Genomic DNA, 144,179 nt, shown 5'->3' on the forward strand with positions numbered 1-144,179 from the left:
AATGACTATTCAAAAGAAAAGGATAAAATAAAAATGAATAATAACAATAATAAATATGAACTCTTCTGTTTTCCAGTTATGTGGAACTAGCAAAAGTGTTTACCTTCTTTTAATAAGTTGTGAGACTATAGCTGGTTAAAAAAGTTGTCAGAAAATGCTGAACCAGAAAGATCCAATATTTCAGGGAAATACTAAGCTGTGTCAACACTTCATATGGAAAACAAGAAACCAAATCATTCAGCTTCCTAAGTCTTCCAAATAAATCTAAGTGATATTCCCAGGCTCCCACAACTCATTTTACAAATTCCTGCTGCTCTCCATCTGTTGAGATGTCTGTTGCTCTAATCCTGTGCACACCACAGCTGTCCTTCCTGTGAACTAGCCAAAAAGACTGCAAAGTTGGTGAGCAAAGCAGCCCCATTTTGTGAGATAGGCAGAGATGCCAGAGAGGCAGACAGCGGCATACTCAGGCTATCAGGGCACCAGCTTGACCAGGTTTGCAGGGCAATCAGGTGCTTAGCTAAGTGCATTTCACACAGTGCCTGGGGAACTTTAAAGTTTCCTTAGCAACTGGCTCTGTTGGCTCCTGGTCTAGAGATTTGACTAAGCATCTCCCAAGTTTTCCAGATGGCTGGAGCTGGCCTGCCTGATTGCCAGGTTCATTGGTTCATTGGACTACTGATATCCCCAAAAAGGTAGAAATAGAAGTTTTCCTGGAAACAGCTATATTCTAGTAGCAACTGTAGGAAATATTGTTTGGTGATTGAATGCTCCCCTTGATGACTCACACAGCTTGCTCCGCTAGGTTGCTGTTTAGCAGACACCTAGTAAGAAAGCAATTCATTAAAGGGCAGCTGGGGAAATAAATAAAACCCATCTGTAAATGGTAAAAATATTTTGCAGGTCAGACGTTTTGTTCCTTAGGCAGCTCATGCCATCACAGAGTCATGAATGGCTTTGTAGACATCTCTTTGAAAAAAAAGTAGGAGAATTCAAAATTTCAGCTTGCTTGTTTGTTTTGATATAAATTATATATAAATTTTATCAGTGCCTCTTGTACTGATGAGAATTAATTTTTTTTTTTTTTACAGTTGATTCACTTGCTGATAATTCTCCTTTTTTTACCAGTCATTCTAGGTGTATGGATTAAGATGAGCATTCTAATCCTCCCATTTATGTTTTCCTTCACCCTCTTTTAGACAAAATCAGATTCTTTACCAGCCTTAAGTAGGATTTAATGGCACTACTACTGGTTACTACCATGTAGCTACCGATCCTTGTCCTCTCCCCCATGAGATAGTAAAGTACCGGATATTCACATTATATGGACAGGGATCTTAGAAACATTAACTATACCATTCAGTTTGTTGTCCTGGGTTCAGCAGTAGCAGTCATTTTTCTCCTTCTTAGTAGCTGGTGCAGTGCTGTGGTTTTGACTTTCCGCCTGGGAACAGCGCTGATAACACCTATGGGTTTAGTTGTTGCTAAGTATGTTTACTCTGACCAAGGACTTTCTGAGTCTCATGCTCTGCCAGGGAGGAGGGGAAGCCAGGAGGAAGCAGAGCCAGAACATCTGACCCAAACAAACCAAAGAGGTATTCCATATCACAGCATGTGTCCTGGGTTCAGCAGTAGCAGTCATTTTTCTCCTTCTTGGTAGCTGGTGCAGTGCTGTGTTTTGACTTCCAGCCTGGGAACAGTGCTGGTGATACCGATGTTTTCGGTTGTTACTAAGTGATGTTTACCCTGACCAAGGACTTTGTGAGGCTCATACTCTGCCAGGGAGGAGGGGAAGCCGAGACGGGACACCTGACCCAAGCTAGCCAAAGAGGTATTCCATACCACAGCATGTGATGCCTGGGGCGGGGGGGATGGGGTAACTGGGAGTTACCTGGAAGGACAGGGGCTTCTGGGTCGGACTCATTTGTTGGCTGGTGGTATTGTATTCTCTTCCCTTGTTATTTTCTCTTATTGTTGTCACTCTTGGTAGCGGTGGTGATTTGTGTTGTACATTGTTTGCTGGACTGTTCTTGTCTCAACCCTTGGGAGTTGCACTCCTTCGATCCTCCTCCCCATCCCTCCGGGAGTGGGGAAGAGAAGAGCCCGTGGGAGGGGGGGGGGGGGGGCTCAATTGCTCTCAGCCCGGCACCACTCACTGGGAGTGAGTGAATAAGCTGTCTGGGTAGGTTTAAACCACAAGAGTTTTTTTTGGCGCCCAACGTGGGGCTTGAGGATTGAGATAACGACAGATCTGACTGAATTAATAGTCGCTCATCACAATGCTGATTTATTGGCTCTCAAGGTTGTTCCTCTTGATCTCACAGTTTCAGTATATCATACCTTACTTCCATCTGGTATTTGCTGTATTAGTGTTTTTCAAGTGTGGGGCTTGGGCTAAGGTTTTTGTCCCATTGTACTTTATCGTAATGACCATAATGAGAGTTCAAAGACATTCTCACCCCTTCCATTATCTCAGCTGTGAAAAAACTGTCCCAGGACCTCAAACAATTGAGGGACGATCTATCTGATCTATCCAGCTCCTCACGTGTACCAACACACGTCTCAGCTATTAACAAAAGGCGTCCTATTGTTCGAGAGAGATACAGGAGGTATACGCCATGAGCTACCCTATGGTTTTACTGCGGGATCATGGAGAAGACATGACAAAGTCGGATGGAAAACCTACTTCAGCTTTGAAGGAAGGGGTGAGTGAATTGAAGAGGGGAGCAAGGGCCAAGACTGATCATCCTGTGGTCTGTGATGGCACAGGAAGCAAGGGTTCAGCAATTTTTTGATACTCTCTAAAGACTGGATTTCCTCCTCCTTTTTATGCTCAGTGAAATGCAACAAAGACCCCTGGCTTTCACATTCCTGTTCCAAATCCAAAGACTCAATAGATCACTTAGCAACAACCGAAAACGTCGGTATCACCATCCCTGTTCCAGGCTAGAAGTCAAAACACAGCACTGCACCAGCTACCAAGAAGGAGAAAAATGACTGCTACTGCTGAACCCAGGACAGCAGGTCATGCCCAGAATGTAGAACTGGAGGCAGTTACCTGGAAGGGCTAGATTTCTGCTTGGATTTGGCTGGGTCCCGGTCGATGGGCGGTGAGCGGTTGTATTCTCTTCTCTTGTTATTTCCCTTATCATTATTATTATTGGTGGTAGCAGCAGTGGTTTGTGTTTTACCTTAGTTACTGGACTGTTCTTATCTCAAGCTGTGGGAGTTACGTTCCTTCGATTCTCCTCCCCATCCCTCTGGGAGCAGGGGGAGCAAAGGGGGGGGGGGGGGGGGGGAGAGAGCAGGCTACATGTTTTTTTTTCTGGATTGCCAGCTAGGCTTAAATCACAAGATTTGTGAAGTCTGAAGTCTGGTGCACTCCAAGTCTTAACTCTAAATGCCTCTATCACTATATTTTCTTCAGCTGTCTGTTGTCAGGTTGCCTACAATCCTAACTTGATTTTTAATCTGCTATACTTGGTACTGTAACTGCTTCCTAGGAGAGACACCAAGCTGCTTTACCTATCACTAATCACAAGGTGATTCTCTAAGGCCAGATGGATACATCTGGGAAACTTAAGCGTCTGCTTAAGAGCTCTAATAAGCTCAGGGGTTCTTTCCATTTATTGATTATAAAAACATTCTGGATGACTACAGATAACATTTCCTGAGACGTGTACTGCCCTGAATGATTTGTCCCAGAGCTCATAGAAGATTAAGTGCAAGGTGTATCTTATTGCTTGTAAATTACACTCCAAATTATTAATGTGCAGTCCTAAATATGAAACCATCTTTCCACTTTGTTTCTGTGTGTTTCCCATCTCCTTGTTCTCTTACTTCTCCTTCTTACTTCCTACTTCTTATAAAAAAGTGTCCTCAATTTAAAAACACAATAAATTCCTTAGTATTTTGGGAAAATCTAGTCGTTAGGTAAGCACTTTCGATGATTATTGGAACACGGTAAGGCTACAAAGATTTTGTTGTTCAAAATGTTCACTTGTTTAATTCATTCACTGCTTCATCTATATGTAATAAGGGCTACAGACAGAAACTCCAACAATCCTGATGGCTGTGCAATGTGAATATATCTGGCATATAATTTTCTCTGAAGAGCAGTGACCTAGCAAAATGTCTATAGCTTTATTGTGAAAACCTAGGTGACCAAATCCTTTCTGGGACAAAACATTCAGACCATGACACTGTATCAAAAATCCCAAATTTTATTTTTCTGTACTGCTCAAGCACATGCCAAAATATTTGAGTTAATTATTTTTTAAACATTAAAAAACAGTTTGTGTAGCTGTCTGAAATATAAATTGTGTGGACATATAAATTGTGAGGTGGGAGAAATAATATTTTTACCAAACCAAGTAGTATCGTTGCTACAATTTTTTTCCCATTTAGAAAACACTTCTTTAAAACTCATAACAAAAAACAACAGAGAAACTTTGTGAATGTGCATTACAATGTATATAAATATGTATATAGATTTTCACTTACAACAAGTACATAAGTACTAGAACTCCTCCCTAGGATACCTCTTCTTAAAAAAAAAATAAATCATAAAATTCATCATACTTTGTTCTTTAATATTTTAGGTGAAAAGTGCTTCAAATTCATAAAAGATAACAAAGCTGTTCAATCAAACTAAAGAATTATATTGCCATCTGTACTTCTGACTGGGTAATTAACTAGTATTTCTACAAAACTACTTACAACAGGATAGCCAATGTCTTTTTTTTCCCCAGTTAGGTTTTCTGCAGCAGGAAAAAAGACTCAGAATGTTCATTATAGATAGAGTTCCTTCTTGCTAGTGAAGGGAAAGGTTACCAATTAAGTAACTGTTTATTCTATTTGTAAAGTAACTGTTTATTCTATTTGTACTAGCTGAAATCTCTGCAGTCTTTTTCCTGAATGTCCTGATTTCATCTGGAACAGAATTATTTTTCTTCCTAGTAGCTGGTGCTAAGTAGCACTTACCCTGATCAAGGACATACCAGTCTCTCATGCTCTGCCAGTCAGTAGGGGCACAAGAAGATAGGAGGGAGCAGAGACAGGACACCTGACCCAAACTAGCCATAGGGGTATTCCATACCACAGCACGTCTTGCCCAGTATATAAACTGGAGGGAGTTACCTGGGAAGGGCCCATCGCTGCTTAGGGTTGGGCTGGGTATTGGTCAGCAGCTGGTGAGCAATTGTACCGTGCATCAATGCTATGCACTGGAGGCTATATTCCCTATTAATTAGACTGGCACACCCCCAGTTCAGAGATAAACTACAAGTAATCTTATGATCATAGGTCACAAATTAAGCTGACGAAGTAAAAATCATGTGGAATACCTACCAGAACTAGAACACTTTCAGATCACTAAAAGTAGAGTGCTAATCACACAAGATAAAATGTACATTAAAAGTATAGGCTCTTTTTTTGCTTTATTCTGCAAAATATAGATAAGGATTTAGAGAGCAAAAGAACAGGAAGTTCTATACTTTTAGCAGCTTACTGGACAGTCTTGGTAAAATGGGAGAGTAATTTTTTATATATATATCCTACCTTAAAATACATTGTATTTCAGCTTATTAAAATTAATAAATTTCTGCAATGTTGTGGTGGAGGAACAATACAATTTCAATGTATTTCTTTTGGTTTTAGATGATTTTTTCACCTTTTTTTTTTTTTCTTGTGTAGATGCAAATTAATTTTTAAAATAAATATGACAAATTTCCAGATCTGGTCAGGAGATCTCTGCCTTAGTCGATGAGGAATGGGTTAGAGACCAGTTGAGCAATCTGGACATCCATAAATCCATGGGTCCAGATGGGATGCACCTGCAGGTGCTGAGGGAACTGGTGGAAGTCATTGCTAGACCACTCTCCATCATCTTTACCAAATCTTGGGAAACGGGAGAGGTGCCTGAGGACTGGAGGAAAGCAAATGTCACTCCAGTCTTCAAAAAGGGCAAGAAGGAGGACCCGGGTAACTGTAGACCGGTCAGCCTCACCTCCATCCCTGGGAAAGTGATGGAACACCTTATCCTTGGTGCCATCTTAAGGCATATCAAGGATAAGAGGGTTATGAGGGGCAGTCAACATGGCTTCACCAAGGGGAAATCATGCTTGACCAATCTCTTAGCCTTTTATGAGGAAATAACACGGTGGATGGATGATGGCAGAGCGGTGGATGTGGTCTACCTTGACTTCAGCAAAGCATTTGACACAGTCTCCCACAGTATCCTCACAGCTAAATTGAGGAAGTGTGGACTGGATGATCAGGTAGTGAGGTGGACTGTGAACTGGCTGAAGGAGAGAAGCCAGAGAGTTGTAGTCTATGGGGCGGAGTCTAGTTGGAGGCCTGTAACTAGTGGAGTGCCTCAAGGGTCAGTACTGGGACCAGTATTATTTAATATATTCATCAACGATTTAGATGAGGGAATTGAGTGTACTATCAGCAAGTTTGCTGATGACACTAAGCTGGGAGGAGTGGCTGACACGCCAGAAGGCTGTGCTGCCATCCAGCGAGACCTGGACAGGCTGGAGAGTTGGGCGGGGAATAACTTGATGAAATATAACAAGGGAAAGTGTAGAGTCCTGCATCTGGGCAGGAACAATCCCAGGTTCCAGTATAGGTTGGGGAACGACCTGTTAGAGAGCAGTGTAGGGGAGAGGGACCTGGGGGTCCTAGTGGATGACAGGATGACCATGAGCCAAAACTGTGCCCTTGTGGCCAAGAAGGCCAATGGCATCCTGGGGTGTATTAGAAGGGGGGTGGTTAGTAGGTCGAGAGAGGTCCTCCTTCCCCTCTCTCTGCCCTGGTGAGACCCCATCTGGAATATTGTGTCCAGTTCTGGGCCCCTCAGTTCAAGAAGGACAGGGAGCTGCTGGAGAGAGTCCAGCGCAGGGCAACTAAGATGAGTAAGGGAGTGGAGCATCTCCCTTATGAGGAAAGACTGAGGGAGCTGGGTCTCTATAGTTTGGAGGAGACTGAGGGGTGACCTTATTAGTGTATATAAATATATAAAGGGGGAGTGTCACGAGGATGGAGCCAGGCTCTACTCAGTGGCAAACGATAGGACAAGGGGTAATGGGTACAAACTGGAACACAAGAGGTTCCACTTAAACTTGAGAAGAAACTTCTTCTCAGTGAGAGTGACGGAACACTGGAACAGGCTGCCCAGGGAGGTTGTGGAGTCTCCTTCCCTGGAGACATTCAAAACCCGCCTGGACACATTCCTGTGTAACATTATCTAGGTGTTCCTGCTCCGGCAGGGGGATTGGACTAGATGGTCTTTTGAGGTCCCTTCCAATCTCTAGAAAAAAAAAAAAAAAAAAAAAAAGGAGTATCTTACAGTTCTGCTGAACGGGTACCAGGGCTCCAATAAGAGTAAAATAACACAGAGTCAGTTCCCTCTTGGATACAATGAACTGCAGTGCTAATAAAGTTTGATGTTACACATTATGCATGGGTGATCATTCTTTAACAATCTGATTGACTATGTTTATAGTTAACCAGCTGAAAAATATAAAGAATACTCTTGAGTGAAAAATCTCAATTTTCACAAAATTATCAATCACCCAACAGAAATTAATAAGCATAACAGGTCACAAAGAACAGTGTGCTTCAGAGGCATCTGTAGGAATGCAATAACAGAGGGACCTTCTGAGAAGAAAACCTATAATAGGCAGAAAAATCAGAACTGGCATAAAGTTATTTCTCAAGCAGTTTCTTAGGGAATGATGGAATCTGCTATTTTGCGTGTATGTCTTGTATCTTGCTGGTTCCAAACAACAATGTGCTATTGCTACCAAGGCACAGCAAACTCCTAGCCCTGCAGAGGCTGTGCAGAAGTAGAGGTATTCATACCAACCCTTTATATTCCAAAGGACAGGTTAATCTCTTCCAATACATGAAAAACATCATAAATGTAACTTTCTGTGTCAATCTTCACAATTTTTACATTGTTCTGAGTATTGGTCTTTTAAATGGGAACCTCTTAATTTCAGAGCATTAAGATGTTCTGGGTCTGATTATAAAATTTTTCAAATATAAGAAAGCATGCGATGCAGTGGGAGATACAGATGCTCATCACCTCTAGATAGCAGCTCATCATGGCAATTTGGTTTACTATGGAGGTTAATCTTCATTTATGCTAGAGACAGAAGAATAAGTGTAAGATGCATTGACTGTCTAACTAAATGTCTGTTGATTGTAATGGGAGCTTAAATAAGAAGTTCACCTGATAGTGTGGAAACATGGATTTTATTGTCAAAATAATTATTCCATTGTAAGCGTCCTGTTATGGAATTTTGGAAAGCCAAGAGAAAAACATGCATTGTTTTTTTAATCTGGAGTCATGATTAAGTGTATTAAGTGATGATTAAGTGTAAAGTTTAGAAACAGTCGTGTAATTTATTTGTTCAATACAACTAGAAAAACCTTTTATAATTTTACTATAATAGTACTGCATAGCACTTTGAACATTTTTCTTCAGCATGGATTTTATTTTTTATAATATGAGCTAAAGCATTTTAGAAGCTGATGACCTGACACCACACAAGCAGCTCGCAACAGATTTTGAGTGAGGTTCTGTATCTAAACCCCTCTAATTTTCTCACTTTTTGAAATGGCAGCTAAACTAGTACAGGATGTCAAAGGATAAGAATGGAAATGAGTGAAAATATATCCTCAGAAGGCCTCTGAACTATTTTTAGTTCTTCCTGCCAGGGGCTGCAATCAAACAATAACAATGAATATTCATTATGAAGCTGAGTAATCGATTCTATTATTTGCTTTTATGCACTTCACAAAACTAAGTTCAGAAGAGAAAGACACATCTGGTTGGACAATAAAGCAATGTCTCTCTGACTTTTTCACTTCCAGAGTGTTGGTAGTGAGAGTATTCAGGAAATGAGACATTCTACACAACTACAAAAAAGAAATACATAAGACCAGCACATTCTATATAAAATACAAATTCTATATAAATTCTACATAAAATTTGCATCATATTTAAGTTATTTTTATTTCCCATTTACAATCACTTATGTGTTACTTTTACACATCAGCTAGCACTTTAACAAAAATTGTCAGGGACTTAGTCTTTTGAAGTTCATGTGAAAAAAAAAAAAGGAAGAAGAAAATAGTACTATGAAAGTTGTGTTTCTGTCTGGCAATATGCTGGAAAGCAGAAAGAGACAAATGCTGTTTTTTTTTCCTACTGGTTATGTCAGCTGCTACTGTGTGAAAGGCTTCTTTTTCATGTTCTTATAGCTGTGAGCAAAACTGTCACGGGAAACTGTCTTAAACATCTTTCTTATCCAAAAGTACAAAAGCTTCCTGAACCTTCTTTAACTTTACAGGTCTGATGGGAGTATAACACTTTCAGAATGTTATTTTCCATGTCTGTTCTATACCTTTTAGGATTTTAGTTCAAATCCCAGTGTGCTTTCATTGCTCAGATGCCAGTGCTCCTCTGTGCACTATGACCTTCTGTCTTATAGCTGTCCTCTCTCCTAGATGTTATACACTGTAATAAAGGAAATTTATGCAATTCCTTTGTTTAATGGTGAACAAGCATTATTAATTCATGATCTGTAATACTAGTCTGGAACCTCATAACACATGGCTGAGAAGACTGTTAATAACAAATACTTTTAAATTGTTAGTCGATTCATAAGAGGGCATATAGAATTTGATTCCTAGAGCTAAGACATCACAGAACATTATTAAGAACACTTAGAAACAAAGTTTCAATCATTTAAAAATTATTCCTGATGTTTTTGATCTATGAATGAGAACAACCTTTGACTATAAATGTCCTAGTTCTGATGAATCAGCAAGAAAACAGTTCCACAGTACACAAAATGACAAAAACAGTTTTAAAGTCCATATCTTCATGCACTCCTCTACCCCTGTAGAAAGCTCTAGAAAAGAACTTGTTGAAAGAAGCAATATAAAGAATGGTATAATTTTCAGAAGAAAAACAAAACTTTTCATGACAACTTTGTGTTCCCAATGCAGAATTTTTTCTCGTTTGTTTTCCCCCCTTTTTTGAATGCAGACTGCACTTAATTGTTCTTAACTTTGACAATGGTTAATTTGCAGAAGTTTTCAAGTTATGAGCAATGCACTGTAACAAATATTTCTGTATAGGCTTGCCAATAGAATATATGAAATCGGGAGTTGGAGAGAAAAAGATGTAGTCAACAGAGAGTTCATACTCTTAGTGTGGAGGGGTAGTCCTTATTTAAAAAAAATCATATTCTGTGTTAAAGTTTCAAGTTTCTGTCCCCTACCAAGAGGGAAACACAAAAGCTATTGGAAATGCTGTCTTTTGGACAAAATCTATGTGTTTTTAGAGTTTAGTCCGCACAGGTAAGTAATGGGGTTTTGAGCTTTCTATTCCATTTTTATAAGTGTAGTGAAATTGTGTGGTTGATTATAAGCAAAACCTAATCTTTGATAACATAGTCTAAAGGATGTAGGCAGTTCTGACTCAGTATCAAATAAAATTTACTGTGGGAATCCATGTAAATCGGAGGAATCACTATTTTTATTTTGTTTGTTTTGGATATGCTTAATAGGCCAGAATTTTCTATTAATGAATTTCGAATAGGCATAACAAAAATAATTACTTTAAAGATGGGCAAAGAATTTTGGCAGGAAAAAAGGTGACATTTTATAATGGTAAATAATATCGCTCTTCAACAATATGCAACAGTGTTGTACTATGTGCATTGCATATCAAAAGGGAATGGATTATGCATTGAGTTAATCAAATAAGAATTGAAAGGGGTTTTCACAGTTCTGAAGTCTTCTAGTTATTCTACACAGCAAACCTGTACAACTGATCTCATGATCTTGAGTTTGGTCTTTCTTTGGTTTTGTAATTAGGCATTTTTTTGTTTATTTTGTTTTTAGCTAAAGTAGAGGCTAATTCAAGCAGAGCAAAGATGGATTGACACTAAATCACTGTTCAGGATTTGTTGCAAGGCTATTGCAGCTGTCTAAGCTGTATCTCACACTTGAGTTCAAATTCTTCAAGGTCATCTTCTTTGCTGTTAAATATAATATAAATCAAATTAATAGCCTTGCTATATAAATCCATTCCTGAGAATTAAAAGAGCATATGGATTGTTCTTCATAGGTTTTTTTGCTTAATTATTCAGTGCTTTTCCTCCCAGTCTGTAGTTGAAGGATATCAGCCTTTCCTTTCCTTTCCTTTCCTTTCCTTTCCTTTCCTTTCCTTTCCTTTCCTTTCCTTTCCTTTCCTTTCCTTTCCTTTCCTTTCCTTTCCTTTCCTTTCCTTTCCTTTCCTTTCCTTTCCTTTCCTTTCCTTTCCTTTCCTTTCCTTTCCTTTCCTTTCCTTTCCTTTCCTTTCCTTTCCTTTCCTTTCCTTTCTTTTCTTTTCTTTTCTTTTCTTTTCTTTTCTTTTCTTTTCTTTTATTTTCTTTTCTTTTCTTTTCTTTTCTTTTCTTTTCTTTTCTTTTTTTCTTTTCTTTTCTTTCTTTTCTTTTTTTTCCTTTTCTTTTCCTTTCCTTTTATCTTTTCTTTTCCTTTTCTTTTCTTTTCTTTTCTTTTCTTTTCTTTTCTTTTCTTTTCTTTTCTTTTCTTTTCTTTTCTTTTCTTTTCTTTTCTCTTTTCTTTTCTTTTCTCTTTTCTTTTCTTTTCTTTTCTTTTTTTCTTTTCTTTTTTTCTTTTCTTTTCTTTTTTTCTTTTCTTTTCTTTTTCTCTTTTCTTTTCTTTTCCTTTTCTTTTCTTTTTTTTCTTTTCTTTTCTTTTTTTGAGGGGGTTAATCACTTACTAGAAGGCTGTAGAATTTGCATGGGATTGGAATTCATTATATTCTCATTCAACATTTCCAAGCTATGGCATATGAAACATCAAGTAATAGCTATATAATTATTATTATTATCTAAATCCACAATATGTTTTTTGCAAGAATTCACAAGTACCCAGTTCCCTGCCTTGCATTTAAAATGTTAGAACATGTCATTTTCTCTTTTGTAATGATACTGGGCATATAGCAATTTTCATGCTAGGAACTTAAAACATTTTAGAACTATATAAAGTAGATAATTGATGTGAAATAATGTAATGCTCTTGGGATGGAAAACTGAGGAAACTTTATGTAAACTAGAATTTAGGTTCCAAGCTAACCAAACCCAAGGACTGTAATGCTTACAGTGCTGTGCTTTGTATTTGCAACTAGAACATGTTGATAACACGCTCATGTCTTGGCTACCACTGAGCTGTACTCTCAGAGCATCAAGGATGCCTCTGCAGCACCCCTCCCCAACAAAGGCCAGTAGGTTGGAGTTGGGAAAAAAGATTGGAAAGCTGGGTCAGCTGACCCAGACTGACCAAAGGCATCTTCCATATGATATGGTGTCATGCTTAGCGATGAAAGCTGAGGTAAAGGAGGAATTGTTCTGAAGGTGTTTCTTTTCTGAAGCAACCACTATATGTACTGAGTTCCTACTTACCGGGAAGTGGCTGGACTTGCCTGTTGATGGGAAGTAGACAATATATCTTTGCTTTGTTTCCCTTCTTCACTGGCCTTTGCTTTTTTTCATTAAACCACCTTTATCTCAATCCATGAGTTTCTTCCCTGCCCTGCTGAGGGGGAGTGAGAGACTGGCTTCGTGGGCACTTAGCAGACAACTAAGGTCAACCTGCCCCACCAACTAAAAAAAGTAAATAAACACCACCATCACCCTGTGTGGATGACTGGATGCATATTAAAGTGATCATTATGAAAGTCTGAAATGAATCTTGGCAGCTCATACAGTCTAATGCAGAAACAGACATATATTTAGGTTGATATCTTTTTGTTAAATCCCTTCTTAATAACTCACACTATAAAAGCTTTTGCACTTCCTTTACCCATAACAGTGTTGGTGGAGATAATTAGGTGTCAGGTCAGGAAGACATTCATAATATCATAACAGAAGATGCCTTAAAGTAATGAGCTCTTTCATAAAGACAAAGAGGTGAGCTTATTTTGGCTTTGACTACATTTTCCTTAATGAAAACGAGCTTAATTTTCATGTATGTTCTTTATATACATGTTTTATATATATAATTTTACAAACAATATTTATAGTTTATAGGTGTTTACTAGATTCAAAAATTTTTACAGATTAATATTATACCCTTAGCAACAGGGAATAATAGGAAATATTAAACAGTAGTTAATTAGATTACAACAACTGACAACAAAATATTAAATAGATTTGGAATCAGAGTTCCTGTTTGTTGCACATTTTGAAATTACTACTAGTAAAAAGCTCCTCCTGAAGCAGTAAAGAACTTCATTTTTTTAAAGATACTGTTAAGTATTTACAAATTCAATAGGTGAAAATGTTTTTTTTCACAATATTTATAGTGCATACATACATTTAAAGTCAGAAAAAGTGATTAGTTATTCACCACAGGCCACTCAAAAAACCACTGCATTTCAAACCTCTTAAATTGATTGTTAGAGTCTTACTGTGTGCTTGTACTGGGTCTTCTGATTACCTTTATTTTGTGTCTCTTCTCATGTTAGTCCATTAAATTTTTAGTACTTTTTTCCTTTTGTTCTGGTTTTGGTTTTTGTTTGTTTGGTTGTTTTAATTTTCAAATCATTGAATTCTTGTCTGTCTGACCGGGGGACCTATGCATAAAGAATATGTTATGAATATTAGTGTAGATTAATAATTTCTTCTAAGTCTCATGAGATGTTGCCTCTCGTTTTAATAGACAAATGGCAGTAAAAGGAATCATTAGGTCAATGTGCTTTCACCATTTCCTGAAAACATATCTTATTTATCCCTTTTTTTTTTAATTTATCCCTGTTTTCTTTTTCTCAGTATGCATAAAATAATGGTTAGCATTGCAATCCTATCATGTTACTTTATGAAACATTCAGAACACACCCTACATAAAATGAACTGGAAAAACTATAGTGAAGTGCAATAGTGCCTTAGCAATTCTATTGAAAGGAAACAAATGTTTGAAGATAGTAACAAAGCCCTTATTTCCGTAAATGACACAGGATTAGTCCACTAGTGAATTTTGCATTTTATACTTTCCATTAAAGCTTCCTAAAATTGGTTATTTAAAAGCAAAAAAAAATAATAAGAAACAAAATTCTAAGATTTCAGTCAATAGAATACACTATCTGGTGTAGATAGAATAGAATACACAAAACTCTCATTAACAGGTATCTGTTCACTTGACAAACAACAAAAAAAGTCCCACCCTCTGGGAGCTGAAGATATATACAAAATACAGAAAATGCCTATAAGTTTATCAAATTTTTAGTATGTTTAAGTGGAAGTAATGTCCTCTCAGATACAATGTAACAGTAATACTAGATGACAAATTGTAATTCACTGCAATATTATTTGATGTGCTAATAAAATGCAACTTGTATATGTATGCTACCTATGGCAATCTAAGGCCTGTCAAAAACTAATGAAAATTAAAATATTTGCCTGTCACAGATGAGTAGAACTTATTTTTATGTTGTTCCTTTCTGACATGTAAACACATTGTGGCACTCGTAAGGCTAAAAAATACTTCTGTCTAAAGAAGTGGAATTTAGGGGAAGATCTAGCAGTTTTCACGCAACTGGAATTTATGATAGGGAGCTGAAGGATGAAAATGCTGCACTTGGCTGGCTGAGGTCAAGTATAACGTGACATAACCTATATACCTGCAGTGGGATTTTACTGAGTTTCTTATGCCATGCCTCAATATTGCCCTCAAGAACACTGTTATCAGAAGAGATTCAGCTGAAATAAAATGTTGATTACCAGACATGGTGACATTTTTCCCATAAGTTACACCTGTGGCAGTTCTACATCTGGCTGGGATGTGGGAGATATTTTGGGTATTTTTCAAGTTCATCTCCAGTTGAAGATGACTAATATGCTGTCTAAAAAAGATTTCTGGAAGCTAAGCCCAGGGGCTGCTTGAGAGCATAAAATTTATCTTGTAGTTAATCTGACCAGATTTCCAAATAAGGGACAGGTATAGAGAATGTTTTTTGAATATTGTGCTCTTGGGAGCATCAGCATGCATGCCAGCAAAGCTGACTGCTGGAAGAGTCTCTTCATGCTTCCCAAAGTTTAAATCACCTCTTTCTTCTAACTCTTCTCAGACTTCATGCATACACTCCCACACACATCACCATACACACTTGAGATGTTCCTTTGTCACCTAAGTTCCAGCCAGCATGTCTTTTATAACTGCTATGTGCTTCATATCATTCTTGCTGTCCTAATTTTAGCTTTTGTAGCAGGTATGATCTCTTTTTCTTACTAAAGTATTTTTACTAGGTAATTCCTTATATTGTTGTTATGTCTAAAGAAATTAATTAAGATTAAGAAGCATAGTAATGATCACTACATATTATCTACACACATGCAAACACAAAAATACACACATACACACACACACAGACACATATGTGTATACATATTTTAATGACCATTGTAATCATAACCACTTACCAGGTCTACAGCTCCCTGATATTCCAAGGAAGGGTACATTGGCTTTCAGTGTTGATTCAATACCTCAGCAGCACAGCTTTTTTAGAGAAGCTGACCTGCAGAGCGCTACAGAGGTCAGCATATATGCCAGCATACTGTTCATGGAAAGGACTGGTCTTCCCCGAAAAGGACCACAACAGCAGAGGTTTGCACATGCAAAGGTAAAGCTAATGATTTAGGCTGTACATGACCCAGCACTCACAATCCAGGAACGAAAAAAAGTATTGAACCTCCAGCTAAGTAACTTGGATTTGCTACTCAACAGTATCTCCCCCAGTGCAACATTTGATTAGCTAAATCGTAAATGGAAGTCCAAAATGTTTCTGTTTAGTGAACCAAGTAGAGATCAGGCTTTGTTTTTCTTTAAATCCCTTAAAAACTGGTAAAAATGATATGGATAGGTGTTTGGGTTTGTTTGGTTGAGTTTGTGTTTGGTTCTTTATGATCCTTCACTTTTTTCTTTTATTGGCATAAATGCTTGTGCATGGAAACAATCAGAAATTTTCTATTTACTTCAAGCAGTCCAGTCTTTGTTTTCTGGATGTTACAAGTAGAGTCACATAGACAATTTCACAAAACCCCTTTTTGAACACATTCAAAGTACATATTTTTGAATTGCATTCTCACTTCATTGTCAGTGTCTTCAGAAAATGTCCCTATACCTAGTAATTAAAAAGCTGCTTTTTATATAAAAAGTAATATTTACATAGTTCACATGATACAAATACATTTAATTATTTTCTTCACTCTCTACTGACAGAAGAGCGTTTCAGAAGGAATTGGACAAAGAATATCTGCTCTCTGTTTACACTGGTGGAAGTGGGAGGCAACCTTACCATAATTAATGGAGTCATTTGAATTTAAATTAATGCACAGAGAATCAGAAACTGATCAGAATCAGTCCTGTCTCTGGGTAGTGAACAGAAGATTGAATTGGACTGAAGGGCAAGGGAGGAGAATCAGAGTCCTTAAAGGCCATATGTGTAACTTCTGAGGAGCAGAACACTGGAGGGGTTGTGTAAGTAATTTGTAAGTAATTTATATTCAGATTAATTTGTTCATGTACATGACATTCTGCACCAGACCCACAGTGTACTAGGCTTTCTAAAAGTATGAGATCTTCCTCCTAGAGGAATGTTTCAGAGAGCTTATCCTGTGAGCACTAATTACTTCACAACTGCTCGTCAGTGTCGGCAAAGTGAAAATTTTCGTAGGTTTTAAAAATTTTGTCTTTTAATCAAGAAGAGTAAAAAAAAAAATCCAGACAAAGTGAACATGGAAATGTATAAAATTTGCCGATGTACTATCAAGCAGTTTAACTGTAATCAAGTTTTTATTCATACTTAAATTCTTTACATTTTGATATCAGAATTACAATGGAATAATTGTATTAATGTTCATGGTCAATAATGTTCACTATAACTACAGTTACTGTAAGGAACTCTTGAAAAACATATCTTACATTACATCTAAATATATAAACTAATTTACTCTCTACTAAATGGAAAATTAAATTTTTGTCCACAAAATCATAAACTGATTCTTACCTATAATTTCTACATAGAAAAATGTCTCAGATTTGTGTCCTACCAGGATAAGACTTAGAGTGGAGAAAAGATTTTGGAACAAAGATATAAACAGATATAAATTGAGATTTGAACTTTAATAGAAATTTAATATTACGGCATTAATAACATCAGGAAAAAATATTTCCTATTTTCCTGGTTATAAATGTCTAGTGTGATAGTTAAGAAAACTAATATGAGTTGCAGACAACCAGATATTTATTTTTTTTAATAATTTCTCCCTAGTAAATTGAAAATTTTTTTTTCTACAATGGATATCTTATTACCTGTAGTTTTATAATTAGAAAAAAAAAAAATGCCTCTATATAAACTACATGAAAATAAATTCTTATTAACTGGTTCAGAAATAAACTGCTGTGATTTTATGAATGTGTAATATCTGCATTTTCACTATCCTCTCCTCAGTCCACTGAGATCTACGGAAAAAAGACATACTGCTTAGAGGAGGACCTGACTGTCATGTAGCTAAAATTAAGTGAGATGAATTTTTGCTTCTCCAAGGCAAATTGCCTATTTCAGTTTCTGAACTAGAATTTAAATTATGAAGTCTTTCATATTTCAGTGGACTTCTCATCCCCAGCTTATTTTCAGTTAGGTTCTTAGCATTGCAATTCATCACCAACCACAACAGATATGGTCCATTACTCACAAATATGGTCAAAGAAGGATAAGCCACTGTATTTCCTTAATACAGTATCATAGATGAGGTCATTCACAAATCACAAAAATATATGAGGAGACAGATATTTAAATGTTGCTAAAACTTGACCATCATTAGAAGCTTCTGGAACAAGAGCTTTTGGAAGAATATAGAGAAAAAGATGAAGAAATTATTTTGCTAGGGAACTTAACTCTAAGAAAAACAAAAAAAGTCATTCATGAATTATGAACGTGACTGAAAAATTAATGTTCTTGTCATGCTCTTTAGCAAACTGACTAAACCCACAGATGTTACTTGGAATTTACTTTATGCGTTTCAGTGTTTTTTACTTGCATAAAGCCTGAATTTTGCAACTCTATTGCTGAAGAAAGGAGGAAAAGAAGAAGCTTCCTATTAAACCAAAGGAAAAGGAGGGTTGTTGAGCTAAATTAATTTTAGTGTTTATTGTAACCAAGATCCTTAAACCATCAGTAGGAATGTATAAAAACATAGCTTTGTATAAATTAAATGCTTTTAAAAATCCCCCTTGCCAATAATAAGCAGTATGAATTTGTAAACATCTGGAAGACCCAGATTTTTGGTTTATTTTTAGTAGAATTCATACAATCGGAAGATTCCTTTGTCATGAAAAAGGTGAAGCTTTTTTTTATATTGAAGATATACCTTTACTTTTTTTTCCTATTAACTGTAGCTCAGATAGAAAGTTATTTTTGATAGCTGAAGAGTACAAAAATGTCTCGTTTCATCTAAAATATGAAGACTTTTTTTTTAATTTACACTAATACAGTTCTACAGACAAAAGTCAAAGATTTATGTGTGCTCCAATAAATATCTAATGAATAGAAACACTGTAAAGAAGAAAATAAAAAGTACTCTCTCCAAATTGAACTTGAAACAATTATGCACAAAAAGAAAGGTATAAGAATGATTTTTTAAAAATTATTATGTATGAATTAGAAATTAATTCTGTATCACAATTGCTTTATTTTTTTCCCCTCTGCTTTATTTTAAACTTTTCTGAAATGCAGAACTTTATTAGAAGTCAAATCATACAAATCAGTATCAGAGTACTGGATACAGTAAAGTCTTGTCGGTCAAAAACAAGTAGGGCCCAATTTGTGTGATTAGTTAGCGGTCAAGTGACACAGATACACACATCTTTTGTCACCTAGCTTGTTAACCCTGCGAGAAGATCTTTATATAAGGTTCTATTGAGCACTGAGAACAATTCTTTGACACAGGTGATGTATGGGGGCAACTGTGCTGGGGTTGTTTCTCACTAATAAGGAAAAATTTGTGGTTGATATGCTTATTGAGGGCAACCTTGACTATAACTGCTGTGAGACAGTGCTGTTCGAGATACTCGGAGAAATGAGCAAGGAAAGAGTAGTATTACAACCATGAACTTCTGGATTCAGAAGAACTTCAGATTTCAGCTTGTTTAAGGTTCTGCTTGGTGAGATCCCATGGGAGACTGACCTGAAAAGCAAAATGGCACCAGACAGCTGGTTGGCCTTCTAGGACAATGTCTTCAAGGAACAGAAAGATTAATTTTGACATGCAGAAAGCTGAGTAAGCAAGAAAGAAGGCCAGGACATATAAACAGGGAACTCCTGGTTGAGTCTGAATGCAGAAAGAAGTACATCAAGGATGGATACAAGGATGAGGCAACTGTGAGGACCACAGAGACATTTCTTGTGTGTGCTAGGTTGGAGATCAGGAAGCCATAGTTGAGCAGAATTCAGCTCTCAGAAAAGATGCCAAGGGCAAGAAGACAAGCTTATAGAAGTTCATTGGTAGCAGAAGGAAGTCTGAGGGAACTGTGTGCCCACTGTTCAATGGGGAGGGGATTTGGTGATGATGGACATTGGGAAAGCTGAGATACTAGATGGATTTTTTGCAAGCTTTGCCCCTAGGTCTCAAAGGCCTCTTAGCCTACATTCTGGCTTTGTGGAAGTGGAAACTGAAGGCTATTAGAGATCACTTAGCTAATTTGGGGCCCATAAAGCCCATGCACCAGATGTTTTGCAGTTCCACTGATATAGCTGGCTGCTGTCTTTGCAAAGCTACTTTTTACCGCCATCAAAAGCCCATTGCAAGGAGGTAGGTTCCCAATGCCAATGAAAATGGAAAACTTTGCACCTGTCTTCAAAAAAATGAAAGAAGGAGAGTGTGGGGGAACTGAAGTCCAGACAGTCTCATCTCATTTTTCTAGAATTCAGTCCTATGAAGAACAACCAGCACAGAACTGGAATAAGGTATATGAGGAATTTCACTAACACTGAAAACATTTTAGAGATATTTTTAAATTCTTTGCAAAAATGTTTATGTATCAGTATCTCAGATTTGAATAAATATTAAAAGGCAGAAAAAAGTAAATCAGGTACAAATTTAACAATTACGAGGACATTGGAACCAGCACTAGTTCGCCCCAACTAGAGTTTTCTGTCAAATTTTTCTCTATTTGTTTTTAGACTTGAGTATTTGGCTTTGTACTTACTGTGATTTTCTTCAGAAAAGTGAAAATCATGTGCCAAAAAATTATAGACTTTCAGATGAAAAACTTCTCGCATTTGAATCAATAAAAAAGTTATTTTTTTTTTTTTGGCAAAACCAGATTTTTTTTCCGTATCTATTTTGTGCCCAATAAAATTCCAGTGAAGTGGGAATTTTGTTCTTTTTCTCACCTACTTTTAGTTAAAGAAAAAAGAGAAAAAATATTGCCTGAAATCCATAGAATGCTGGTCTGGAATAAAAGCATCCTGTGTATTTTGCTATCAGTCAGCTTGTCCAGATTTTCAGACAGTGCCTTGCCTCTGACACAGCCATATATAACATGATGTGTTTGTATGTAACACATCATTGCTTGGATATGCACTTGATCACAGTGATATAAAAAAATCAAATAGCTTCTGTTTTATATTAAAGCACTAAAAAAAATTGCTTTCAAATTTCATACACAGCAAATAATACACAAATATTTACACAAATATGTAAAACTGATGCTCCTGTAAAATTCACAATGTTGACAGCAATTAAATTTACTGGGATTGGTAATTTTATTATTGAAAGTAAGTGTTTAAGCCATCAGTGCTTATTTCAATTTACCAAGGTTCAACTAAGCAAAAAAGCAGATCTTTGCAATTAGGCAATCCTAATAGCATGGACTGAGAGACCCATGCCTCTACTGTTTTATTCAGTTCCTTATTAAATCTCCTTGTCTATATTTAGTCTTGTACACAGGAAAAAAAATAAGAAAAAAAGAAAGAAAATCAAAGACTTCACTAGGCAGAATCTCTTCAGGTAGTCTTCAAATCAATCAGCAAGGAAAAAACAACATTTGGTTTCTGTATTTTTTATTTTAAAAACCCACATTAATTATTGACCGCCTCCTTTAGAAACTACAGCAGGCATCTTTCTGAAGCCAAGGGCAGGATGTTTCTTCAGCAGAGAGTTCAAGGGAATGAAGCAGAGATAAGCTTTATTGCTCCTTGTGTAGGGAAACACAAGGAAATCCAGCATGAATTAGCATCTGCTTGGAAGGACTGGTTGCATAGCAGGTATTGTAGTCTGGGGACTGGGAATATATGTGAGGACAGCTGCCTCACTCTGCTTGTTATAAGGTGTGTAGATCAATTTTGAATTACCTGAATGAGCAGGGACATGTTCAGATGAGGAAACTAGTTCCTTCTTACACTTTATAGGGTAATGAGAACTTCCATATAAGACAGCATGACACAGCATTGTCCTATAGGATAGCATTGTCTCAATAGGACAGTATGATGCATTCTTTCCTCCCTCCAGATGTAAATACCTGCTTAGCCATCTTACAGAAAGATACCAGTCTTTTCACAATTAGAACTTCTCCTTCCCTTTTTTTCTAGTCAAATCACAATTCCTGGAATTTACCCATGTTGTGAAGGCACTCCATGTTTTGCTATGAGTGTTAGTTGTAGCAAAATAAACTGCTAGACTGATCATGAACACTTCAAAATAAGCCCTCATTTATTAACGCAATTTACTGGCTCAATGGAACTGGTGGCATAATAGTCTTATATTTTCTGTTTAATTATGTTTGCATAGCTTAAAATCTGGGGTCTCAAAAATAATTATTACTATAGGAAAACATAATAAATACATAATTAGAATTTCTTCAACTTTTTGAATTTTTTTTTTTTTAGGACCAAAAGACTTAGTCAAAACATTTTGACTCTACTCTGCTTCAAGCAGATTGCCTGAGATATCTGAGCTCATGCCAGACTGGATTTTCCACTGCTGGTGTACACACAATCCTAGCTATGAAAAATGCCACCTGGACTGTCTTTGACTCATGATCTGATTTAGTAAAAGGCTTGGGAGCTCTATGTCTCAGCTATGCCAAGCAACTTCTCATTGCAAAATTGTTCATTACTGTTACTGGTCTGTAATTTTCACAGTGCGTACAAATTTTAATTACAGAGGAATAGCTGCAGCCTTGATTGTTTTATTTAGCTGCCTCCATGGCAAAGGTATGTTAAGGAATATAGGAAGATATATCTATCTCTAAGACTTTAATGCTTTATAGTAACTTTTTACAAGATTTATTAATCTGACTCTGCTGATGTAATGTTTGCTGAAAACAGATAAAATATTCTTTTAATGTATGCCTCTGCCTCTCTAAGCCCAGTTTATTTAATATATGAATGTTATAAGGATCCAAAATTCTGAATCCTTATCACCTTGAACTATGAAGTTTTAATTTTTAATTGTTGGTAGCAGTTTCCAGTGTTGGTCATGGTGTCCTCCTGTAAGTGGTAAGAATTGGACATAAGGTAATTATCTGCTCTTGTTTCTGGGGACATAATTTATTAGAGTATTTTTTTGCACCTCTTCTGGGAAAAATGAATCAGTGAAATCTCTATATGAAACGCCAAACAAAGTCTTTATTGATTAGACACTGCTTCTAGAATAATATTCAGCCTAAGGAACCAAGTCTTTCGCAAAACTAATTGCATAGCTCAAAAAGAATAAGCGAAAGAAAAAATAAAGTAAAATTCTCTCATTTAGAGTTGGGCTGAGACTGGAAAGTATTGAATACCTGAAATAGACATGAAAGTGGCTTCACATGAAGAATTGTAGGTGCTGCATCAGCAACCTTAAGTACTGGAACAGAAGGAAGAAAAACTCCTCAACTCAACAAAGTTTTTTAGTGAAAATGTAAATTGAAAATGCTTGCCACATCTGAACGTTAGCGTGTCTCTTAAGTTTAATGAATACTTAGTGCAGTACAGGGCTATGAAACATATAAAATCACCTATTTCTGGCAGAGTTTGAAAATTTATATGGGGAGATGACGCAAGCCATCTCTGGGAATAGTTATTCTGGTTCAGCAGCCTGTTAGCAGGACACTGGCTGCCAGGATGCTTTGCTGTGCTGTGGTACTGCTGTACAATATCAGTGGAGCTAAAAAGAGAAGTGAAGTTCATTTGAGCTTGGGCTAATGACTGGGTGAGAGCTCCAGAAGAAAACACAACCACAAATGCATCCTTATGCAAAAATCCTTGCAGAGCTTTTCACACATGAAGAAACATCTCATCTATAATTATAGTGAAAGCGAGGGATGCTGCACTTTGAGCATCTCCTTGATTCTTACTGATTCGTTTAGTTTCTCCCAGATTCCTTTGAAAACAAGTGTCCTAATACCAGTCATTCAACTCTCAGTGTCCTGATGTCCTATTAATATGAAAGTGCCTGAGTTTACTTAATATTCTATAAGACTTTGCCATGTGATCAAATGCTTGGTTTTCAATGGGACCATCCACACTTGGAATGGTCCTATTTAACTTTACTTGGAAGTTAAATGCAAGGAAGCTTTACAGGAAGTATGATGTTGAATACCAGTATAATAAACATTCAGGTTACCAAGAACTTTACTGGATAAGCAGGATAGGTTCTATTCTGGACCACACAGACACAACATAAATCTTTAATTATTTTGTTTAGGTTAAGGGATTAATTAATCTCTATTCATCTAAACCTACAAATGCATGCTGATTTAGACATAAGATTAAATATTGTTGATGACAGGGAACATTTGCTCAAATGTTTCCTGAAATTGGTCAAATAAAAAGAGAGACAGACACACACACAGATAGGGAATTAATAGGAAAACCATCCAACTGCTTAAGAAAAAGCAAATCCCTGTAACACTTTTCTAAAGTGTTGATATTTCAGAAAAAGCAGATGGTTATGTGTGTGAAAGTCAAGAAGGAAAGGCTGGGCAATAAGGGGAGCATGCAAGATGCAAGCAATGTTATTGGTTTGCTAGGCCAGAACACAGACTTAAGAGCAGACCAGAATAAGTATTTTGGTATGCTTAGGGTCTTCCATTATTCACCCTTATCCTGGAGTGAGATATCTAGTCAACTACACAGAGAACTGACAGTCTGATACATGAAATGTACGATGAAACTCTCACTCCTGCCCTTTCTGTTGGACTCCTCTTTTCCTCTAAACTTGTCTTTTGCATCAATATTGTGCTTTTCTACCATTTACTGAGATTGTGCTCCTGCCTTTCATGATGTAAGAGCTGACTGGCAGCTGTAAAGTCTGAAAGCTCATCAGCTCTGTGGGACAAAAGCTACAAATACTTTTAGTGAAAATGTTAGCTGACAGAAAGAAAGGCAGGTTTGTAACTCGTGAAACATTTTATATGAAATCAAAAAACGTCACTAGCACTAAGGTGTTTTGTAAGAAGCTTGACTGTCAGTGTTGAAATACTTAAGGTTTCATTCTCTTTGGAATTGGATACCTCGGTCTCAGGTTCCATACCCTCCTTCTGAGTTAACCCACAGGCTGCAGCTGGGTACTGCCTGGGAGAGCACTGTTGACAAAAGCCAAAAAAATGCCAATTTGTAGTTGAGCAAATGGCAACAATAATTGTGTGTCAGCATGCTCCCTCACCCTAATTCATTTACTGTTGCAGATATTTCCAAGTTGCCTTCTGTAGGGAAATCAATACAGCGATACATCACAGAATCATAGAATAATTAGGGATGGAAAGGACCTTAAGATCATTTAGTTCCAACCACCCTGCCACGGGCAGGGACATCTCGCACTAAACCATGTCACGCAAGGGTCTGTCCTGCAAGGTCTTGAACACTGCCGGGAATGGAGCATTCACAACTTTCTTGGGCAACCCATTCCAGTGCCTCAGCTAGCATAAACTTACTGAAGAAAGAACCCCAAAAAAACCCAAACAAAAAAAAAAAAAACAAAAACAAAAAAGCAACATATGCAATGACTAGTTTGGATATGGCAGAGATTTAATCTGTGTTAGCAAAAATGTATTTTGGTTAATAAACTATGTTTCATAAATCATACATAGTGGTTCAGATATTGTGCTTCACTGAGCTGTGCAAGTCCTGGTTCTGGGCTGCTTTCAGCCAGAAAAGTATATTTTTATGGTCACCCCTAGCACTCCTTACCACAATGGACTCAATTCACTAAGACATGGAACTTTCTGGATCTGATTTACTTCCTCCTCCAATGGTTTATGAGAATGATAGAAAACCCCATTGTTTTAATGGGAAAGAATTAAGATCTCTAGATACGTATGGAATGGGAAAGTGATTGAGTGAGTATTCTAACTAATATATTAAAGATAGATTACAGGATTAAGTAAAAGAAAAATAATAAAATAGTCATGCATTAGATAAGACTAAATAACTGAAGAAACTAGGGCAACTCTTTCATCTTTATATTGTTTTGTGCAATCCAGGTCACATCCTGATATTGATTTACTACTTGCAAATGATTTGATAATCACTACAAAATGAAGTTGCTTTATCACATTTTCTACACCCATCTCAATTACACACAAACCTTCAATATTGCTTACTCATTTAGAAGTCACAGCAGCAAGATAAGAACTGAAAAGATACTTATATACAATTTGCTCCTCATCTTGGAGCAAATTGTGGTACAAGTAAGTTGGACAGTATAGGAAACTTCCCTTATTATCACCTAAATTGGCTTTGCAAGTATTTGTATATCTACCATTTCTCAGTGGCACAATATTACAGTTGCCTATAAATAGGAAAACAAATGACATCTAATATAATACACTTTACATTGTACTATGATCTAAATGGATCGTGCACACATAGATCTAAGTGGATCAGTAATTAGTTTCCAGAATATCTAACTGTGAAATGTGTTGTTTTCTTCAATTTTTACCTAGTAAACAATAGTACTCAGGCTTTGAAACATACCTAAGTATGGGAGAAGTTAGTAATACATCCAAAAAACATACTTCCATTCATTAGGGAACAAAGGAATTCCAAAACAAACAAACAAACAAACCAAAAAACCTGTTCTCAATAGAATTTTCCATGGTACCCTGTAATTTGCAGCTGTATATCTGGTGTGACTTCTGTATATGAAGATTCAATAAAGAACTGTGATAGCAGCCCTATTTAGGTCACCAAAGGAATGAGAAATTAATCAGATGAAGTCATTCTGTGGTAATTTTTGCTCAGCAGTAACATGACATAAAAGCTTATCCACACAGTTTACTAAGGCTTAATTCATTTGGATACTTGTGATCAAAGGCTTCTAATAATTACAAAGAAATGTCAAGGTTGCAACATTCTGGCTAGAGTGAATCAAAGGGAGGAGGAATAAGAAAGAAGGAGCAAAAGGAATAAGAAGCCCAGCAATCAAATTACATCCCTAAAACTGCCTTTTTCCAAGGGGGGGGGGGAAACTAAAATCCAACCCCAAAACAACCTGCCTTTTTTTTTTTCCAGAAAATGTATTTTCTGAACTATAAATCAAAGCAGTTGCTGTTATTTATTCTTTCAGAATTTCTGTGACTGTCACAGTGCAATGGTGGCACCTATTGGTCTATGATATATGTGAAAATCACACTCTGCAAAGGGTATTTTTTTCTAAATTAATACAGTCCACTTTGTTTCTGCATGCTGAGAGCAGCACTAGAATGGCAATTCCTGCATTGAGGTGACAGCATGATTCGTAGTAATAGCTCTGAAATTAGTAATTTCTGATTCAGGATTCTTCCCACATGTTGTGACTATATTCTTGAATTGAAGCAACTGCTACAGAGCTGATCTTTTAACAGGTAGTGTGTCTATCAGTTCCCTCCAGAATAACTGGATGGGTGCCACCTTCTGTGCATTAGTAATTTTCTCTGATGTTTTCTGAGAATTAGGGCAGCGTACAAGCAAGAATAGGTAATGGAAGTTCTCTGTAAGTCAAGCTGTGCAAAATGGGTTTTGCTGTTTATTAGTCTGTCAGAAAGAAGAGTACACAGAAAAAGCTGAGTTGGTATGGGGAGACAGGCAAAGATTCACATCTGTCCCCGAGCTCACTGTCCTGAGCAAGGGATGCTAAGCAAGGACATTGGTGAGCCATAGTTCTTTCAGCAAGTTTGTATATGTAGGCAAAAAAGAACTGTGCAGCTTCCTCCAACATTTTTTCCTGACTTTTCTTACTAGGATAAACACCTTCCCAGAAAAAGACAATGAGCAATACAAGCAATAAATGATAAATGTTTGGGAACATCAAAGTGATTCAAAATACAAAAAACAGATTCTCCTTTGAAGAAATAAGGAACCTCAGCATGGCCTTTTCCTTCTCCTTTTCCTCTTTCTCCTTAATCTGCCCTTCCATTCCCTTCTCTTCCCTTCCCTTTAGTTCCCGCTCTTGCCTTTGCCTTCTCTGCTGAATCACTTTAATAAAAATAAATAGATAAATAACATACACATCAACATTTTCATACATATAAAATAAACTGACTCTGTGCTATTTTTATTGCAAAGAATTTACAATTTAGGTACTCTATTTAATTTTGAATCTGTTTTAGAATTGGAGAGTTATACAGACAAGTCAACATTTGTAGTAAGATGAAACAATTATGACTTAGTACTACCTCAGGCAGTAACTGCATTCATATTTAATTGAGAAAGGGAACTTAGTTAAATATATGAATGCTATACAGGCAAAATTACAAGCAGCAGAATGTCTAAAATGCTTTAAAGTGTGAGAGAATATTTTCAGATACACCATATTAGAATTTCAGGAAAAAAGTAAAGGGACTAAGTAAAAGCCTGCATAGTTGCATAAAAGAATAAAGGAGGTGGTTAGAAGTATGATAACTTTTTTTTCTAAAAGTGGAAACCATTCCCAAATAACGTAAAAAAGAACACAGATTCTGACAAGTCAACAATAAAACTGTGAAAAGTGAGGGCAGAAGACATATAGGGAGGAATGTGAAAACTATCAATAAAATCTTTTTCACAGCTTTGTAAGGAACATGAGGGAGAAACTGAGGGATAGTGGTCAAAAGGATCATTCAAGGTGAAAGAACCTCTAAAATAATTCTTCATTTTGGTGTTTAATAAAAACCGATAAAGGCAATTTCTTTCCAAAGGCTTTCTTTGTAGTATCACTTTAATGAGTGATCTCTTCCTCAAGATAGTGAAAAAACGGATAAACTGTAAAAAAATGTTTTTAATATCAAGTACCATTTAAAAAGAAACAACCTGAAAATTTACTTTTATCTGATATAGGCTGTGGACAGCAAATATTTCAGATAAATGCATAAATGTAATGTACAAATATAGTAGAGCTGTTTTTCCCTAGACTGATTTGATAACGGTCTTGTAAAATCACAAACCTCTAACTAAAGGTTAAGACAAAACAAACTCATGATTTAATCTTGGCCATATGAAAACTCACTGGATTTCTTGCATGACAGTATAATGCATAAATGACTGCACACATTTGCAGTATTGGATCCTCAGTGGGTTATGACTGTTGGCTAAGATCCCTTTCTTGAGCTGTTAGGTCATTCTCTCAGATTTGGAGATTGCTAAACCTGGTGTCTTACTTTTCTTCACTTAAGAGATCCAAAGGAAAAAAGAATAGTTTTCTAACTATCAGCTTAATCTGATAATACACCATAATGCCTTAATCCTAACGAAAGGGTTTTGTAATACATCTATAGAGAGTAAAATCAACATGGTAACTTAGTTGCCTGGCCATCTTATTTAGTTCTTCATTTTAACTGAAGTTTTTCTAAACATAGCATTCACCTTGTATTACTTGGACTTACAGTTCTCATTTTGGATGTAATTAAGTAAACATTTATTATTATATTTCTCTATATTTTTGTGTCATGTAAGATATAGAGACAGAAAAATAAATGGTGTGATTATATATATATTTCTTAGAGCACTCAGAACCCTTCAAAACAATATTCCTTTAAAATCTGTCCTGAAAATGCTGCTACAAAAAATGTGAAAGAATCACTGAATATGAAAATTAACAACTACTATGACTTTAATATTGAGGAAGAATTTGACTCTCAACACAACATTTATTCAGCTTGGGTTTTTATGACCAAGCTAGCTTTTTAGTTATAAATAGTTCATAATGTTTTTTCCATATGGTCAGGAGTAAACTCCATTGTAAAACTTTAAATGATAAATTGAAAAGGTTTATAAAAGTTGAAGTTAAATTTCTGTATAAAGTTCATGAACATCTCTTTTATGTTTGAGTGTGTTTCACTTACTGTATCCATTGTTTAATTCAAAGAAAAACAAATGTACTTCAGGGTGAGAAAAACAAATAATCTCAAAATATACACTATTATTTAGTGGATATATTTTCTCAGGTACTCAAAAGGCAGGCACCAAAATCAGTTGTGTTCAGACAAAGGATTCCCTTCTGTCATATGAACTGGCATTAATATTTGGTGGTTTTATTAACTTCTAGTAAGTTTAAAAAGGAATCATAGAATGGTTTGGGTTGGAAGGGTCCTCAATGACCATCTAGTCTCAACCCCCCAGCCATGGGCAGGGACACCTTCCACGAGACCAGGTTGCTCAAAGCCCCATCCAACACTGCTAGGCATAGGGCAGCCACAGCTTCTCTGAGCAAGGTGTTCCTGTACTAAGAATTTTTTCCTAATATCTAATCTAATCAGGATGGCTGCCCTGAACTGATCAAACAGATATTTCATGCCATATGATATCATGTTCAGCACTTAAAACAGCGCAATCTATTTCATATGTGATTTTTCAAATGAAATGTCTGTCACAGAAGTTAGCTCTGATAAAAGTAAAATGGGTCAGTTTCAATTTTATCTTTAACATATCCATCTCAAATATTTTTCTTATGAATAGGAATGGTCATAGATGCAATTTACATTCTGCAGAATAGACAGATAGGAGAGACAGTTGTGTGGAAGACAGCTTCCTCTTGGAAGTAATAGAGGAGATGTCAAGGAGAGGTGCCATATTTGACCTTGTGCTCACCAACAAGGAGGAGCTGGTTGAGAATGTGATCCTCCAGGGCAGCCTTGGCTTCAGAGATCATGGGATAGTCAAGTTCAAGATCCTTAGGACAGTGAGAAGGGCACGCAGCAAGCTCACTGCCCTGGACTTTAAGAGAGCAGAATCTGGCCTCTTCAGGAACCTGCTTAGTAAAGTTCTATGGGATAAAGCCCTAGAGGGCAGGGGGGCCCAAGACTGTTGGTTGATATTTAAGGATCACTTGCTTCAAGCGCAGAACTGTTGCAACCTGATTAGAAGGAAATGCAGCAGAAAGGCCAGAAGACCTCCCTGGATGGATAAGGAACTGCTGAGAATACTTAGAAAACAAAAAAGAAGATTATAGAAGGTGGAAGCAAGGACAGCTGACCTGGCAAGAATACAGGGATGTTGTCAGGGAAGCTAAGGACCAGGTTAGGAAAGCAAAGACCCAGATAAAATTGAGTCTGGCCAGGAATGTCATTGGTAACAGGAAGGGCTTCTATAGGCATGTTGCCACCAAAAGAAAGTCTAAGGAAAATGTGGGCCCTCTCCGGAAGCTATCAGGAGAACTGGCTACCCTGGATTTGGAGAAGGCTGAGGTTCTCAATGACTTCTTTCCCTTCACTGGCAAATGCTCTGACCACACCGCTCTTGGAACTCTTGGAAGGCAGATGAAGGGACTGTGAGAATGAAGACCTTAGGACCACTGTAGGAGTGGATCAGGTTTGAGATCATCTTAAGAACCTGAATGTGCACAAGTCCATGGAACCTGATGAAATCCATCCACGGGTCCTGAAGGAGCTGGCAAATGAAGTTGCTAAGACACTGTCCATCATATTTGAAAAATCATGGCAGACCCAGGGAATTACAGACCAGTCAGTCTCACCTCTTTACCTGGCAAAATCTTGGAGCAGATTCTCCTGGAAGGCATGCTAAGGCACATGGAAAAAGCAACAAAGTGCTTGGGGACAGCCAACATGACTTCAGTAAGGGGAATCCTGCCTGACCAATTTGGTGGCCTTCTATGATGGGGCTGCAGAACTGACAGATTGGGGCAAAGCAGTTAACGTCATCTACCTGGACTTGCCCAAAGTGCATGACAGTGTCTTTCTTGACATCCTTATCTCTAGAGAGTCATAAGTTTGCTGGATGGACTGCTTTGTGGATAAAGAACTGGCTGGATGGCCACATGCAAAGATTTGTGGTCAGCGGCTCAATGTCCAGCTGTAGACCAGTAATGAGTGATGTCCCTCAGGGATCGATGTTGGGACCGGTCTTGTTTACCATCTGTGTCAGCAACATGGAGAGCGTTATTGAGTGCTCCCTCAGCAAGTTTGCCAATGACACCTAGCTGTGTGGTTCGGCTGATATGCTGGAGGAAAGGAATGCCATCCAGAGGGACCTTGACACACTTGTGAGGTGTGCTAGTTCCAACCTCATGAAGTTCAACATTGCAAAGTGCAAGGTCCTACACCTGGTTCAGTGCAATCCCCAGCACAGCTACAGATTGGGTGGAGAATTGATTCAGAGTAGCCCTGTGGAGACGCGCTTGAGGGTGCTGGTTAATGAAAAACTGAACATGAGACAGCAGCATGCGCTTGCAGCTCAGAAAGCCAACTAAAATGGGGGAAATCCAGGTTAGATATAAGGAGGAAGTTCTTTACTGTGAGGATGGTGAGGCATAGGAATGGTCTGCCCAAAGAAGCGGTGAATGCTCCATCCCTGGCAGTGTTCAAAGACAGGTTGGACAGAGCCTTGGGCAACATGGTCTAGGGTGAGGCATCCCTGCCCATGGCAGGGGGATTGGAACTAGATGATCTTAAGGTCCTTTCCAACCCCAAGTATTCTATGATTCTATGACTTAGGTAAATAATTAAAAAATATAATTGGTATACACTTTTGTAGTGTTTGTATCCATTATGTGAAAAGCATTCATATAAACATCACAGAAAAGTATTAATGTAGTAAAACTCTATTAGTGAAACCCAATTCAATTATACAAAGGAAATTACTATGCCTTTGTAGTTATTTTCTCAATACCAGAAATTAAAATCTTGAACATCAATATAAAAATAATCAAGACTAAGTTATATCTGGCACAGAAGACTTAAACTAAAAATCTTTATTTTACTGGACCCTTTGGCTATTCCTTCATTTGTGTGAAATAGTCCCATTTCCATTTCTGAACAAAACTGTAACTATTTTCAGACAGTTTTTACACAATCTCAATATTCATGCAAGATTGTTATCACAGTTCTTGAGCCCAAAAGGTCTGGATATATTTATGAGGTTTTGTTTTATAATTAATTCAATTATGATCAAATAATAATTCCTATAGATACTGTTCTTTTTCTCTTATTTCCAACTTCTGTTCATATCAATCACTCTGCTTGTTAAAGAGTAATGACTCTACCATGGAGCTGCAATCACACAGGGCACCAGGCAGGTGCACATTAGATTCAACATTGCAGAAAAGACAAGAGAGCTTACTATAGCATTGCCTGGATTTTCATTTCTAAAAGAAAGGTCATTCTGACTGCAAGTAGTTATCGTTCTGTGTGTAAAAAGGCAACACCTCACATGCTACCAAATCAGTCCTGTGAACTTTGGTTCCTTTCAGGAATCAAGTTATATCACTGAAAGAAAACAAAAGTAATTCTGAATACTACATACTTTTAATATATGCGATGTTTTTTTCCATAAAACAAGAATGTATTTTTCTGTGATTTCTTGCTTTAAAATCACTCAGATTGGTTTTCATAATTATGTTTAAAGACATCCAAATTGAAAAAAGATAATACTTCCCAATCTAGGCAGTTTTAGTACGTCTATCTCCATAATCTAAACATTAGAAGGAAAATTGAAGTAATTAAACTTAATGTTCACAATCTGACTAACATATGAAATTGAATATCTTTATCTTTCTGACTATCTTATAATTTATTTTAAGTGCCATTGTATATTATCTTGAATTTATTTTTTTTTTTTTAGATAAACATCAGGCCCAGCTCCACAATCATCACTCAGGCATTCAAAGAGAATTCCTATTTTAAAAAAATAAATTATTACATTCAGACCAAAGACTTCATTCCACTGGTTCTTATTCCCATTAAAATTAAACTTGATACCCCCATCACTGAACTTTACATTTTGCTAAGCCTTTCTGGGAAAAAAAAATAAATATGTGAATTGTTAATGACCAATAAAGCAGAAAAACAATCCTTCATGTACAACCACTTTTGCCACCTAGTCATTTTACCTCTGTGATAAAATGCATCTATAATTTAACAGAGTAAAACAGTGATGTCTATCATATTAATGAAATCAGCAGTGTAAATTGTGAATAAAAAACCCAAACTTGGCTTTGGGCAGAGTATACAAATAGCAATAAACATTTTCAATGAGCATAAGAGATCAATTACTTTTATAATTTTATCTATGTGAAGTTACCTGTACCATTTCTGTATCTTCCGCTCCCTGAGCCAAGGTTCAATACTGACTCACAGGGAAAACCATCACTCAACAATGACCATTGATGGGAACACTTGCATAACAATTTTTCAGGATATATCTCTTAGATTATGGTTATCAGCTTCAGTGACCTATTCAGGTCAGAAGTCAAAATTATGCATGACAGGGTATTACTCTCCAATATACTTTTGTAAGGTTTGTTTTTTTTCTGAGGCTTAGGGCCTGATCTTTATTTATTGATCTATTTAACATACTCCATCTCCACATCTGTCCTTCTTTTGTTCTTCAGTTAACTGAAATATTTACTTAAGTCACAAGATCCAGCTTCCTTCATGAATCTTCTTACCTCACAGTCGCCACAACAGAACCATTATGGTTTACAGCCACTTGGACTTCGCATTGATTCAGCCAAAATTATGTTGGCTGTATACTGAAGCAGAAAACTTTTCCTCCTAATGATCTCATTAGACTGTGATGAATAATCTCCCTGAGGATGTCATCAAAACCATGTCATCAGCATTATTTAAAGCTTGTACAACTCTTAATCACTTTTATTATAACATTGTCTGTGAACCCAAGCCAAGATTGGAAATCTCATTTTATTGGGTGCATGGTTAAGTGCAGTCCTTGCCCTGAAGAGTTTAACATCTAATTAGATTAGACAGCTGCGACAGCAATGCTCAAAGTGTTGCAAAGATTTTTAAAGCTTGCCACAGGTTTGCCACCAATACCACCACAGGCTTAAAATGCTAACTCCATAAAATAGCAGGACCAGGATTTTCAAAGAAACCTGAGGCTTGCACACAAAACAGGAAATAGGTGCCTGAAGGAGGATAATTTAGAACGTAGAAGTTTATATTAATCATTCTCACTTTCCCTCTTTTTGATTTGCACTGCTATTTTCATCTCTAGGAAAGATTTGTTTTCTTAATATACAGCAAATAATTCTTTATCTAACTCCTTCACTTAGAAAGACTGACACGTTTAAGTAACTATAAATTAGATGCATACCTGAGATGAGCATAGTTTTTACTGTAGTTCTGTCCAAATACAACCTAAACCCTGATACACACATTTACAAAAAAAAAATACATTGGTGCCTGATGATATAAGCATTATCAAAGACACAAAGGATTTAACCCCTGGCTCACCAAAGAGAGGAAAATACGTGCAATCACCCAGATCTGAAAACTGTTAGTTTAATATTATATACAGCACACCTCAGTGGGCATCTCAGCACTGTCACAACACATTCACATACTTTAGGTATAATTATTTATAAATTGTTTATACCATTCTCAACACTGTGGTACTCAACTTTCTCAGGGAGGGGCATTAGGCAGTGTTACCACTATTTTTTGGTTATGGTTTACTCCACTTTGTCCTTTCCCTAAAGAGAAATTCTGCATGCAGCAGTGTAATATGGTTTGGTAGTGTTACATGAATGTGAGAAACAGTGTGAGAGAGAGCCCATTTTCTTTAGTTTCCCAGAGACATAACAATGTGAAAGCATATGTGTCGTGGTTTAAACCCAGTCAGGCAACTTGTTCACTCACTCCCAGTGAGTGGTGCCGAGCTGACAACAATCGAGGGCCGTCCCCCCCACACACACACACACCGGGGCTCTCCCCTTCCCCGCTCCCGGAGGAACGGGGAGGAGGATCGAAAGGGTGCAACTCCTACGGGTTGAGACAAGAACAGTCCAGCAACCAATGTACAACACAAATTACCACCGCTACTACCAACGACAACAATGATAAGAGAAAATAACAAGGGAAGAGAATACGATACCACCGGCCAAGAAACGAGTGCCCCCTGGAAGCCCGGGTCAGGCGCCCCGTCTCTGCTTCCTCCTGGCTTCCCCTCCTCCCTGGCAGAGCATGAGCCTCACAAAGTCCTTGGTCAGGGTAAACATCACTTAGCAACAACTGAAAACATCGGCTTCACCAACACTGTTCCTAGGCTGGAAGTCAAAACACAGCACTGCACCAGCTACCACAAAGGAAAAACATGACTGCTACTGCTGAACCCAGGAAAATATGTGAATCTGCAAGCATGTCACCTTCTTGCTTGGAAAAATAAGAAAACGTAATTAAATGTTTACACACATGAGGATTAAGTATAATTTACCCACAACTCATAAAATGTACATAACAGAAATTATGCATAATTTTAATTGTATACCATGATATATCAGTGCATTACTTTCGTCATTGTACATAGAGTTGTATTTCCTATGTACTCTAATTTTGTGCATTATTACCACCTGGCTATATTTAATATTATGTTTCTCTAAATATTGAAAAATGTATTTAGGAATACTTCATATGACACTGATTAATTTAACAGAGTTATTGTCGAGTGGGCTGGGACGGAAGCGAAGAAATAGAGTGCATGAGTTGTCCATGAGGCACAAATCATGTGTAAGCCTTGTGATTGAGTATTTCAGTGATTAAAGAGAAAGCACCCATCCTGTTAATGCTTCATAGGGAAAATTAGGCTTAAATTTTTCCAGAATTCAAGTAAACTGTAATAAGAAAGTCACTGGAGAGAAGTTCAAAGATATTCTTTCTTGACGGACTTAAAATCCATGTTGCATTTTAATCCAGGAGAATTTTATTTAGGTTATTCTTGCACATAAACCTCTGTTGCTGAAATTAGGTAACCTTTAAATAAATAATTAAATAACCAAAGGCTAGTGAAGAATGGCATTATAGCCTATTTATTATGGAATTCCCCAGACTGCAGAATATCTAGATCCCGATGAAAGGATCCTATGATGTTTTATATTTACAATAACAATCTGAGTATTTCGGTAGCTAGTCCAAAACAAACAAAAAAAAAAAAAAACAGTTTAGTAAACTGTTAACTGGCTATGGAGAAAAATGGTCAGATTGTGGAGAATGGAGGGGAGGTGAATTGATTTTAATTTTGTCGCTGTTACTATCCTACTCCATTTTTAGTTGGGAATAAATAAAATTATTTCCCCTAAATCATGCTTGTTTTGCAAGTGATGGTAACTGTTAAGCCACATCTTTGTCCTTATCTCAGCCTGGGAACATTTTCATCTTATTTTCTTCTCTTGCACTGTGGAGAAAGGGAGTGACAGAGCAACTGGGTGGGGGTCTTCCACAACAGGAAGAAAATCTTTCAAGGATGCATGGAATGGAAAGTGAAAAAGAGCAAAAAGGACAGTGGACTCAGATGTGCCTCAACTTATGAAAAAAAAAACAGGAATTAATTCATAGATATGAAGTTGTTATGTTTATCAGATTGAAATAATGACTTTAACCAGAGTGCTAAATAGAGACTATTAATGACAGAAGGTGTATTGCAGCATATTTTAGTTCTAATCTTTTCATTAATACAGATATTTAAACATCAAGAGATACATTAATTGCATAGAAAATGTGATAAATTCTCAAAAAATCTGTGTCAGCATACATGAAAAACAATTTGCGTCCCAATATTTTCCCAATATAGCCTGAAACTCATAAATTTGTGTTGTGGGTTCAGCAGTAGCAGTCATTTTTCCCCTTCTTGGTAGCTGGTGCAGTGCAATGTTTTGACTTTCAGCTTGGGAACAGAGCTGATAGTGACGTTTAGGTTTGGCCAAGGACTTTGTGAGCCTCATGCTCTGCCAGGGAGGAGGGGAAGCCGGGAGGAGGCAGAGACAGGACACCTGACCCAAACTGACCAAAGAGGTATTCCATACCACAGCACGTCATGCCCAGGAGGTAACTGGGAGTTAGCCGGAAGGGCTGGGAGACTGAGGGTTGGAGGAGGTATCGGTCAGAGCTTGGTCGGCCTGGGGGGGGCGAGTTATCGGTCGGCTGGTGGTGAGATGATGTATTCTCTTCCCTTGTTATTTCCTTTATCATTATTATCATTGGTGGTAGCAGTAGTGATTTGTGTTATACCTTAGTTACTAAACTGTTCTTATCTCAACCCGTGGGAGTTGCATTCTTTTCGATTCTCCTCTCCGTCCCTCCGAGAGCAGGGGGAGGGCAAGAAAAGGGGGGGAAGTGAGCGAACGAATTACCTGACTGGGTTTAAACCACGACAGTTCTTTTTGGCGCCCAACGTGGGGCACGAAGGGTTGAGATAACAACAGATCTGACTGGATTAATAGTCACTCATCACAATGCTGATTTATTGGCTCTCAGAGTTGTTTCTCTTGATCTCACAGCTTCAGAATGTTGTAACTTACGTAGAGCCCGTATTTGCTGTGATAGTGTTTATCAAGTATGGGGCCTGGGCTAAGGTTCTTGTCTCACTGTGCTTTATGGCAATGGCTTGTAATACGGGCGGGCTCCAGCAGCAGGGCGGGACGGACGTGGCCGTGGACTTGTACCTGGCCGTCCGGCTGCTCTTCACCGTCCTGGCCCTCACCCTACTCTCCATCTTCGTGAGGCTGCGGGGAGCCGAGGGGGAGCGGCCCCGGGAGCCGGCGGCTGCTGAAGCGGCCCGGGAGAGCGGCCCCGGGGACCAAGCGGCGGCGGGAGCGGGGCCGGAGGCCGCGAGGGGACGGCTGCCGGTGGAGGAGGTCGGGGCGGTCGAGGAGCAGAAAGAAGGGGCTGCCGAGCAGCGGGAGAAGGCGGCGGAGGAGCCGAGCCCCTCGAAGGAGCCGAGCCCCGCGGCCGAGCCGAGCCCCGCGGAGGAGCCCAGCCCCGCGACGGCCGAGAGCGTTTCCCGGAAGCCGCCCGCCGAGCCCCAGGAGGATGCAGGAGACCACGCAGCATTTCCCAGCAAGGCAGAGGAGGAAGAGCTGGACTCAGGAAAAGAGAAGCTGGCGGTGGGAGAGCCGGCAAGCACAGCAGCTACACCAGCCCCAGTGACAAGTACAGCAGCTACTCCAGCCCCAGTGACAAGTACAGCAGCATCGTTTGAGAGTTCTGAAGGTTGTGAATGGCCTTTGGGTACCCTTGGGACCTGCCTGCTGATTGTGATGGGGATCAGCATGTTGACACACCCACAGGCTGTGTTCTACCCACAACCATTTTGTCTGATCTCAAAAGTTAAGCAGAGTCAGGTTTGGGTCTTGTCTGGGGTTAGACGACGATATGGGGGGACCAAGAGATTTTCCCCAAGGCTGGACAGTCATGAGTGGCAGGGTGTGTGGGACAGTATGGGCAACTATGTAGTCCACTGGGCCCCTCCAGTGCTTTGGAAGCGTCGGAGATGGAAGGCAGCTGTATGGAGTCCCCAGCAACAAGCTGCAGAAACTGCTTAAGGGGACAGTGAATTATTTTGAGCCTGGTGGGCCCATGGCACTTCAGGCCATCAGAGCAAAGATGCAACATAGATATGGACTCATGATCGAGGGGTGGACTTAGCAATGGACACTATTGCCCAGGTTATTCACGAGTGTGAACACTGCACACAGTCTCTCCTGCTCTGGAAGACTGTTACAAGAGATGGAGCCTGACATCATGGACCAGATGGACTCAGCAGCTTTATAGGGACTGGTCCATACACTAAGATAAGAGTGCACTGAGATAAGAGTGATGGTATATTGAAAATGTGGGATCTGAGCATGACGTGAATGGTATGGAATAAGGGGTGGATAATGTCGTGGGTCCAGCAGTAGCAGTCATTTTTCCCCTTCTTGGTAGCTGGTGCAGTGCAATGTTTTGACTTTCAGCTTGGGAACAGAGCTGATAGTGATGTTTAGGTTTGGCCAAGGACTTTGTGAGCCTCATGCTCTGCCAGGGAGGAGGGGAAGCCGGGAGGAGGCAGAGACAGGACACCTGACCCAAACTGACCAAAGAGGTATTCCATACTACAGCACGTCATGCCCAGGAGGTAACTGGGAGTTAGCCGGAAGGGCTGGGAGACTGAGGGTTGGAGGAGGTATCGGTCAGAGCTTGGTCGGGCTGGGGGGGGCGAGTTATCGGTCGGCTGGTGGTGAGATGATGTATTCTCTTCCCTTGTTATTTCCTTTATCATTATTATCATTGGTGGTAGCAGTAGTGATTTGTGTTATACCTTAGTTACTAAACTGTTCTTATCTCAACCCGTGGGAGTTGCATTCTTTTCGATTCTCCTCTCCGTCCCTCCGAGAGCAGGGGGAGGGCAAGAAAGGGGGGGAAGTGAGCGAACGAATTACCTGACTGGGTTTAAACCACGACAATTTGCTATCTGGAAAGTAATATATGGCATCATAGTAAAGAGTTGTAAGAGCAAGTTCTTCAGAATTGTCTCTCTATGACTTTTGGATATTTTGAATATATGCAGAGTACTTGAGCTTTTTTAAAGATAGCTTCAAAATAAACAACATAAAAATAACAGAAAATGACCTCATGTTGCTTTGGGTACTTCTTTTCCATACTGAAGGCATGAATTTATATGAAACAACATGAAAGACAGCAAAACCAGTTAATGGAATGACTTAGCTTAAGGTCATGATTTTACATACAGATAAGCCCATTTGGCTGACATTTAGAACTATTTCTCACAATTTTAGCTTTAAAATTATTATTTAATGCAAAATACTATTTAATTAGCAAAGTTCAACAAATGCTACTTCTAAGCAAGTACTAATTGAAATATTGAACTTTTCCAAGATCATTTAACATATGAAATGGAAGGGAAATCAGCTGAAAAAGAAGCCACAAATTTTTAATTTATTTCTTCTTTTTTTGGTGATGTGATTTTGACAAGATCCTTTCCTAGCATTACCACAAAATAGGTAGTCTAAAAAAATAATCTCTTCACCTGCAGTAGCACTGCAATTAGATGTAATATTTTTCGTTGTGAAAAATGGCTTTCTATGAAGCAACAGACATGGGCTATTTCAGGATATAGATGATTATGTTTTTCAGTGACTCAATACAAATTTCAAAGAATGAAAGAATGACGGCTTTGGTAGCTTGGTTCAGTTACTGGATATTATCCAGCATGTAATATCCTTTTCTCCTTTATAGCAGCTCCACTGAAAACAGTTCCGCTATAGCTAGGACTTAAACATGAGCAGCACGATAACAAAAATACTTTTGCAAAGCAATAAGTGCAACCACCTACTAAATTAGAAAAATAAACTGCTTAATCTTGTCTAGCATATTCTTGATGTTGGATAGTAGCTCACATCAGTCTGTACAAGTGATTATTACATGGTGTTTTGTCATCAGGCAATGTGATAAATAATGGCAATAACTGAGATGATAAAATGATACATGTATAAGGGTGTCTCACACAAAAAGATTCAGAAATTAAGGAAGATACTGCTTTCAGTTGAATTTCAACGAGATTATGCTTTCTTGAAAATTAATACCAACTTAAACTGGATCTATATATATGGTGATGGACCTACCATATAACTTTCAGTAATACGTAAGGCGCATTATTAAATCAAATTGCTTTTTTTTCCCAGAATCAATTCAGACTGCTTTTGCTGATATTCAGAGATACAGTTTAAAATGCTTTTCAACTGTAATTTTTAGTGTATTCAGGGACATAAACATACATATAACGTGGGTCTATGCACATTCGTTGCTGGCAGTTACCATACAGCAATTTTTACTACTTTTCAGTGAAAAGGGGGGGCTGAGGCTTTCAAGATGACAATTCATTAAACCAGAAAGTTCTAATGTTTTCTATCTTGCTTATAACTTAAATACAACATCTACCAATAGAACAATGATGGGCTTTCATTCTACAATATAGTACAAATTTAATTAAGTGATGCACATTCTAAATAAAGGGTTTAATCTCCTGACATTTCAATTCAGAAAAATCAGTCACATGAACAATGAAGCATAGCCATTTTATGTAGTTATTTATTTTACTCTTGATCTCCAAAGTTTTATTTATTAGCCTGCATGATATTTCACAGCCTGTAGAAAACTTAAATAAGAATTGAATGTATATTTGTGACAGATAATAATGTCATCATTCACTTTATCACATCCATTGAGAAACTTTATTTTATTTTAATTATATTAAATTCCAGGCCAACTGCAATTTAAATTTAAAAGATTGTTTCATACAGAGCAAAACCAACACCCGCTCATGCTAACTTACCATAATAAGGCATTTTCAAGAATAGTTATATAGAGGTTATCACCTTTTAGATAGTTATGAATCATAGAATCATAGAATGGTTAGGGTTGGAGGGGACCCCAAAGATCATCTAGTTCCAACCCCCTTGCCATGGGCAGGGGCACCTTCCGCTAGACCAGGTTGCTCAAAGCCCTATCCAACCTGGGTCAGAATAATTCCACGGATGGGGCAGCCAGAAATTCTCTGGGCAACCTGTTCCAGTGCTTCACTACCCTCACACTAAATAATTTCCTCCAAATATCTAATCTAAATCTATCCTCTTTCACTTTAAAGCCATTACCCCTATCCCTATCACTACATGCCCTTCTAGAAAGGGCCCCTTTAGGTACTAGAAAGCTGCTATAGGGTGTCCCTGGAGCCTTCTCTCCTCTAGGCTGAACAAACCCAGCTCTGTTGGCCTCTCTTCATAAGATACACGGTACAGCCCTCTGATCACCTTCTTTCTTTTGTCCTCACTAAAATAACTGCTTCCTTCCTTCATTTTTACTATGTTTTTCTTATTTTGATGCATTAGTAATTAAAAACAAACTGGTAAAGCTGCAAGTATTTAATTAACATAACAAAAAAGTATTTTCATTCTTCCGGGGTATAATTTTGACTCAATCACATTTACAGATGATGAGGGGTACCTTTCATAGATCCCTCTTGGGAAGTTACGTGTTCAAGTCACTTTTACATAAAAAGATTTGTTTGCATAACTCCCTGCACACCATTTTGAAGGCTTGTTTCTTGGAATATCAAGTTATATTTTATTTGATAGCTGTGAAGTCTGCTAATAATAACAGAATGAATTTCATTGTTTGCTCGTCCTTCAGTTCAAAATTAGCATTTTGCAAGTTATTTAACTTAGATTGATATGCAAATAGGAACTGACACTGCAAAGGCTTTCAGATAACTTTACTAAGATATTATCATATTTAGAAATCCCTAATAGCATTAGCTGGTTGGGATTTTTTTTTACGATGGGAAATATTTTATTTCTTAATTTTAAAGTCCCTATTTTACAAAGAGAAAAAAAAAGTCAATTAAGATGGAAAAAATAGTGACACTTAAAATCAGCTTTGATGGTGAAATGTGCACTTTATGTAGTTGAACTTCATAAAATTAAGTCCAAGAGATTCTTAAGCCAGGAAACTAGTAATATATTTATATTCAAATTGAGGAAAAATACAGTTTGTCAATTTAGGGGTCATACTGCAGAGTCACAATCAAAATGAAAACAATTGCTGCAATCAACAAAATCTCCTTATCTTGTGTTTTTATATATGTAAATATGCTTATATATATTTATATGTATATATAGATCGATATATTATCTTAGCAGTAACTGAATCCTATTGCCCCTAAAGAAAATATGAAGTCTGTAGCTGAAATCAATGTGATAATCACTGTTCCTTACAGGATGAAGCAATGTTTCTTTTCTAATTGGTGAAAAGTATTCAAACCATAGCTGTTGCAGAATAGCTCCAAGAGCAAGGCCATGGATCCTTAGAGGCCTTGTGCGAGCAAAGCAAAGTGTAGGCCTCACAGGTAACCGGAAACCGGATGTGGGAGGAGAATGTAAAGGAAGCCATGTAGAACTAACCAATACTGTTGTGACTAGTAGGCGTGGCTAACAACAGGCGGATATAAGCGATGTGAGCCATGAATAAAGTAGAAGCTTGCTTATCACCCATATTGGGTTGGCGTGTCTTGCTTCTCCTTGCTGCTAACAAATGGCACCCGGACAGGCACACGGAATACAGGGCCCCAGATAACGGGGACCCGCATAACAGGGCCCTGGGTAACAGGGACCCGGAATGGTGTGTGAGCGGCAGCGGCGGCAGCGGCAGGGGAGTGTGGGCAGTGCTACTGTGGTGGTGTGACTGACCCGGGTGCTTGGACTGACCAAAAGGAGTCCGCCGTTGGGGCGAGCCAGACACAGCTGCATCGGGAGGACAATCCAGTACTGGACATTCCGGAGACCGAGGTCACAGGACGATCCAGAAGAGATCAGGAAAAGGCCGGCCATGAAAATGGACTGAGAGGTAGCCCTTGATTTATTACAGCACTTTTTAGAAAAGCAGGGAATTAAGCCTGATACTCTAAAGCAGCTAGCGGGTCTAGTGGCTGTAGGGAAGGCTAAGGGATTTTTTGTAGATCCTAATACAGTTTTTGAGGAGAGTGAGTGGCAAAAGTATGGTGATGAGTTATTTGACTCAATGCTTGATGATGATAAAACGGCAAGGAAACTTGGTAAGCCTTAGAGAGAAGTAATAAATTGTATAAAAAAAATATAAGGCGGAAAAGAAAATTGCCGCTGTAGCAACAGAGAAACTAGGAACAGATGTCCCCGGTCGGTTGAAACTAGGAACAGTCATTCCCCAACTCGCGGGCGCTCCCTGTGCTTGGAGCACAGGGTTTTTCCCCCCTCCTTTCATTTTCTCCCCCTCCTTCTTCATCTGAAGGTGCAGCGGAGGAGGTGCAACTCCCTGCTCCCCCACCACCCCAGTTGAGTTCCGAAAAGCAGAGGGATTCCGAAAGTAGGGACTTTGAAAGGGACAGAGAAAGTATACTAGAAGGGATAGGCACGATGAATGTTGAGGAAGCTGAAAGGAAGAGGGTGGTGCCTCGGCACCGGATCGATTGGGGTGCCATTTTGAAGCACACGGTCGAAAATAGAGATTATGCCCTAGCGGGAGATTTGGAGGACCTGTGAGCCTTTCCAGTCCAGTATGAACCAGATGGACTGGGAGGAGCACAGGGAACCCATTATGCCCTAGATTGGAAATTTTTAACTCAGTTACGGAGTACGGTGAACGAGTCAGGATTGCACGGTGAGCCCACTAAACAGATGTTAGGTTATATATGAAGTGGTATGGTTTTATGCCCTGAAGACATTAAGGGAATAATTAGGATGATCATGACACAAACGCAGCAGTTATTGTGGCAGGCACATTGGCAGCAGGTCTGTGATAGATCATCAAATCTGCCCAGAGGTCAAAGTGACCCGCTGTTTGGTGTCACAACAGAACAACTGGTGGGAACTGGGCGGTTTGCTACTATAGACATTCAAGTGCAAATGGGGCCAGACGTTTGCCTGGAATCCATGTGTACTGCCCGGGAAGACATTCAGAGGGTGCACACGGCACCCCCTACCCCCTCGTACATGTCCATTAAACAAGGGAAAGATGAACTATTTGCTGATTTTGTGGATAGACTAACTATAGCCATCAGCACAGTGAATACTATAGAATATATGAGGGGTCCGCTGTTGCGCCAGTGTGTCATGGAAAATAGCAACGCCTACACAAAAGGTATCTTAGTTACCCTACCCACAGATGCCACCATAGAACTTATGTTAGAACACATGAGCAGGGTGCCCGCAGGAGCTCAGGCACTACTTGTAGAAACTGTCAAAGCGATGGGAAAAGAGATAGCTCAGGCACAGAAGGAGGCAGCTCAGGCACAGGTACAGGCTTTTGCAGAGCTGGGTCCTCTCCGGTCCAACAATACAGTGCCGGCCCAACTAAGACGTGAATGGAAGCCGCTTCGTTGTTTCCGATGTGGCGGAAGACATTTGAAACGAAACTGCAGAAAGACTGTGTGGCGCTCTAATTGTCAGCGAGGCAACCACAGCACAGAAGCCTGCAGCTGTCCGGGAAACGGACAGAGGAGCGCGAATGGCCGCCACGTGCAGATAACAATTTCGGGCCCTGTTCAGGCCGCCGCCCAGTGGCCAGCGCCAACTGCGACATCACCAGCCGGGAGCTGTGGCCCGCAGCCGGCCTACGGCCCACCACAAGAGGGAGCCTCGGCTTGGAACTGGCAACCGCAATAGATGTGACCCTCATTGATCAATGGCCGTGTAAGATCCCCACCACTGTACAGGGACCACTAATAATCAATGGACAAGCCCATGAAGCGTTGCTGCTTGGGCGATCCTCCAGTGGACTGAAGGGTCTGTTTATTTTACCTGGACTGATTGATGCAGACTTTACTGGAGAAATTTGCATCGTAGCTCAAACGTCATTTCCTCCGGTTCATATCCCTGAGGGGAGTAAAATTGCCCACCTTGTCCCCTTGCCACAATTAACTGCTGCAATGCAAGATATTGGCCCACTGGCCAAGCATGGGTCTCAAGGATTTGGCTCCACGGGAGGCCTTATTATGTTAACTGTCCCAGTGACCACCAGACCCGTAGTTGACTCCACATGGTCTCGAGGGAATCAGCGCCTAAACCTACCAGCATTACTGGACACCGGAGCCGACATCACCATAATAAACACTGACAAGTGGCCACAGTGGTGGCCATGCCACCCTGCCTTTGGTGTGGTTGAAGGCCTTGGCGGTACTGCTTCTGTGCAACGCAGCTCTGACTTAATACAGGTGGCTGTCGATGGTCAGGTTGCCTCCATCTATGCAACCATCATGCCGTTGCCGAGTGGGGTCAATGCCCTCATTGGCCGAGATGTGCTAGACCAGCTGGGACTTGTGCTGACTAACCAACATTTTTAGGAGCGGTCGCTGCACAATGGACTTTCCCGATCCAGCTCATATGGACTACTAACACCCCAGTGTGGGTCGAGCAGTGGCTGCTGAAAAAGGGAAGTCTAGAGCAAGCGCAAATTTTAGTGCAGGAACAACTACAGCAGGGACATCTACGACCTTCTATGAGTCCTTGGAATACGCCGAGTTTTGTCATTAAAAAGAAATCAGGAAAATATAGACTGCTACAGGATTTGAGAGCTGTCAATGCACAGATACAAGGAATGGGTGCTTTCCAGCCAGGACTGCCCAACCCTGCTATGCTCCCTGAGGGTTGGCACCTGCTGATTATTGATCTCAAAGACTGCTTTTCCACAATTAAGCTGCATCCAGTAGACACTGCATGATTTGACTTTACCTTGCCAACGCCTAATAAAGCAGCACCTTTTTGCTGCTTTGAATGGACTGTATTGCCACAGGGCATGAAAAATAGCCCTGCCCTGTGTCAACTGTTTGTGGCCAATGCGCTCCAGCCCCTTCGCTGAATATGGCCAGGAACATTAATTTATCCCTATATGGACAATATTTTCTTCGCCCCAAATCAACCCTTCACTACGGACCAAGAGACACTACTGGAGCAGCAACTGAGCAAGCAAGGACTCGTTATCGTGGCTGAAAAAATCAGCGCGGCCCTCCTTGGAAATATTTAGGCTGGCATATTACAGAGGGCCAAGCACGACCGCAAAAACTGCGACTTCACATTCAAATATCAACCTTGCATGACACGCAGCGCTTACTTGGAGATATCCAATGGCTACGTCCCGTTGTGGGCATTTCAAATGATGACATTGACACCTTGAGACCCCTTTTGCAAGGTACCGACCCAGCACGGACGGTGCGACCCACGTCGGAACAGCGGCTAACCATTCAGGGCATTAGCACACAAATCGTACAGCGATGAGTTGACCGTCGGGACCCAGACCTTCCCATAGATCTTACAATACTACAAGGCCCTTAGCAACTTTTGGGTGCACTGACACAGTGCAAAAAGTAAAAGGGGGAGGAGGTGAAGATGTTGGAATGGCTTTTTACTGCTATCCAGCCCAAAACTACTATTCAACAGAAAATTGAAAATTTAGCAGAGTTGGTTCAAAAGGGCCGTATGAGGGTGTTACAACTAACGGCCCAGGAACCTGGAACCATCTACTTGCCGATAAAATGGTGGGATCTTGGGTGGTATCTCCAGCATTCACAGGCGTTACAAGCCAACCTGCTGTCTCAGGCTGTGGAGCTCAAGGTAGAACAGCTGCAATCCACCACCCTGAGCTGGATCAGCCAGCAAGAATGGACCAAGATACCAAAAAGGAGTAAGCATCCGCTGGCCAATGCAGTAACGGTTTTTACAGACGCTGGAAAGAAGTGTCGGCGTGCCGCTGCAACCTGGATGCAGGATGAGAAATGGCACCAGCAGATATTGGCCACGGAAGTAGAGGACTCACTGCAAACCTTAGAACTGGCAGCGGTCGTTTGGACCTTTCTGAACTGGCATCACACAGAACTAAATGTAATCTCTGATTCTATGTATGTCACAGGTGTAGTTCAGCGCATTGAGCATACTCGACTCAGAGAGTGTCAAAACCGGCGGGTGTTTGACCTGCTGCGTCAGCTGCAGGCAGCCATTCACCAGCGGGAGTGTGCTTATGCCATCATCCATATACGGAGTCATAAATGGTCACAGGGGTTGGGGGAAGGCAATGATAGAGCAGATCAATTAGTTTCCATTGATGCACCTCTGAGCGACTTCTTAAAGGCCAGGGAGGCCCACAGCACTTTTCACCAGAATGCCAAGGGACTATTCTGCCAATTTAAGATTACAATGGAAGAAACAAGAGGCATTGTTAGGGCCTGCCCCAGCTGTAGCCATCATGTACCAGGACTGGGGATTGGGGTGAACCCTCGGGGCTTGGGCCGTTGTGAATTGTGGCAGATGGATGTCACACACGTGCAGCAGTATGTGCACGTCACAACTGACACATATAGCAGATTCCTATGGGCTACAGCCCAGACAGGAGAAAAGGGTTCCCATGTAGGACGGCATCTAACTAGCTGCTTTGCCATTATGGGAGTACCTCAGCAAAAAATAAAACAGACAATGGGCCTGCCTATGTAGGTGAGAGAATGCGCCAATTTTGTCAACAATGGGGAGTCAAACACGTGACTGACATTCCCCATTCACCAACGGGACAGGCAATAGTTGAGCGGGCGAATCAGATGCTGAAACGGTACCTTGAAAAGTTCAGTGACATCCATGATGTGCAAGAAAGACTGTCCAAGGCATTGTTTGTTTTAAATTACTTGTGTGGTTTTGCAGATCAGGACTCTCCCCCTGCTCAAGTGCATGGCCGAGTTGTGGCATCAGAGTCTAAGGCACCCATGATGGTCATGTACCGTGATCCCTGCACGGGCCTGTGGCAGGGCCCGGCAGAAGTGAAGTATATGGGGCGAGGTTATATGTGTGTGCTTACATCCACAGGTACACAATGGGTCCCCGCAAAGTGGACTAAAACAGTGTCTTTCTCTTCCCCTGCTGCTCCTGGTAGTAATGAAGACTCCAGAAACAGCCAGTTATCTGCCTCCGCAGCCCAAGACCAGCGTGTGGGTGACAGTGGCTAATCTTACGGGACAGAACACCATTTGCCTCATCTTATCTTCCCCTGGCAACCCATTTTCAACCTGTTTAGTTGGTGTTCCTATAGATGACTGGCCCTGCCTGTCCACCATACCTGTATATAGTGCTACCGACCTCAACAGCACAACAGATAATTGGAACGCTTGGGTACCCTATTTGCCTATTGCCCCAAACGAGCCTCAAGAGTTAGAGTTATTAGGGGCCGTGCGAATGGATGCCTGTGTGACATTTAGTTGGACAAACGCCCAAGCCAAGGTAAATGGTACCGCAACAAATGTAAATTCTAGCCTTTTAGTTCACAGGAATGCCAGCATGTGGTGCAAGTATGCTTCCCACAACACTTCCCGATCTACCAATCATCCCCTGAAGTTGCCCAGTGGAGTGTTCCTGATTTGTGGCGATCGAGCTTGGCCTGGTATTCCCTCCAAAATAAAAGGGGGACCTTGTTCCATTGGAAGACTGACACTGTTGACCCCCAACACCTCAATGATTCTGGATATGTCTCGACAGCACCATTTAAGGCGCTTAAAACACTTTGTACATAGCTTTACTGCTAACTGTAGATCTGATGTAAAGTTTTGGTTGCCTGACACTATTATAGCAGCTTCTTTTCTCGCGCCAGGTGTGGCTTCGGCCAGGGCCTTTGCCCAGTTAAACTAGCTGGGTTGCTGGCTTGCTAAGCAGACAAATGCTACATCAAAGGCAATTTCTGATTTGTTGTTTGATGTTGACTCTGTGAGACATGCGACGCTGCAGAACAGAGCCACTATAGACTTTTTGCTGTTGGCACAGGGACATGGATGTGAAGAGTTTGATGGAATGTGTTGTATGAATCTTTGTGATCGTTCTAATTCGATACACACACAGCTGAAAACCCTGGCTCAGTTTACCCAGCAATTGCAAGTGAGCAATGACCTAGGGATAACTAAATGGTTGTCCTCATGGGGCATTACAGGTTGGCTTAAAACACTGCTGTTTGAAGGATTGTGCTTATGTATCATTGTTATTTTAATCATTGTAGTTGTTAGATTTGCTTATAGCTGTGTAATGAAACAAGTGAACAGAATGACCCACAATGTTTTGCTCGCACAAAAGAAAAAAGGGGGAATTGCTGCTGAATGGCTCCAAGAGCAAGGCCATGGATCCTTAGAGGCCTTGTGCGAACAAAGCAAAGTGTAGGCCTCACATGTAACTGGAAACCGGATGTGGGAGGAGAATGTAAAGGAATCTGTGTAGAACTAACCAATACTGTTGTGACTAGTAGGCGCGGCTAACACCAGGCGGATATAAGCGATATGCGCCATGAATAAAGTAGAAGCTTGCTTATCACCCATATTGGCTTGGTGTGTCTTGCTTCTCCTCACCGCTAACACATAGCCTCTAAGTTGATGGCACTTCTCAATATTTTAGGTCAGATCATTTTGCTGCTCTGCCACTCTAGCTGTCTTCTTTTTCTGATAGCTTTTCATTTTGTTCATGTCCCCTTCTATAACCTTAAATCTTATTGACAATTAATGAAACAAAGTACTGAAGAAAGTGACTAGGATGACTAATTTATGTAAAACAAGTAGTCACTGAGATGAAAAAGAAAAGCTACTTCATCTTCCTTCCTTGTTTCTCCTAGACTGAAACGTTTATTAAAAGTAAGTAAGTCCATAATAACTTGCAAGGAACTCAGATGAAGCATTGCTTAATGCATGAGGGAAGTGTTTGGAGAAAGTGGTGGGATTTGGTTAGTTTGCATAGTACTGAAATACTAGGTTTAGTTACATGATGTCTGTTAATATTTTTAAATGATTTTTCTTATTTATTTTTCCAGCCAAAAGTTCCTTTATTTCAGATAATAAGGTAAAATAAATAAAAAAAAAAATCTTCATGAGAGAAATTAGTGCTAATGGGTTTGCAACCCTTTCTTTTGATGGTATGGCTGTTCTTGTGAATGTCTTTTCTTGAACTTTTGAAAAACAACCTTAATTTGCTCACTTCATAAATATCTAAACAATTGCAATATGTAAGACTTAACTTGAGTGTAACAGCTCTTCTTGTTCAGAATGTTTGAGTTTCTTTCCACTGTGACAGTCTTTCTAGTGCTCAACAGAAGCACAGACACGGATCATCCATAGAAAACACACTTAACAGTAGACCACTGAAAGCAAAAAGCACTGGATAGCTTTGCAGGAAGTTCTTCAAGCTCTTTGAGTATGGGTCTGGATCCCTGTCTTTCCTGTACTCCTAGTGACCACTTACTTAATAATTTGAAAGAGAAGTCTAGAGGGCAGGAACTCCATGTGTGGGAGAAAAACAGATTGGAACATGAAGTTTGCTGAAGGTGGGAGCACAGGAGCTAGGGCTGAGTGAGAAGGAGAGCTCTAACTGCATGGAAAAGAAATTACAGCAGAAGGAAAGAAATACTGGAATTGATTGGACATTGGGGCTGTGACTAGCAAACGTGGTAGAAGTAGCTGAGGAAAGGCAAGAGACAAAGGCAGAAGTCTGGAGTGGGAGAATGAGACAGACTGCAGTGAGAAACCCCTAAGCAGAAAACGGGCTGGATGGGCCATCAGTCAAAGAACCACAGGATGACCTGTAGATTACTACCACAGGATAAAAATGTGAGACAAGACTTCAGAGAAACGGCAGAAAAGTTTGCACAGAAAGGCATACTGCTTGCATGTTATGGATGTTTACAAGTATTTGTAGCACACACCGGCACAGCACAAGGTGTGAACACTGTGAGGTAAAATGTAAAGCAAACCTCAGAGAAATGCTTTGTCACATTCTTCAGGCCTCACATTCTTTGAAGATAAGAAACAAAGCTTACAGTATTTTGAGACATCATCCTTTAAGCATGCATTTAACAGAAACATAGAATGGTTAAGTTTGGAAGGGACCTTAAAGGTCATCTAGTGTCAATTCCCTGCCATGGACAGGGACACCTTCCATAGAACGGGTTGCTCGAAGCCCCATTCAACCTGATCTTGAAAAATTCCAGGGACAGGACATTCACAAGTTCAGTAGGCAACCTGTTCCAGTGCCTCAACACCCTTACAGTAAAGAACTTTATATCTAATATAAATCTACCCTTTCTCAGTTTAATTACCCTTTGTCCTATTGCTACTTACTCTTATAAGAATCCCTCTCCAGCTTTGTTGTAGTTCCCCTTTATGTACTGGAAAGCTTCAATAAGGTCTCATGAGCATTTTATTTTCCAAGCTGAACAAGCCCTCTTATAGGAGAGGTGCTCCAGCCTTTTTATGGCCCTTCTCTGGACTTGCTCCAACAGGCTCACATCCTTCTTATGTTGAGGGATGCAGAGCTGAACACAGTACTCCAGGTGAGGTCTCATGAGAGCAGAGTAGAAGGGGCAAATCACCTCCCTTGACTTCCTGGTCATGCTCCTATTAATGCAGCCCTGCATATGGTTGGTTTTCTGGGCTGGAAGTACACACAGCAAGGTCATGTAGAGCTTCTCATCAGCCAAACCCGCAAGTCTTTCTCCTCTGGACTTCTCTCAAACAATTTTTTGCCCAGCCTCTATTTGTGCTTGGCGTTGTCCTGACCCGGGTGCAGGACCTTGCGCTTGGCCTTCCTGAAATTCATGAGGTTTGCACTAGCTCACCTCTCAAGCCTATCTCTCTGGATGGCATCCCTTCCCTCCAACGTGTTGACCATACCACACATCTTGGTGCTGTTACCACACTTGATGAAAGTGCACTCAATCCCACTGTCCATGTCGTTGACAAAGATGTTGAACAGTGCAGGTCTGCCGTGGTTTAAACCCTAGCTGGACAGCTTGTTCAGTCATTCCCAGTGAGTAGTGCTGGGCTGGAAGCAATCGAGGCCCGGCCCGCCCCCCCCCCCCCCCCCCCCCCCGGGGGCTCTTCTCCTTTCCGGCTCCCAGTGGGATGGGGAGGAGAATTGAAAGAGTGCAACTCCCAAGGGTTGAGACAAGAACAGTCCAGCAACCAAAGAACAACACAAATCACCATCGCTACCAAGACTGACAACAATGATAAGAGACAATAACAAGGGAAGAGAATACAATACCACCTGCTGAGAAACGAGTCCAACCCGGAAGCCCCCGTCCTTCCGGGTAACTCCCAGTTACCCCCCCGGGCATGATGTGCTGTGGTATGGAATACCTCCCTGGCTAGCTTGGGTCAGGTGTCCTGTCTCTTCTTCCTCCCAGCTTCCCCTCTTCCCTGGCAGAGCATGAGCCTCACAAAGTCCTTGGTTAGGGTAAACTTTACTTAGCAACAACTGAAAACATCGGTTTTATCAGCACTGTTCCCAGGCTGAAGTCAAAACACAGCGCTGCACCAGCTACCAAGAAGGAGAAAAACTGACTTCTACTGCTAAACCCAGAACAAGGTCCTAGTACTGACTCATGAGGGAATGCAATGTTGTTATATTAATCAAAGAATTAGATTCTTAGTTAACCTGTGCTATACGCAGTTTTAGTGACCTTCATTTAAGAAGCTCTGACCCTTTCGTTCATTGCAGTAGGCTTTTCCAGTTTTGCAGTGAAAAAGGCCTCATGGTAAAGCTATGCCTTTTCTTTGTCCCATGAATTTTATTCTAGTTTAGTTGTGATTTGAAATATGAAGACATTATTTCCTTTCTGTCTTCTTTTCCCGGGAAAAGTGTAATACAGTAGTAGAAGCTGAGCCTAAATAGTTTGGCTCTTCTAAAAGAATAAAAGCAGCAACAGCACATTTCTGTGATTGGGAGATGGAGAGAATAACAAGGCTGGATGGGATTGTCCACTCCTGGTCACAAAAGCTATACTTACACTAATAAAAAAAAATTGTGCTTTAGTTTTTTACAATGGTACATGATCATCCATGCTGTTTAATGATTTGTTTCCTGTAAAAGTTTTAGTCTGTACCAGTTTGCACTGACAAAGGCAATCCTGATTGTTCTTGGAATCCCTGGTTATTGGAGATAACCCAATTCAAGGACCAGCCCAGAAGAAAATATTTGCAAGGCACTCTGTTTTGGCAGGGAAGAGAATTCAGCCATGTGGACATAAGCCAGATTGTGCCATTTCCCCTCAGGCTCAGTCCTGGCCTTGTTCTATTCAGTATATGGGGCTAAACTGAGACTTAGCTATGTTGGAGATTTGAAGTGTATCTGCATAGACACGTAGTATTTTCTCTAACAGCACCAAGATGAGTTAGGTTAAAGTCAGGACATGCCAGACTCATTTGTGATATATTCAGGTGACTGAATCATTAATCAGTACACATAAGACTCAAGTTACCACAAAGAAACATTTTTGGCATTTATTAAATTTCAGTATTTGATCCTTGCAACCTAGCCAACATTTTCAGAGGTGCCAGGTTTTCTCCCTAAGGAGCATACAGGTCTAAATTTTTGAAAGTTTCAGTGTCAACACTGTTAGAAATCATTAAGTCCTTAAAGACTCAAAAGAGAAAAAATAATGCCTGAGATTTTAGAGGGGAAAAATAAAAAAAAAAAAAAAATTTAGAACTATCCTTTGTGGGATTTTTTTAAGAGATAAACACAATAAAAAGCCAGACTCTGAGAGCTGCTAAATCAGTTCAGAGTAGAAAACCAGTCTCCAAACTAAACCTCTGATCACGCTGTCAGGCACGTTATAGAGTCACACAGAACCTTTTGACCTATAAAAGGCAAGTGGTTTTCCTCATCTTCTACTTTTATAGAAACTCAATCTATTTAACTACCAAATTCAATTAAAAAAAAAATTAAAAAGGTCTTTAAATGTGACCTTTCCTTCCATAAAATATGATACACAAAACCTTCTCCAAAAAACCACCATTCATTTATAGAGCAGTTTCCTCTTCTTGGCATGCTTCTGCCAAAGTTCAGATAAGCGAGATCCATATCTTCCATTGGTCAGATTTGTGAGTGACAGTCATCATACTTAAGTACACATTTTGCTACACTTTAATTTCTTGACCAGTTACGCGGTTATGTTCAAATAAAGTAACCAAATTCCAGTTATATTATTACACCCCATTTCCAAAAATTCTTTAAACAGGGAAGAAACACAAATTTTCAAAAAAGCTGTGTTATACCTATTACAGCATGATTATATCACTTCAGATATCAGAGACAAAGACATCTGTGTTCATCCATTATCAATAAAAAATTGATGTCCACATTATATGCTCATCTGTAACACATGCAGCACTGGAAGGAAGATCCCATGAGTACAGAGCTTCAGGCTTTGCCACTGCCCTCTGCCTTTCCCTGAGCACATTAAGTGCCATGTTTTTACTTTCATTGCTATCCTTTTATCTACTCTTCTAAACCTCTTTGTTCCTCTGTTTGGTTTTCATCTATTCTGAGCTCATGCTAAGGTGCCGAATGCTGATGAGACTATAAAGTGTTAACTCAGAAGGTTGTTCAGCTGTATTTTTTAGCACAACACATCAAACCTGCATTTATATGAGGAATCTCTGTGTCCAGGTACCATGTTAAAGCGAATTAATTCAGCTGCTTGTACCCTGGATGTGTGAATCATTACAGATGTTGGACAACACTGCAACATGGACAGAGACTGACAGCACAATGCCCTTTCAACTCGTGTTGCTGATCCTCACCCTCTGCCTGCCTTCCTGCTGGTGCTGTGTTTCTGCCACTTCAGTGCTTGCTCTTCCACTGCCACTGTGCAGGGACATCCCCAGTCCCACCCCTTCTCTGCTGGCTTCTCAGGTCAGTCTGTCAGCATTCTGATTCTTTCCTCTACCTGACTGTGCCGGTCACCACTTTCAGTGAAGAGAATATATGCATGATTACATTATCTGTATTTTCATTCTGTTTTTCAGAACCAAAAGGAACAAAATTAAAACCCTAGGACTGCAGTTACCTTAAGGGCACCTGTGGACTATAAAGTAAGCATAGAAGTGGCAATGTGATGCACATATTTGTACAATGAAGGCATACTTTTAATAGTCAGCAAAATAATAAAACATCTAATCAGAGAAAAAAATGATGCATTTTGTCAAAGAAAGCAAAGATCCCAGGAAATAAAGTCTTCAGTGGGAATAATACAGAGTTTTTAAACTCACTATTTTTCTCCTTATTAAGAGAATCGTAAAGCAGAAGGGTTGAATTTAAACCAATAATATAACATCCACATCATGTATATCACCATTAGCAAGGAAAAGAAAAAGCTTTCACAAGCTTTAGAAGAATTCAGCTTCAAAAGAGCCAAAATAACTCCAGAAAGATTTTTATTTTTTCGTTTGGCATCTCTGCTCCAGAATGGTAAATCAAGTATTCATAGATGCTGCACTGCTGTATAGTATTTTATCCCCGCAAAATTACATTTGAAAACTTTGGAAATAAAATCAATTTTTACTTTTCCCGGTTCCTTAATAATTTTCTCTGTAACTGATAGAGATAAAAAGATGTTTTTTTTTCTGTAAGCAGTGTAGACCTCTTGCTTACCCTTTCCACTTTGTAATCAGTCATAGTGATCCATCTTCCAAAACAAACACAAATAAGATGCAGTCAGCAATCTGTCCCATCACTGCAACCCTTGGCAGAATATAGAATTTAAAAAATTCAATTCTGAGAAGGTGAAAGTGGTGCTGATCAATTGGTGGCAGCAACTTGATGAAATGAGAAACCTGAAGCTTTTTCAAACTGCATAGTGAGCCATCATAATGCTGCTGATATGCTATTGCAGGTACCAGTTTCTTCACAACTGAAAGTTATTATTTCTTGTAAGAGATACAAACAATCAAGGTTATCAGATCTGGTGGTGCTGCTATAGTATCAAGCACATGGATTTTATATACATATGTATCTGAATATATGGCTAGTAGCTGAAGATATTCTAAGGTTATTCTTCCATTTATTATCTCAATGCAGAGCTCCTTCTCATAGATTGAATCTTATGGCAAAGTCCACAGAATTTAACGAGGGTGAAAAAGTATAAATTTGCTGAGATACCATTTCCCTTACATAGAGGATTATATTCTTTCAAAAATTCTGGGCATGTAATTCTTTATTATAAAAATGCATAGAGTATTAAAAGTCTCAGGAGAGATTTGTGTTCTCTGCTAGGCTTTGCAGAGATCTTCCATAAATATAGGCTGCCTTTAAATACATGTATGGAGTGACTGCATCCATGCTGGCTTTTTACACAAAGCACATTACCACCATATTCTTAGGTGGCATCTGTTCACCTTTAGCTGCAATGCTAAAGATATTCCAGATGCTTGCTGCTTTGGAATAGTCTTTTGTTTGTTAGACAACCTGGATATTCACATCTGCACCAAGCAAAGACCAAGGACTGAAGAAAGACTACTGTTAATAACGAAATGACAGCTCTACCACCCTCCTTTTAGACATTATTTTAAAGGCATTCTCAGCACCCCTTAAGCTTGATTATTGCAATGGACTACTCTCTGAAAGGATTGTAGGCAAAGATTTCCCAGGTATTTTATTTTAGACTGGAATGGGAGAGATTTTAAGATCACCTCTGGCCATGAATCAGATTATGAAAGTAGTATAAATATAGATTGACTGAACAAGAACCAAAGTGGCGGGTGGTTATTTAAGTTGACCCAGGAAACATTGGATTATAGTGACACTCAGGTCCTAGTGAGCATACACTACAGTCCACAGGAGACTGCTCACATCCTGTGACTCCCTTCTACCATGCCCCAACTACTGCCAGCACCCATGGATTCACTGGGAAAGCTTTAGAAAACAAAGAATGAATGGCATTAATGCTGTTTAGATGATAGGCTGGGTCCAACAGCATTACACTTTTTGTGAATTTCTCTAGAAACCCTTTAAGAATGGTAAAGCAGAGAAAGATAATATTTCTGTAGAAAGTGTTGACATTTGGATTTTAAATACTCTATATGGCATTTGAGAGATACCTGCTTAATATATTTTGTAACTGTTGTAGGTTGACCTTGGCAGGTTGCCAGATGTGCACCCTGCCACTCTCACCCTCCTCCTCATCAGGCATTGTGGAAAAATAAAATAGAAAAGCTCATGGGGTGAGATAAACATAGGGAGGTCACTTACAAATTAACATCTTGGGCAAAACACACTTTACTTGTGGAAAATTAGTTTAATTCATTACTAGTTAAAAACAGAGTTTGATGTGAGAAATAAAGGCAAGTTAAATCAACACATTCTTTCACATTCTTTTTCCCTTTCCTTTGTTCAGCACAGAGGGCTTGCTGAGGGCTACAGTCCATAACAGTTCCTCTCAGCTACTTTTTTCTCCTCAGACTTCTTCTCTACTCCAGTGTGAATCATCACCATGAGCTGCAATCCTTCATGGTAAAGTTCTTCTCTAATCAAACGTGGGATCTCCCAGGCTTCCTTCAGGGAGTGCCCACTTGCTGCTGTATGGGTTTCCTACAGGCTGTAGCTGGATATCTGTTTCACTGCCATGTCTTCCATAGGCAGCAGGGGAATCTTTGCCCCAGTGCCTGGAGCACCTCCTCCTCCTTCTCTAACTTTGGTTTTTGAAGGATTGTTTCTCACACTTTCCCCTACTTCAGTGCTGAGCAATGATTTTACAGTTTTTGAAATATATTCTCCAGGAAACACCACAAATTCCTCTGTGAGTCTCAGCTGTGTCCTGCATAGAGTCCATTTTGAAGCTGGCTGGAACAACCTGTGTCTGACATGGACAGGTCCTGGCTTCTGCTCACAGAGGCCACCCCTGCAGCTCCCACAATTACCAAAACCTTGCCACCTACATCCAATACAAGAAGTTATAAGATAAATTATATTTACCATAAATATAGTTATATAGGGTTACAAATACACTGTTCTAGAATGAAGGAAGAAAAAAGAGTGGTCTAGCACAAATTTGTTTTAAAAGTCAATACATTTAATCAGTTAAAAGTTGCTGCAGACCTAACATCAAGATCATAAAGTCATAAATCACAGAATGGTTAAGGTTGGAAAAGACTTTAAAGATCATGTAGTTCCAACCTCCCTGCCATGGGCAGTGACACCTTCCACTTCACTACATTGCTCAAAGCCCTGTCCAACCTGGCCTAGAACAAGTCCAAGGATGGGGCATCCACAACATCTCAGAGCAACCTGCTCACCAACCTCACAGTAGAGGATTTCATGAGAAACTCAACATGAGCTGGCAGTGTGCTCTCGCAGCCCAGAAAGCCAACCATATCCTGGGCTGCATCAAAGGAGCATGACCAGCAGGTCAAAGGAGATGATCCTGCCCTTCTACTCTGCTCTTGTGAGGCCTCACTTGGAGTATTGTGTGCAGTTCTGGTGTCCTCAACATAAAAAGGACATGGAACTGTTGGAATAAGTCCAGAGGAGGGCCATGAGGATGAGCAGGGGACTGGGGCACCTCCCATATGAAAACAGGCTGAGAAAGTTGGGGCTGCTCAGCCTGGAGATGAGAAGGCTGCATGGAGACCTCCTAGCAGCCTTCCAGTATCTGAAGGGGGGCTATAGGAATGCTGGGGCGGGACTCTTCATTACAGACTGTAGTGATAGGACAAGGGGTAACGGATTAAAACATAAGCAGGGGAAGTTTAGATTGGATTTAAGGAAGAAGTTCTTTCCTGTGAGGGTGGTGAGGCACTGGAATGGGTTGCCCAGGGAAGTTGTGAATGCTCCATCCCTGGAAGTGTTCAAGACCAGGTTGGACAGAGCCTTGTGTGACATGGTTTAGTGTGAGGTGTCCCTGCCCATGGCAGGGGAGTTGGAACTAGATGATCTTAAGGTCCTTTCCAACCCTAACTATTCTATGATTCTATGTTTCTATGATTTTTTTCCTTATATCTAATCTAAATCTCCCCTCTGTCAGTTTAAAGCCATTCCCCCTTGTCCTGTCCCTACAGGTCTTTGAAAAAAGTTCCTCTCCAGCTTTATTGTAGGCCCCCATTAGGTACTAGAAGGCTGCTCTAAGGTCTCCCTGGAGCCTTCTCTTCTCCAAGCTGAACAATCCCAACTCTATCAGCCTTTCTTCATTGGAAAGGTGCTCCAGCCTTCTGACCATTTTTGTGGCCTCTGTCTGGACCCTCTCCAACAGGTCCTTGTCTTTCCTGTACTGAGGACTCCAGAGATGAACACAGTACTGCATGAGGGGTCTCACAAGATCAGAGTAGAGGAGGAAAATCACCTCCCTTGACTTGCCCGTCACACTCCATTTGAAGTAGCCCAGCATTCAGCTGTCTTTCTCAGCTGTAAGCACAGACTGCCAGGCCATTTTGAGCTTCCCATGAACCAAAAGGCCCAAGTCTTTCTCCTCTAGGATGCTCCCCATCAAATTTTTGCCCAGCTTCCATTTGTTTTTAGTGTTGCCCTGACCCAGGTGTGGGACTTTGCACTTGGCCTTCTTGAAATTCATGGCACTTGCACTGGCTCACCTCTCAAGCCTCTCAAGGTCCCTCTGGATGACATGCTTTCCCTCTAGTGCGTCAACTGTACCACACAGTTTGCTTATCAAGCATTGGAACAGGACGCCCCAGCACGTGGTGGGGTCACCATCCCTGGAGTTATTTAAAAGATGTGTAGACATTTAAGGACACTATGGTAAATTTGGCAGTGCTGGGTTAATGGTTGGACTCAGTGTTCTCAAAGATCTTTTCCAGCCTAAATGGTTCTGTGATTCTATGACCCAAATGAACTTTTTGCCATGCATTTTTAAGCTTCTTCTCCAACCCCACACAAGCATACACAAGCTTTGTCCTGGCGACCTCCTCTGCTTTAAAAGACCAGAGAACTGTAGGAGCCATCTATAAAGCATGAAGGGAGCTTTTCCAGAAGGAACATGAGACTGCTGTGATGGAGCTAATGCTGGTCATATACTGTACTCCTTGGTTATATAACTAACTGCTAAAAAAAAAATAATAGCATTATATTTGGGATCTTAAGCTTAGCCTGGTTTTCATGAATACTGAGAAATGTCCTTTCTCTGAGGAAATTAAGCAAGAAGAAAAGAAACATTTCATTTCTGCAAAAAAAAAGTAAGCTTGTAAGGTACACTGACATGCAAAAGTGTTTGGAGAACCTGCTAACTTACGAACTTTTAAGTGAAGCTATATTTTAGCCTTAACATAATTAGATATATTAGTAAAGTGACAAGAGGAGCTGCATATTCATTTAATTCTGAGTTGTATTAATTATCATAATTAAAAATATTTTACAGGTAATGTGAAGGATTGGATGGCAAAAAAATTGAAATTTATGAGGTACATTGCTTTCTCATATCACATTCATGCACATATTTCTAAGGCAGACTTCTTCATCTCCAAAAATTTGCTATTGACAGTATCAGTCACCTTCCCCAAAGAAAAAAATAATTGTGAATAAGAGCCAACTTACATATATACATATATTTTATATGTATATATTAGCTGGAACAGAAACCTAGGACTTCTCCGTGTGTCAGGTCTCATTCATTTTAGCAATGTAGTGTCAGTATACTGCCAACATTCACAACAGAACTGTTACAGATGGTGTGTTTAAAATAGAACTGGCAAATTCTGTTGTTTCACCTGAGGTGCATTAAAGTGGCACAATACTTTATGGGAAAGCTAAAAATATTGGTCTAGATTAGGCTAAGGAAGACTAGATTAACTCCTCAAATATAATAGTCTCTTTTCTTAGCCAGCTGAGGACCTTATTATAAGGTACTGTGCTCAATATCCTCACCATTTGTATTTTGTATAACAATGCAGAGTACAGAATGGTGTCAATTCAAAGATTTCCAAGTTCAAGTATTTTCCGGATATGTTTACCAAAGATACGGAGATTAATATTAAAAATCATGTCAAAAAAGACGTCTCATTGATGTTAGTGTGGATATGTTCATGAGGTCAACAAACCTAATGTGCTATATGCTCCCTAAAATAAAATACTGTAGAAACAGAATAGATTCATAGAATAACAGTACAACTATGCAATTTTTCTTATATTGAAAAGACATTTCATCTGGGAAAATTGATGGGGCAAGACTCTATCGTGGACCTTCTGAGGCAATATGAGTGCTTTCTGTATTTTAAGTTGAAAGAAAACAAACTTACATTATTTCTAACTTTAATGTGAAGTTACGGCTCAGGGGAGTTGCGGATACATGAATTAAAAATGGTGGGTTTATTTCACAAGGCAGAAAACTGGATGTGGAAATAGAGCATAGATTTCTGCAAGCTGTTCCTCTAACTGATCTCCATTAGCAATGAACTACACATGGGAAGTTAGCTCAGTCACAAGCCCTGAAAGTCTGATTTGTTGCTTTTGTTATTCAAAACTGCCATTGAACACTATCAGCTGATGTACTGATACTGTAGATGGGTCTCTGTCATAGTCTGAGACTAGGCAGTAGAAGAATAATGGATTCTCAAGCACAGTTTTAGGCTAATTTAAATCAATGATAGGACAATAAGGCTTTTATATCCTAAAATCAACTCTCTTACCATAAATACGATAAAATATAACTGATGTATGACAATAAATTGACAATCTAGCTTTAGAGCTGTAGACACTGCTCAGTTATAAGATTGTGCAGGTATAGTTTCACTACACAATAGTAACAGCAAGAAGATATTTCTAGTAATGTAAAATATTCCTGAAGTAGAAAGGTACTATTATAATAGAAGAGTTGGACAAAGTCAACAAGGAGTGTTGCCGCATCTTCTGATTTTAATGTGTAAAAGGAATTTGTAATTAAGTCACAGGTGCAACTGTCTTTTCTTTGAATTCCACCTAATCAAATCAGTTGCATTGATTACTGTTTCTGCAGTTGTCCTCTCTTGCTATCCACTCGTCTCACTGCTCCCACCCTGCCAAGCCCCCACTGAGACTCAAAGGTGCAGCTGCTTTGTGATGAGCTACACCCACCTGACCCATGTTCTGTTCCATCTCATGCTTCTGGGAGGTACCATGCTTAGTCATCACTGCCCTTGGAGAAGCTGGACCCTACCCTGGAGGCATTCTGCTCACTTGGCTATTGGCGCAGTGGGATAACTTGGCAACATGGCTCTCGGCAGCTCTGGAGAAAATCAGCTGCGGCACTCAGCTGCCCAATTTCAAAAATATCAACCACAATTCTGCTCAGTATGTTTTTTCTGTGTTGTATCCCACATTCTTATATTGCTTGTTCTCCTCTATCATGCATCATATATTAAATTTTATATGCTTATCCACACATTAAGCACACATTTATATTCTCATCATTAGTAGTATTACATTTTGCAGTCAGTCCATACATCTCTAGATGCTGTATTTTGTAATTTCTGTTTTCAAATTTTCTTCATACAACACTACAGGTATTTCTACAAACTGCTGCGAGTCAGTTCCATATTAATTCAGTTCTACAGCTTAAAATAATTTGAGATCAACACTTTCAGGTTGGTGTAACATTTCTTCAGTTTAAAGAATATGTTTGATTTTCTTTTCAAAAGAGATCTTTTAGAGTTCTTTTCCTCCTGAAACAAACAAATATATAATACAATGCTTCTACTAAAAGCAGACATACTAAACATAGGAGTCAACGCACTGAGTAATTAGCTACAAATTTAAGGATACTGTTTTTTATTAAAACTGTTTTGAATTGGCTTTATCCAGTTTCCATACAGGAGAGAAAATATGATATTAATTTTGAACTCTAGGAAATTTTGAACATGTTGAGGGTTTAGAGATGGTCTGGTTTCCTTAAAAACATGTAAATCTTCACCAAGTATGGGTTTCTTCCTTTTGTGTCATGTAATATTTTTACTTCTGCTTCCAATGCACTTTTCTCTTCCTGATACCAAGACCATCTCTGTGATTCTGCTGTCAGGTGGCTCTTGATCTATAGCTGATCTTATTCAAAGAGGAGCTGAGAACCTTAAAGTCTTTCCAATGCCGAAGGGAACACCACTTGTTTCAGGGAAATCACATTTAAATGTATAAATGTAGTTTAAAGATCTGAATTTTAAGGACATAGGAGGGACATGTTTTGTATAACTCTGCATGCAATCTCTTTTGTGGGTAAATACAGACACCTGCTTTACCCAAAGCCCTTTTTTTTTTTTTTTGCTGTAGCCATAAATATCTAATGAGTTTTCTTTTTTTTTTCTTTCAGAAAAGAAAAAAAAAGTGACCTGTACTTTTACCATTTATTCACTTTTAAAACCCTACCAGGGCTTTAGATTCAGCTGTAGTTCAATAAAGCAGCAGAGGAAAATAGTACACAAACCATTAATTACTTTTTTTGTCTATATTCAATTAAAGTTGTCTTGAATAGTCTAGCATAAGAAATATTTTGTGTTGTAAAGCAGTAATCTTCAGGTAAAGCTCGAATTTATTAAGAATATAATCAAGTTTTATACCTTTTTCACTATTTAGCCTATAATCTACAACTCTCTTAGGCTCTAAGAACAATTCATTATAATTCAAGGATACAATAAAGAAAGTCTTGAAGGTTACTGGATGTCTTTAGTCATCTCATCTATCTTTAAAAATAGTTTCATGTTCATAAAATCTAACATGTTTGTTACAGTCTAGAATGGATTTTTTTCTGATAGTTATTTTAAGACTTTATTTCTGTGCAACCAAAAACCTCCCATCTAAGAGGCCCCTACAATCAGACTCTATCTCTGTTGTTAATTGACCAAATTTCCTTCTTTTGCTGCATCCTCATAGCCTATTATATGGGAATTGCTGACAAATTTTTCTACAGGACTAAGGGTACCTTGGCAATATCACCTACTAGCATTGTCAGCAATGCTCACCTTCCAAAGTTACTTTTAGGTGCTCTGAAGACTCATGTTTGTGTAGATGCGCTGATTATATTTGATTCATGTTTGAAAGCTAAATTGATTTTAAAACAAGAGGAGATTATACAGCAGTTACAGGATTTGAAGAGCTTGCATGTTAAGCTAAATCTGTATTATTTTTAGCTTATGTTTGATGTGAACATGAATATGAATACATTGCTTTCCCCCTTTGTCCAAATTTATAAATTGGTATATTTAAATCAAATAATGAATACACATTTGTTGAATGAATAAATGGACTTTCTCTGAGGATTCTTACAGAAACAACATTTATGCAGGTATTGTGTGTATGAATGTATTATCTAAGAATCTTTGCATTCAGTTTTCACTTCTGATATTTATATCTTTGGAAATTTCAAATCAAACACATTTTATTAGAAGAGTAGTGATGTCGCAGATATAAATTTACGATGTTTTGAGAAAATAGCTGGCTAATAAATAAGGAAAAGAGAGACCCCCACTGAGAAAATAATTTGTTAGGTGAGTGAAAAACTGAAGTTAGACTCATTCCTGAACACCAAGAATTACCAGGAAGAAAGACACCATAGCTGCCAAACAAGCAAGAAAAGGCTCATCTTCCTGTAAGATATTAGAGGATTCACAAACACAATAAAGCAACTGCTAACCAGGCTCACTGTTTCTACTACTCATCAAATTGCTTCTATTACTTAAGTTCAAATATTAACATATATATAGAATAATAGAATCATAGAACCACAAAATCATAGAATCATAGAACAGTTATGGTTGGAAAGGACATTAACATCATCTAGTTTCAATCCCCCTGCCATGGACAGGGACACCTCACATTAAACTACGTCATGTCACCCAAGGCCCTCTCCAACCTGGTGTTGAACATTGTCAAGGATTGATCATTTACCACTTATTTGAGCAACCTGTTCCTGTGTCTCACCACCCTCACATAAAGAAATTCTTCCTTTTGTCTAACCTGAACTTCCCCTGTTTAAGTTTAAACCCGTTACCCCCTTTCCTAGCACTACAGTCCCTGGTGAAAAGTCCCTTTCCAGCATTCTTATATGACCCCTTCAGACACTGGAAGGCTGCTATGAGGTCTCTATGCACACTTCTCTTCTCCAGGCTGAACAACTCCAGCTTTCTCAGCTAGTCCCCTTATCATTCTCATGGCCCTCCTCTGGACTTGCTCCAACACCTTCATGTCCTTCTCATGTTGAGGACACCAGAACTGCACACAGTACTACAAGTGGGTTCTCATGAGGGCAGAAGGGCAGGATCACCTCCTCTGACCTGCTGATCATGCTCCTCTTGATGCAGCCCAGCATATGATTGGCTTTCTTGGCCACACTGCTGGCTCATGTTCAGTTTCTCATCAATGTGGAGGCTATTTGAAAATCTATAAAAAGTAGTTTTAGAGCCAGGATAAATCATAATGTAGCAAAAAAATAGACTTAAATAAATTAATCCAAAGAGAATGGAGTGAGGAAGCTGACTTGGTAACAATATCAAAGCTTTTTTTAATGGGGGTGGGGGCAGGAGGGAATGAAGACACTGAATAGTAAAATCGTTTCTCAAACTAGTGGAGAAGAACAGGATGTGAGGGGCAGGTCTGAAACCAAATTTTGCAGTAGGCAAAGGAAGGTCATTTGTTATTATTTGGTTTATCTTTATTGCACGCATACATTCTTCCACGCTCTGGGCAAAACTGGTCCTGCAGAAATAGAGGAGTAACTGCTGCATCAATGCAAAGTATATTATGTATGACGTATGCACAGATAATAACAAAATTATTTCTCAACTTTCAAGCATTTTTCCTAATTAATAATGGAAGAATTAAGAATTAAAAAATTAGAATAAAAAAGTAAAAAAAAAATCAACCCTAATAATTCTCCTTTTATTTGTACTGTAACCAGCATTCTTAGCAGTTCAAGAAAGCAAAGCATCCATTTAATTCCAGAACTGCTACTACTTAAATTTTGAGACTGAATATTACCTAAGACAGAAACAAATCTAGTAACCTCAAAATGAGAATGGGTTTGTGACATGATTCGCTGCGTCAAGGGTACTCAGAGAGCACATAATGCAGCTGACTTATTCCCAGGCAGCCAGAAATGCATTACTATATGTAATGACCTCAAAGTAAAAGCTGGATCACTAGTGTCACTGGCCTGTTTCTTACCTCATATAAATGAAAGCAAGCTTTTTATAATAAATTTTAGACAACCAAAATTAAAAGGGTTTCTATGCCAGTTATGCCTATAAGGAACATTGTTGTCAACAGTGTGTCTGCCCCTTGAAAATGAATTTTAGAATAAAAACTTGGATAGAGAGAAAATTCTCAAATTAGCATCTGCTTGACAATGGTCTTAAGGAATTGATAAAATAGCTTCACATCCTACCCAATGACTTCTTTAAATGATAAATCCAACTTTCAACAGTCACTCACTTAGAGCTGACTAAAAATAAAAAAAAAAAAATAAAATAGAATAATCAAATTAAAAAAGAAAACAACACTGGGGTTGCAGTTCCTCCTTTAGGTGAGTTTTTCAAATAAGAGCAGAATAATTTTAAACTTCATTACTTTCCTTCTGCCTGTAGTTATAAATAAATATGAAAAATATAAAATTTCACACATTTTAATGCACTGAGTTTGCCAGTAACACCGGGAAGTAAGGTCTGCAATTTGAGAGAAAGGTGCTAGGTATATCATAATAGTTTCACTTTGGATTACTAATTTACATTTTAAAAACAATCTGCCTACAAAACCACTAAAGCAAAACCTTCCATTCATAATGCAATCCTACACATCCTAATTTGCCTTTCTGAATTTACAAAGCATCACAAACTTAACTGAGAGCTCTGACTTGTGGCATCTCATGTAATATATTTGAGGAAATCTTAATTTCTGTTAAGAATAGAAGTCATTGTTAGGTTTGAAATGACCAATGGTGTATAAATAGCAGTGCAAAAATAATAAGTGTTGGAATGCCTGACTTCTACATTTTGACCGTCCTGGCAAGAAAAAGAAAAAAAAGAATAAAAATCTCTGTGGCAGAAATGCTATTGCCTTTTCCCTCTCCAAGCTCAGGCTCTCATGTGTTCTGCCAGGACACATCTGCCTCTGCCTTGGAATCCTCAGCCTCAAAATTCCTCCTGAAGATCATGATTTTATTCTTTCTTTAAATAATAAACGCTAGAATTCCTTTCAGACTTTAGAGGAATAGGTTGTTGCTACACCAGCACCATCCATCTCCAACTCAGCTCAAAAATAAAAGCATTTATTCATGCTTGTCTGTGGAGATTCAAGCCCATATCTTCTATATAATAGTTCATACATACAGAATGGAACTGGCTGGACCATAGGCCACATAGTTCTTCCATATGAAATGTTGATGGAAAGAACAATATGTGTCCAGGGACAGAAGGTTGCTAGTTTGTATAGAGATGCTTCACAACTGGAAAAGTTTTGTTAGATTTTGTTGAGTGCTTTCAGGCAAAGTTATAACTGAAAGCTATGTCTCTGTGCAAATACACTAATACCTTTATAAGCCCCATTTTGACAGAATTAATAGAAAACACATTTTCAGTGCATAGATCTGTTGACTGTATTTGAGACACTCTTACCAGCTGAACCTGTTTAAACCACACAACATTAGGTACTGGTTCAGAAATGACTTTAAGAATCATTATTTTGGAATTTGAAAGAGTTTAATGGATGGAGCAACAGAATGTACTTGAAGTTCTTAGTAGCAATGTCATCAAAATTTCTTTTGTGTATGGATTTCAAAATATTTCTGTAAACTACAGTTAGTATACTTTTTTCTCAGAATTTGAATAATTTGATTAACAGATGATCTATTGTGATGTTATCCTCATAGTGTGAACAAATATGAAGCAATTAGGAATTTTTTACAAGACTAATTGAATTTTAATAATAAAATTTTGCCTAAACACATTCAGAAGTTCACAGAAATTCCAAACTCTCAGGAATATTACCACAAAAAGAAGTTTAAGAAAAAAAAATAGTAGAAGAGAAAAACAGAGAAGAAATCTTAAATAAAAATACTAAAAATGGCTGTATCACAGCTCAAAAAATAGCAAGCATAATCTATTTACAACTACATTTGTACAGTAAAATGAATCTTGCATGTAGTATCAAGATATGTTGTTTGATAGAATATCCAGTTAAATTATTTAGAAGAAATTAGATGAGGTAGCCACTTGGATAGGAAAACTATAATTACTGAAAACTAGGGTTTTTTTTTCATACCTAACCAGTCTTCAAGGCAAGTTGGGAAGCCCCTTGTTTTGGTTAAAAGAACTTTCTGCATTCTGTATTACTTAATATAACACAAATGGACCTGTTCATACATTCAAAAACTACCTTGGAGCAAAACTAAATTTAATTACCAGTGTATGTCTAGTTTCTCTAAATGATGCTGATCTGGATATCTCTTACTAAAGACACACATAATTGAATAATTTAGCTAGTCTGTGAATTGAAGTTCCTAGTTTCATTTTAAATTTAAGGTTTGAAATCAGTAAGAGTCTCCTAATTTCCTCAGTGTGGTTAGAAACTTCCTTCACATCCTTTGTGGTGCTTTCACAGTTTTCATAGAAAAAGACACCTTGGAAACTCCCCACAATTTTTATAGATATATATATATATATACACACATATATCTGAAATAATATACATACAAATATATATATACATGTAAGGTATATATAAAATACACAAGCTAAATATTCTAATTCTAAAATTCTTCATAGGTCTTACCAAAATACATTGTACAAGCTTTATATAATGATTCACCTTTTCTTACTCAGGTAAACTACAGAAGCAAAGATGCACTATGATCCTTAATTGCTACCATTTAGTTTAATTCTTTATGTTAAAACAAATTGGCTTTGTTCCCGTCTCATGTTCTCAAGGAGGTTAATTTTAACTCTTCCTCATTAACAAAAACAGTGATAACAATTTGTCTTAAAAGCAATTCCCAGGTAACTTTCACAAGTAACTTTGATTTGAATGTGGGGGTCTTGCTGGGGATGAAAATTTTCCAGAAACTTTCTGTGAAATACTTTAATCTATATGCATATAACTTAACATTATTTCCTTTATCCCACAATTTCAAAAAGTCACTTTTTTATGACTTCGAATATACAAGGATATGTTACTATTACTGCTACTATTGATAATACTATTTCTTCAATTTTATGAGTGCAATAATTCTGCTTGTGTTGACTAACACACAGGTCTGGTCAGTAAATACCAGAGTCATCTTCTCATCTTTGTATTTATTTTTTCATTACTCTCCTGTGCTTAGATTTTTTCTTTTTTTTTAATCCTTTTCTTCACTTTGTTTATCTTGGAAACTATTTTACTAAGTAAATCAATAACTCCATAATTCTCATTGACCTTATTTATTAATGGGCCTACATTCTCATTGTATTCCCAACTATCTTTTTTCACTATTATTTATTTTTTAGTTTCTGCATAGCCTTTTATGAAGACTGGTATCTGCAAACTTGTGCAAAATTAGATGACTTTGCTGAATCATCAAAATGATATTATAAAGGACTACCCATAAGTGCAGGATCCTATCAATAATTTTAGGATCTGTGTAAGTATTGACTTGGAAACCAAAGCAGACATGTTGAAAACTCTCCTATGAAGCTTAAGCAGAGCATTTCTAGAGCCAGGCACTATATTTATCAACATTTTCCCTTAAAGGCAACCAGTAGTTCCAAAAAGCATAGCAGATCTGAGGGCAGGCACTCCATGGCTGAATGCATATTGAACGATATGTCTACTGCTAGCCTGCATTCTCCTGACAATCTACTAGGAATTTGATGCACTGTCTGAAAATGCTCCAGGAAATCTGAGAGTGTTAATTCTTAAATCACAAATTTGACATCTGCGGAAAGTGCTGTTCATCCTTCTGGTGAACCTTACTTGACTTTCTTGCTTGAATGAGCTCAACATCTCTATGTTCAGCAAATCATTTTCTTCTGAGATTGAAAGATGATGTATGTGTTCCAAACATTTTACTCTAGCAGTAGTTTAAGAAACATCCCTAAGTTTTTGGGTTTAATTTATCTGAATTAAAGGCAATGCAATTTATCTGAATGGTAAATTAGATCTTAATTACCATGGTAAATTAGCCACCAGAAAGGTCATGCAATTTAGTCAACATAGCAAGTCTTTCAAGGGAAAAGTGTTCTGTGCTCTGGATAAATTTAAAAAAAAAAACTGTACCTAAACTGTAAAAAAAACTAAACAAATTATCCAATGTAATATTCGGCATGAAAAGGACAACTGGCTACCTCATTATGTAAACCCTAAAATGTTTTTGCTCTTTAAAGATAATTTTTATGGGCTTTTTGAACATTACACATGGCTGGTAAGTCATGCAGCTCTGAGAACACAGAAGACCCTACATGAAACAATCGTGCTGTTTCAATGATGGCCATAAGAACATTTTATGAACAAGAAAGAAATTAATTTCAGAGAATTGAAAGTATTTTTAGGAAGCAGTGGTAACTGTTACCAGTGTGAGAAAAGATAAGACAATCATCCATGATTTTTACATTTTCTTGCACCAACCAGGGTGGCATTATCCCCATGTTCACCACACTGTCATGGTGAGCACTGCAGACAATGTATACAGCCTGTGTACAGCTAAAACTAGCAGACATAAAAGTTTTGGTTTATTTGTGTTTGTTTTGAAGTGTGGTATGCTACAGATACTTATTAAATGTGATATACATGTCCATGTAGTTACAAATTTGAAATTTTTTTTAATTATCTGGCCTCAGCTTGGCATACAACTTGCTTGTTCTGGAAGATGTATCAAGATATGATTCTGCGTACATTCAGCCTAAGTGTTAAATAATGTCTGCAGCCCAAGGTAAGGTAAAGTGGAATTAAAACAACATTACCTACATTATATAAAGCACTATTAAAACACAAAAAAGATATTTTGTGATAGATTTTAAAATCTCAGGGCTTATATTCAAAGCAACAGAAGCATGAAAGAAGCCATATATGTTATTGTTAAGAAGCCATAATGTTAATAGAAAATTAACATTAAAGTGCAGAATAATAAATTTATATATTGACAAAGCCTGTTAGTGGCAAAATCATGCTAATCAGTTTAATATTGTCTATATACAGAAAAAATTAATATAGAGCAATACAGTGCATTCAAACCAAGGAGCTGCTAAAACCACTTGCATAATTTTTTGTTAATTTTCTTTTTCTTGTTTAGCAAAATATATGACTCAGAAAGCAAAGCTTATGGTATTTATCAAGCATAGCCAAACTCCACTTGCTAATGAACTGCTGATATTTAACTTGCTCTTTTAGTTACCATGCCTCTAGCTAGGTATCCAGCTTTGCCAGTGATTTATCTTTTTGGCCATACACCTTGTCCTGCTGTTACAATGCTGCCTCCTGCAAGCAGGAAATGCACAGAAACTCTTTCACTTCTGTGGCGATAATTACAGGATTTCAGCCTCCAGAGCAACTAATCAATGTTTGAGTTCCTTTCTGGAGCACTCAATTTAAAAAAAAAAAAAAAGGAAAAATAATTGACAGAAAAAGAAAAATTGCATTACATGAAATAATTTAAGAACTTTTAAACATTAAGAGAAAGCACTTTAATTCAGAAAGAACTATTACTGAATGTATTGGTTTTTTATGGAAATACTGTGGTTTCCTTAATTGTTTGTCCTTGCACTGCGCATATACATATGGTGATACAAAATCCCAAACCAACAATAAATATCTCATTATCATTACCATTATACTTCTCATATTCTGAAAAAAAATCTTATTTTTTTTCCTAATCTTTAAAGTAATTAAAATGCAACTCTAAATTGTAGTGCTATATGCTTTGCTACAAATCCAGTTCACATTTTTCCTACAAATAATATGAAAAAATATGTTGATTCATGCATTTCTGTATAATCACAAGTTTAGGATCTTGAACTATGCTTATTTACAGGAGTAGTACCATATGTATGCTTATGTTCCTTGATAATCACAAGCTAGGCTCAGTGCCTGGTAGCACCAAATACGATCTGTGCCTGCAGTTTACTGGTGATTTGAACTGGCTAAAATAGAAACATCCTCTTTCCAGACCACAATTCTGAATGGGCCAGACAAGAAAGAAATAAATAATTGGAGAATAAAAAATTAGGTTATATAGGGAAACATAAAACCTCTCATTCTTTCTACTTGCCTTCCCCATGGATATTAGAAGTAGAAATTAGGATGTACTCTCTTCCTCTTTTCCTTCTCTATTTTTGTTACCTCTTTGGCAGACCACATCCATCCCATCCATGCCACCAATGGCTAGGGGGAATAAGGTGGCTAGGTTTGGGGGACATTGTTAGGAATGGGAAGAGGAAAGGTAATGAAGATATTGTTATTTACTGCTTCAGCAGAACAGAACCTCTGACTTTTAGATGGTGCTGAAAAGCCAGCAGATCTCCAGTTAGGTTGGAAAGGAGCTAAATCACAAAGGTGAAATTGTCAAACAGCTACAAAGTGTGTCATGTCTCGTCCAACTACCTGAAGTCAAAAGGGAAGAGTAAATTCTAAAACTGCAATAGATCAAACTTCACCAAGATCTATCACAGGTAGATTTCTATGCTGTTTGAATTGCCCTAAATATAAGAGACATTTGCATGGGGCGGTCAAGTTATCGGAAAGTCACATCATTGTAAAGCTGACATCTCCAAGAACAATAAATTTTTTCAATTAGGCAACTGGATCAAGAATGTAGTGTTGTTGAGGTTTAAAATCAAGCAGAGCTCCTTCACTCACTCCCCCCCCCCCCCTTCTTTTGCTCCCCCTACTCCTGGAGGGACGGAGAGGAGAATCGAAAAGAATGCAACTCCCCTGGGTTGAGATAAGAACAGTTTAGTAACTAAGGCATAACACAAATCACTGCTGCTACCAGCAATAATAATAATGATAAAGGAAAAAACAAGGGAACAGAATACAACACCTCAGAACCACCCGACTGATAACTCTCCCCACCCCACCAGACCAAGCACCCACTGATACCTTCTCCAACCCTGCAAGTCTCCCAGCCCTTCCGGCTCACTCCCAGTTACATCCTGGGCATGATGTGCTGTGGTATGGAATACCTCTTTGGTCAGTTTGGGTCAGGTGCCCTGTCTGCGTCCTCCTGGCTTCCCCTCCTCCCTGGCAGAGCATGAGGCTCACAAAGTCCTTGGCCAAACCAAAACATCATTGTTATCAGCTCTGTTTCCGAGCCGAAAGTCAAAACACTGCACTGCACCAGCTACCAAGGAGGAGAAAAATGACTGCTACTGCTGAACCCAGGAAAGTGTTTAATTGGATGTCTTGTAAATCAGCAAGTCGAAAGATCTTTGATATGCACACCCTCCTCCAGGTTGTTATGATGCTCCAAATGAAAATATAAACAGTACTCCTTTGCTCTGACATTGAAAATATTCTTATATAAAAAAAACCTCATCAGATCTGTGATGAAAACATATTCTATTCTGCCTTCCATTTTATATGCATCAGCCCCAGTGATTTATGTACTTGCTACCAAACGTACGAAAATGAAAAGTTTTTTTCCTTGGGAGAACACACATATGATTTTAAAAATCTGACCTCTGGCAACTATGGTATGATTTAAACCAAAATCCCAAACTGAAATTTTCCATATCCCATCCAGAAGTCACAAAGTAGAAGATGCTGATAAGTAAACATTTTGGGAAAGGTAGAAAGAGGTTAGAGCTCCAGAATTTTGTTGGAGGATCCAAGCTTGTTGTAACTGCAACAGGTAGAGATGCAGAATTTTTTGGACTGAACATTTTGTTACTCTGAAATTGCCTTGTAGGCAAAAATGAACACAGCAAATAGCTGGACCTGGCAGTACCCAGAGGTTCTTGCCAGGAAGAATACAAAATTCATGGTTCATCTTCAGTCATGGGTTTCTGTCAGTACCTTATGCCACCTTGGCCCCCTTCCTTCTGACTGGCTCCCAGCCCCTCTTCTGATGTGGATATAATTTATGACCACCTGCCTTGTAGTGACTGCCAACTTTATCTGGCCTTGGCCATCACAGAGGTTTGGCTCAGGAAAGACAATAGTCCTGTGGTCGTCAGGTTGCTGTTAGAGAAAGCTGGCACCAGCTCTCATCCAGACAAACCCCACCAAATGCTGAGCACTGCCCCAGCAGCCCAAGGTGATGTCTTGACGCTGTTTTCTAGTACTGACAGAATCCCATTTACTGCCCAATCATTTACAGTCATTAAATGAGACCAGGTTATGCCATTTGCATGCAAATTTGGCCTTGAATTTTCTTTTAATTCAGAGCTGTTTGTGTACAGTTTTATGCTGTTGTCCTGGGTTCAGCAGTAGCCAGTCATGTTTTTTTTTCCTTTGTGGTAGCTGGTGCAGTGCTCTGTTTTGACTTCCAGCCTGAGAACAGTGTTGGTGAAGCCGATGTTTTCAGTTGTTGCTAAGTGATGTTTACCCTGACCAAGGACTTTGTGAGGCTCATGCTCTGCCAGGGAGGAGGGGAAGCTGTGAGGAAGCAGAGATGGGGCGCCTGACCCGGGCTAGCCAGGGAGGTATTCCATACCACAGCACGTCATGGCCGGGGTTGGGGGTAACTGGGAGTTACCCGGAAGGACACGGGATTCCGGGTGGGACTTGTTTTCTTGGCCGGTGGTATCGTATTCTCTTCCCTTGTTATTTTCCCTTATCATTGTTGTCGGTGGTGGTAGCGGTGGTGATTTGTGTTGTACATTGGTTGCTGGACTGTTCTTGTCTCGACCCGTAGGAGTTGCACTCTTTCGATCCTCCTCCCCGTTCCTCTGGGAGCGGGGAAGGGGAGAGCCCCGGTGGGGGGGGGGGGCACAGGCACGGCCCTCGATTGTTGTCAGCTTGGCACCACTCACTGGGAGTGAGTGAACAAGTTACCTGACTGGGTTTAAACCACGACAGCTGTGCCTCAAGATATGTCAACAATAACAAACACTGATGCTGCCTGCATTTATTTGCAGTCCTTTGACAGAAACTTTATCTTGTAAAAGGCTGAAGTTATTGCTGACCTCTTCCATAATGCTCTGCTGCCTTTCTATTCCTGCCTGCACCAAGTACTCTTTCTTCACTAGAAAGATTATTTAAGCCTAACTTTTAATGTATTCTCTTTTTCAATCCAATGGTTTGATAAATCACTTCAGCACCAAAACCACAATGCTCCAGATTAATGAAATGCACAAAGTTTATTCTTAGCCTGTTCACAAAAAATGTGAGTCAGTCTTGTGGGATACAGATGGCCATACATTTTGACCTTGAAATAACACACAAGAATGCAGTGCCCTGAGCTACCACGCTTTGTATCAGAGCTCCTTCCTCTCTGTTAGATGTTTTGAAAGGTTGTGATAATTTAGAATTTTACTGGGCAAGAGACAAGGAAGGATGTGAAAATACACGTTAGAACACCTTGTTTTTCACAATGATATAAGTTGAGGCTGTGAAAAGGTATATGAATTTTTAAAATTGCACTCTTATATAAATTCATCTTTCAAAATGGAGGCAAAGACATTTGAGAAACTAATATTTCTCAAGCTAGACACTGAGCCAAGTTTAATTTTTTAAAATAATTTGTGAATTCTGTCAAGTGGTATAGAGCAATAAATGAAACTGCTTTCTGCTCTCACTAATCTGAAATGATGTAAAATGCTGAGAAAAGACTATAATATACTAATTTGTACAGGGAAAAGGGAGGCATCCTACTGATTTAAAATAATGAGCAGCTACTATATCATCCATTGAGTAGCTATAAATAATTGGTCATACTTACTACTTATTTAACCTCTGAGATAGTCTTGGTTTTATGAAAATGCTTGCTGGTCTCCTCTGTCTTCCTCCCTTCTGGTACACACACAACAGAATATGAAACATATTGAAGAAGATACAGAAGACATTTAGGTAGAAGTTTAGCACAGGTTGATCCCTATATTATACGAGAGTTAAAATGAGGCAGGGTTGAGGATCTCTTTTCCTTGCAAATTGACTACCCAATTGTTCTAACTCTTGTTGAATGTGAGGAAAGCTGTGTATACATAAGTAGCCAGTGAAGAAGAAGCAGGCAGTGTCTACTCTCATTATCCAATAAGCAAAAACTCTGAAGAAGGGGAAAGAAGGAAGCTAATGACTTCTGGCACCAATAGAAAGGCTCCAGCCCCACCCTATGGGTTAAAACTGCAAAACAGGTGCATGGCCCTCAAAATTGAAGGGGACATAGATATGCCTACAAGCAAGGAAACAGGACCGCCAAACCCTAAGACATGCAAAGGCTACTGGAAAGAAATGGCAAGTCATTGTAATGCATGACATTCTACTGCAGTAGACAGAGGCCATCCATCCGTCAACCAAACCAATGATTTAGAGTGGTTTGCTGTCTTCTTGGGCCAAAATCCAAGATCTTGTAAAGCAACTGCCAATGCTTATTTGGCCCTTTCACAACTACCCTCTGCTGTTAATTCATGTGGGCATAAATGGTACTACCAGGAGACACCTGGACAGTATCAAAAGTGGCTATAGTGTTCTTGGGCTAATGGGGGACCAGATGGTCTTTTCCTTAATCCTGACAGTGAAAGGAAAGGTAAAGAGAAGGGCATTATTAAGACAAGTCAGTAATTGTCTGCAGAACTGGTGTTGGCACTGTTTGCAAATCAGTGTCTGCTTGGGAGAGAGGAGATTCACCTCAAAAAGCAGGGCAAAGTTATTTTCACCAGCAAGATGAATGACATGATAAGGAAAGCTTTGCACTAAGAATGATGGAAGAAGGAGAGAGTAATAAGCAGTCCTTTGAAGGAGTAGCAGGAAGGATTGCTGAGCAAAGGGGTGATGTGATAGAAAGAAACACAAAATCAGCAAAATGGAGTGAAGCACCTCCAGTACTTACTTGCATGAAAGCAAGGAAGTGCCTACAAGGTGCCATTATGGAGAAGTTCCCAAAGCTCCTCCAGGAAGTCAGCATCCTGGGGTGCCTCTCTAAAGTGCCAGTACACTAAAGCAGGCAGCAGGGGTATAAACATGAGTTACAGATCTGTGTGCAGTTGCAGGGCTATGATCTTGCTGGGATGGCTTTCATGACTGGAGTTGCAACGAAGCATGTTGGGGGAGGTGATCTTTCCTGTTTTCCTCAGCACTGGTGAAGGCACAGTTGGAGTACTCTGTCCAGTTCTGAGCACAACAGAGCCATTGACATGCAGGACAGAGTCCAGCAAATGGCCACTAAGATGATTTAAGGGACTGGAGCATCTCTCATGTGACAAAAGGCTGAGAGCTGTGACTGTTCAGCTGGAGAAAAGAAGGATCAGAGAGGATCTTAGAATCATAGAATAGTTTGGGTTAGATGGGACCTTTAAAGGTCATCAAGTCCAATGCCCCTGCAACAAGCAGGGACATCTTCAGCTAGATCAGATTGCTCAGAGCCCCATCTAGCCTGACCTTGAATAGTTCCATCTTGTATTAATGTATAAATACCTGAAGAGAGGGTATAAAGAAGACAGAGCCTGATGTTTTTCAGTGGTGTCCAGTGACAGAACAAGAGTCAATGGGCACAATTATATAGCTAGCAGCACTGGGCTAAAACCCAAACCTCTTACCTATAAATTGAAACTTCATATTTATGTATAGAAGAAATAGCAGCAAAACGTATCTTTAGAAGGGAACAAGCATTTTAAAAGATATATCATAAAGTATGCTGAGACTTATATTGTACATCAAGGAAATAAATGGTTAGAATTAACATTTATCTTTTGTTCCAAAACACAATCAAACTTTCCTTGCTCACAAATTATGTTCTTGATGAGAATAATATATCTCTTTATATGGAAGCCAAACTTCATACTAAAAGTTGTGCAGGGCAGTCTAGAGCTACCAATTAAATTATTTGCATGGCAGAATTGGCAAGGATGGATTAAGAGATTTAATATAAACACTTTGGAAACATGAGGATAGAACTAATGGAAGTACTGTTTTGCCTGAGATATTCAATGACATAATAAATGTTTCACATCATTTGCAGCCTGTACCTGATGATATCCTGGTGTAAGTGGCGAGGAGAAGCAGACAGGCCAACCCAATATGGGTGATAAGCAAACTTCCACTTTATTTGTGACGCAGTTCACTTATATAGGAGTGGTATTCAGCCACTCCTCCTAGGCACAACAGTATTGGTTAGACCCACACAGCTTCCTCCACATTCTCCTCCCACATCAGGTATCCGGTTACCTGTGGGGCTTGCCCCTTGCCTTGCTCGCACAGGCCTCTAAGGCTCCATGGCCTTGCTCTTAGGGCCATTCTGCAACATCCTGGGAATGAAAAATGTATTCAGCTGTCAAAGGTATCAATTTAGAACTGTTTCCCCACTTGGAAAGGAAAATCTATACTCTAGGACACACTGTAGGAAGAAAACACTGATGGAGTGCACTGTATTCATATTCAATCAACAGTCAAATATATTTCATAATGAAAAGCACATTTATTTTAGCTGTAGAAATGAACTCATCTCAGGATAAAAAACTGCAGTGGGATGTCTTGCCCATCATTAATTCCATTTGGAACAGGCAGTATATATATAACTTCCAAAGGCAATTCAAGCCACAGATTTAGGACATAGCTGCATTCCAGTCAACTTCTGTATTTCAGCAAAACTTCTCATCCTCAATGATACAAGCCAGCATTACAGCATATGGTCTAAGAATAATTATTTTTAAATGCTATCTTGAAATGTTATTTTATCCTGTACTATTCAGCTGGCATACTAAGGAAAATTTACTGAGGTGGAGGGAATTACAAGGGTAAGATGATTGTTTATTCATTTTTTCATTACCAATTCAAGTTGTGGATCTGTGGTTAAAATCAAGCATCATCACTAGAAGCCTTGTCAGTTAATATAAAAATACACATACACTGACATTTGTTAACACTTTTAGTTGTACTTTTTTTTCCTAAGTGTCATGGGTTAAACCTGGTAGGCAGCTGCACCACACACAGCTGCTCACTCACCCTTCCCCAGAAGGATGGGAGAGACAAATGGAAGAAAAGTCCAAAAACATAGGGGTTGAGAAAACAGTTTAATATGTATAGTAAAACAGTTTAATATGTATAGAAAACGAAATGGTTTAATATGCATAGAAAAAGCTGTGTGTCCAAGCGAATTAATTCATTCACTACTTCTCATTGGTAGGCAGGTGCTCAGTCATGTCCAGGAAAGCAGGGCTCCATGACAAGCAGCAGTTACTTGGGAAGACAACTGCCAAAGCTCCGAATGTCCTTCCCCTTCCTTCTTTCCTCACCTTCTATTGGCGAGCATGATGTCATATGGTATGTGATATCCCTTGGGTCGGTCAGTTGGGGTCATTTGGCATGACCTGTTATCCTGGGTTCAGGAGTAGCAGTCATTTTTCTCCTTCCTAGTAGATGGTGCAGTGCTGTGGTTTTGACTTTCAGCCTGGGAGCAGCACTGATAGCACCAATGTTTTTAGTTGCTGCTAAGTAATGTTTACTCTGACCAAGGACTTTCTAAGTTTCATGCTCTGCCAGGGAGGAGGTGAAGACAGGAGGAAGCAGAGACAGGACACCTGACCCAGACTAGCCAAAGGGGTATTTCATACCACAGCACACCATGCCCAGTATACAAACTGGGAGGAGTTACCCGGAAGGGCTAGATTGCTGATTGGGCTGGGTATTGGAGGGTGCAGTGAGGGAGCGGCTGCATTGTTCTGTTACTGGCTGGGCTTAAACCGCAACTGTTCTTTGTGGCGCCCAACATGGGGCTCAAAGGGTTGAGATAACGACAGATCTAACCAGAGTGTGTCTAATCATTTTTTGTGATAAGCATCCATTGTTTCAGATTAATAGTCACTTGTCACAATGCTGATTTATTGGCTCTCAAAGTTATTACTCTTGATCTCAGAGTTTCAGCATATCATACCTTACTTACAGCTGGCATTTGCTATGTTAGTGTTTACGGGCTAGGGGCCTTGGGCTAAGGTTCTTGTTTCATTGTACTTTATCGTAATGGCTTGTAATACAATAGAATCACTGATCATGAAACTAGTCTGGCTTGCATTCTCAGCGGGGTCATCACCTCTGCATTTTGGGAAGCATATAATGGAATTTTTTAGCAGTTACACATCTTTGTTTTTTCTTTCCTCGGGCGGTCAACCTATGGAGAAAATATTCCCTCTGCTCCCCCACCAGGCTATTTACCGTGGGAGTAGATTCTGGAAGAGTTAAAAATCCTCAATATTTTGTCAATGCCCTTGGAAGCACACTGCTCCTCTTGATGGGAGCATAGAGAGCATATGCTCTCTATGTTTTGCCTGTGGTGTGATCACCCTGAGAATGCCCTATCTTGCCTGATCATGGAAGCTAAGCAGAGTTCAGACTGGGTCTTGTCTAGGGTTAAACAATGGTATAGGAAGACCGCAAAGAGATTTTCCCCAAGGCTGGACAGTCATGAGTGGCAAGGTGTGTGGGATCTTTTGGGCAAGTATCTAGCCCACTGGGACCCTCCAGTGCTTTGGAAGCATCAGAGATGGAAGGCAGCTGTATGGAATCCCCGATGACAAGTTGCAGAAAGTGCTGAAGGAGAGGGTGAATTGAGTCAGTTTTGCCGAGGTGAAAGCCATCCAGCTGGCCTTGGACATTGCTGAACGAGAAAAGTGGCCAGTACTTTACCTCTATACTGACTCATTGATGGTGGCAAATGCCCTGTGGGGGTGGTTGCAGCAATGGAAGCAGAGCAACTGGCAACTCAGAGGTAAACCCATCTGGGCTGCTGAACTGTAGCAAGATATCACTGCCCAGGTGCAGAACCTGGTGGTGCAGGTACGTCATGTAGATGCTCATGTACCCAAGAGTCAGTCCACTGAGGAACACCAGAACAACCAAGTGGATAAAGCTGCTAAGATTGAAGTAGCTTAGATGGACTTAGATTGGCAACGTAAGGGTGAATTATTTTTGGCCTGGTGGGCCCATGACACTTCAGGCCATCAGGGCAGAGATGCAACATACAGATGGGCCCGTGATCGAGGTTTGGACTTAACAATGGACACTATTGCCCAGGTTATTCACGACTGTGAAACATGTGCTGCAATTAAGCAAGCTATACAGTTAAAGCCTCTTTGGTACAGAGGACAATGGCTGAAGTACAAATATGGGGAGGCCTGGCAGATTGCTTATGTCACACTCCCAGCAACCCACCAAGGCAAGCGCCATGTGCTTACCATGGTGGAAGCAACCACCGGGTGGCTGGAAACATACGCTGTGCCCCATGCCACTGTCTGCAGCACTATCGTGGGCCTTGAGAAAAAGATTCTGTGGCGACACGGCACCCCAGAGAGAATTGAGTCAGACAATGGGACTCATTTCCGGAACAGCCTTATAGACACTTGGGCCAAAGAGTATGGCATTGAGTGGGTATATCACATCCGCTACCATGCACCAGCCTCTGGGAAAAGTGAAGGGTACAATGGGCTGTGAAAAACTACACTGAGAGCAATGGGTGGTGGGACTTTCAAACATTGGAATACACACTTACCAAAGGCCACCTGGTTGGTCAACACCAGAGGATCTGCCAACAGGGCTGGCCCAGCCCAGTCAGAACTTTTACATATTGTAGGGGAGGACAAAGTTCCTGTGGTGCACATGAAGAATTTGCTGGGGAAGACAGTCTGAGCTATTCCTGCTTCAGGTAAAGACAAACCCACTCGTGGGATTGCTTTTGCTCAGGGACCTGGATATACTTGGTGGGTAATGCGGGAAGATGGGGAAGTCCAATGTGTACCTCAAGGGGATTTGATTTTAGGGGAAAACAGCCAGTGAACTCAATTGTATGCTGTTGCCTGCTGTGTAGCACTGTTATAGCCCACCAATGTCTTCAGGTCACCAGTGACTGGCCCTGACTTCCCTCTGACCATCAACCCAACAAAGAATGAACCTTGATGAAACCAGACAAGTTCTGTGGTGTCATCAGCAGGTAACAATCCAACACTGCACACAATCTCTCCTGCTCTGAATGACTGTTACAAGAGATGGAGCCTGACATCATGGACCAGATGAACTCAGCAGCTTTATAGGAATTGGTCCATGCACTATGGAATGATCTCTCTCTTTGTGTGTGTGTGTATGTATATATATGTGTATATATATATATATATATATATGAGAGTGATGATATATTGAAAATTGTAGGATCTGAACATGACGTGAATGGTATGAAATAATGGGTGGATACTGTCCTCGGTTCAGCAGCAGCAGTCATTTTTCTCCTTCTTAGTAGATGGTGCAGTGCTGTGGTTTTGACTTTCAGCCTGGGAACAGCACTGATAGCACCAATGTCTTTAGTTGTTGCTAAGTAATGTTTACTCTGACCAAGGACTTTCTGAATCTCATGCTCTGCCAGGGAGGAGGTGAAGACAGGAGGAAGCAGAGACAGAACACCTGATCCAGACTAGCCAAAGGGGTATTCCATACCACAGCACTTCATGCCCAGTATATAAACTGGGGGGGTTACCCGGAAGGGCTAGACTGCTGATTGGGTCAGTCTAGGTATCGGAGGGGGGAGTGAGTGAGTGGCTGCCTGGCTCCAAGTTACCCTCTGGGCTTAAACAGCTACAACTATCAACACTGTTTCCCACCCAAAGCCAAATCATAGCCAGACACTAGCTGCCATGAAGAAAATTATCCCAGCCAAAACCAGCACACTGATAGGCATTTTTGCTTGCCTCCCATCTCCAGATGTACTTCAGTGAATTAGAAATCTGACATCTGACTTCTAGCTATAAGTATCTTTACTACAAGGTTGAGATTAAAGAATGTTTTCAATATGACGAAAAAAATGTGTTTTGTAGTATTTCCTGTTGCACATCAGACTCTTTAGTTATTAAATTTTTGTTTCTACCAACTGTACCCACTAAATCTTTTGAATTCTATATCTCTGTTAGGGCTCGAGCTATGTAACATATATCATTGAGAAAGACATGATGCAGAATTTTCATTATATTTAAAGGCCATATATATCTTTTGTCCCTTATGGTAGATTTTGATACTGAACTAGATATGTTAGAAACCAGATGAGCGTAACATAAATTCAGGATATGGGCAGACAACTTGTTAAGAAGCTATCTTTGCAAAATCAATAAAGACCATGTATGCTTATCATAATAATAAAAGCCTGATTCAGCTTCCTTGAAAGTTGATATAGAATCATAGAACCATAGAATCATAGAATCAACTAGGTTGGAAATAGAATCATAGAATCAACTAGGTTGGCAAAGACCTCCAAGAGCATCACATCCAACCATTTTCCCAGGACAGCCAAGACCATCACTAAACTGAGGGCCTCATCTACACGATTTTTGAACACTTCCAAGGACAGTGATGCTACATTTCCATGGGAAGTCTGTTCCAATACCTGATCACCCTCTCTGTGAAGTTTTTCCTAATACCCCAGAATTTTTCACTGACTCCCACAAGAACTGAATTACATCTTCACCTATCATAGTTCTTACTCATGAGGGCGGATTCTTTGGAAAGGAAAATAAAGATTACTCATAAGTAAGAATTTAAGGAGTGAGCTCACTAAAACAGATAACAATCTTCTAGATGAGAGCATTATCTAAATGCAGCAATCTGCAAAAATAATGTCATGACAATGCTATTGTAGGTTGATATTAAAGTAATCTTCTTGAAATTTTATGCAGGAAAAACAAACATAGAGAGAGGCTGAAGAAGCTCGTCTTGCATACCAGTACCAATGCAAAATTAAAGTGAGAATGACTTAGCCTGTCACTGTTTTTTGCTGAGCAGTAGATATATAGTCTTGATTCTTGACAGAGTCCTGTTTTTTGGTTTGTTTGTTTTTTTTTTTTAACCCAGAAGTGACAATTTTTGCTCCTCTCTCACTTCTGTCCACCAGAAGAGAAAATAGGGTTTGTTTATTTTTGGTTTTGGTTTAGTTCCATTGTGTAATCAGATTAATATTTTTAATAAATTTACACACAGGTTTAACACAGGAGTCAGAATAAATCTCATCCAGCCATTCTTCACAACCCACACAGACTGAGAAAGTAGTGTAAAGAGTTGTCAAAATAATTTACTTAACTATAAAAAATAAATATGAAACTGTGACTGTTGGGGTAAGTGGTCCCTAAGAGTGTTTGGACAAAATGCAGTAAAACCTGAGACTTCATTTCTTAAACTATTTCTTCGTACATTTCACTGGTGAATAGTCACTGTAGGACTTGCAAGTCACTTTTTCACCCTCACAAGACCTTTTCTTCCCTAATGTTTTTTTAGTTTACCTCTTGCTTTATATATTTTAAAACTCCAGCACAGCATGTTCAATTATCGTCCAAATGATCACTTCTTTGATATCAGCAATGGGTAGAAAACAAGTCTGAGTAACTCACTCTTCACTAGAGGAAGGAAGAATGAGTGACCTCTGCTCTAAGAGCTGTTAATTCCCAGATAAACTACTTAAGTTTTCCTCCAGTTAAAACATACACATAGGCTATCTTGTGTGTTCACGTGTTCAAGAAAAATGTAAAAAAGATATTCTTGTACTCTACAAGGTCTTGCATGTCTGAATATAAACTTACTTGACACAGGGGAATAAATTATCTGGTTTTCACAGAAATCTACCATTCATAATGAGTGTGCCATTCAGTAGGGAATTGCAAAATGGATTAAAAAGACAATAGGATGTTTCTGCCAACATCTTTATTAAAAGAAGGATAGTTCATATAGCTAAATCCAATTACTTAAACTGCTAAAAGCATTGTGCATTGAACAAGGGAATGTATCAAGAGATACAGTTCTGGCTGCATTATTTCATTGTTTCTTCCTTTAATTAGTTTTTGAGTAAATTTAGAGATTATAAAAAGGATCCTTATTTGCAACACTAGATAGAGCGATCCATGATACAGCTATCTAAAATAGGACCTAACTGCCTTAATAATACATAAATTAATTAATAAACAAGATCTTTGATATAGCAGTTCATCAGTTGGTTAACCCAAACAAATACATATATGATTTTACAATAAAAGATTATACATTCCTTTTTTCTTTTCTATATATTCGTTATATTTATGGGATATTATTAAGAAAGAGAAGCATGTATCACTGAAGAAAGTACTTTAAAAGACAATTCTATTTTTTTTTTTTTTTGTACAGAGGGCATCTTCGAGTTTTCCTACATGTTAGTGAAAAAGTGACTAGACCTCTTGCCTTTAAAATCTAGGATGTTATTGCAGTAAGCAAATAACATGTACTTGTTCTTTACTACAATAATAAAACAATTTAATTTACCAAGAAAATATTCAATTAGAATACAGCGACTTTAGCTTGGCTGGCTGTCAGATGCCCATCAAATCACTCTATCACTGCCCTCCTCAGCAGGACAGGGAGCGAAAATATGACAAAAAGCTCCTGGGATGAGATAAGAACAGGGAGAGATCCCTCAGCAACTACTGTCATGGGCAAAAGAGACTCCATTTGGGGAAATTAGTTTGGAGTATTTTAAGTGTAGAGGAATAAATAAGCTAAATCAATGTACTTAATGCAAACATACATATGTTTTTGTACATTTATTGGGTTGGTCTTGATTTTAAAATCTTCTTCCATATTTCAATAAAAGACAAAAGGAATACACAGTCCAGTATATTAGCTAGTCAAACAAAATATTCTCCTCTAAGAGCTCATTCCTAACTTTAATATTTCTAAGTACAAATCAACTGTGATACCTATAGTTTTATGTAATGTACATTCACCTAGTTGGTGACATACTTTGACTCAGAGGTCTTTAATTCTGAAGAGGAAAGGCAAGAAGTTTCAGCTATTAGTAGAAATAGAGCTATAGCTCCAGTTTCCTGCTTTTTGAATGCATTCCCTGTCCACTAGTTAATTTATGTTGCAAAAGGTCATTCTTTACAGTATTAATCTATTTTTAACATAGGTGTATTAGGTAAGTACAAAATTAGGCAGAATTACTTTTCCCCTATAAACATGAAGCAACAAACATATCAATTTCAGAGTATTGAAAAGTCTGGCATTCTCTGTTGTTGCATAATTTTGCTATAAAGACAAGTAAAGTTCCGCCTGAAGATTCTGCAAAGGTACCTTCAAATGTCAACCATTCACTGAATCTGTGAATGTAAAAACTAATATTTTGATAAAGAACTCAAATTAAAATATTTTTCCAAAGGATTTGAAAATCACACCGTTACCTCAAAAATCAAATAAGTAAGAAGGATTACAAAATGACTTTTAAACTGGTCTGCCTTTCATTTTACATTAAATTAGAAGAGTAGTCATTATTTTTGTCTTCTTTAATTTGGAATCAACCATAACTTTATGGATATTTTAGGCTGCTTTAAATTAATACATTAAAGCAAAAAATGTGCTTTCAAGCTTGCTGCTTTATCTTTTGTAACATTCTTGTACATGTACACAATTTTTTTTTCCTTAAATGACAACTTTTTTCTAAAAATTCTAACTGAGCTGCCAGTTTGCATTTTACAAAACTGACCTTTACAGGATTACCATTACTGCTTAAAGAATAAAACTGGGTTTGAATAGTATTTTCTCTGGCAAGGATCTTAAAGCAGCAGTTAAAAAAAGAGTGATTTAGTATGTATGAAGGAATATATTACTCAAGAAAAAACCCTTTTCTTTAAACTATAGGACTTTAATGGCATTGATCTGTGCAACTACTGTTGATGGACCTGTCACTTTCCAGCCATTATTTTTTCAGTCCATCCTTATTTTAACAAAAAAAAAAAATGAAATCACTTGACAGTTTTTATAGTCACAATAAAGATCATTTATGTTTTGTGTAAGTTGTAATACCGAATGTTTTAAAACAATAAATCACTGAGGAAGAAAATAGTCGTCCATGAGAATAGATTGTAAAGATACAACAAACGCAATAGCATAGCTAATACCTGTTGCTGAAAAAAATAATTATTGGCAAATGTTAATGCGGTAAAGGATGTTGGTGGCTTCTTTCAGTTTCATCTTGATGTTAAGAAAATTTTCAGAAAAAGGTGAGAGTGGACATATTTTCTATAAAACTTAAAAGCTAGAAACAACATGATAATAGTGGTTTTTGAAGTCTTAACAATGCAAAATTATCACTCACAGGTTCAGTAAGAAATTGTTAAAATCCTACACTCTCCCACAAAACATGATGAATGATGCTAAAGAGACAGGACAAATGGCTTGTAACGAATTAGTTTGGAGCTGAAGGATGAGACTCAAAAAATGTGACTTTGATGAGATGAGATACCCAATATTCTAGGATGTCTTCCTGCAACTACACCCTGAAAAGTGCACACCTGAGAGAAAATTTATCAAAGTAGCAGACATTGATCACTATCAAAAAGGGAGACGTTATCAAAAGCATATCATATTTGAAGATTCTAAATTTTTATAGGTGCAGGATCACATGATGGTAACCCCTTAGATGCTTTGAAGTTTTATTTCCTTTAAATATACAGTAGTAGAAGCTCCAGGCAAACACATACTCAAGTTTTGATGCTGCATGACTATTTACTACATATGCATAAAACCAAGAAGACTGTTCATCTTGCTCGGAGAGTGGTTTTGCAGTGTTTAACCTTATTGGCATCTTGTCTCATTAAATTGTCTCTGTTACGACTATAAATCATTTATGTAGCTCTCAGGATAAATACCTACTTTAGTGATCATATAAATTACTTGCATAGTCAAGTTTTAAAATATAAGCAAGCACAAATAGATGATTTTTTTAATGTTTTATAAATATAACGTATGAATGATTTAATCTGTAAATATCCATCATACCCTCAATGAAAATAAACAAATACGACCAAGATATGTCATTACCTTGTGAATTGCCAAGGTATGGCAAAAGCATGCCCTGTTTTCTGACTCATAATTATAGAATCATAGAATCATAGAATCGTTAGGGTTGGAAAGGACCTTAAGATGATCCAGTTCCAGCTCCCCTGCTGTGGGCAGGGACACCTTATGCTAAATCATATCACCCAAGGCCTCATCCAACCTGGCCTTGAACACCGCCAGGGATGGAGCATTCACAACCTCCCTGGGCAACCTATTCCAGTGCCTCACCACCCTAACAGGAAAGAATTTCCTTCTTATAGCCAATCTAAACTTCCCCTGTTTAAGTTTGAACCCGTTACCCCTTGTCCTATCACTACAGTCCTTAATGAAGACTCCATCCCCAGCATCCCTATAGGCCCCCTTCAGATGCTGGAAGGCTGCTAGGACGTCTCCCTGCAGCCTTCTCTTCTCCAGGCTGAACAGCCCCAACTTCCTCCGCCTGTCTTCATACAGGAGGTGCTCCAGGCCCCTGATCATCCTCGTGGCCCTCCTCTGGACTTGTTCCAACAGTTCCATGTCCTTTTTATGTTGAGGACACCAGAACTGCACACAATACTCCAAGTGAGGGATCACGAGAGCAGAGTAGAGGGGCAGGATCACCTCCTCCAACCTGCTGGTCACGCTCCTCTTGATGCAGCCCAGGATACGGTTGGCTTTCTGGGCTGCAAGCACACACTGCCAGCTCATGTTCATTTTCTCATCAACCAACACCCCCAAGTCCTTCTCCACAGGGCTTCTCTGAATCTCTTCTCTGCCCAACCTGTAGCTGTGCTTGGGATTGCTCCCACCCAGGTGTAGGATCTTGCACTTGGCATGGTTAAACTTTATGAGGTTGGCATCAGCCCACCTCACAAGTGTGTCAAGGTCCCTCTGGATGGCATTCCTTCCCTCCAGGGTATCAACCAAACCACACAGCTTGGTGTCACCAGCAAACTTGCTGAGGGCGCACTCAATCCCACTGTCCATGTCGGCGACGAAGATGTTAAACAAGACCGGTCCCAACACCGATCCCTGAGGGAGGCCACTCGTTACCAGTCTCCAGCTGGACGTTGAGCCGTTGACCACAACTCTTTGCGTGCGGCCATCTAGCCAGTTCTTTATCAACCGAGTGGTCCATCCATCAAATTGATGTCACTCCAATTTAGAGACAAGGATGTCATGCAGGACAGTGTCGAATGCTTTACACAAGTCCAGGTAGATGACATCAACTGCTCTACTCCTGCCCATCAGTTCTGTAGCCCCATCATAGAAGGCCTCCAAATTGGTCAGGCAGGATTACCCCTTAGTGAAGCCATGCTGGCTGTCACCAAGAACCTTGTTGATTTTCATGTGCCTTAGCATGCCTTCCAGGAGAATCTGCTCCAAGATTTTGCCAGGCACAGAGGTGAGACTGACTGGTCCAGAATTCCCTGGGTCATCCATTTTCCCCTTCTTGAAAATGGGGGTTATATTTCCCTTTTTCCAGTCATTGCGAACTTCACCTAACTGCCATGATTTCTCAAATATGATGGCCAGCGGCTTTGCAACTTCATTTGCCAGCTCCTTCAGGACCCACAGATGGATCTCATCAGGACCCATGGTCTTGTGCACGTTCAGATTTTTAAGATGGTTTTGAACCAGTTCCTCTCCTACAGTGGGCGCAAGGTCTTCATTCTCACAGTCCCTGCATCTGCCTTCCAAGACTTGGGTGGTTTGGTCAGAGCCTTTGCCAGTGAAGACCGAGGCAAAGAAGTCATTCAGAACCTCAGCCTTCTCCAAATCCTGTGTAGCCAGTTCTCCCGAGAGCTACCCGGAAGGGCTAGCTCACTGCTGGGTGGGGCGAGGCATGGGTCGGCGGGTGGTGAGGATTTGTATTCTCTTCCCTTGTTATTTCCTTTATCATTATTATCATTGGTGGTAGCAGTAGTGATTTGCGTTATACCTTAGTTACTGGACTGTTCTTATCTCAACCTGTGGGAGTTATATTCTTTTGATTCTCCTCCCCATCCCTCCAGGAGCAGGGGGGTTGGGGGAAGGGGGGGAGCGAGCCAGAGGGCTGCGTGGTTCTGATTTACAGCCTGGGCACTGTGCATGAGCTGGAAAATACAATAAATACTGGTCTACAAAAAACTTAAAGGTGATAGAAAATGTCAATGTTGAATGTGAACAGCTGAAAACAAAAGAGTATTGAGTGATAAACTGAATAGCAGTGCAAAGTTTTTTCATAAAATACAACTTCTATACTTACATGAAAGGACAGTTTATAATATTCCCATTTAAGAAATAAATCTTGGAAACAGTACAGTTGGTTTTCAAAAACCATCAGTTTAATATGCAGAAATGGTAAACATTACCGAAAAGGAACAAATAATTGCTCTCCTACATTCTCTTGCTATTAAACAGGATATCCCACATCCTGATATTGTTTAAAACTGAGAAAACGGGAAAGGTTTAATCTTTGCATATTCTTCTATTGTATTTTTCTCTAAATGTCTTGAATTCAATTAAAAATGAAACAGAAGGCATGAATGATCTTTGGCTTCACACACAAAGCAAGTTCAAAACCTTTCAATTCTTGTTTTCATTTTTGCTCCTCAAAAACATGTCATAAAGATTTCTCAACATTCTTAGAAGCTGTGTTTCAGTGTCACAAAAGTACTTACTAGAATTTAAAAATGTATAATAACCATCTCAGTCTGGTTTGTTGTTTTTTTTTACATTAAACATATTACTATACTATTATATTTTTTAAAGTGAAAAAAAATAAAAATTAAACCCACAATACTTGTGTAAGAAAAACTAAATTGAGCCTTGAAACAAATGAAAGTTTGAGGTTTGCTGCATTATCTTTCTCAATAGAAGGTGAATAAAAATGCCTTAATTTTTTGCTGCATACAAACATTTGGATTAGCAGTCAATGAAAATAGCTACTTTTAAGACCCCCAAATATAACTGATTTTTTTTAGTTATAGCTGTTATTTGCTATTTGCTCATCCATAAATCATGACTAACTCTAAAATACACTTTATCTCTCAAATTAAGTAAATTTTAGACTTCATTAAAAAATACATCAGGTAATCAAAGTGTTTGTTATTTCTTTTCACCACTTCATGATATTTCCTTGTTGCAAACAATTACGGGTCATGGTCTTCAGGCTGAAACAGGACAAAATGTTGATAAGGTTTTATAATGTAAGCTCACTCAGTTTGACAGAAGTAAGTCCAGGAAAGGGCCGGATTTACTAAGGTATTGAGCTTTCCAGAATATTGTTGTGTGTAAAAATGTTAAATCACAACTTGTCTTTGCCTACCAACTCTATACAATTTAAATGCAAAGAAAGGGAACAATAAACATGACAGTGGAAAGAAACTTTCTAGTATAATTTAGTTTATACATATTTATTTTATAATTCACTGCCTTGTCTTCTGCATGTAGTACCTGAATACGTCAGAAATAATTCATAAATATGAGACAAAAAAAAAGTAGTGGAAAATCCAGGATAAGTCACTTTATCTTGTACATGGAACATATATGAGTTTTTCCTGCAGTAAATACCTGTATAAAGACATTCAAAAGTTACTGAAATCTTGAGTATACAAAATGAGCATTTCACTTCACAAAAGTCAATTCAATTTCAATTAAGGCGCAAAATGCCTTCCAGAGAAATCCACTGTGACCAATTACTTAGGTTTAGTTAAAAGTTAAAGAAGTCTAATACTTACCTATTTCTTGCTACTAGGGAGAATGATGAGATAGCATCACTGAATAAGGAGAAGAATTTAAATAGTAATAACATAGACGTTATGTAAATTCACTGAAAGAAATTAACTTTTCCAGAGATACAAAAATTCTACAGATATAATTAATTCCTTTACAGTTATACCAGTTATAATTGTCAACACTATTGCATTAATATCCTAAAATGCTATCAGACAAAGGAAAAACAAACAAAAAAAAGATGCATTTCCAAGAGGTACACTTTCTAAGAAACACCTTAGAAAAGCAAATCAGGATCAGCTAATTTAAAAGACTATGAGAAAAAAAGTTGTCAGTCACACATTGTCAAATGAATATAAGCTATGTAAACAATAAACTAAAACACCATGCTCCTATATATGTGTCCCACTCTTTCCAGTATATTGATATTGGGTATCAATATATTAGCATCCAATATATCCAGTATAATTAGAATTGCAATATATCCAGGTGTGGTAAAATTTGTTACAGTTATATGTTCAGAAAGGCATTACAAAAACTTATAGGTTGGTAATTTGTTTGTAAAAACACATTTTCTTCTCAGTATTGAGCACAGTAAGGATTTCACTGCTTCAGTAACCATAAAAACAGCCAGTATAGCATTTCAGAAGGATTTGGCACACCATGTAAACAAATCAAACTGGAAAGTAACCTTCATGTATATGTCAAATGGCAGCAATATGAACCTTCTTTCACATCCTCTGGAGCAGAAATCTCATGAGGTTATCTTTGCTTGTTCAGAAAATACATTTGAATCCAGAGAAGAGTAAAACTCAAGGCACCATTGGCATAAATTTGGCAGATTTTGTTATATAAATGTTACCAATTAGGTACCCATACAAAAAGATGGACAACAAATATCTCCAGTAATTGATTTAAAATACTGGAGAAAAGTGAAAAATCCATTCTTGGAAATATATAATCAATAAGATAGCAGAACTGGGTCTTTAAACATTAATGCCAGGCAATGGGGTGGGGGACAGCAGGAACGGGCCTAGATGTTATTTTCTGGACTCTGGAGACCACACTGAACTAAGAAAGCTTTCCTGCTTGTAGCAGATTGAGCCACCTGGTTAATTATAACTGTGTTTGGGTATACAAGCAGAAGACAATAAGGGAAACTGCACAAGCACTTTTAAAAACCATTCATGTATCCTCAGTTCTGGGGATTTTTACGTTTCAATAATAAGCAAATTAAAATTATCTCCAATTTAGAACTTAATCCACTGAACCTTTCTCAGAAAATTCTTACCCAGGGGAGCTGAGGCGCTGATTCTCTCATGCTACAGTTCAGCCACTGCCAGGAAAAAGGACAACAGTCTCATACCACAACCTCTTCATACTATCAGGAAAAAAGTCACAGGAGGTCTGCAATAAGGCTGTAGATCTGGATACAGATTTGAATCTGTAGGAAGCCTTGAAATTCTCAAAGCCTGATGAAATTTTTTATAATCATTTTCATAATGACATGGTGAGCCATGTTTTAGTGATAAAACATTACAACCCAGCAGTAATGCTTGGTAAACTAATTTTGTTTGCACATACATTTTCTTATTTGTTTCTGACCTCAGTACTATACTAGCAATAAAATGATTTGAATAATCTGAAAATACCAATTTATTCCTAAAAGCACCTGTGAGGTATCTTAATAAGTATTTCCTAGCATTAGAAAGTCTGATTCATTACTGATAATAACTTTATGTGACCTATGGTTGCAACTTTTAATTAAAGTCTCTTTGTATTAACAACATTGTCTTGCACCATATCTTTCCCAATATATTAGTTTAATGAACTGTATGAATCGCATTATGTAAATTTCTTACACATAAAACTGGTAAAGTGTAATGAAATGCTCTATTCAAAGTGTTTTCCTCAGCTGACTCTCCTTTCATTCAGGTGCAGGGTCAGCTTCAATGACCTTCTTTTTTTGTGTCTTTTTTTTCTATCAAGTCTGAAATGTTATGTTCTATCATAAAATATCTGCTCAACTTTCTGTATTATGTATTGAAACTTTGATTAGCATTTCTTAGGACTGTTTTACATGAGATTTCTCTGTACTTTATCAGCTACATATTGTTATATGTAAATACTTAATGTTTTATCTTATGTAGTAGTGGAAAGCTCAATAACCCTTTTTTCCGAAGGAAATATTTACTGATATTATCTTCCAAAACATTAGCTGGCAAAATTTGACTCAATAATATAGTGTTGAAAACTGATCACTAACAAGACTAGTAACAAATCCAAGTAGTAATACTTTAAGTTTATAAAACTGGTGATAACAATACTTAGAAAACTATTATACTTTTTTTTTCCTAAAGGAAAAGCTGAGCAATATATATAATATTTATATTTGATAGTATACTACTTAGTTACTGACAATGAAAGGAGATGTTACTGACAACCTTATTTATCATCTGTGTACTGTAATTTTGTGCACAACTTACCAAATTTTGAGCTGGTACAAACTGGAATGCCTCTGTGGATTTCAACAAATATCAAACAAGTTATTCTGCACCCAAATCTATAACTTAATGTCATCTTAAAATGCTATTTTTAAAATAAATTAAGATATTTTTGGCCATTTTTAGTGTTCTTATAATAAATTGGACCCATTCCTCTATGTCTTATCACTACAGTCCCTAATGAATGGTCCCTCCCCAGCATCCCTATAGGCCCCCTTCAGATACTGGAAGGCTGCTAGGAGGTCTCCACACAGCCTTCTCTTCTCCAGGATGAACAGCCCCAACTTCCTCAGCCTGTCTTCACACGGGAGGTGCTCCCTGATCATCCTTCCTCTGGACTTGTTCCAACAGTTCCATGTCCTTTTTATGTTGGTGTTATAAATTGAGACCACAACGGATCATTATCCAATTAAAATTTTATTAATTATAGCAAGTAGAATATAAGCAAAGACAGCGCTGGACGACAGGGGAGTCTGTGCTCCACCAACTGCCGTCCTGAGCAGTTCAAACAGTTCCTTTTTATACATCTTTACTTCCGTGCCCATGAAGTAGTGGAGGTACTCTGCGCATGCTTCAGCTGTTGCCAGGGGGTCACTGGTGGTCGTTGAGGCTGAAGCAAGAAGTCTTCCTCCTTCATCCTATAGTTGACCTTCTACTCCTATGTCCTTATATGGAGTTGTTTGTTTTATTTCTGCCAGTTCTTGGAACATCTTACAGTTATCTTTAGTCAACATCTGCTATGTTTACATAAGCGGTACTTGGTTTAGTTTGTGTAAGCGATTGCGGTTATCTTATCTTGCACAAGCTGTGTCTGGCGATTGTTTGAGTAAGCGATTTCATACCCTTTGTTGCCTAACCTTTACATTGGGCTTAACATAAATCTTAATAAACAATATCCTTAGTTTCTTACATTGGGGACACCAGAACTGTACACAACACTCCAGGTGAGGTCTCACGAGAGCAGAGTAGAGGGGCAGGATCACCTCCTTCGACCTGCTGGTCATGCTCCTTTTGATGCAGCCCAGGATACGGTTGGCTTTCTGGGCTGTGAGCACACACTGCCTGCTCCTGTTCATTTTCTCATCAACCAACACCCCCAAGTCCTTCTCCGCAGGGCTGCTCTGAATCTCTTCTTTGCCCAACCTGTAGCTATGCCTGGGATTGCTCCCACACAGGTGTAGGACCTTGCACTTGGCATTATTGAACTTCATAAGGTTGGCATCAGCCCACTTTACAAACGTGTTAAGGTCCCTCTGGATGGCATTCCTTCCCTCCAGCGTATCAACTGAACCACACAGCTTGGTGTCATCGACAAACTTGCTGAGGGCGTACTCAGTCTCACTGTCCATGTCAGCGACAAAGATATTGAACAGGATGGGTCCCAACACCGATCCCTGAGGGACACTTCATTAGGGACTGTAGGTCATAGGATAAGGGGTAACAGGTTAAAACTAAAACAGGGGAAGTTTAGATTGGATATAAGGAAGAAATTCTTTACTGTAAGGGTGGTGAGGCATTGGAATGGGTTGCCCAGGGAAGTTGTGAATGCTCCATCCCTGGTGGTGCACAAGGCCAGGCTGGACAGAGCCTTGTGTGACATGGTTTAGTGTGAGGTGTCCCTGCCCATGGCAGGGGGGTTGAAACTAGATGATCTTAAGGTCTTTTCCAACCCTAACTATTCTATGATTCTATGATTAATGAGCTGGGGTTTATTCTTGTTTTTTTTGTTGTTTTTTTGTAATTTGAAAGGTACTTTGAAAATTAATTTGGACTATCTGGACAATTTTTGAGGGCAGATTAATTTGCCACTGATGATTGAATTCAACACTGAGTGTTGAATTTCAGGATTTGTTCACCTTATGAGCTTAATTTTCTAGGTGTAAATTCCATGCTTTTTTCAGGCTAAGCTAATTTTTTTAGAACCTTTTCATGCCCAGAATGTAAACAAGAAGATTTTCTTTTTCTTTAAATGCAATGGTTCTCCTATCCCAGATATCATACCAGTACATAGCACAGTAGTGGTATGTTGAATAGGTAGGAAGTATTGTGTAGTTAATTAAAGACAATGTTTGGAATGTATCTCAATTGCCAAAAATACTGATCCACTTGGACAGTCTTTCAAAAACCAAAACCCCAAACAAACACACAGAATTGGAATGAAGTCAAACAAAAACACGAACAAAACCAACAAAAACAGAACAAGCACCATCCCCACCCCAACTAAACTATTTTAACTTCCCCAGTATGAAGCTTCCTCAAAAACTTTTTACATTGGACAACATCCTGAAAACATCAGGATTTGGAGGAAAATGTAATCTGTCACTACCACAGCTGCTACAGTAGAGAGAAAAAAAAAGAACAAGTTCCTGAACATATGTAAGAATGATCAGTTTTCCTGGAAGGTTGCCTGTTTCCAACTCCAACAGTTTTTCCTATTAGATAAACTAACATCACCTTTCCCACAAAGACTGCTCAAATATATCCTTAACACTCCACAGCTACACCAATATCATGACAAAAGCAAAGACTGTTATAAATGAAAACACCCTAAGCTTTACAAAAGGCTCAGGTATTTAAGTGCGTTCAGTGAGACACAGAATCAGTATCATAGAATAGTTAGTGTTGGAAAGGACCTAAAGATCATCTAGTTCTAACTCACCATAGGCATCTTTGTTATTAGATGCTTTCAACCTGTTTGAATGATTCAGCTTCCTATATTTATATTCCTTCTAACAACAATTTTTGGTTGGAGTCAATTTAATTTCTATCTCTGATACAATTTTATATCATGCCTAGTCTTCACTTGTCATCTTCTTCTATTTTTATACCCCTGGTTACCAGAACTATGCTAAATCAGATACAACATGGTTTGAAATTTTTTATTTAATATAAAAAATGAACTGAACAAGTACTTGAGCTGTTTAGGCACAAAATCCCTGGATTAAATGGAGGTATGTTGATCTAACCCAAGCATTTTCTTCTAGCCTGTTCCTAGTCTCCTAAAAAAAACACAAACAAAACTCCAAAGATCTTTCCATTGAGATCTGTACTGAAAAATCACCCCTCACATAGGGCACTAGCTAGTGTACTTCACAGCTGATGTCCTAAGAGACCTGCTGAAGAGGGTGTTGAAAATTCCATAAATAAAAATAAATGGTGAAGGAATCACAGAATCTTTACTCAAATTATCTGTACTGTAAATAATTTCAGGGCAATCATCAGTTCTATCTCAGTGCTTTAAGTAGTGGTAAGCACCCAAATGGAGCTCAAAAAATAAACAAAACTGAATCGCACATGCAGTGGGAATTTAAGTAAATGAAAACAGGAGGAAAAAAAAAAAATCCAGAGGAAACACACACAAATATGTAGACTGCTAATATATCTCGGTATTGCCCAGAATAAGACTCTGATGCTCATATATTGATTTTGATTAAAAATGTTTAAAGGATGAGCTAAAAGAAAATTTTTAAATAGATTTCAAATTGTAGCCTACAATGGCATCCTTATGAAGTTTAATGGTAATGTATTTAAAAATAATACCTCTGAAGAAGAATGAAGACTCAGCAATTCAAGAGGAGGTGACACACTGAAAGAAATTTTACTTTCTTTCCAAGAGGACAATGCTGAATATTTAAACACGAGTGATTTGAAAGAACAAGGCTGAGAATGGGAGGGAGGGGAAAATCCACTCAGATTACTTCTGAAAACAGAAAAACTACTTTGTCTTATTTACAGAGGCAAAAATATGAAGAAAGTTTAAAAGCAGAGGTAAGTCCACATCATAAAAAAATTCAAGGACTTCAGCTGCACAGTGGAAACTTCTGAGGCTAAGGAAATGGCACAGGGAATGTAAAAATGGCATTTCAGACTGCCCTGAGGTTCATGTATTGCCTGCAGCTAGATGAGCACAAAGATCCGTGGTTTGGTGCATTCCAAACTGGTATATATCACCTGAAACTTTCTTGTCTTGTAATCCTCCCTGGACCTCAATAAACCTCATGGAGCAGTGTGAAGACAGAAGATAAATTTGCTCTTATGAGAGATTTGAACAAAGTTAAAGTTTGTGAGAAATTTAACACAAATGAGAAGAGTGGTCAGAGCATAAGCATCAGTTTACTGAGAAGCTGGAGGTGATTTTGATTTCTATCTCTTCCATAAGCTCCAGAATTAGAGCTAGTGTCAAACAGGTTTCTGTTACACTCTGGTATAGTCATCTTCCTTGTCAGTTTGGGTAGACCCTGGTAAATTTGACAGGTTCAGGACCATGACCAACATATAACTTAAGAGCATAGGGTTGGGAATGACTCCTTCAAGATCAAATCAAGTGATACAGGTAGCTCATGTCATCAGGGCTGTAATTCAAGCCCCAGGCTGAATGCTTTTATGCAGATGCAAACTCACTGCATATTCTACTTGTGATTTATGATACTAGATTAAGAAATATTATGTTAATACCATCATGGATTTAGTGTCCTGGCACAGCTACATGTGTAAGTACCTGCAAACAAAAGAAGCAATGTAGGAAATATATTGAAATGAAATTCTGCTTTTAGATAGCAAAAATGTAAATAATGGGTTGACTGTGTGATTTGTCTAAACTCTTACACCCAGAATAACATGAAATGAAATGTTTCCTTTGTCATATTTGTTACCAAGAAAAGTAAGACTTGCAGGTGATATTTTATCTAAGAGTATAAAGTGATTATTTTGTGGTAAAATCAATAACAATCTTTCAGAAAACACAGTTCCTAGTATGAATAGCTGAAGAGAAAATACATACACTGTTCTTGTATTTTTAAGTGCTTGATAAGTTCAGCTTTATGTTCAGTTATTGTGTCTTAATACTCATGGGAGGGCACCTGGACTGTACATTTTTTGTTAGTTTTCTTCATTTCTTTTCTGTACTTTGAACATTGCTGCAGCTGATCAGCCTATTGCCTTTGTAGCTCTGGTGGCTGTGTCATCATGTTAAAACAGATGAGTTCCCCTTCCTCAGATGCTGAGGAAAACCCCCACCCTGTGAGTTAATGTCAATGGCTTTTGACATCTTTTTTGCAATGTCTGTTGCACCAAACTATGCTGTGTGCATTCAGACATCTCCTCGTTCTCTATGGTAAAGAATAGTTTCAAAAAGTCCTGAGATGAAATATCAGTGTAAGAGGATAATAAGGCTTTGATTTAATGAAAGGAAAAAAAAAAGGCTATAAAAAAAAAACCAAAAACAAAACAGAACAAAACACTTCACACCAAAACCAACGCAGTGCAGAATTGTATTTTGTCAGTAAGGAGAGAATAATGAAATAGATTCTCAGACTGCCTGGATCCAAACCCTGATATCATGAGGAGATGATCAGAATTTTCTCATGACACTGTCCTTGAATCTTGACTTATGAGCAGTGCTGCCAAGTCAACAGAAGGCATCAGAAAGGAGCTGACCATTTTTCAAGTGCAGCATAAAGTACTGAGCAGTGAAAATGTATACCGCACATATTTGTAATATAAGCCCAGCAGTGGTAAATTTCCTTTCAAGAAACATGAAAATAGAAATATTTCTGTCTACAGAGAAAGAGAAATATATAAATAAAATTAAAAAAAAAAAGTAAACGAGGAATGAGGCTGTGAGGTGGCATAGCATCTTTACAGTGTACATAGCATGTGTACACTGGCCACACTCAACCTCTTCTGGAAAATTACTGAGAGACTTTGGAAAAAAGGGTTGACCGAGTGTGCAGAGGATTGGAAAATTAAAAAGCAAAAAAGGGAAAGATCTCTTCTTTCTTTTCTTAAGAACATGTTGTCTTCACTTCAATGGTGAAAAACTTGCATTAACTTTTTTTTTTATAATAATTTCTGTATTTTGGCATAGGAAAACAATCTCATGTCTGCTGTTATAGACCTATGTATGTCACTCTGCCAGTAATTTCTGACCATAGGATCTTTCACAGGGAACTAAAAAAAACTAAAGAAAATTCATTTTTTATATAACTTTCCAAGGTTACCAAGCAACACAGCTTCAGCAAAGACTAAAAAAAAAGGCAAATCAAAACATTTTTAATACTTAATTTTAATGGATAATGTTGACCTTTTTACATTGTCAAGTGCACTGTTGGAAGTAATTCAGTGTTGTCACCAGTCATTTTTGAAGCTTCATATTTTCATACACTATCATTTGCAAAAATTAATAATTGTTCTATAGAATTGTGGGTGTTTTCCTAAAAGCTTTTTTTTTTAAATGCTCCATATGATCAATTTCTAAAGTGCAGTCCTCCTAAGAAATGTCAAGAGATAAGGTTATAAGCATAATATTATACAGAACATAAAAGTATCCAAATCAATGAAAACAGTTCTCGCATTTAAAACTTTTAAATAGAAATTTTTATTAAAACAAAAGCATAACATGCAAAACTCCATAAGTTTAAAATATTCCATAGAATATCCTTGAAATATTGTTATATTTCAAATGATCTCTGAGATTCTCTTGAGAAGTTTACAGAAGATACACATGATGTAGGAAAATAATGTCCAAGAAAATTTAATTTCCTGCTAAAAAAAAAAGTACATAGGAATCTTTAACCTACTTATAAGCCAATGAGCTTTCAGTTTCACAAAAGCACACTTTAGAGTCCTGTAAAATATTCCTTTAGTCAAAGTGGAAGAAAAAAGAGGAGCGGGGGAATTTTGAAATGACAAACACCCATGAGAGGTGACCATAGGAACAAACATATCACTCTCCAATTAGTGAAAACAGGCATAGGTTCCCAAGCAGCTGAGCCTTCTCATAGAATCATAGAATAGTTAGGGGTGGAAAGGACCTTAAGATCATTTAGTTCCAACCCCCCTGCCATGGGCAGGGACACCTCTCACTAAACCATGCCAGCCAAGGGTCTTTCCAACCTGGCCTTGAACACCACCAGGAACGGAACATTCACAACCTCCCTGGGCAACCCATTCCAGTGCCTCACCACCCTCACAGTAAACAACTTCCTCCTTATATCCAATCTAAACTTCCCTTGTTTAAGTTTTAACCCGTTACCCCTTATTCTATCACTACAGTCTCTAATGAAGAGTCCCTCCCCAGCATCCCTATAGCCCCCCTTCAGATACTGGAAGGCTGCTATGAGGTCTCCATGCAGCCTTCTCTTCTCCAGGCTGAAGAGCCCCAACTTTCTCATCCTGTCTTTGTACGGGAGGTGCTCCAGTCCCCTGCTCATCCTCATGGCCCTCCTCTGGACTTGTTCCAACAGTTCCATGTTCTTTTTATGTTGAGGACACCAGAACTCTACACAGTTCTCACCCAAGATGCCCTTACACTGGTGGATCAAACACGAAAACCAACTGCCATTACTGCACAAACTCTTTTAGTAAACTCAGACCCTTATTATTTAATACTGAAAGCCAGTAAATTCAGACCCAGTGTGAGCTAAACACTCTTATCAGCAAACACATCCAAACTTACCTTAGAAGTTACCAAAAGAAAGGAAACAGCATTTTAAATTTAACCTTTTACATGTGAACATCTTACTAACAGGCAACTTATGAATTGCTCACTAAGCTCATCCTTCTTAGCAGCGTTTCCAGCCTCAGGACTGATCATGATACCACAAGGGCAGTGCCATGCTCCCACAGAAATCAGTAGCGACTCTGTCACTGATTTTACATGGCACCGGAAATACATTTATACTATAGTTTTAGTGTCTGCAATTTTATGTGGAAGTATTTGACATGTTTTCACCAGTGTAAGTTTGATGAATGTTCAACTAATTTTTTAATATTTTGTCATCTACCCAATATATCAGGAATTGAAACCCAAAGCTCAAATAAAACAGAAATGAATCATCCCTCATGGTGGACATTTAGTTGTTTGCTTAACTCTATACCGAGATCATGTCTTTAGGAAATACACTCAGCTAGAATATAAAGATAACTATATGAGCTGCATCTTTCCCAAAGAAAACACTGGTTGCTACTTAATTTTAGTAGATGTCTGAAGGATCATCTCTCTGTAGCAATGTTTGGCTGTCAAAAATAATAAAATATCAGCTTCTGTCATAAACAAGGATTATAAAAAGACATGAGGTAGACCTAAATAAAATCAGTCTTGTGTAGTTGGATTTGAAACAATCTTATTTTCCATTTGTTTGATGTACTTAAATAGAGGTGACAATTAGCTAGGAAATATGCAGAAATAAAATTAAAACAGAAAAATCCATCACGCATAAGGGACACCTTGTATCAGCTTTATCAGCGTCAGTTATTGTGATCAAGTATTGAGCTGCAAATGCCAGGTTCCATAAAACATAAATGACCTTGAACAAACTCTCTTGCATATATCTGGCACCTTGAAAGGACGCTGCCATAGCTAGAAAAAAAATCTGGACTCAATACATATACTGGTATCATGGATCAGGCACTGATATTTAAAAAAATATATTCACTTACTAAAAAATATCTTGAAGGTATCACTGGTGGCTCCTTGATCAGCTGCTACCAAAATAAATATATTTAAAGAAAACTAACCAATTAAAAATACCTATGAACAGTGTAACACTTTAATGATGTATAGAAACATAGCATTAAGATGGGCAGTGACAATTATCTTAGTAGAATATCATAGATGCTTCTCCTAAGCTTTATAATTACTGCCTACTTACTGCAGTGGCAGACAGGCTGGAAATACTGATAGACAGATGACTCTCGATGTTTTCTGTGACTAATTTTGATTGTGTCAAAGAATTTAAAGCCATAGCACATTTTTAACCTGTTCGAGGGCAAGTCCAGTAACAAAAGAACGTTTAAGATGAGAATGCTGCATAGCTGCCACAGTGAGCATATATTAGTATATGTATATACAGGCATACCTGCATACACACACACATGCATCTAACTGAAGTAATTCATAAAACTGAGTTTAATCAACAATGGAAAAAAAAATTCCCTCCTTACAGCTTAAACGTACTGGGACTAAATTCAGGTTTTTTTGCACTGTCAGAATAAGGTTGGTTTTGATACAGATTTTATTCAAGGTTTTTTTTAGTATGTTTGACCTCAATTACAGGGCTTTTTTTTGGAATACGTAGACATTTTTTCAATTAAAGCCAATAGCTAACAATTCATATGGGAACATAGGATTTTTTATCTATTTTTTTTTAAAGTTAATTTCTATGGTAATAGACCAAAATCTTTCCCAGAACTTTTCAAAAACTATTCTTATAAAAATGATTGCATTTAAAAGCTTTTTTTTTTCTTTCTTCATCAGTGCAATGATTTCCATTACATTTTAAGAATAACTGTTTCCCTAAATAAGAAAACAACATCTATTCAGGAACAATTCTTGGCTTTCTTGGCTCCCTTTGATAGCAGATAATCAGTTATTCATATTGTAAACAGTTAATTTCAGGTTAGCTGGAGAAAAAAAATGTTCTTCCTTTGTTGTGTTTTTCTTTTCTTGGTATTAACCCAAAGAATTTCCAATGAGATTCCATAGTTTGCACCCCTTTCTGATATATGCTATCTTTATAATATATAGCCTTTTGTGAGGTTTTTTATAATATTATTATGTCTACATTCTGATGATCCATTTGGGCAAGGCTATCACAAAGTTATTACTCATGCTAGAACAGGTCCACCGTATAATGCAGTTTCTTGATCTTCTTTTTCTCTTCATCTAGACATTTTATAATATTAATATTCATCTTTTTGCTCTGAAATAAAAGATAGCTAATGCATTCAGCATTTGCTTATTTTGTGGGTTGAGAGATCATGTGAGTTTTTTTGTGCTGTTTGACAGTTCCCTTTCCTCTTTTATCCTTAATTTAAAGCCCACTTAACAACACATGACAGTTTTGAAAGCTTGAGGTCAATGACCCTTTTTAAATGCAGTGAAAGTGTTCATAAGAAATTTTTATCCAGTGCTTCAGAAACTGGGTCTCAAGATTGTTGTTGAATCACTTGCACTTTGCAATAAGAATAAGGCTTATATTTTCCCTAACCTAGCCACAGAGAAAAGCACTTACTTAAACATTATTTCAGAGAAATTGGTATTGCGTTCCTTGTGTCAAAGTCCTCCTCAGGTAAGCATAACAGCTTGATATTTCAAAAGCATCACTCTAAAATAAAAAAAGCTGAAAAAAGTAAAGTCATGCAAGAATTCCAAAACAAAATAATACCTAATTGTTCTCAAAGCTGACCATATAAAACCTAAGTAAATAATAACTGAAATTAAACCAAACAAAAAAGGCCCCTAAACCCCATGTATAGACCACTTCCAGCAGTTCGAATGCTTCCTTTCTGTGCTTGTGAAGGAAAAATGAGGAATAAAGTAAACTGTAAGGATTATTCTAGAGTTTCATCAAATCAGTGGCCATGTAAGATAAATGACTATAAGATTATGTATTATAATACCTAATTATAGGTCAGAACAAAGGTCACTTGACTTCCTAAGTGCAAATAGCAGCTGTACGCTGACAGATCTACAGGCCTCAGTCAGAATAACCAACCACAGTCCTGACAAGAGGATCCCAGTGCAGTGCTTATGTACCTCCAGGTGTAAGGTTGCCCTCAAGTGGTTCAAGGCTGTAAATCTAGCAACAGACACAGTGGCAAAATCACTGCATGAAGAATTAGTAGCAGTACAAGCAGGAATTGCTCCTACCTGTGTCCAAACAAGGAAAGGCAAGGCAAGGACAAATAAATTAAATTAATAAAAAAGCTCTAATGATCAGATTGGAGAAGAGTTTGGGCAGCAGTTCTGCAGATAACGCAGAAATTAATATGTTCTGTTTAGTGTTTGAACCGTGTTTTTTATAAGAACAAACACAGAGATTTGTGCATCTTGCTATCTTTGTGGCTACAATTCCTTTCTCCATTAACTGGCTGCACTTAACTGGGAAAAATAAAAAGTCTCAGAATCCTATAAGTGGACAAGGACAGTTTTCTTCTTGACCATATGCATTTTAAGACAGCCTTAACTTTAGTCAAATCATGCAACACAAAGAAGAAAATATATCCAAGGGTTAAAAAATAAAAAGCATGAATTACAGGACAGAGAGAAGTTCAGCTGGGGAAATAACTAGCAGTGTCAAAACCACAATCAGTAATGGAGCGTCCTATTGGGCACCTACCTATGGGGCTTCAGTTGTATAATGTTCAGATTTTAAGCAGTAGTATTCTTGCTACAAACTGCATTTAAAAGTTATTATTGGAAGCTATAAAACATATAATTGACATTAATCATGCAACAATTTATTTTGGAAGTAAGGATGACTTTCTGTACAACTTTGGAGTGGCTGACTTCTGAAGTGATTGTGCTGATAGGGAACCTTTTGTAGCTTCTATATTTGAATTACTTTAGTATTACATTTAATGCAGGTTTTTCTTGCTTTTCAGAAACATGCCTATCTTTAAGCATACCTTGGATAAATGCTAGTTGGACTTACGCACTATTCATGCCAGCAGACCATTAATAAAGGGAGGTTATCCTTGCTTGCCTTTTCCTCTGACAGAATAATCATTAAGTCTACTTACCACATGCCAACAGCAAGAGATCAGTTAGATATTGCAGCCTGAAATAAGCCCAGAACTATTTTTAAGCAGACCACAGCAGTGAAGGGCAATAACTTTTACCGCGGGTGTAACGAATGTAGTGGGTCTAACTCCTGACTAATTTGAGCATCTCTTCAGAAAAGCAGATACTTCTGCAGTATAAACCTAGATGAAAACACAGATAAAACTCTTCACTTAATTTCATATGTGGTCTTCATTAATTTTAATCGGCCCAGACTAAAAAAATGTAAAATGATCTAACTAATTTCATGTGTTACATGCATAAACCACTAGAGCTGCCACACGACCCAGAAGTATCACGCGTTTGGCTAGAATGTAAGTTTTCACTAAGTATATGAAATATGCCCCTTATTGCTCCTCTTAAAGAGCTGTTTTTTCTCACTAGATTACAAGAGCTGGTGAACTTTTTTATAAAAAGATACCTCTTCTTTCGATATTGATCTAATGGAAAATGGCCTTATTTAATCAAGACCAAGGACCCTTTTTCATTCTGAGGTAATTTTCAGCCACTCAAAAGAAAGGAAAATGTCTTTTACTAAATTAAAGTTTGTTATTTCTGTGTGTGATATAACTAGCAAATTTGTATTCTGAAAAATTAGTACTGTATCTTATTGTTAAAGCTTAATTCTTATTTTATTACACACAAATTCAGAAACTTCAACACCAATTAAAGAAAAGCAATAGCAGTAAAACTGTATAGCTTTTTACAAAGTTCTTCATCCATTCTGGATGCTGGAGGAAAAAAAATAAAAAATCCACAAGTAACATTTACATTAATTAAATTTTGAAGAGTGTTTAAATCTATTGATCTGTTGACTGCTTAACAGTTAATTTATCTTTTGACACAGCTCACTTTCAGAAGGAAAAACTTAGTCAGCAAATAATATAGTTGCCTGAGATAAACAAATTCTGTTCCCCTGCATCTAACGTAGCTAATGGTAGTAATGTCCAATAATTTGTCCCAATATGTTCTTTCCTCAAAATGATTGCTGAATTTTGACATGTATTAAGACCAATAAAAGATTGTCTAGTATGGGAGGGGGATTTTTGGACACTTGTGACATCATAATACTGTAAAATTGTAATTTAATTGTAGAACTTAATAAATAAACAAATAAATAAATAGATTGGAAGGGACCTCCAGAGGTCATCAGTCTAATCCCTGTCTTTGAGCTGGTCCACCTAGATGTTGCTGCTTGTGCCCATGGCTCTTATCATATGACTGTGCGCCCCTGAAAACAGTCTATCTTCGTCTTCACTGCATCTTCCTATTCAGTAACTTAAGACAGCAATATCTCCCTTAGAGTCCCTTCAACCTGAATAATATCAGCTCTCTCAGCATTAGACTTCCCTTTGCCAATGTACTTCCAGAAGCCCTCACTTCACATCTCTTGCAAGTGCCTCCTCCTGCTCAACTTTAGCTTTCTGATCTCCAACGCAGCATGCATGAACAATGGCTCTGTGGTCCTCCCAGTTGTCCTGTCCTTGTTTCCACCTGCCTTGTACTTCCTTCTTCATAGGAGCTCAGTAAGGACCTCCCTGTTTATCTGTGCTTTCTGCCTTGCCTGATAACTTTCTGTTCATATGCAGGACCTTTAGAACTGCAACTGGTCTTCTTGAGTGTTTTCAGTCATGTCACCCTGTTTCATGACCTGTGAATAGTTTAATAGCCTATGTTAGGTTATGAAAACACCTTGGCTTGAAAGGTTTGGAAAGAAGAGCTTTATCTACCTATATCGTCCCAAAATCAAGTGGAATAGTGGCAGTCTAGAAACTAAAAAATAATAGCTTTGAAGTGTCTTTTTATAGAATCTATTCCTTGTAGCAATGGGATTTTGTTTCACTCTCAGCTTCTTCACAGTTTATTACATCTGTCACCTGAGAAAAGCACATTCTTTCTGTACCCCTAAAGAGACATTTCTGAAGGCATTTGAAATCTGATGCACCACTACTTCCCTGAACAATAATATTTTCAGACTGCTTTCATATTTTTTTCTTAATTAGGTGAAACATCTGGAAAAGTGAATGTTTTTCTTATCAGACTGAAGGATTTTTTTTACCCTGTTCCTCTCAGTTGTAGAGAGCCAGCCAATTCAGCCAAGAAGGACTTCCTTTCTAGTAGTAATATTTCACTGGCTGGAAAGCTCCTTCAGCAGTTTGTACTAGCAGCCCTGGAGCTACTTTTGGTCATCCATTTGCATATGCAGCTGATAGCACTTTTGTCTTCTCTATCCTCAAAGAATTTTTATTTTTTACCATTTGTTCCTGTTTCCTAGAAGGCATATTCATTCAATACGGCAGTTAGATTGGTTAACTATGTGATTTTAACATAGCTGTAAGAAATCCAAACATTTCTCTTGTTACCAGCTGATGCTTCACTTTTCCTTAATTCAGGCTCCAGAAAAGCTTTTAACTGATTGATTGAGAGCTAAATGGATTAATCTTCAATTCAGTGTACTGAATTATGGAATGACTTAACTGTGTATGCAGAAAAATCTACTGCACATAACACTCTATATAAATCTGCCTCATTGACAGCAGAACTTTTCTGTATTAGATTTTCATGTCAAGTTTATGGTTTCCTGTAATGTGTAATTATGCTTATGTATTTGATTAACATGTCTGCCAAGGATGTTTTCTTTCAACTAGATAATGCACATTCTTAGGAATTCAGTGCATTTCTTGTAAGGATGCCCCAGATTTGGACCACCACCACCATCTAGTTCCCTATTGCTCTCAGTTTATGAGTATTTATATATAGTGTGGTCATACTGTTATACTCAAAAAATTGTAATAGATAAGCATAGAAATATATTAGACACAAGTGAAGCTATGGATGTCTTACTGTCTAATCAAAAGTTTTCATGGCAAAACCAAAGCACACCAAATTTTATTATTAGGTCAGACACACTGATAAAGAACACTCACACAGCTACTTTGATTAATGTGCATCTCACTAGCAATGTTACATTTAAAAGTTGATATATATTGAAAAAAGTAAAAAGGCCTGTCTTATTGTCTACTCCCATTTTCCTCTGGTGTTACGTTTACCTTTCCACTGCTCCTTCAGGTCCTAAGGCTGAGTGAGAGTGAGGGCTTCCACCTTGGAGTGGCAGTTAAGGATGACCATGAGTGGTCACTGGCCTGAAGCCTTCACAGGGAGTTTAGTATTTAATGGTAGGTGTTCTTCTTTCACCTTGACAGGAGGAGCAGAAGGATGTTAATGCTTCTGTCCTGAGTTCAGCTGTAGCAGTCATTTTTCTCCTTCACAACAGCTGGTGCAGTACTGTGGTTTGACTTTCAGCCTGGGAACACCACCCATAACACTGATGTTTTTAGTTGTTACTAAGTAATGTTTACCCTGACCAAGGAATTTCTGAGTCTCACGCTCTGCCAGGGAGGAGGGGAAGCCAGGAGGAAGCAGAGACAGGACACCTGACCCAAACTAGCCAAAGAGGTATTTCATACCACAGCACATCATGCCCAGTATATAAACTGGGGGGAGTTAGCCAGAAGGGCTAGATTGCTGCTCAGGTCGGGCTGGGTATCGGTCAGTGGGTGGTGAGCAATTGTACTGTCCATCACTTGTGTTTATTGGTTTCTTTTCCTTTCCCCTTTTAGTTTTATATTCTCTCCCCTTGTTATTTCCCTTATCATTATTAGTACTGGTGGTAGCAGTAGTGGTTTCATGCTGTACCTTAGTTACCGGACTGTTCTTACCTCAACCTGTGAGAGTTACATTCTTTTGATTCTCTTCCCCATTGCTTCAGGAGGCCAGAAGAAGAAGAGTGAGTGAGTGGATGCATGGTTCTGGGTTGCCAGCTGGGCTTAAACAACGGCAACCTGTAATTATAAAAATCATTTATAATCCTATCTTTATGGAATTTATTTGTAGTAGGCGTTACAACACAAAACAATGACAATTTAAGAAAAATGCCTAATTAAGTAAAAGCCACATGGTCATTAGATAGCTGCTAAAGGTGTTAAATAAGCTCAGGCCAAGAAGTCCAGGCAAGCTGTGAAATTCTGCACTATCAGGTCCACACATGGTCCGGTGCCTTTACTATAGCAGCAAAAACTTACTGGTCTGCATTTATAGAATCATAGAAACATGGAATCACAGAATAGTTAGGATTGGAAAGGACCTTAAGATTGTCTAGTTTCAACCCCTTTGCCATGGGCAGGGACACCTCACACTAAACCATGTCACACAAGGCTCTGTCCAACCTGGCCTTGTGCACCACCAGGGATGGAGCATTCACAACTTCCCTGGGCAATCTATTCCAGTGCCTCACCACCCTTACAGTAAAGAACATCTTCCTTAAATCCAATCTGAACTTCCCTTGTTTAAGTTTTAACCCATTACCCCTTGTCCTATCACTACAGTCCCTAATGAAGAGTCCCTCCCCGGCATCCCTATAGCCCCCCTTCAGACACTGGAAGGCTGCTATGAGGTCCCCACGCAGCCTTCTCTTCTCCAGGCTGAACAGCCCCAACTTTCTCAGCCTATCTTCATACAGGAGGTGCTCCAGTCCCCTGATCATCCTCGTGGCCCTCCTCTGGACTTGTCCTAACACTTCCATGTCCTTTTTATGTTGAGGACACCAGAACTGCACACAATACTCCAAATGAGGTCTCATGAGAGCAGAGTAGAGTAGAGGGGCAGGATCACCTCCTTCGACCTGCTGGTCATGCTCCTTTTGATGCAGCCCAGGATACGGTTGGCTTTCTGGGCTGTGAGTGCACACTGCCGGCTTATGTTCATTTTCTCATAGACCAACACCCTGTGTTATCCCATGTCTCACAGACATGAGTTTTCAAACTATTCAAAACTGCATTTTCTTTTATAATGTATTAAAGGATAGGCTATTCTATTTTTATACATGCACATATTGTTAATTAATTTATTATTGTTTGTATTTGACCTTCCCTTCAGAAGTTAACAAGTTTGAATTTAAAAATTTCCCACAGTGCCGTATATTTTACAGTATGTCTTAAACCATGCACACACTCTATTTGCAAAATTACAATCACCTGTGCTAGTTATCATGTTCACTTCAGTGTGTAACTAGAAAAGTTAAGCATACAATTGCAAAATGTGTACCCTATTGTCAAATTATCAACTACCAAAACTTGATTTTCCCTAAGAGACATGAATGACATTTCAAAATGCACATTACTAGATCTCTGCATATACCTTTGTCCTGGGTTCAGCAGTAGCAGTCATTTTTCTCCTTCTTGGTAGCTGGTGTAGTGCAGTGTTTTGACTTTCATCTCGGGAACAGAGCTGATAACAAGGATGTTTTGGTTTGGCCAAGGGCTTTGTGAGCCGCATGCTCTGCCAGGGAGGAGGGGAAGCCGGGAGGAAGCAGACACAGGACACCTGACCCAAACTAGCCAAAGAGGTATTCCATACCACAGCATGTCATGCCCAGGAGGTAACTGGGAGTTAGCCGGAAGGGCTAGGAGACTGCAGGGTTGGAGGAGGTATGGGTCGGTGCTTGGTCGGGCTGGGGCGCGGCGAGTTATCAGTCAGTTGGTGGTGAGGCGTGGGATCTGAGCATGACGTGAATGGTATGGAATAAGGGGTGGATAATGTCCTGGGTTCAGCAGTAGCAGTCATTTTTCTCCTTCTTGGTAGATGGTGCAGTGCAGTGTTTTGACTTTCGGCTCGGGAACAGAGCTGATAGAGATGTTTTGGCTTGGCCAAGGACTTTGTGAGCCTCATGCTCTGCCAGGGAGGAGGGGAAGCCGGGAGGAAGCAGAGACAGGACACCTGACCCAAACTGACCAAAGAGGTATTCCATACCACAGCACGTCGTGCCCAGGATGTAACTGGGAGTGAGCCGGAAGGGCTGGGAGACTGCAGGGTTGGAGGAGGTACGGGTCGGTGCTTGGTCAGGCTTGGGGGGCAAGTTATCGGTCGGTTGGTGGTGAGGTGTTGTATTCTCTTCCCTTGTTATTTCCTTTATCATTATTATTACTGGTGGTAGCAGTAGTGATTTGTGTTATACCTGAGTTACTAAACTGTTCTTATCTCAACCCGTGGGAGTTGCATTCTTTTCGATTCTCCTCTCCATCCCTCCGGGAGTAGGGGCAGGGAAAGAAGAGGGGAGGAGTGAGTGAATGAGTTACCTGACTGGGTTTAAACCATGACAACCTTATTTGAAAACAGTGTTAAAGTATGAAAACCAAGAGCCAAGCATAAACAGTAGCAGAGAAGCTAATATGTGCAGGACTTGACTTAAAATATGACTTTATTCATGACTGGCATCTTACAATCTAGGAAAAAAAAAAGAAAAGGATGGAGAGAAATAATAAATAAATATTTCTAAAATAATTCTTCAGAAAGAATTGCACAAAGATATTTTTGCTTTAAGTTGATAAAGAAATCTAATTATTTCAAGCATCCAGATATAGATGTGAATCTGTGCTGTATACAGATATCCGTGATATGAAAAGTAATATTGAATTTCAGCCTTCATACACTTCTGATTCAAATTTTTTATGACAAAATTAAAATGTTGTAGATGAATTTAACTCTTGTTAGTATTAATCTGTCCAATACCTCTGTTGATAAGACAGGTAGGAGGAGGACATAAAGCTAGACCATCCGCTTACAGAGGAAAGGCAAACATACATCTCTTCAAAGTAAGAATTTATGCCAGAGGTTGTCCTTAGTGCTTTTTCAGCAGATGTTTCTAAAAATACAGTTTATCAAAGTTCATAGTTAAATTCATGTCATGGAATAAAGATGACTTTAGGCTTTCTTCTAATGACAGTAAAATACATGAGTGTCTGGAAAAGAGCATTTCAAATACTGACAGAGGCAAAAATAAAATTTTAAAATTTCTATTAGTTTATAACACCACTGATTAAAATATATTTTGTCATTCCAAAACTTTTCAGGCATCTTTCACGTACTCACCTGCATTGCAACTACCCATTCAGCTTTTCTGGAGCCATTAGACTATCCTAAGCCTCTAAGACAATGTGCTATATATGCAGTACTGAACAACTGCCTGGGTAAGATTTATTTTCTAGGTTTTATTGTCATGTGCATGGGATAACCTATAAGGCTGACTAAAGGGTTTTTCACTTGTGACTGATGTAGCTATCCCGTGCTTATGCCGATAAAAACTTTATTCAGCTTTGCAATGTCAGACATTTACTCTTACCATGTATTAAACAAATTTATTTCTTTGAAAAGCTGTCACTTCATCTAAAGGAAGACAATCCTTTTCTGCTTCAGCTTTCTATGAAAAGATAACAAAAGCAATCTAGGTAAAAGGAATAATTTGTTCTTAATAATTCCAGTTACCAAGAATGAATGGCACACAAAGGTTTACTTATTGCTGAAATCTGTCAAACATCAGCATATACTATTCCTAAGCAGTTTCATGTGAACTGTCCCATAAAGAAAAATTAGGTTTGTAGCTTAAAAGTTATGCTGAATACCTAAAGGCATGATATACCTAGTAATGTATTATTCACATATATGTCTTTGAAACTGTCAGATATTCTTGTAAAAAATAATATTACCAGTGAACTAAAGATGCTTGTCTGGGATTAAGACTGTCAGATATAAATTTGACAGGCCAATGGGGAGTGTCAGCTCTGCAAATTTGTAATGTGAACAATCCAGAAATCTATTTTGCCTTTTTTTCTGCATTCTATCAAAGCTACATAATCTTACAAAAGGATTTCTTTTGAAAATCCAAAATGTATTCTCTGAGAGAATTAAGGATTTAAGAATCTATGTATTCCAATCCTTGCACATCTGTAACTCTTATATAAATTATATTTCTTTCTGGAAATTACTTCCAGGACTCTACTTTGACTAGCTTAGTTAAAATTTTCTTAAGAAAAAATAAACATAATTGTCTGAATTGGACACCTATTTAATATCTGAAGGGCACTAGATACTCCAGTAAAAAAACAGCGATTCCATTATCACACCTAACACAAAATATATATCTTACATGTAGAACAGCATTTTTAGTAGATCCTGTTAACTTTATGATTCTATCATAAAACTCAAGAAATAAAAACAAAGGAGATAAAAAGATTTATGATATTAAATAACTTTCAGGGGAAAGAAAGTAGCAGGTGCTCTATGTATGCATATGTTTATTTTAATCCTAAAAGAAGTAAAGATACAGTCTTCACTGTTTTCAATCCTGTACAATCAGGCCTCAGAGATCAAGCCTTAAGCCTTTTCTTACCTAAAAAGGCTTCCCTGTTGCGCATGACAGAGAAAGAAATGAAGACTTTTTTCTTTAGCAATATTCATTTGCCTCTGAATAATAATAGAGTAGAAAAACTGATGTTTCCATACATAAAACCAAATTACTACCAAACAAATACTTGGAATATGAGATAATTTCTTCCTCAATTTGTCTTAAACCAGCCATTAAAGAACAGCAAGAGCAGGGCTGCTTCACAAAGGGGATGAATTAAGAGCCAAGTGTGACCAGAGGGCAGACCCTACCCAGTTGAGGCTATTCCTTATATATATAGCTGAGGATATATATATGACATTTCTGTAGCGTTCACCTTATCATACAAATGAGGAAATTTAGCCCCCCAGTCAGTCCTCAGTTCAGTAGCTACTTGAAGACTGCATTGCTCTCCTGAAACTATGTTCTCTGTAAATGAATATTAGCTATTATGTGTGGTAGGAGTTATATTAAATGTGGCAATAGAAGGAAATAGAATTTTCTTTTGTGAGGGGAGGAAAACCTTACTGGGTGACAATGAGGTCTGAACACATAAACTGAAATAAATGATAGCTAATAATTTGTATAATACTGGTAGTAAAATATGTGCATGGGAAGAAATCTTCAGAGGTATATTTGTAAAAGTTAGCCCTAACTAATATTTCATCCATTTCATGTAAGTATAGGAAAGGGAAGTGCCAAGGTAAGATCTACAAGACCAGACTGGTCCTCTGCAAATGGAATATGAGCCAGTGCCCTCTGAAAGTAAATTAAAAGATTCCTATGAAAACTGTTCATCTGAATAGTCATCTAGATCTCAGCTTACTTTACCATTTACTGTATACAAGTCAGCAGAGTTTATGAGGCAATACGTTACACTATTCACAGCATATGCTCTATTATACCTACATTTAGTGAGATGAATTACACTGTTGACTATATCTTTATCAACTATCGTAGCATATACAAACAGATTCAATTGTAGATGCCTACAGTGTAAGAAAGACAAGCATTGTGGGCAGATCCGATTAATTCCATCATAATGTATGAAGTGTGTAATATATGAATTCCACTTTTCCCAAACCAAAACAATCCATACCACATCAATACCAACTTCAGAAAAAAAAAGAGAAGAGTAAAGTAAGGTACAATTTCTTTCTCTTTGTTGTTCTTGTTTTTTATAAAGACAATACATCTCAGGATTTTGCTCTCTGGTTTCCATGTCTTAAGAAAACACGACTTCATATATTTTTTAAGTTTACTCTGCAGTACTGAGTATTAGAAATGAACAACTCTGAAATGTTAGCTGAGGGTTATTTTGCAGGACCTGGCAGTTTTACATAATGAACAAGATGTGTCAGCCACCCACTTCCAGATTCATTAATAACCAAGAAAAATGATGTTACTTTCCACCACTGTAATCCATTCTTCAGCAAACAATGACTTTTCTTATTCTTTAACTTACTTTAACTTATTCTTTAACGTACTACTTAAAAGTTTCATTTTAATAACTCAGAAAGCAACCATTTAATTAAAGCCTAAAAGGTGTGCTTACACTGATATAGATTGATCTCAGTTCACTTTTTGCAAGTGAAAGCACAAAGTGGTGAAAGCAAAAGCACAAAGCGATTTAATGAGAGTGCTGAAACACTCAGACCTCAGTCCTTGTGCCATATTAGTGTGCATCCAAGATAATTCCTGCCAAGATATTATTCAGCTAATGAGTTATATCCGTATCCAATATGATTGTAAAAAAAAAAAAAAAAAGAAATCCTACAGGCTAGTATGGACCTAAACTTATGTCAGCCTTAAAGTATAAAAAATTTAGGGGATATTTTCAGAAACTACAGTTGCCCAGGAGACTGGAGAAGCTGCCAATTCAGACAAAACTGTCATAAATGCAGAAATGCAGTCTTTTTCTATTTATATGTGTTATTATCTCATTAAAAATAATAAATACATATAGTTTGGCTTTAAAGCTTTATTGCAACAACTGTTGAAGAAAGAAATTAAGATACAGCCAGAAATTATGCCAGATTAGCTCATAAATCTGATTACAAGAAAATCTTGTAAATCTATAAAACAGCACAAGAAAACATCACAGTATAAATTTTTAAAGTGTTTACTTAGGTATATTTTTTTAAGACTAAAAGAAGAAAAGGATGCATCCAAGGCTCTAAATGCACAAAAACAGTTAAAGGGGAATTATCAGTGAAATAATTTGAGCACGAATTTAGCTAGGAAATTATGTCTAAAAAAGATAGTGATGAGCTCTCTCAACATGTCTGAAGCACTCACTCTCCCTTCCTAAAAAACTCTAGCAAAAACTTGCAGTTAATTTTTTATCTTGAACTGTGTGACACATTATGAACACATTTAAGTAGTCTGTACATATGATATTGACTAAAACTTTTTTTCGAATCTTACCTGAAATCTGACTAGGTTGTAATTTCCAGCACTTGCATACTGCCTCCTGGAAAAGTATTTGAACAGAAACCTCTGTGCTTTTTCGAACTGAACAAAACCACGCCAATCAAAATCTTGTAGATAAGAGCCTGCCAACTTTGTCATTCTGTGTGCAGAAGCAAATGGATAAATTTAATTTCACATTACAAAAGGGGTTGAATTTAGCTGCCTTTTTAAGAAAGTATCATTGGCATAACTAAATTTTCTTATTCATTTCTTTGGCAGGGTATCTGTGACCAGTATAGTCTTCAATAAGCATTTAACTGATATGGTCTGAAAAGCTGGCAGATAAGCACAGAAAAATACCATCAGAAGCTTTTTTTGTAGGCCTTCAAACACAACCTAGACTTTAAGGCTGCCAAGTATGGTAATGTGGTCATTTGTAAATGACCGTGGATACATTAACTGAGATATTTGGAAAATGGTGATTTTCAATCAAATATAACAGAACCGACCTAATTTCTTTTCTGTAACTGTTGTGATTCATCATTCCTATTCAAAGTGCCTCTGAAATTTATATCATGGATACTCTCCAGGATGCATGACTCCACCAGATAGGACTTCATTGTACTATGTAGTCCATGAATTTATGAATAATAGCAACCTACTAATGAAAGAGTTTACCATTTATGTTGAAAAGTAGAGCATGTGATTAAGGCAAATAATTCTGAGAGAATAAATGTAATTGGTCACAAAACCGTACCCTTATTAATCATTAGCCATTCAGGCTACCAGTGTGTGTCTGGATAAGCTCAGTACAGAGATGCCAGATTTCTGGAAGATTTGAACCTAGAGCCCTACATGGCCCAAAACAATGCTTTCCTATCTCATTGGATAGGAATCTAAATCATTAGCTGAATAATATCTTGGCAGGAATTATCTTGGATGCACATTAATAAAAAAACTCTAGCAAACTTTTAGATTTTTTAATAGGACAAAATGATTATCAAATTTAAACCACTATGGAACCTTTACCTATCTATTTCTTCAGCTTAGTTCTGATAAGCCCAGGAATTTGAAGATAGTAATTCTACACATAAATTTTTAAGGTAATTTAATTTCACAGAAAATTGTTTGGGAGTTGGAATAACAAACACAATACAAAATTAATGTAGTTAAATTTACCTTTGTTTTTTAATTAAACGTGTCTGAGGTTTATCTTAAAAGCAGCTGGATATTTTTCCTTTCTCACTTATACTCTAGAAACCTGTCTTTTAAATTTATGGACTGTCCAGTTCATGGGCAACTTATAGCCATTGCACCTGTGTCAAAATTGTCATTCAGCTTAAATAACCATTCTCCCTACCTCCTGTTTGCTTCTGTGGTGTACAGAACAATCTGATTTGCTCCCATGCTTCATTCTGCTGGTCACACAAACCCAGTTCTTCAAACCTCATTTCATAAAACTGACTCTACTCTCTGGTAAGAGGTATTATCTCTACCTATTCCAATTTTAACTTGTCTTCCATGATCAAGATAACCAGAATGGTATACAGTGTTCTAGATGAGGTCTCAGCAATAAGCATTAGAGATGCAATGTCTCAAAAAAAAAAAGACAAAAGACAAAAAACAAAAGCAACCCAAGGCAAAACAAAAAAAATCCAAAACCCAAAACCCAAACAAACAAACAAAAAAAAACAAAACCACAAAAAAATTCTCCTGAAGCCATATTTGCTTTTCTTCAATAACGCAGAACTGTGGTTAGCTGATCTTATTAATTAGCATCATTAAACCACTTACTTTTGTTATTTTATTTTTAATCTTCATTTTAAATGTCTAGCCTTTTAGTTCTTTCATGCCTTTCTAAACTTATCAGTTCTTCCATCTTTTTAAGTATCATCAGTTCAACCATACTTTTTGTGTTTAACTCATCAATCCATGGTTATTAAAAAAAAATAAACAAAAATCCAATGACAAACACAGGACCTTATTCTGAAAACACATCACTGAAGTACTCCACCATGAGAAAATTCCTTCTTAACTCAAAAGTCTCAGTAACATCTATAATTATGTCACTTAAACTAGCTTTTCAATCACCTTCCTTGTATTAAGGATTGTATTTTTTTTTTTTTTTGCATTATAGCAAATGTTCAACTGGATTCTTAGAAATTCATGCTATTTGCCTAATTTACACAATACTCAAAAACATTTCAGAAGTCAGTGCTGACTACTGGCATGGCATGTATTCACAAATCTGTGCAGTACTCTATCCAGTTTGGCTTTTATCTGCTTTAATCACATGACCAGGGTTTTTTCTTATTATTATTTTAAAAAAGTATTACAGAACTGTAAGAAGTCCAGTGATTTATCGATGATTAAAAACATAATTTTAAGGAAAAAAAAAATATATCCATTGCATTGTTAAATGGAAAGGATTTTTAGTCAAGTAAACACTTTCTGAAAGTGTTTTATTAAAGCACTACATTTTCTTCTTGGCTGTGACAGTTGGGCATGTTACCTGGATTTATGATGAAGTGAGGGAGTGAAGGAACCATGGCATTGTTAGCACAGATGTTCCATAAATTGGAATTTATTTTGAAATATGTTAATCAGCTTTCAGATCCTGAAACCTTATGTCAAATAATTATTCATGCATTTTTATTGCATATTAAGATATTTAAATATAAAAATTAAACTGCCAAGCTGTCTAGGTAAAATCTTAAATAAAAAAATTTAGATAGAGTATATTCAGCTAGCAGCAGCTTTGCTATAGCTGAGCCATAATAGTAAATATATAAAAGAAAAAGAAGAGTAGTAGAAGTTCAAATGTTAAAACAGTTCTGGTTCTGTAAGAACTGATCACCATCAAAACATCCCAGGTAAGAATTTACGTTCATATTTTATTTACACATTCAGTCAGCTAATCGGAGCTAGCCTAGCTAGAGCCACAGCCGGCACGCTTCAGCGACCACGAGGGTCAACGGAGATTAGGAAAATCAGAGGGGATAGCGCAGAGACATCGCGATTCCCGACATCTCCCGATCCCCGCAGCCCCAGCAGCCCTTGCGAGAGAGAGGCTGACGTGGCGGGGGGCGTTCCCACGGTGACGGTGACCACTCCCCTGCCCCTTGCCTTGAAAAAGCCTCTGAGAGGGCAGCGACCGTCGCTGCCCACCAGGCGCAGGGAGGAACAAGCAGGTCGTGTTGCTGGTGTCCCAGACTGCGGACCAATATGGTTGCCTCCAGGAAGAGAGCTTGCAGTAAGGCGACTACAGCAACTCAGACAGAGACCCCGTCCCAAACCGTGGCTGTTCAGGTCTCTGGATGCAGGGAGTGCCAGAGCCTGCTGCTGCCGGGGGAGGGAGGACAGCATTCCACCTGCGTGAGGTGTGAGCAGGTAGAAGATCTGCTTAGCCTGGTGGCAAGACTTAAGGAGGAGGTTGAAACTCTGAGGACTATCAGGGAGTGCGAAAGGGAGATCGACTGGTGGAGTAACTCCCTGGCGTGCCAGTCGGAACGGTTCCAGGGAGATACCCCCCAAAAGGGGAAGGATCCCCTGCCTTCTCAGGCAGAGGGGGATGGCCCGAGACAGCCTCTACCCTGTAGCTGTTGCGCAGAGGTAGGGGACCAAAAAGACGACGAGGGTTGGAAGCGAGTTCTGGTTCGACGTCGTGGGAAACCCTCCCCCCTTCCTGCCCTGCTTCCCCAGGTGTCCCTCCGTAATAGGTTCGAGGCCCTGGATCTTGAAGGAGAGGTAGGTGAGAATGTGGGGCAAGGCCAGCCCACAAGGCCACATAGGAAAAGGGGGTCGACATTGCACCTCAAGACTGCCTCTGTTAAGAAAGAAAGAAGGGTCATTGTAGTAGGGGATTCCCTTCTGAGAGGAACAGAGGGCCCGATATGCAGAGTTGACCCTCATCATAGGGAAGTGTGTAGTCTGCCTGGAGCCCGGATCAGGGATATCACCAGGGCACTCCCCAACCTGGTGCACCCGACAGACTACTACCCGCTGCTGGTCTTCCAGACAGGTGGGGAGGAAGCTGCTTCCCGCAGTCTGAGGGGGATGAAGAAAGACTACAGGGCCTTGGGGCGGATGGTGAAAGAGTCTGGGGCTCAAGTGATCTTCTCCTCACTACTTCCATCTTCCACTGATGATGTGGGAAGGAATGGGAAGATTCAGTTCATGAACGATTGGCTTAGAGACTGGTGCTACAGGCAGGGCTTTGGATTCTCTGATAACAGCTGGTTTTATAGGGCACCAGTCTGGACAACGACAAGTGGGAAAGGTTTGTCTCACAGAGGCAAAAGGATGCTGGGGCACGAATTAGCAGGGCTCATTTGGAGAGCTTTAAACTAGATTCGAAGGGGGATGGGGTTGTTGCTGGCCTTGCCCCAGTGGGGCAGCGCTCCAGAATTAATGAAGACAGGGAGGCCTCCTACAATCCTAGGGTGACATCGGTGTGCTCAGCTCGCTCCCTGAAATGTCTGTACACCAATGCGCGCAGCATGGGAAATAAACAGGAGGAGTTGGAAACCTGGGTTAAGTCAGGAGACTATGATCTGGTGGCAATTACAGAGACGTGGTGGGACAGCTCACATGACTGGAATATAGTCATGGAGGGCTATGTCCTTTTCAGGAAAGACAGGCCAGCCAGGAAGGGTGGTGGGGTTGCTCTTTATGTGCGGGAGCAACTACAATGCACCGAGTTCTGTCCAGGGACAGATGACGAGCGAGTTGAGAGTCTGTGGGTGAGAATTAAGGGGCAGGCTGGCAGGGGGGATACTGTTGTAGGTGTCTGCTACAGACCACCGGATCAGGGTGAGGAAGTTGACGAGGCCTTCTACAGGCAGCTGAGAGCGGCCTCACAGTCACAGGCCGTGGTCGTCGTGGGGGATTTTAACTTCCCTGATATTTGCTGGAAGGACCACTCGGCAACCCAGCCGCAGTCCAGGAGGTTCCTCCAGTGTACGGATGATAACTTCCTCCTGCAAATGGTGGATGAGCCGACCAGGAGAGGAGCGCTGCTGGATCTCATCCTCACTAACAAGGAGGATCTGGTTGAAGCAGTAAGGGTTGAGGGCTGCCTTGGTTGCAGTGACCACGAGATGGTGAAGTTCAGGATCTTGTGTGGTAGGACAAGTAGAATACCAAGTAGAATTGCAACCCTGGACTTTAGCAGGGCAAACTTTGGCCTTTTCAAGCAATTGCTAGGGGAAATCCCATGGGCAAGGCTGCTTGAAGGTAAAGGGGCCCAAGATAGTTGGTTGATATTCAAGGACTGCTTTTTCCGAGCTCAAGATCGGAGCATCCCGACACATAGGAAGTCAAGGAAGAGGGCGAAGAGACATGCGTGGCTAAATAGGAAATTGCTGGGTATGCTCAAGTGGAAGAGGAGAGTTTACAGGTCATGGAAGGAGGGGCTGGCCACTTGGGAGGAATATAAGGCTGCTGCTAGGGGATATAGGAAGGCAGCTAGGAGGACTAAGGCCTCCTTAGAATTAAACCTGGCAAGAAGGGTCAAGGACAGCAAAAAGAGCTTTTTCAAATACATGGCAGACAAAATTAACACCAGAGGCAATGTAGGCCCACTGATGAACGGGATGGGTGCCCTGGTGACAGAAGATGCAGAGATGGCAGAGTTACTGAATGCCTTCTTTGTCTCTGTCTACTCTGCTGCAGGCAGTCCTGAAGAGCTCTGTACCCCTGAGACCTTAGATGAAGTCAGGTCAACGGAGCGGTTTGCCTTAGTCGATGAGGAATGGGTTAGAGATCAGTTGAGCAATCTGGACATCCATAAATCCATGGGTCCAGATGGGATGCACCCGCGGGTGCTGAGGGAACTGGCGGAGGTCATTGCTAGACCACTCTCCATCATCTTTACCAAGTCTTGGGAGACAGGAGAGGTGCCTGAGGACTGGAGGAAAGCAAATGTCACTCCAGTCTTCAAAAAGGGCAAGAAGGAGGACCCGGATAACTATAGACCGGTCAGCCTCACCTCCATCCCTGGGAAAGTGATGGAACACCTTATCCTTGGTGCCATCTTAAGGCATATCAAGGCTAAGAGGGTTATGAGGGGCAGTCAACATGGCTTCACCAGGGGGAAATCATGTTTGACCAATCTCTTAGCCTTTTATGAGGAAATAACGCGGTGGATGGATGATGGCAGAGCGGTGGATGTGGTCTACCTTGACTTCAGCAAAGCATTTGACACAGTCTCCCACAGCATCCTCACGGCTAAATTGAGGAAGTGTGGACTGGATGATCAGGTAGTGAGGTGGACTGCGAACTGGCTGAAGGAGAGAAGCCAGAGAGTTGTAGTCTATGGGGCGGAGTCTAGTTGGAGGCCTGTAACTAGTGGAGTGCCTCAAGGATCAGTACTGGGACCGGTATTATTTAATATATTCATCAATGATTTAGATGAGGGAATTGAGTGTACTATCAGCAAGTTTGCTGATGACACTAAGCTGGGAGGAGTGGCTGACATGCCAGAAGGCTGTGCTGCCATCCAGCGAGACCTGGACAGGCTGGAGAGTTGGGCAGGGAATAACTGGATGAAATATAACAAGGGAAAGTGTAGAGTCCTGCATCTGGGCAGGAACAACCCCAGGTTCCAGTATAGGTTGGGGAACGACCTGTTAGAGAGCAGTGTAGGGGAGAGGGACCTGGGGGTCCTAGTGGACGACAGGATGACCATGAGCCAACACTGTGCCCTTGTGGCTAAGAAGGCCAATGGCATCCTGGGGTGTATTAGAAGGGCGGTGGTTAGTAGGTCGAGAGAGGTCCTCCTTCCCCTCTACTCTGCCCTGGTGAGACCCCATCTGGAATATTGTGTCCAGTTCTGGGCCCCTCAGTTCAAGAAGGACAGGGACCTGCTGGAGAGAGTCCAGCGCAGGGCAGCTAAGATGATTAAGGGAGTGGAGCATCTCCCTTATGAGGAAAGACTGAGGGAGCTGGGTCTCTATAGTTTGGAGAAGAGGAGACTGAGGGGTGACCTTATTAGTGTCTATAAATATATAAAGGGGGAGTGTCACGAGGATGGAGCCAGGCTCTACTCAGTGGCAAACAATGATAGGACAAGGGGTAATGGGTACAAACTGGAACACAAGAGGTTCCACTTAAACTTGAGAAGAAACTTCTTCTCAGTGAGGGTGACGGAACACTGGAACAGGCTGCCCAGGGAGGTTGTGGAGTCTCCTTCCCTGGAGACATTCAAAACCCGCCTGGACACATTCCTGTGTAACATTATCTAGGTGTTCCTGCTCCGGCAGGGGGATTGGACTAGATGATCTTTCGAGGTCCCTTCCAATCTCTAGCATACTGTGATACTGTGATACTGTGATACAAGTGTAAAATTCCAATTTTGATATCTGTAATAAAACATTAACTTTCTAGTTATTCTAATAAAATCAAATTCTTCTACTCTTATTGTATAGTGTGAGCTATAATAAATATTGATAAATTATTCCTCTGAGACTATTTTCTTTCATAAAAATTAACCCCCAAATATTTAATGGTTGAAAAATCATAACCCATTAATGCAACTGGCCTTTCAAATTAGCTGACCAGAAGTGCAGCATGTTCAGAATCATTTTCTTTTTATAAAAAACAACAGTGTTTAAATCTTTTATGTACCATTTCATCTCAGAACACACATAACCTAACTTTAAAAAAGGATGCACATTTAAAAACCGAAATAACTTTTTTTAAATGTCAAGCAGAGCCATCTTTGAGCAATCTGAAGTCAAAGAACTAATTTTTATTTTATTGTGGTCAGGGGTGACACTGATTTCCCTTAAATACCTTTGTCCCAGTCACAAAATAGGAACAGCAAGCAATTGATACTTGGAGAACTCCAAGCTCAGTTAACTCTGTCAAACATAATTGTGACATAACAGTAAAAAGTCAGTTTCTTTCTTGCACCTTAAGGTGACTACCAAGTGTTCAGCAACTCTCTCATCAGAATAGCTACTGAAAATGATGATAAAACTAATAGCTGTTGGCAGATAAGCATGATAAGGTTTGAATTAACTAGAGAAAATGCAGATGTTGAATTGCATCCACTCTTTATATAAAATGGAATAGTCTGCTTTGTAAGTAAGACAGAGACCAAAACAAGAAGGCTAAAATTTAATGTAAGAATTTCTGAGCATCACATCTTTTAGAGGAAGAAATGACATTTTCACTGCTACTACAGTCTATACATAGAATAACAATTTATTTGAAATAATTTCTTAATGCCAGTATTGTTAAAAAACAACCAATTTCTCTAAAGTTGGTGTCAAATATTCTTGTAATACATATTCAAATTCTGTTATTATCAATTTTCAGTCAATCCACCTTCATCCATCATATTAAGGCATTGAAAGAAAATACTTTTCCTTCTGTCTCTAATGGAAACACATGAACTTTGTAACATAACCATTCAGATGGTGACAGAGCCCAGCTGCTTGAGACAGTTTTCTCAGGCTTGTTGAACAGTACTCTAAAATTGACACCCATCAGACTGCTTAAGAAGTCTCTGCTGTACTAGATGCTTTGATTGGAGACAGTGTATTAACATAGTGCAACCAACAACAACAACAAAAAAAGCCACACACAAGAAGTCGTACGTAAGTGTGAGCAAAGTGACCATGGTAGGTTCAATGTATGTAGTTATGCATATAAGACATCCAAGAAATAGAAAGTTGCAAGAAAGGATAAGCACAAGGGACAGCAAAGAGATAGGGCATCCAGACAAATGCATGAGAATGCTGAGCAGAAAAAATAAAACCAAGACAAGGAGTGTTGGGAGCAAACTTCCCACTCCACTTCTTTCCTAAAAATGCTTGTGGTAGATCTTCTTGACCTCGGTGGTTAAGAATCAAAACCTGCAGTCATCAGTGCTCACTGTACAGCATCACCTCTGCAGTACTGTATACACATGGTTAACTTTAAAATACAAGTATTAAAGATTAACAGTTTTTTAGGTGTAACAGTGATGATTAATAGCAAGAAAGAACCAATCATTAATGCACTAAGGTGATGTTATTGAACTAAATTAATGAAGTTTATCTTTACAGTTTACAATGGTCTTGATTTGTCAGTCTTCTAAACACTGCCATTCAACACAATCTTTGTTTCCCTAGATGATACACATAAATATACATAAATGAATGTTCAGCTATAACAATTTTCAATCACCAAATGACAAACATATGATGAAACAGTTGAAATAACCATCTTTGAATACACATTATATGTTATTTGAAGGATATTTTTTCTTTATATCTTTATTTATTTTGTCTAACAACTGTTCACACTTGTTACTACTCTGTCTAGAAATTGTGCCTAAATAACATATATCTTTACGCATAATGTCATTTAAATTTCTTCTACACAGGACTAGCAAACCATAGGGAATTCTTGATTTCTACTTCTACATGGAAGTAGAAAAATATTTCTGTCACAATTCAGTTCAATTATCTCTATTTTCTTGCACTCATAAGAAATCTTTAATGGGGGGAGAGGTGGAAAGTCACAGGCCCCGTTCTGAATCAACACATTGTACTAAAAATAAATCTACTACAAATTTTGCTTCCTGGCTAATCTCAGTTTCTAAAATTTGAAGCAATTGGTTTTGGTATCATATCAAGTTAAAATCATGACCAAAGAGAACGTAAATAAATCATTTATGCTCTCTGTGACTGTAGTCTGCATTATAAAATGAACACAAAGCTGCACAAAAGTGATTCTCTCTGCAGAAACTAGTTTTTGGTGTTATTTTCTTACAGAATATCCCTTATCATGCTTATGATGGATCAAGTTCATGCAGTGGCATCAAAGCTGTAACTAGATTCTCAAAAGTTAAACTTGTCATGCTGTTATTAACTCTAATGAGACAGTTATTTCTTTTTAATTAAAAGGTCGATTAACTATTGAGACAAAGAAGAGCCACAAGGACCTGCTGTGAATGATGTAAAGCCTGCAGGTATTCAAAAATCCCTAACTGAGGATGTACAGTTCAAGCTAGTGTTAATAGGAACCCTCTAAACTCTACATAAATTTATGTCTGATATAAACTATCAAGGAAAGAAATGGTTTATTCTTTTTTTTTATCTTTTTTTCTTCATTTATAACTCATCATTTTTTCCTGGAATATATCTTTAGTCATATTCGAAAGCTTTGTGCAAGAATAACGAGGTAAAATTCCATCATTTCTCTTCAACACTAGACCACAACAGTGTAGTCTAATAGCATTCATTCCTGTACTATATTAGCACTATAAGCACATGAAAAGCCATAGAACGCCATTTAAACTTGCAATTATGTCATATTCACTTGCTCTGTGCTGGACTAGGCAACACAGAAAAGAAAAAGGCTAGTAAGTACAGAATTACTAATCTGATTAAGGAAATGAACTGCAGAATCACATATTTGTTGCAGAGAATGCAAAGTGCTACAGTGTCTGAATAGATATCCTGGATGCAATTAAGATTTATGAGCCTATTAACATAAACAATGGGGTTAGATAAGTTTATTTAAATTTGTTCGCAAATGGTCCATGATATGGGCGTAAGAGCTACAGAATGCTCAGATGGTCCAAGTATTACAGCTGCATTAATTAAAAAGATTAAGTGAAAAAGTTTAGTTTAAAGCTAGCATAACATTTTACACAGTAAACGAGCATATGCAGAATAGCTTCCCTAGGTACCGTTCTTTACCACTGACCCATAAATGACATGCAGAGTTGTAATTAAAGCTTTTTTCTTTTTCAGCATGCAGTCCCACTGGGTCTTCTCCCTAGATCTGACCCCTGAAGGGTACTTACAAGAATAATTAAAATACTTATTGCACCATGAAGTCTGTAGTTCATAGATCTAACTTGAAAAGGTTTACTTATGCAAACAGAGAAATGATTAGTATTAAACTTATCTTTGGTGAGGAAAACGTAATACCTATTAGAAAGAACAAAAAACTACCTAATATATTAGAAAAAAAAACATGCTTGAAAGAAGAGGATTAAAAGCATTGTTTATTATCATGCCTCCTGCTCAGTGGGTGAAGTGATTGCCCCCAAATTACACATAGTTTACAAATATATGTATATACATATATTACAGATATTAATATTTTGCAAACCAAAAAGACTCTCAGAATCATTCTTGCAGGACACGACTCCAATATTTCAACAAATACTTTGCTCTGTTGAGGAAAATGTTCCCATATAAATGTAGCATGGTAGAGTTCCTTGTTCTACATACTGTCTTAGTCTGAGAGTGCATGTGTGCTGTTTGAGCAGCATAGCGTCTGAAGAGCAGCACTGTGGCTAAGCAACTCCCTATTTCTGGGACAGTAACAAAAAGCTGAAGTAGACAGAATGGACAATAGGTAGACAAGCAGCAGGTGAAGTGTGAAACAATTCTTGTAACAGCAAGGATGGATTCACTGCAAGAAGGTCAAGTCTTATCTTTCTTGTATAAGGCAATGTAATGACCAGCATGTACCAAACCCAGAAGATTTTACCTGTGATTCCAGAATAGGCTGGTAAAACAAAGAGGAGACACCACACTTCTTATTAGCTCTTTATCATCTCCTGTTAAGTGGTAGATACAATAGAACTATACCATAGTGAATGAGGTGTGAAACTGCATGTTATCACTCCTTTCAATGCAAAATCTGACAGTCCTACTGGATTTCATTGTATAATATGCCCTGATGGCATCACAAGTTTTGTAATTCACATACATTTTACCTTCTAACCATTTTTGGAGATATAGAATTATTCTATTTGATTGTTTATTTGTTTAACTTTCTATTTATTATTTCATTTTATTTTTTATTCATTTGATATTTTTTTTATTTAACTTATCAATGCAAGAATATTTTTCTTGAGATTTGTGAGTTTCACAGTATAGCTTGGTAAAGAAGATGACGTGAAAGGAGTTTCTGCAGCTCCCAAGCTTGTGATAAAACTACCTGTTATGCCGAAGTCAGACAAAACTCGGCAGCATCTGTTTAACAGCTCTTCGACACAGAAAAGTGTTTGACCTAAAACCTTCTGAAGTTAATAGATGTCAGTGAACTGTAGCAAATGTTCTTGACGGTCAGGCTGACATACGGTATTCTAGTCTGTGCTCTGAACAACCATTAAGAAATTGATCTTCCACGGTACAGACATATGGGTTAAGGAATGGTTATTGTTTCATACTGTGCCGGATTTGATCCTGTAATCACAATAATATGTTAAGGTTTAGAACAAGGCATTTAATTTTTATTTTCTTCAGTTTTAATCTGTATAATGGAGATATAAACACTACCCTAAGCAGTAATGGTCCCCTTCAAAATACTGAATGGCACTGAATGAGCTTTATGTGAAAGGAATTTCCGGAATGTTATTATGCCTACCAGACATCACGTCTATGACAAATCAGGAGAACAGAAATAATTCCTTTGCAGACATCATAAAAATATACCTGTTCAGTAACTTGATGCATGTTACACTGGTTTCCCTGATTTCATTCCCAAAACTTTTATGTTGCTTGTAAAATACAATTGCTCTTTTTACCTGTTTCTGGCCAGTATCTAACATACAGTGAACATACATTCGCTAAGATTACGTTAATTTGCTCATTTGATTGTTGGAAGGATCTTAAAAAGCTTTCTCATTCACTCCTCTGCCTCAAGATTGACATTATTCTGTAATTTTGATGGGTTCTGTTTCAATTATTTATAAGCATTATAACAAGATTTTACACATTTAATGTATTTGGGAAGTTATCTGTCAACTAACTAATAGTAAAAGCAGTTTTATAAGTTTTGAGAAACCCACTGTTTTGAGAGGGCAGGAGATGGACATTAAAATCCTCACTAAGATTTGTAGAAAACAGAAATTAGCTTTAAAGTCCTTCTTTCAGATGATAAGAGAACATTCCTCACAAAGTGCCATGATACTCTGTGTGTGTTCTGTGACAGCTTATGGTTGGTAGGTCTTGACTGTTTTTAATTAAAAAATTGATCTTCCCCACATAATTGTTCCTATTAGATTACATACACAAAATGTCCAATCATAGTTATTTCAGAATGCGTTTATATTCTGGTTTAGCAGTGGTAATTCTCGCTACTGCTACCCAGTATAATTACTCATTGGCCAAAAGAGAGATGTAATCACAGTAGTAGGTCACTTTCATCAATGTAAATCACCAATACAGAAGAGAGCAGTTATTAAGGGAAAATTATTGAGAAAACTGTAGTAGAATATAATTTTTATCAGAATGGCTGTACCAGTTAATCTCTCTCAGTTGATAAAGTCCACAGAACTGCACCTGTCCACAGAGAAAAGATCTGCATCTACTTGGGGTTCAGAAGTACAAGCTGTGTTGCTGAAGCAGTTCCTGACTATGTAAATCTTCTTGTTCAGTGCAAGATGCTGTGATGCATCATTAAGTGACTTGTCTCATACTTTATGCATTTTCACCAGACTAAAGAACTTCAGAAACTAAATATGACGAGAATTGGCTGCAGAAACGGGGTTTGTTAGTAGCTTTCTCCAGAAAATCTGCCTGTGGTAAGTCTCTGTAACCTATGCCTTTTTCTCAATCAATATCAAACGTTTCTCCTAACTCTTATCACATCTAGTGTAGGATATTCATGAACATGACAACTGACAGCAAAGGAATCAAATAAGTAATGTTTAGAAAAATCTATCACAACTATGACACAAATGATTAAGTGCAAAACATTTCTATTGTGGTTATTAATTTCTTAATTCAATATATTAATATTAATTTTGTCATTGTTTAACCCTGCTAAACAGAATTTCTTGCTTTCAGTTTCACAGAAATCAGAGCATACCTTGACTCTTTGGCTATCAGGTTTTTGAAATACTAAAACTAGTACCTCTCTGCTTGAACTTATTTTTGCTTGGTTTGTAAGGACATTGCTCTGTAGAAAGGTTCAGAAAAAAAAAAAAAGGAAATTCCAAAAAGGGAGAAAAAAAAGAAATAAATAAGGAATATTCTATTTGGAAGTTCCTATGCAATAAAAAATTTTAACTGTCAGAAGTTTTTGACTTTGATAAAAGTTTAAGCCAAAGAGAACTGCTCACCTTAGTACAGTTCCAAGGCTCCTAGCATGAAAACTGACAATCTAAAACCCCTAGACTGATCAGTTCAGAGATCTCAAGGTTCCCAGAGGTCCTTGCTGCAGGTACAGAATCAGAAAGGATAAGAGAAGAGTAAAAGTATAAGCTCTTTAACCAAAAGACAGAAATTTCTTTTGATTTCTCAACTGAACATGAGATTAGCATTACTACTAATAAAGCAATGGTCATATTTGCATTTCTGTACAGAAACTGAAACTTTAGGTCCCTGGAGGCTTTCATCCCTGTGACAGTCTACACAGCAGCATCTACCTGGAGCTACAGGCCTTGAAGATTCCATATTTATTAGGCATAACTCCACTTAAATGTCTTCCTCAGCTCAAGAAGCAAAACCAACTTCCAAAACCTGGACTCTATTCTTCTTTCCTTGGAGAGAAGTAGTTAATGAAACAATTCAGTTTTACTTGTTGAAAATGCAGAGAATAAAACCAACTTCTTCAAGTTTGTATCTGGTTCACTGGATGATTCCTGTTCCTGGTTACAAGTTATAATAAAGATAAATAGCTACTTAAGAATTTAAACAACATGTAAAGGAGTGATTATCACAGTGTCACAGTATCACAGTATGCTAGAGATTGGAAGGGACCTCGAAAGATCATCTAGTCCAATCCCCCTGCCGGAGCAGGAACACCTAGATAATGTTACACAGGGATGTGTCCAGGCGGGTTTTGAATGTCTCCAGGGAAGGAGACTCCACAACCTCCCTGGGCAGCCTGTTCCAGTGTTCCGTCACCCTCACTGAGAAGAAGTTTCTTCTCAAGTTTAAGTGGAACCTCTTGTGTTCCAGTTTGTACCCATTACCCCTTGTCCTATCATTGTTTGCCACTGAGTAGAGCCTGGCTCCATCCTCGTGACACTCCCCCTTTATATATTTATATACACTAATAAGGTCACCCCTCAGTCTCCTCTTCTCCAAACTATAGAGACCCAGCTCCCTCAGTCTTTCCTCATAAGGGAGATGCTCCACTCCCTTAATCATCTTAGCTGCCCTGCGCTGGACTCTCTCCAGCAGGTCCCTGTCCTTCTTGAACTGAGGGGCCCAGAACTGGACACAATATTCCAGATGGGGTCTCACCAGGGCAGAGTAGAGGGGAAGGAGGACCTCTCTCGACCTACTAACCACCGCCCTTCTAATACACCCCAGGATGCCATTGGCCTTCTTAGCCACAAGGGCACAGTGTTGGCTCATGGTCATCCTGTCGTCCACTAGGACCCCCAGGTCCCTCTCCCCTACACTGCTCTCTAACAGGTCGTTCCCCAACCTATACTGGAACCTGGGGTTGTTCCTGCCCAGATGCAGGACTCTACACTTTCCCTTGTTATATTTCATCCAGTTATTCCCTGCCCAACTCTCCAGCCTGTCCAGGTCTCGCTGGATGGCAGCACAGCCTTCTGGCATGTCAGCCACTCCTCCCAGCTTAGTGTCATCAGCAAACTTGCTGATAGTACACTCAATTCCCTCATCTAAATCATTGATGAATATATTAAATAATACCGGTCCCAGTACTGATCCTTGAGGCACTCCACTAGTTACAGGCCTCCAACTAGACTCCGCCCCATAGACTACAACTCTCTGGCTTCTCTCCTTCAGCCAGTTCGCAGTCCACCTCACTACCTGATCATCCAGTCCACACTTCCTCAATTTAGCCGTGAGGATGCTGTGGGAGACTGTGTCAAATGCTTTGCTGAAGTCAAGGTAGACCACATCCACCGCTCTGCCATCATCCATCCACCGCGTTATTTCCTCATAAAAGGCTAAGAGATTGGTCAAACATGATTTCCCCCTGGTGAAGCCATGTTGACTGCCCCTCATAACCCTCTTATCCTTGATATGCCTTAAGATGGCACCAAGGATAAGGTGTTCCATCACTCTCCCAGGGAAGGAGGTGAGGTTGACCGGTCTATAGTTATCCGGGTCCTCCTTCTTGCCCTTTTTGAAGACTGGAGTGACATTTGCTTTCCTCCAGTCCTCAGGCACCTCTCCTGTCTCCCAAGACTTGGTAAAGATGATGGAGAGTGGTCTAGCAATGACCTCCGCCAGTTCCCTCAGCACCCGCGGGTGCATCCCATCTGGACCCATGGATTTATGGATGTCCAGATTGCTCAACTGATCTCTAACCCATTCCTCATCGACTAAGGCAAACCGCTCCGTTGACCTGACTTCATCTAAGGTCTCAGGGGTAGAGGGCTCTTCAGGACTGCCTGCAGCAGAGTAGACAGAGACAAAGAAGGCATTCAGTAACTCTGCCATCTCTGTATCTTCTGTCACCAGGGCACCCATCCCGTTCATCAGTGGGCCTACATTGCCTCTGGTGTTAATTTTGTCTGCCATGTATTTGAAAAAGCTCTTTTTGCTGTCCTTGACCCTTCTCGCCAGGTTTAATTCTAAGGATGCCTTAATCCTCCTAGCTGTCTTCCTACATCCTCTAGCAGCAGCCTTATATTCCTCCCAAGTGGCCAGCCCCTCCTTCCATGACCTGTAAACTCTCCTCTTCCACTTGAGCATACCCAGCAATTTCCTATTTAGCCATGCATGTCTCTTGGCCCTCTTCCTTGACTTCCTACGTGTCGGGATGCTCCGATCTTGAGCTCGGAAAAAGCAGTCCTTGAATATCAACCAACTATCTTGGGCCCCTTTACCTTCAAGCAGCCTTGCCCACGGGATTTCCCCTAGCAATTGCTTGAAAAATTTAACTTCCAGTCTGTTTTTTGCCGTCTGAAGGAAATTTTTCCACCACACTTCTTAGCTCTATGAATTCATGTGATATTATTTGAACCTTAGCAAACTTCAAACTGGGTTTTCTTTATTTCATGACTTCCTATTGTAGAGTGGAAAATAAGTGTCTATTTTCTTATTTAAGTCTTGGAGCTTTTTAGTGTGGCAGCACTGAAATCCAACAGAAAACACTTTAGTATCAAGCATGTCACTATAAGGCAGCTAGCAGCTAGCTGCTTTGGAGTCAGGATCACCACTCTTTTCCCTATGGCTGCAGACCTTTATCATTTTTTTTTGCTCCTTAGCTGGCTCACCAATGGACCAAGAAGGGGAGACACACCATAGACAGAGTGATGGAGGAGAGAAGAATAGGATTCAGGAATCTCAGTTGTGTCACCTTAATTGCTGCAGAGGGATACCTTTAGAAGAGCTTAGTAGCCATTGAAACTGGTCTAAATCATCTCTCTTTTGACAAAAACTCAACATAGTATGTTCTCATCCTTTACCATAAGGCGCTGGTCTGACGTCTGGGTAAATGGGGTCACTTCTGCTGGGTTTATGTTCTGTTTTTCTACATGGGCAGACAAACAGCTCTTTGAAATTTTAATCTACTTTACCCAACTACATGAGATAAACTTTGCAACTCGGCAATGACCTGTACTAGGGAAATGTGATAAATAAGGGGAAAAATATTTATATCTACTCTATTATATGTATATATAGAATATATATATAAATATATACTCTCAGTCATTGCTGCTACAGAAACTAGATTCTGTGGATAGGACACTTTGTGAAACTCTTCCTTCCACACAAGCAGTTTGGAATGGTTTAGTGGCTTAGCAAATGATGCCAAATCTACTAAAGAATCACAATTGGATGGGTACTCTGCTACATGCCAGACATTTCTGGGTTGTCATACACACAATGTATGCAAATAGTGGTTCGTATAAAAAGTTGGAAAGTCAAGTGCAGGCAGAGGAGGATTATCCCTTCACAGAATACATTACTGCAGGCATGGGCACACACTGTAAGATGAGATCATGGTTTAGGGACAATCATGTTTTGAGCAGATTCAAACATACTCATCCCATCTCTACAGACACTGCCTTCACCACTAAATTTTCCAGTATTTGTGGTATAAGAAAAAAATAATTCCCCCAAACTCCTTCTGAACATTTTCCTCCAGTATGGCATGGCACAGCTTGAGACAAAAGGTAAGACTATGACTTACCAGGTCAGTGCTTACAGTGCTCCTTTCGGACAGCAGTCTAGAGTTTTATCATCAACCTAAAGGCTGCTTGGGTATTTCTGATAAAGCCACAACTTACTTAAACTTCAAAATACGTGTGGCAGAAGGGCACCATATCTCCACACTGCAGCAAGAATCAGAGTACTGAATCACATTATTTTTCTAATTATTACTCTAGAAATTTATGCTTAGACTGCTCTCCTGTAGGAGTCTAAGGTGGATCTTCAGTTGATTTCTGCCCTTTATATACTCTGTTCCAAGTTAAAATATGCTGAGTGATGAAAGAAAATACTATGTTTCACATTATCACAGAAGAAAGTATTTCTCATGTAACATTATCTTTTAAAAAAAAAAATTACTTACATTCATGCAAATTACATTTGAAAACTCCTGTTTATGAAGAAAAATATTTTTCTTGCTTTCCTTCTTTTGCAATTGTATATTTTGCTTAAGCTTCTTCGGGCCTCTCATGGCCTTGCTGTATCTTTCAGGACTATTCAAAGTTTATGTACCAATTATGCATTCTCCCGTGAGAACACTGTCTCCCCATCTTCCCCCTTTATGTTTTATATACGGTTTGGGTGACCCTACTTGAGCAGGGGATCTGGGCTAGATTATAGTTCCAACATATGCCAACCAGAGGCTGCCTGGGCCTGCCCCTTTTTTCTGCTGTATGGGTCTCTGATAACAGGGGAGGCCATCCTTCACATCAAGGTCTGGCATGGCATGTGTCCCCACCGCTCCACGCCTGCTGGGTTGCAGCCAACAGCGGAGCTAAAAGTTCTTCTTGATGGCAAACACAGAAGCCAACCCAGTCTTGCCCTTGACTGTGGTAGCAGGCATTTTGTCAGCCTCAGTCCTTGCACCTTGCTGTCAATGCAGAGTTTCACCTGCTTCATCCAGTACCAAGTTGCTACTACAGCAAAGCACACACAGATTTAAATTAGCAGAGTAGCTATTACAGGGTGCAGCCGCATGTTGAAGATGCTGATGGCAGTGAGGGACTAGCCAAAGAAATTTCTTACCAGTGGAATTCTCCCACCCTCTTAATTTGTTCCATCACCTGCTTTATAACACTACCATTGTATTAAAATCTTTCTAGCTTTTGCCTTAGCATTTTCTAGCAGCTACTGCAAATTTGCATACTCTAACATCTCTTTTACAAGTGACAAATCTATACAATACAAGGTGAAGCTTCTTATTAGCAACTAGCTAGTAAATACAGGTGGTTTTATACACAAAATCACAACCTCTAATAATAGCTATTTTACAAGCACACATATTCAGGATGTTACTTTTCATTTGCCCCCAAGTGATGTTTTGCAGTCAGTCTTACCTCACAACAATCCTCCAGGTAATGGACCAAAGAGTCTTAGCTCAGCTGTTTCTCACTCATCCCTCAGGCAAGGCATAGTGGAGTCCCAGTTCAGCTCCTCATACCCTTCTCCCAGCCAATGGATATTGGAGTCTTATCTCAACTCCCCCCAACCATCTCTGAGATAAAAAGTAGGTGGATTTCCATCTCAGCTTCTCAGACCAATATTTGAGACAAGGGACACTGGAGTCTGATTTCAGATCAGTCTCTCACACATTTTTTATTTTTTTTTTTTTTTTACTAGCAATAAGTTGCTGTTAGGGATTATAACAAGCACATACAACTGCAGGCTTTGAAAACCTGAGATGTTTAATCAACTTCATAGACTGAAACCCATCTTTTAGATAAAGCATTTAAAGGGTATTTTCCATGGATGTAATATTCACCCTTGAACTTTCTTATATCCCATTGAGCACATTAAGACAATGGAAGTATTTCACTAGAGCTAAATGCTATAAACAATCCGTGAAAATGGTGTATCTAAGATTAAACAGATATAGATTGTCACCAAATTCTGTATGAGATCCCATGACCAGTTCTGCCTGTTTTCTCTATAAAAGAAAAAGGAAAGAAAAAGTTGTCTGTGAGGTATTTTAACGTGAGAATCTCAAAGGCAAACAGAAGTAGAGTTCACATCAATGTCCTTAAGAAAAAAATAAAATTAAATGCAGAAATAAAAGTAAGCCTTACAGTTCAGATGAATTATTTTGAATCAGTATCTTTTGCCACTTTACAAAATGACGAAACTAATGATTTATGGAGCAGAACTTCATAACTCACAAAGAGTTATAAAGCAGGTATGTTTATTGCGGTGCCGGGTGCAAGGGGGATTGCTCCTACTAACTCGCACACCAAGAGCTCAACAAGTTAGATATTTATTACACACAAACATACATATTCATTAGATTTCACAAGCATAGGAGGAAATTATTACAATTAGTTCCAAGAGCTCATTAATACCATTCCCCTCCCCTTTATGCCTGCGCACTGCCATCTGGTGGTCTTGGGCCAGGGTCTTCTGAATGAAGTAAGAGGTCTTCCTCTCCATGCACTTTTCACCCTTGGCACAGTTTCCCCAGCTGGCAACCTCAAGTCTTATGGAGACTAGCTGAAACAGGTTCTTGTCAGACATTCATCTTCTTGAGGGAAAAGGGTCCCTGATTTTAAACAATGTCTTGCTGCTACCTATTCTATTCTGATAACAGTTTAGAATCATAGAATAGAATCAGAATAGTTAGGGTTAGAAAGGACCTTAAGATCACCTAGTTCCAACCCCCCTGCCATGGGCAGGGACACCTCACACTAAACCATGCCACCCAAGGCTTCGTCCAACCTGGCCTTGAACGCCACCAGGGATGGAGCACTCACAACCTCCCTGGGCAGCCCATTCCACTGCCTCACCACCCTAACAGGAAAGAATTTCTCCTTATATCCCATCTAAACGTCCCCTGTTTAAGTTTGAACCCATTACCCCTTGTCCTGTCACTACAGTCCCTAATGAATAGTCCCTCCCCAGCATCCCTATAGGCCCCCTTCAGATACTGGAAGGCTGCTAGGACGTCTCCACGCAGCCTTCTCTTCTTCAGGCTGAACAGCCCCAAATTCCTCCGCCTGTCTTCACACGGGAGGTGCTCCAGTCCCCTGATCATCCTTGTGGCCCTCCTCTGGACTTGTTCCAACAGTTCCATGACCTTTTTATGTTGACGACCCCAGAACTGTACACAATACTCCAAGTGAGGTCTCAGAAGAGCAGAGGGGCAGGATCACCTCCTTTGACCTGCTGGTCATGCTCCTTTTGATGCAGCCAAGGATACGGTGGGCTTTCTGGGCTGTGAGTGCACACTGCCGCAAGACTAGCAAGAACAAGAATATACCCGTTCCCTATACTAAGTTAAGACAATCAATACATAGTTTGAAGAAAACTCTTAACCCTTTCCGTAGTCTGTTACTATTCCTCACATCACTAAGAGTTCACCAGGTCAATCTTAAACATAACTATTGTGTGCTCAGATTTGAAGATAGATGGCAGATTATGTATTTGTTTGCTTTGCTGATGAACAAGTGGTGATAGGCCTTGTAGTATTTTGGGATAAGATGCATAAGCACGGGTTCTTTTCAAACTAAAATTTATTTCAGATGCCTTCCAAACCATGTTGAATGCTTTTGAGGAACTCAGTTTTAGTCTCAGCTTTGGGGCGAGCTCACTAGTCTGTTTTACATTTGAAAGGAAGATGAGTAGAACAAAATAAACTGCAGTTCAAGTTTTTAACAAGTCCTTTCCTGTTCGTGACCTCAGGATCTGCCTGGAACATGCAGAGTACAGGCCTTGCATAACCATCCACAATGGTAAGCTAATGAGAGCTGCCAGATATAAAAACCCAAAAAGTTTTCATTTACTGTTCCTGAAACAGTACATATCAGTTAATTGTTAGATAAGTCTTTATTAAAACCTGATTTTATAGCATTTAGAATTCCATTTTATCATTGTTCCCCAAGTTCACCAAGATATGCTACCTTACAAGCATGTGGATTTCATCCAAGTGTTTGGAAAAAAAAAAAAATTATTTACGTTCTTTGTCAGATCTCCTTTAGGAATTTACTGAAATAATACTAACACTTCTTAGTAAATGTGTTCATGTGCGTTTCGAGAAATTTCAGTTGTCACACTCTTCTTTCTTTACCAATATGAAAGTTTCCACAGTACCAATAATTGTTTTCTTTAATACCTACATTCCTTTTTCATGGCATGCATTACATGCTTTCACCAAAAAAAAAATCTGAAAATAAAAAACAAAAAAAGGAAATCATATATGTCCTGGGTTCAGCCGAACAGTTGTTTTTCTCCTTAGCAGCTAGTGCAGTGTTGTGTTTTTGACTTTAGTCTGAGAACAACGATGATAACAGCGATGTTTTTAGTTTTTGCTAAGTAATGCTTACTCCAGTCAAGGACTTTTCAGTTTCATGCTCTGCCAGTGAGGAGAGGCACAAGATGCCGGGAGGAAGCAGAGACAGGACACCTGACCCAAACTAACCAAAGGGGTATTCCATACCACAGCACATCATGCCCAGCATATAAACTGGGGGGAGTTATCCAGAAGGCCCAGATGGCTGCTTGGGTCTGGCTGGTTGTTGGTCAGTGCATGGTGAGCAATTTTATTGTGCATCACTTGTCTTTATAGTTTTCCATTTTTAGTTTTATATCATCCCTTTGTTATTTCCCTTACCATAATTATTATTGGTGGTAGCTGTAGTGGTTTTGTGTTATACCTTAGTTACTGGACTGTTCTTATCTCAACCTGTGGGATTTACATTCTTTCAGTTCTACTCCCCATCCCTCTGGGAGGAGAGGGAGGAAGAAGGGGGAGTAGTGAGTGAGCAGCTGCATGGTTTTGAGTTACCGACTGGGCTTAAACCACTACAATATATAATAAACCATCCCATTTTATTTCTCTTTTAGATAAAAAGAAGTAGGAGGGAAGCACACAGAAAGAAAAAAAAAAAAAGCAAGAAGAGTACTGTATAAAGAATTCTCCACTCCTAGTCACATTGCTTCTCTGAAAACCTCCACAGGTCCACACACCTTATGAATGACTGGAAGGTTCAGACAATTGCATTCTTGTGCACGCAGCCCACAAGAAGAATTAGTCAGAAATGGGTAAGCAGGCTCTTTGTGTCAGTGCACTGATAGGTACAACCTCTACAGTCTGTCTCCTCACCTTCCATGTTTTTTCCTTTTGCACTCACCCTAGTCTTAAATTAATTTCTATTCCATAAGGAAGTATTATGAAGATGAATCCTTACCTGTGCAAAATAGGTTGCTGGGTTGTCTCCCAATGGTCAGGATTTTTAAGAGCTGACGATTCTGTCCAAAATTTTATTCTGAAAGGTGGAGCATTTTGGCACGAAGACACTGCTTTCTAGACAAGTTCTGGTGTAGATGTCTACATTTCTACTAATTCATTCCAAACATTCTCAAAAAAATTCTTTCCATAGGGACTGATGAAAACCAATCTCTATGAAAGCTCAGAAGTCTCCGCTATTACAGGTGTGAGCCTCCTACAAAGCAATTTGCTATGGAATTTTTGTTTGGGTAGAAGTAGAGAAAATATTTCCTCATATAGGCTTTCGTAAGTTCCACAAAGCTGTCCTACTTTTATTCATGCTGTTTTACTACTATACTAAATCTGCTATTCTGTCTCCTGTGTAGGCTGCCTGAAATGGGTAATTCATCTACATCATCCATCTTCCAACACCACTGTCAAATGTTTTTTCTAAATTTACAGTGTATTATGAAGTGTTCAGAGCCTTTTAGAAACCAAAGCTGGCTTACAAGAACCTTTGAATATATTTAGCCATTATCTTTTACTAACATTTCTCCCAAAATGATCTTGTGCAACCTTGAATAAACCACAAAACCTCAGAGCAACTCAATTCCCCCATATGTTTAACAGAAAAAATACTATAATCAAAGTGATAAATAGTAACATCAAAATTTTCACCTTCCCATATGGTCCAAGAGAGTTAGAAGTCAAATAGAAGCACTGAGGATTCCATTCCTTCTCTTGGTCAGCTGAAAATGTGTATCTGAGGATAATAATTTGGTCCTTGTGGCGGAAAGATTTAAAAGGATTTTTTTCAGAAGGAGCCCAGAATAATGGAGGGTACACTGAAGCAATACAAAACTCCCATTTTACAACAGACCAGTGAGCCTACTAAAAGGGTATTCTATCTCTTGTCCTTGCCATTTTTCAAAGGAATGCCTCCAGCTCTTGCATTTCTTTTACCTGTGCAATATTAATTTCTCACAAGTTAATGCTTTCCAACTGTGGCTCTAAGTATGAGGTTAGAGAGTGAGTTTTAATTTTAGATAGGAAAATATACCATGGTATTTAAGTATCTCAGTATTTTATAAAGACAGTTTTCTTAAAAATTAACTTAAACCTCATTATATGGGGTATTAGGAGAAATTATTTTTAAATCTGTGATTATTTTTTCGTTTAAAAAAACAAAAAACAAAAAACCCTAACAGGTTATAATACATGAAGGGACTGAACTGTCTTCATAAGGAAAGGAATCACTTCATCTTAGCAGGCTATTCATTCATCTTGGTGTGTAAGACATGCTTCTTGCAAAGAGGTTGCAAAGAGAAGGAGAAGCCTGAGCTACATTTCCTGTTTCTAAATGAACATGTCAACCAGCATGTTCCTAAACAAAGATAAGCCACAGCAAGGAAAACTTCAGTGCATCCTGTGAAAGGACCTATTTTTCAAGTATTTCTTTATTTAGGCAGGTATCCAAAATCAATCTCTTACATGATTTGATTGTATATTCTTCTTTTAGACCTGAGATAGAATTCAGGCCCAGTTAAGCACTCAGTCTTGCATGATATTTTTAAGTGATAGTTTTAAGTGTATGCAAATCCATGCCTCTGAAAATTCTGAAGTACCTTTAACATCAAAAAAGGACACATAAACTGCATAGCAGATAAGCAGGGATTTTCAACATTATAATGCTGGATTCGGGCATCATTTGTCATCTAAGTATTTGCAATTTAGGTCTTAAAATATTTTACTGGACAAAAAAAAATAAGTGGTGAAAAAAAAAATAGGGCAAGAAACTGGTTCTTGTATCCAAGAAGAAACAGGAAAAAGGAAAAAATATGTTTTTTTCATTAACAATAAATCCATCATTGGAAACCTCTAGGACATTTTTAGTACCATAAGCCAGTATTTGTACATTAACTCAGGAGTGTAGAATAGATGTCAGGATGTTTCACCCTGCCTCTCACCTGCACCTGTGCTGGACCCTACTACTAGAATCTAGTCCAAGAAACTCAGCAAATAACTTAGTTCATCTTATCAGAAAATATTAGTCCTTTCAATGATAAGAAGTATTTTCATGCCAAGAAGCAGAATTACTGCCACAGATTAATCAACAGTCATATATTAAAGAGCTACATAAAGACTAATTTAATTAATAAAAAGAAGCCTTCATATTTAAAATCCACATATTCTTCACCTTTCCTCTTAAACTGCTTTCTGACCAAAGCCACTACATTTGTTGTTTATCTATCTGCTACAATGTAATAGACTGCAGCTCAGCTGCAGTCTATTTCCTCCCATGTCATTTACATAATCCTTAAACTACATAATGAATCTTGTTACAAAGGACATTGTCATTTACGTAATAACCCAGTAGGTCTATCTTCTGTGACACTCACCAGAGTCAAAATGTTAAAAAAGTATACCATGGTGTTTTACAATTCCCATTACAAAGTATTCCAGAATGGGGCTAATTGTTAGCTCCAAAAGCTGCTTTATGAAATTCCCTCATTTCTTCAAATCATTTTTTTAACCTGACTGAAAAATTCAGACAGCACTTGCATGAAATAAAGACCTATATATCCCTCCTTCTTAACAAATACAAATCTTGGGCTGGTACATCTGTCCAACTATTTAAATCTTGTTTCTGCTTAAGTATCTCAAAAACACATTTTCTTAACACATAGCAGTAACTTTTAAAATCTGTGTACTGACATTCTAGCGTAAACTCAAACCCAAAAACATAATCTATCTTGATTACAGCTACATATTTGTATTAACCTTTTTAAGGTACTCACAGTGGCAATTTAAAAAGAATTAGTAAGGCTTGCAGCTCAGAAGGGTTACAGTGTGTCTGTTCTGGTGTCTCACTCACAGATAAGCTCTTTAGAATTACTCAGAATCTGTACTAAAATGCAGATTGCTTTTGTAAACACTTAATTGACTGGCATCTATGTTATTCTTCAAGTCCTCAATTAATTTGTGAGAAGGCACCATGCCAGTCTAGGAGATCAGTAGGAGCATTGGCAGGAAAAACACTATGCAAGAATAGGTGTAAAGGCATGATTCCCAGCTTGAAATGGTTCTTCACCTGTGATTAAAAGGGTGTGTAATCACTAGCCTAGCTCTAAGCCCAATTAGCTTTGATAAAAAATATCCACTGTGCAGCCAGGTATGGTGAGTTTATTGTTATAAATGCGGCTCAAATAAATTGACTAGAGCCAGACCAATGAATCAAATCGGTTTATTGAGCAAGCGACAGCAAGCAAAACAGTGCTGGGCAGCCGGGGAGTCTCCGCTCCGCCAACGGCACGCACCCCACTTCCCCAAAGTCACTGGTTTTATACCCTTCTTCATCCGATATATGTGTCACCTCCTAGCATCCTCTGCGTCTGTGTGACCTGTAGATAAGGGGTGTCATTCTGTCTTCCGGTGGGTGTTAGATAAGGGGTCTCATTCTGTCTCCCAGTGGGTGTGGGGAGGAAGGCTCCTTATCGCCTTCCCCATACATCGTTTACTTTAACGGATACCCGCGGTCTATAAGCAACATGTCAAAGCACCGTAATTTTCCAGTAACTATTAAGCAAGCAAGTAACTCTAAGCAAGTAACTCCTAAGCAAGCAAGATTTGATTAACAAACAGGAATTTACTCATTACATTATGACCTTGGTGAATTAAATGGATTCTTATGTGGTTTCCTTCTGTGAACTAAACTTCTGCTTTATCGTATTACACTCAGCTGAAAGCAAAGAAGAAGTTCCAGGATAAATCAGTAAAAGGTCATTTGCTAGTATAGGGCTTATTCTTAGCAGAAAGCCATGTGAAAGAGACTGAAGCAACAGAAAATTTATTAATGTATCCGTTCAAAAAAAGCATCGGAGACTTAGAGCACTTAATCTTTTGGCCATACATGCAACACCACCAAATAAAAATATTGGCATAATACATCTAAACTTTGATGAACATAGACTTTCCGTTCCAGAAACCTGGTCTGG

The sequence above is a fragment of the Pezoporus occidentalis genome, unplaced genomic scaffold, assembly GCF_034315485.1.
Source record: "Pezoporus occidentalis ecotype Australia unplaced genomic scaffold, CSIRO_AGI_Poc_V1 ctg3, whole genome shotgun sequence".
In the NCBI taxonomy this organism is placed as follows: Eukaryota; Metazoa; Chordata; class Aves; order Psittaciformes; family Psittacidae; genus Pezoporus; species Pezoporus occidentalis.